This window comes from Anolis sagrei, chromosome 4, assembly GCF_037176765.1.
Source record: "Anolis sagrei isolate rAnoSag1 chromosome 4, rAnoSag1.mat, whole genome shotgun sequence".
NCBI lineage: Eukaryota > Metazoa > Chordata > Lepidosauria > Squamata > Dactyloidae > Anolis > Anolis sagrei.
Window position 1 is genome coordinate 146216930 of NC_090024.1, and position 133348 is coordinate 146350277.

The 133348-nt window shown below is 38.9% G+C and overlaps 2 protein-coding genes and 1 long non-coding RNA gene across 5 annotated transcripts in view; 2 read left to right on the plus strand and 1 right to left on the minus strand.

Annotated features, from left to right (window-relative positions):
• Positions 1 to 12861: 12861 nt before the first annotated feature.
• On the minus strand, positions 12862 to 38154 carry LOC137096823 (uncharacterized). The gene is made up of 4 exons (XR_010909750.1): positions 38005 to 38154; positions 30081 to 30140; positions 24513 to 24632; positions 12862 to 13416 (listed from the first exon to the last, which is right to left on the minus strand). It is a non-coding gene; the product is annotated as an uncharacterized lncRNA (long non-coding RNA).
• A 117-nt stretch (positions 38155 to 38271) lies between these two features.
• ARHGAP29 (Rho GTPase activating protein 29) lies at positions 38272 to 117699 on the plus strand. 2 transcript variants are annotated; one of them, XM_060773973.2, is made up of 25 exons: positions 38272 to 38460; positions 43126 to 43467; positions 78809 to 78952; positions 91760 to 91856; positions 92379 to 92451; positions 95476 to 95542; positions 95983 to 96120; positions 96381 to 96445; positions 96847 to 96957; positions 97046 to 97126; positions 97473 to 97658; positions 97830 to 97967; positions 100685 to 100875; positions 102445 to 102471; positions 104721 to 104884; positions 105353 to 105481; positions 105616 to 105714; positions 106509 to 106672; positions 107951 to 108139; positions 108232 to 108369; positions 111395 to 111627; positions 111884 to 112196; positions 112306 to 112414; positions 112496 to 112606; positions 115860 to 117699. In XM_060773973.2, exons 2-25 carry the CDS (start codon positions 43206 to 43208, stop codon positions 116726 to 116728), a joined length of 4098 nt encoding a protein of 1365 aa, XP_060629956.2. In that variant the 5' UTR covers positions 38272 to 38460; positions 43126 to 43205; the 3' UTR covers positions 116729 to 117699. The 2 variants fall into 2 exon arrangements, with proteins under 2 accessions (XP_060629956.2, XP_060629957.2); XM_060773974.2 differs by lacking the exon at positions 102445 to 102471.
• A 4611-nt stretch (positions 117700 to 122310) lies between these two features.
• Positions 122311 to 133348, plus strand: part of ABCA4 (ATP binding cassette subfamily A member 4) — a 129617-nt gene continuing 118579 nt past the window's right edge. For both annotated transcript variants that reach the window (XM_060773968.2, XM_060773969.2), the window contains exons 1-2: positions 122311 to 122568; positions 132970 to 133106. In XM_060773968.2, the coding sequence (XP_060629951.2) occupies positions 133041 to 133106 (66 nt within the window). In that variant the 5' untranslated portion in view covers positions 122311 to 122568; positions 132970 to 133040. The remainder of the gene's footprint in view (positions 122569 to 132969; positions 133107 to 133348) is intronic.

Here is a 133348-nt window from a genome sequence, read left to right on the forward strand (position 1 = left end):
GACCTTTTTACTCTAATTGTGTCTCATAAGATTTATTTCGGGATGTGCCTAGAATCCTGTGCTTACTATGTCAAGGTTTAGCAAAGTGATTTCCTGGTTCCACCCTACTGTATTTCCTTCCTAAGGGAATGGTATGTGTATTTTGTCTTTTCTCCTTTTTTCCCAAGATCCCAACTCCACCCCCAACTCAAAGAAGCTATCAAAGGTTTCCATTAGGGCACTGCTAATCTCTGTAACCATCTCTTTTAGGATTAGAGGGTGTAACCCATTTAGTCTAGAGTTTGAGGCGATCAAGCTGTGTTCAAATGGAATTGCAAATATCCTTAATTTCCCATTGTCATTATCCACACCCTAGAAATGTCATGTAGCATTGGCCTCCTTGTATACCCTTTGCATGAGACTGACAAGGCATACTTTGTGCAATTTTCCTGCCCCTGTTCAAGTCAGCCACTTTTCCGAATGATAATTTGAATAGCATTTATATTCATAATAATTTCAAAGAGTTGTAATGCCCATGCAATCCTATGCCTCTCTACTCAGATGTAAAACCTGCCAATTTATTCAGTGATATTTTATTCAGGCTTCAGTGAGATTTTCTCCAACAGTTTTTTTGTGTGTGTGTGTTGGTCAGGAGTGACTTGAGAAACTGCAAGTCGCTTCTGGTGTGAGAGAATTGGCCATCTGCAAGGACGTTGCCCCAGGGGACGCCCGGATGTTTTGATGTTTTACCATCCTTGTGGGAGGCATCTCCCATGTCCCCGCATGGGGAGCTGGAGCTGAATTAGATTAACCAAAGTCACCAGTTGCTCCAAATTCTTCCCAAGAATCTGGAGCAAACCATATCTTTTGGAGCCTCTAAGTGGGCCAGTTCTGAGATGAAATCAGCTTCAACCATTTACACAGACATTCTACATTTTCTGTCTCGGGCAGCCTGAGGACAAGGCATTCACCATGTCGCTCCCATTCTTGTTTGGTACCCAGCAGGCATAACATAGCTCATCTCAGTTGCACATTGCTTGGAGTGATGCTCGCCAGAGCAATAAAGATTATTGGAAAAGGGAGTAAGAAAAGGAAGAGACCATTCCTTTGGTATATTATAAAACCTAGGTTTTAGAACCAGTAAGATCCCACGCATACAAATACCTGGGTGACAAGGACCAATTTGAGCTGCATGACTTGGAGAAGTATCTGCTTATGTTTCTGTAGCCAGATGTGAAACTATTACATGAGCAGGTGATGTAACCTTATGTTTGGGGCAAGATGGGGAGGCTGCAACAGTTTTATTGTAGTCTTGAGGGTAATAAGACCCTACAATCAGACTTGAAATACAAATATGTTGTCATAAGATGCCTACATTTCCATATACCATGCACAGGGTACCAACCATTCTATATTGTCCACTTATTCATTTTTGGCCCAATTCATTTATTTATTTTATTTATTATTTACAGTATTTGTATACCGCTTTTCTCACCCCTAGGGGGACTCAAAGTGTTTTACACGCAAGTCATGGCAAACATTCAATGCCAGTACAAAGAATTACAATTATACACTACAATTAAACATAAATTAAATGAAAACAATACATCCTTAAGCTATAAAACAATAATTAAAACAACATTAAAACAATAAAACAGTCTCATCCGTTGAATCGCTGTTCCAGTCATAGTCTTTCCAAAATGCTGCATGCATTTACTTCTACTGCCCGAAGGCCTGATCCCAAAACCATAATTTTAATTTTTTCCTAAAAGCCAGAGGGGAGGGAGTGGATCTTACCTCATTTGGGAGTGTGTTTCATAGGGACATATTGCAGCACATTTTGCTATAGTTTTTCAAAAAATATCTCATAGTCTCAACCAATTCAACACAGTTTGTGGCAGCCACAAAAATTAAGCTGTAGTATGACGCCTGCTTTCAAAGTAAGAACCACACATTTAATCAGGAAATAATACTTTCAAACCAGGAACATATTTTTTTCTAATTTTGTTACATAGCTTTTCAAATTTTATTACTTATCATAAATATGCATGCTGGCAAAACTGTCACTTTAAATGCTTAATTACTCCCTACAATAAGGTCACAAATAGTTATATAAGTTTAAAGAATAGGAATATTTTAAGAAAGTGACCTAAGAGGGCTTGATGATCCTGAAAAACAATTGTGGCTGGCAATCAGATACTGTGATCAGTCTGAGAGATTTCCATTTGATAGTATCAGAGAAAGAAAAGGGAGAAGAATGGTAGTACAAATCACTAGGTTAAATCCACAAAGCAAAACCATTGTGTAGCTTTCATTCAGAAATACCTCCTTCTCCAGGATGCCCTCCATAGAGAGGACTGCTTAGATTGAGTTTTTCTGGGGTTTTGTTTTGGTGAGGAGTAAAAACATAGTTGTTTATGCAAGGTCTCTTACACATTTCCAAATAAGTGAAGCTTAAAGGTGACACAGATTTACAGATATATTGCTTATGCTAATTAATATCATAGGATCTTAGAACTGGAAGGAACTACAAGAGTCATCTAGTTCAAGTCCTTAACATTCAGGAATACTCAACTTAGGGTGCTTCCAGACAGCACTAAATCACAGGGGCAAAAAATCCCAGGACTTCAGAAGAGGTCCACATACAGACCTGTTAGTCCTGGGATTTCTGCCTCTGTTGTCCAGATTTGATACTTTGTTGCGAGATTCAGAGGCCCCCAAGATGGCCACTGCAGGACTTCAAAACCTCAAGATGTGGATATGCGGATATGTGGAGAATCACTGCAATGAATCACTGCAAAAGTTCCATTCTTTGTCCTATCCAGAGAAGCTGTGTCCTCCAGACATTTCATGAAGAATCTGGCACACAAATAAAGTTGTTGCCTTCTACTCAAGTGTGGCCTTCATTTTAGGAATCGACCAGTCAGGAACAAACATCTAAAACCTGGGATACAAACTCAGATAAAAAAATCCCTTGATTTCCGAGTGCAGGGACATACAGATATGTGAAGATCTGCGTATTCAGCTCAAATCTGCAATATTCCCGCACCTGGAAATCTCATGTTTTTTGCCTTTTGTAGCAATTGCTTCCGTGTTTACAGGGAATGGCATCTGGCCATCCTCCTGTTTGCTGTGAAAGCTCTTGGTATAAAAGTACTTTCTGGATGGGTCCAGAATGACTCCTAAATTGGGGCTACTCCCCCATAGCTGACCATCTAGCTAGGTGTCTATGTACAATCACAAAGCAAGCAACAAAGCCAGCAGGGAGCCAGGAAGTTGAGAAAGCAGTAAGAGAGGACCTGAGGAGACATAAAACCTTTTATTTCTCTATAGGAAGAGGCTAGGCTTGGTTAGGAAGTAGGTGGCAAGTAGCCCTTGCTGCCACACAAACTGTAAGATAGTGTCCATGGTGACACCCCTAGAAAGGATCCTTCTGGAGAGAAAATGGCAATGCCTGCCAGCATCAATTTGTCCCCATTAGTATTTTTGATGTGTAAACAACTGGATTGTCCTGAACCCAACACTTCAATAACATGTGGCACAGTGGAGTTTCCAGGAAATTTTAGAGCAATCTTCAAGTTAAAGGCTAAAAGAATCAGAAATGGACATGTTGTCTGATCTAATCACACCAGGATTGAGATAAGTGCACGTTTTTTCCATACATTGTTTGGCTTGATCACATCATATTTGAAGTGAGTAAAGATGTTTTTCTTGTGTAGTACACAAACCTGCAGTGTACTCCACTGTCAAACAGCTTTTATAGTCAACAATCATGCTTTTGTTAGTAATGTTCAGATCTGTGAAGCCAAACTCGAGGCAATGTAGAGGCAAATAAGTCTACTATCAGCACTTCCCCTTTTGAGAAGGCATGACAGATATTAATTTGAAATCTTTGGAGATTGTGTTGGTGGAGCTGATGGTGCCCTTACATGGGAAGGGGCCACCCCAGAGCCAAGGCAATGCTAGCTGAGGAATGAATTTAGGAGGTTTTTTTGTAGTAGTACAGGTATAGAAAAAGGAAGCAATGAAATCTTTATCAAAAACATTTATTACATTGCCAAGCTTTTCTGTGATATAAAAATACATTTGAAATATGATTATACTGTTGGTTGTTGGCTTTGATGCTTGTTTTATATATTGTTATAATGTTGTTTTTATGTTGTTTTTAATTGGTGTTATGCATTTTAATGTGTTACATTTGAACCCTGTTGATTGGGCTTGGCCCCATGTAAGCCGTCCCAAGTCCCTTTGGAGAGATGGAGGCAGGGTATAATAATAATAATAATAATAATAATAATAATAATAATAATAATAATTATTATTATTATTGTTATTGTTATTATTATTACAGGAGCGTCTCAGTTATCCAACATAAATGGGCCGGCAGAACGTTGGATAAGCTAAAATGTTGGATAATAAGGAGGGATTAAGGAAAAGCCTATTAAACATAAAATTACATTATGATTTTACAAATTATGCACCAAAACATCATGTTTTACAACAAATCAACAGAAAAAAAGAGTTCAATACACGGTAATATTGTGTAGTAATTACTGTATTTACGAATTTAGCACCAAAAACATCGCAATGTATTGAAACAGCTGTGGATCTGGACAGGAGGCAGACTGTGTTGGATAATACAGAACATTGGATGAGTGAAGGTTGGATAAGCAAGACTCTACTGTATAATAATAATAATAATAATAATAATTATTATTATTATTATTATTATTATGGAGGGAAGAAATTGCACAGATTCAAGCTAAAAAATTTCAAAAAGAAAGAGATAGTCCCAGAGATCTTTCCCCTTCGATGTCCAAAACAGAAATGGTGGCTGCTTCCATCATGAGCAGTCTGGGGCCAGGAGACTCTGCCCCTGGATATGTTTTTGAATGTTAAGTCATATTATTGCTGAAATTATTTCAAAACCACAATTAGAATTCTGTGTACAAATAATCTGTTTCTGCAATGCTTCACAGAAAGAGTCTGATGGAATACTGATGGAATGGGGCAAATGTCATGTGATGGGACCCATTCAAAATCATTGTCAAAGTATCAGAAATGTGAGGTCCTTAGTGTCGTCCCAATTTCCTATTCATGAGCCCTTGCTTTCTCTTCTCCATGTTTGGGCGAGGAAGTGGTATGGTAGTGTCCCTTCTTAATAACATTGCTGAGAGCCCACCCAACCCTACTCCACACAAATCCTGGCAGCACAACTATTAGACTTTGAAGGACATGATATTTGCCGTGGTGATATAGCTGTTCTATTTATATATCTGTTTTTTTGTTATTACCTTGTAACTGGAGGGGGGTATTATATTTTGGAATAGACTGTCATTTCTCAAGGTGGTGAAGACGGCTGTGGTCACTGAAACATTGGACCAGCCTCTAAGAATGTCTGCATCTCTTGCTGTTTTCTGCAGTGTGTTATCATAATCATTATGCAACCCAAAATAATTACCTGTAGGAAAGTTGTCCCCATTATTCCAAAATGATTTGTGGTTAGGAAGACATCCCTGAAAATGGCCTTGCACTTCAAGCAAATTTGCCCAACCCATGTCCCAAGGTTACAGTCCTCTAAATGGCTAAGTGGTTCCATTTAAAGAGTTCGATTTTAAAGCATTTGCATCTAATGTGTTGTGGACAGAAGCTTGCAATCATTCTGTTAAACTGAACTTAATTTTTTTTTCTGAACAAGCCTGCATAGAATCAGTATATCACTGATTCTATCTACGTATACAGATTCCACTTTTGTGAATGTGATTATTCACATATTTGATTAATGCATCGTTTCTCAACCTGGGAATTGGGATCCTGGGGGAGGGGTTGCGAGAGGGGTTTCAGAGAGGTTGTCAAAGACCATCAAAAAACACATATTTCTGATGGTCTTAGGAACCCCTTTGGCAGAGAAGGGTGAAGACCTCTCAGCTTGTCCTTCTCTTCCTTTTTGGAAACAAACAGCGAATCCTCCCACCAAAAGACTTCTTCCTTCTGTGATTGGCCAGCCTCTCAGCCAAGAGGAGGGCTATTTCTGAGACTCCAAGCGGGGGATGGGAGAGCAGGCGTGCTCTTCTCTAAATCACTGTCAATTCCTCTCAAATCTCTCCAGTATTTTCTGTTGGTCATGGGAGTTCTGTATGGGAAGTTTGGCCCAATTCCATTGTTGGTGGAGTTCAGAATGTTCTTTGATTGTAGGTGAACTATAAATCCCAGCAACTACAACTCCCAAATGACAAAACCAATCCACCCCAGCCCACCAGTATTCAAATTTGGGCATTTCAGGTATTTGTGCCAAATTTGGTCCAATGAATGAAAATACATCATGTATATCAGATTTTTACATTATGATTCATAAGAGTAGCAAAATTACAGTTATGAAGTAGCAACAAAAATAATGTTATGGTTGGGGGTCACCACAACATGAGAACTGTATTAAGAGGTCACAGCATTAGGAAGGCTGAGAAACACTGGATTAATGTGTTCTCTTTATGCCATGTAATGTGGTTTGAACTGCATTATAGTGATCAGTGTACACTCATATAATGCACATTGAACAGCACTGAACTGAATTATATAAGTCTACACTGCCATATAATCCAATTCAATGCAGTTAATCTGCATTCTAAATATGGATTATAAGGCAGTGTAGACAGAGTCTAAGGACCTCATCACATTAAGAAATTTCCCTGTTGCATTACACTTCATCCTCTTTTCAAACATGGAGAGACTTAGAGCTCATCACATGACATTAACTTAACTTCCAGCTGTCATGCATAGCCCTCAGTGGGTGAAAAGAAGCAGAAGTGTTCTGAAAAGAGGGAACTCCAGCATTTGTGTTCAGGGATCTCATCACATTGAGAAATTTCCCTGTCATAGGACACTTCAGCCTCTTTTCAAGCATGGAGAGGCATGGATCTTATCACATGATATTAAACTACTTCCAGGGTTGAAAAGGGAGCCCCTGGTGGTGCAGTGGGTTAAACCGCTGAGCTGCTGAATTTGCTAACCGAAAGGTTGCAGGTTCGAATCCATGGAGCAGCGTGAGCTTCCGCTGGCAGCCCCAGCTTCTGTCAACCTAGCAATTTGAAAACATGCAAATGTGAGTAGATCAATAGGCACTGCTCCGGCTGGAAGGTAACGGTGCTCCTTGCAGTCATGCTGGCCACATGACCTTGGAGGTGTCTATGGACAACTCTGGCTCTTCGGCTTAGAAATGGAGATGAGCACCAACCCCCAGGGCCCTTCCACATAGTTCTCTATCTCAGAATGTCAAGGCAGAAAATCCCACATTATCTCAGTATGGACTCAGATAATCCAGTTCAAAGCAGATATTGTGATTTCAGCCTTGATATTCTGGGGTAGAGGGCTGTGTGGAAGGGCCTCTAGAGAGAACACTTTTCTAGACATTTGTAGGGCCTCCTGCACAATTCTGTGCTCAGTTTCCCACAGAAGCTGACCATAGTCAATTATTGCCCATTATCAATTATTATCAATTGCATTTGGCCTAGTTTGTTTTGTTTAATTCTATTACTATTTTATAATTTGCTTTTATTGAGGTTTTGTTATTTTCATTTTATTACTATATTATTACTGAGCATATAATTCGATGTTTTTGTTTGTTTTATATGTATTCTCAATTTATTGTAATTTGTTTGGGCTTGGCCTCATGTTAGGCACCCCAAGTCCCTCCGGGGAGATGGTGGTGGGGTATAAATAAAGATTATTATTATTATTATTATTATTATTATTATTATTGCGTCATAGTGGTGGACCTTATGGTTTTTTATTCTCAGTTTTCCTTCTTTCACAGGGCTTCTATGACCTAACACCAGTAAATGTCTACGAGGGTTGAATGAAAAGTAATGCCTCTACCTTCGTAACGCCTCAACAGATGGCAATACTGGTATGCGGCAGGTACTGGCTTATTCAGTAGACTCTCCTCTACAGTTCCATTTTGGCAGGAAGCCTTAGCATTGAATGGTTGTGTTGTTAAAGTGCGAAGTATGGAACCCTGTGTAGACGGTTGGTCAATGCAACTTAATTCAATGTGCAGTCATTGAATTCTTGACAGCAGAAGGTGTCACCCCAAAGGAGATTCATCAGAGAATGCAAGCTGTTTATGGTGATTGTGTTGATGTGCGTCGTCGGGCAAGTAAGTTTAAAGATGTTAAGGTGGAAACATCTGACTTGCGTGACAAACAAAGAGTTGGACGTCCTGTGACAGCAAGCACCGAGTTTCACAAGCAAAAGGTTGACAGATTGATTCAGGATTATTGTCATGTCTCTCAGAGAGAAATTTCAAGCAAGTTAAAGAGCACATTCTAAGGATTATTTCTGCATTTGATTTATTAAAATATTCCCATCCAAACCCAAGTAACGAAGGTGGAGGCATTACTTTTGATTCAACCCTCATAGATCTAACTGTGGCTACAAAGCCTACAAGCTGAAATAAAAGTGCAACTGTCTAGACGAGAGTTCTGTTTATGACAACTTGCAACTTCTGCTCTTTCCTACTTCTAATCGTTCTTCTAATCGCTCAGGATGGGCTGCGCTGCAGGACTCTCCAAGGGGAGTTTTTGCACACAGACATGTTGTACATCTTTAGCAGATAAGACAGCTCCTGAAACTGTGCATGAATGTAGGCGTGTAGAACTCCCATTGGGGCTTGGCAAGGGCAGATTTGGAAAAACAAGGTGAGCGTGCTCCACTCCATGGGAGCCGTAAGTAATAGCTCACAGGAATGTTGGCAAGATCGCCCAGGTGAAGACAATTAAGGTATCCTAGCAGATCTGGAATGTGCTTGGAGCAACCGCTGGCTGGCTATGAAGGAAGGCAGGAATGCGCCCTGGTTTTTTCTTACTAGAGCTTGCAAGGAGTCGGCCAACATGATTCTTCCAGTCCAAGGGAAAGTAGTTTGAGTGATTTTCCACCTTGGGACATCATAAACCTTTTACCTTGTTCTGCCACAACAAACAACAGCTTCGGCACCCCCAACCCCCTCTCAAACTCAGTTTAGCGGCATTGTCTTCTGTGGCCGAGGAACAAGAAAATTATCTCCTGCCTACAAATTCTGTAATTGTTTTATATTCAAGCTAGACGAGGCCTCCGGGCCTTCATCTTTCCTCATGGGAAACACAGGCACTTACCTGGTTTTTGCATGCTTCAATGCCGAATCACAATCCACTGGTTTGATTGCAAGGCAATCGGTAGCAAAACGTTTCCTGTTCCTGACTGCCCTGCAAGACATCTCCACCAAGGGACTGGGCTTTGAGCTGCTTTCCCTGAAATTCTGTGCCAAATGAGGTAGGTAAAGGTTTTCCCCTGACATTAAGTCCAGTTGTGTCTGATTCTGGGGTGTGGTGCTCATCTCCATTTCTAAGCCAAAGAGCCGGCGTTGTCCGTAGACACCTCCAAGGTCATGTGGCCAGCATGACTTCATGGAGTGCTGTTACATTCCATTTGGAGCGGGAAGGTAACAGCACCCCATGTAGTCATGTCGGCCAAATGACCTTGAAGGTGTCTATGGACAACGCTGGCTCTTCAGCTTAGAAATAGAGATAAGCACCATCCCCAGAGTCGGACACGACTGGATTTAATGTTAGGGGAAAACCTTTACCTTTATCTACACATTACAGAACAATTACTAACTATCACTCAGGCTCTTTCTACACTGCCATGTAATCCATATTATCAAAGCAGATAATCCACAATATCTGCTTTGAACTGGATTATATGAGTCTATGCTGCTATATAATCCAGTTCAAAGCAGATAATCTGAATTTTATATGGCAGCATAGAAGGGGCTTCAGAAGTGTCTTCTACACTGCCATATAATCCATATTATCAAAGCAGATAATCCACATTATCGGCTTCAAACTTTATTATATACATCTACACTGCCACACAATTCAATTGAAAACTGATAATCTGGATTTTATATGGCAGTGTAGAAGGGGCCAGAGAAGTAGTTTCCTGAAAGCTACCAATTAACAATGTCAGAACACAGCCTTAAAGCAGGGGCTTCAGATATTATTTATGCCCCAACAAAGGAAAAACATTTGTCTGTTTGTTTTTAAATGAGAAAGCACTGGATGGAGGAAGGTTAAAACACCTCTTTGCTTCTTAGGCTGGATCTACACTGCCATATTATCCAGTTTATCAAATCAGATAATCCAGATTATCTGCTTTGAACCAAATTATATTAGTATACACTGCCATTATAATCCAGTTCAAATCCGATAATCTGGATTTTATATTGCAGTGTAGATGAGACCTTATTTGCATTACTACAGAAACAGAACCTTTACAACTCTTACTCACCTTGTAATATATAGTTCTACCCTCAACTTTCCTAATAAAAATTCTAGAACTAATTTGTGTCCTTTGTTATAATCTAGGGTTGCTGGGAGAAATCAGGCTTCTGTCCTTTTAATTATTGTTTTGAAGAATGAATCGCTGCAGTTTTTGCTTGTGCAGCACCTAAGAAAATTCTCTTTTCAGCAAAACCATTAAAGAAGGGAGTTTGTCACTTAGTTCACCTGGCAATCCTATTTATAATCTTCTGGTTTGTTATGTATTTTCTAGTTAGCTATTGGGAAGCACCGAATTGTCCTGCCATGGGATACGGAAGTCCTTGTACTCACTTTGAGCGGATTTTGACATTGGCTGGACTTCCTGGATGATGCAGGGCTCAATATAATGACATGTGGCTGTGTGACACACTTAAATTTTCGGGGCATGGAGCCAGCTATTTGAAGGCTGATTGTTTAGGAAAACAAAAAGTGGCCTACAGCAATGTTTTATTAATGTATTTAGCTACTCAGGCCTTTTTCCAGAATACTGAATTATATCCCTATTCTCTCTGAAATTGCTTTCCACCTTCCTGAATACTATATTAGTATCCTAAGGCCATTGATGGGGGTTTCTCCAGGTCTGATGATGTTTATGTGCCAGGAGATTTTGATGGAGGGGCCTGAGCATGCAGCTAAGCCATTCTGGTAATTTGGGGGGACGGACACAAATGGGGGGCTGAGAGTAGCTGGATGGCCCCTTGGGTCAACCTCTGGTTGACCTGGGAGGACATGTAGCCACCCCACTCAGCAGGTGCTTGGGGTGGGTGTAGGAACTAAATCCCGGTAGGAGTTTGGATATAATATCCCAATTCCTCCCAGGATTTAGCCATGCCTGGAAGGGCCCTAAAAATCCAGCAATTTGAGTACAGCTACCAGGAATTACTAATTTGGCCTCCATATGGACTCTGTGGAGAGAACATCAGGATTGTAAAGAAGAGTAGCTACAAAATTAGTATTCATCATTATTCATTATTTACTTTATTTGTATGCCACCTTTCTCCCAATATAGGGATTCAAGGCAGTTAATAATAAACACAACACAATGCAAATTAGAATAATGTAAAGACACTAAAATATAAACACTAAAAAGCAATTAAACCACTTGTGCCATTAAAACAATTAAATATTAAAATGCATTAAAACTCCATGCCCAAAAACCTAATGACACAGCAGCTCAGGAATTGAGGCGCCGTAAAGCAAAGAGGCAAAGTGGATGAAGCTAAAGGTCAAAGCAATGGAATTATAAAGCTGAGGTTCATGTCTCCCTTCTGGAGAAATGCATGTTTTCAAATTATTTTTTCCATTTATTTTATTTATATCCCGCTTTCTTCTTTCAAGAGATGCCTGTGTATATATTGCTGCTAAATATGTAGGAAAAGCATATGCCCTGCTTCGTTGGAAAAATAACAAGTGCTTCAATTCAGAATTGCACATTTAACCTTGGTTGCTGAGATTAGGATTTTTTTATTGGTTGTTGTTACTTGCAAAGATCTCAATAGACTATATTGTTGGTGGTGTTGAAAGATCAGGGGACTTTACACAGCCAAATGCCCAGAGTCTTGCAAAGCAATTTCACGGCAGTCCTGCTGATACCGAAATCGGAACGATTAGTACTATGTACTCAAGCCTTTATGAGGTGGATTTCTGCTACAGGAAAGGTGAGGATCACCAAATGGCTTGTTTTGAGGACTGAGCTTTAAGGTAAACTGTGGATTAGGGGTTTACATTCTTGAAATCCCACAACTTCCACTGCCGTCAGAGAAAGTTTTATTTATCAAAAGGAATCTAATTTTTGGGATTTGCTTACATCTTGAAAATGTCATGACGTCAACAGAAAACGTAATGTGATCTAGAATCAGTATAGTAATCACAGCTGAAATTGTGGGTTGTGTGATTTGTTACCACACTAACAAGCAGTTGTGTACAGACTGACATTAAAAACTGCATATATTAATGCATATTTATGTGTAATGATTATAAATATTAATTATTATAATTTAAACCTTATTATTGTTAATTGCCATCAGTTCAGCTTTGACTTATGGCCAGCCAGTGAATGTGAGAGTTCCAACCAGACCTGCTAGGTTGTTGTAAGTTTTTCGGGCTGCATGGCCATGTTCTAGAAGCTTCAAGAACATGGTCATACAGCCCGAAAAACTTACAACAACCCAGTGATTCTGGCTATGAAAGCCTTTGACAAAGCCCTGCTAGGATCTTGCAGATCTGAGGCCGTGACCCATGCATATCTCTCACCATAATAAAGAAGACTGTGGCCAGGAGACCTATGTGCCTTCTCAGTTGCTGGACAAGTACTACGTGTTCATGAGCGATTTCAAAACCCCAGCTTTCTTTGTCTTCTCCTTCTTTTCCTTTCCACTGAAATTGGACTTCATAACCTTTTTGAAGATAAATGATTCTCAAAATGTAGGCCCTCCAAAAATCTTTGACCATTCACCATATTTGAAAGAGGATTCTGAAAGTTGAGGTCCAACAATTACTGAAGATTACTGAAGTTTGAAGAATACTGAAATAGAGGATGTTCATGTGTAAAATAGGACACATGTATATCATAAAAAAGTTTATAGTTTAACAAAATACCATGCCACTGTACAACCAGTGCTCCCCTTATCAAGTGACAGGGATATTTCTACCCTAGGTGTCCTCCAAGGTGAAAAATATAGCCACCAATCACGTCTATGCCCATTTCTTCCACAGCCACTTTGATGGGCCTTCAAAGCATACCAGAGGTCAATGGGAATGGACTCCTCAAAAAAAGTAGTGCAGTTGCCTTACCAATCAATGTACCTCCAGCACAATTATTTAAAAAACAATATTGGGTAATGAAACAATAGCATCTCCACATTACTGACTCTCAAAGTCTCTGCATATCATCACGCCTATTCATGTTCATATACATATAACTTGTAAGCCACTCTGAGTCCCCTTTGGGGTGAGAGAGGGAGGGGTATAAATGTAGTAAATAAATAAATAAATATTTTTAATGGAGGCTGGCAGTAGCTTCACTGAGAATGGTCCTGAGAGTTTTCCTCCTGATGCTGTGTGTCCATCCAAGTTGAGATTACATCTATATAAATAAAAATGTAATGTTAGTTTGTGGGATTAACATAATTAAAAAACCACTGGGAGAATTGACACCAAATTTGGACACAATACACCTATCAGGCCAACGAGTGACCATCACTCATAAAAACAGTGGAAAACACAGCGGAAGAGACTTAAAAAGCAAAAAAACAAAAATTACAACACATGCGCAAAACCACACACACACATGCAAACACACACACACACACAAAAAAACACATATACACAGACTGGACCACAGCAACGCGTGGCAGGGGATGGCTAGTGTATAATAGATCCCTATATCTGCAGATCCCATATTCAAGGTTTCACTTATCCACTGTTTTTACAACAGCCTCAGGCTGGATCTACAATACCCTGTGTCCCAAGATCTGGTCCCAGGTTATGTCCTTATCCCAGATTATCTGGCAGTGTAGACTCATATAATCCAGTGTAAAGCAGATAATGTGGGATCAGATCCTGGGATATTCGGCAGAGTAGAAGGGGCCTGAGTTTGCTACAAAATCAGGCCACGATGATCCCTTCCACACAGGCCTATATCTCAGATTATCAAGGCAGAAAATCCCACATTGAGTATGGACTCAGATAAGCCAGTTCAAACCAGATATTGTGGGATTTTCTGACTTGATATTGTGGGATATAGGACTGTGTAGAAGGGCCCTATGTTGCCTACTCCTGCAGTAAGAGACTGAGCAGGACAGGACAGGACAGGACAATTGTTTTGAACAATAACTCCGGGTATTTTATGGGTATTCTCAATACAATGCCACATTCAGGACACTACAAGAAGAGGAACAGAAAATCAGAAGTGCAACAGTTTTTTAGTATCATGCATATGAACGGAAGTAAAATTGAATTCTCTTTAGTCCTGGTTCCCATTTCTGTGAAAGTTGAACCATCTTGAAAACCACACAGGAATAACAAGAACTATGCATGGATCATCAAAGGTAAAGGTCGTGATTTTGTTTTGCAGTGACAAAAACACGATGGGCTGGATTATATGGACACTGCCATATAATCCAACGACATTATCTGCTTTGAACTGGATTATAAGAGTCTATACTGATTTATAATCCAGTTCAAATAAGATAATCTGGATTTTATATGGCAGTATAGAAAGGGTCTGAGAAAGTGAGATTGATAGAGAATGAGACGTCTCTACAACAGAAGCATCAGCTAAAAAAAGGTCCTGGGTTCAGATCAACATGTTATAACTGTGTTTATTGTGTTGCACCACCACCATTATCTGGTTAGACCCATACAGTGTGGGATATGTTAGGCTATTGTGGTATTGTATTTGGGTAAAATTCTAGAAAGCATTACAACTAGCCTGAATCTACTAACCAAAACAGATAATAATATACATTGTGGGTGAGATAATATATTTAGCATCACTAAAGCCTTTACATGGACTTGGCATTCCGATGTCTCAGCCGTGGCTAAAAGTCACAGTTAACTTGCTTCATCTTCCTCTCTCATACCATAGGAATTCCTTCTTTCCTTCCCTGGTCATTGTTAACTGTAGCCTCGTGTTTCTGTCAATACTAATTATCTCAATTGCCATTCTTTGCTTATCCAGGTTACTGTGATGGCTGCTGACAATACTTAGGTAATACTATTGCAATTACATCATAGTATATTTTCCCTTATTCAGTATATTTTCATTCTAATTTTTAAGTAAAATAAAATTCTTGTAGAATTGACATCTATAAGTAAGAGGAATGAGACATCATGCCATAGGATGGACTGTCAGATGTGGTTGACTCCAACTCCTATCACTACCAGGTACGAGGATTGAATGAAAAGTAATGCCTCCACCTTCGTAACGCCTCAACAGATGGCAGTACTGGTATGCGGCAGGTACTGGCTTGTTCAGTAGACTCTCCTCTACAGTTCCATTTTGGTGGGAAGCCTTAGCATTGAACGGTTGTGTTGTTAAAGTGCAAAGTATGGAACCCTGCGCAGACGGTCGGTCAATGCGACGTAAGCAACATGCAGTCATTAAATTCTTGACAGCAGAAGGTGTCACCCCAAAGGAAATTCATCAGGGAATGCAAGCTGTTTATGATGATTATGTTGATATGAGTACTGTGCATCATTGGGCGAGTAAGTTTAAAGATGTTGAGGTGACACCTTCTTCTGTCAAGAATTCTATGACTGCACGTTGCTTAAGTCGCATTGACCAACCGTCTGTGCTGGGTTCCATACTTGGCACTTTAACAACACAACCATTCAATGCTAAGGCTTCCTGTCAAAATGGAACTGTAGAGGAGAGTCTACTGAACAAGCCAGTACCTGTCACATACCAGTACTGCTATCTGTTGAGGAGTTATGAAGATGGAGGCATTACTTTTTATTGAACCCTTGTAGCATGGCTGGGTGGTCAAGGATTGGAGCTAAAATGTAACAGGATTTAGAGAGACAGAAAAGCATGTCAATCCACAAACAACTTTGCATTCTTCACAAAGTCGGCAAGAAGGACATTGTCATGTTGTTAATAAGCCATTCAGGTAAGGAGGTCATTATTAGTAGCCCAACAAGATTCACCATCACATGTGGCAGATATGAGACAAAGTCTTGAACATTTGTAGAAAAAAATTACATTTCGGGGGGAAAAAATGTTACCAAGAATCTCAATCCTACGAGTTCAATTATGTGTTGAAAGATCAGTGTCAAGTAGGAGTGGGAATAATCCAGGCCTCCAAATGTTATTGGATTGCAACCCCCAGCAGTCCAAGCCAGCATAACTAGTAGGGAAGAAAGCTGGATATTGCAATTCAACAGCATTTGGAGGAGGCAATGCCAAACTTGGGCCCTCCAGATGTTTTGGTTTTTGACTCCCACAATTCCTAACAGCCTACTGTCTGTTAGGAATTGTGGGAATTGAAGTCCAAAATACCTGGAGGGCCCAAGTTTGCCCATGCTTTATCTGGGGGCTGCATGAATCTCACCCTGACGTAGAGAACAGTGAGGCCCCTTCTACACTGCCATATAATCCAGATTATCAAAGCAGATAGTCCACTTTATCTGCTTTGAACTGGATTATATGAGTCTACATTCATATAATCCAGTTCAAAGCAGATAATCTGGATTTTATATGGCAGTATAGAAGGGGTTTGAGATGGGGAATATCAGCATTCTGCAAAAGCACAGTGGTATTTACTAAGAGTGTTCAGATTTTAAAAGTAATTTGTTTTTGTCCCTCTTTTTTTACACCACCAGCCTCCCTAATCATTGCTGCTTTCCTGATACCCTTTTGACTCCACTTGGCTGAACATTTTCTCCAAGGGAGGGGGCGGGGGAGAACGCAGCCGATTGGTGCCCTGATGTGCTGGTGTAATAGAAATTAATGATAGCATTGTAATGCCTCCTGGCAAAAGTAATCTAGATTCCTGTTTGCTAATGGAAACTTGCAGGAAACAAAATTGAGTCATTGATGTCTCAACAAAAATGTTGGCCCATTGTTTGACAGCAAAAGCAAAGGCACGCGAGGACTGTTTTTGTGTTTTCAATTTTGTAATGTGTTCATTGGGGAATATACATACTAGAATCTAGTACAGATATAGTTTAGATCAGTGGTTCTCAACCTTCCCAATGCCGCAACCCCTTAGTACAGTTCCTTATGTCGAGGTGACTCCCAACAATAAAATTATTTTTGTTGCCACTTCCTAACTGTAATTTTACTACTGTTATGAATTGTAATGTGAATATCTGAAATGCAGGATGTATTTTCATTCACTAGACCAAATTTGGCACAAATATGTGATCTGCCCAAATTTGAATACTGGTGGTGTTGAAGGGGATTGATTTTGTCATTTGGGAGTTGTAGTTGCTGGGATTTATAGTTAACCTACAATCAAAGAGCATTCAAACTCCACCAATGATGGAATTGAGCCAAACTTGGCACACAGAACTCCCATGACCAACGGAAAATACTGGAAGGGTCTGGTGCGCATTGATCTTGAGTTTGGGAGTTGTAGTTCACCTACGTCCAGAAAGCACTGTAGACTCAAACAATGAATTATCTGGACCAAACTTAGCAAGATTACACAATATGCCCAAATGTGAACACTGGTGGAGTTTGGGGAAAATAGACTTTGAATTTGGGAGTTGTAGTTGCTGGGATTTGTAGTTCACCTACAAGCAGAGCATTCTGAACACACCAACGATACAATTGAACCAAACTTCCCACACAGGACCCTCATCACCAACAGAAAATCCTGTATTTTCAGATGGCCTTTGGGGACTCCTCTGACATCCCCTTGTGACCCCACCAGGGGCCCCAACTCCAAGGTTGAGAAACACTGGTTTAGATAACACTAAAACCAAACATCAAAGCAGATGTAGTTAGGGAAATGTTAGGGGAAAATGTTTGCCCCCTCTCCCTGTCCCAAATGATATTCTTACAAGGGCGAGTAATACCCTTTCTAACATCTAATATCAACCAATTTCTCTCCAATTGTCCATATCCAATAAATTAACACCCATGAGATAAGATAAGGAACGATACATAAGTGACTGGAGATTTATAACTTTGGTCACCACAATTGAGCTGGCTGCTGTTCAAGATTAATTTAGAGCAAAGATAAAAAGGACAGAGGACGTGTGAGTCTTGTGTGACACAGCATCAGTGGTCCATTTTAAACTCAAAAATAAAAGATATGTAGAGAAAATTTTCTGTCTCTCTTTCTGGCTTCCTGGGGCATCCCATCTAAAGGAAGCACAGTTGAATTGGTGGGCAACTGGGACTTTACTGCTTTGGGTTCTCTGACAAATACTCAGCCATGTCAGCCTTCTAGATCTGGTCCTGTAGATTCTTGTGATCCTCAAGTGCTGGTTGTCTGACTACCCAAACAAGATCCAATGAAAAAGTGAGGGAAATGTCATTTGTTTACTTAGGGCCCCATCATATGCTTTCGGGACACTTCCTCCTTGCTGCCCACCAGTCACCATAACAGCGACTTCTGGTAAGGCCCCATGGAGGAAGGGTCCTGAATGTGGTTCAGGTGGCTTCCCTCAGAACATGGAAGCCTCCCATATTCCATAGAAAATGGGAGGCTTCCTGTGTTCCATAGAAAAGTATGCGGCCAAGCTGCAGTGGCGATGCTTCCCCACGTGAGATGGGAAAGCATCAGCTACGGGTGAGGCAGGACATCGGGTGCCATGTGTGGTGGTGAATCGTCCTGCGAAACCTCATCCATGTGATGAGGTTCTTATTCAACTTATATCCCACCTTTCTCTAAAGAATAGCAATTTATAATTAGATTATACAAACAATTTAAGAGATATGATAAAAATAACCATTAAAATATGTAATATGCATTTTTTTAAAAAATACAGGTTTTTTTCTAAAGAAGCACACATCCAGTTAAGAGTCTGTTTTGTAGTAACTGAGGACTTTCACATGAAGGTGGCAAACTGCAACTGAAGTAGGACCATAACCTTTGAATCCCTTTGCTGTTCTGCCTCTTCCCCTTGGTTATCCTATCCCCTGATGTTGATAGGAAACACCATCAATAGCCCCTGATTGCACTACATTCCTATCAGTTACTTTGTGTAACTGATGCCCTCGGTGGCGCAATTGGTTAAACCCTTATGCTGGCAGAACTGCTGACCATTAGGTCAGCAGTTTGAATCCAAGGAGAATGTGTTGAGCTCGCTCTGTCAGCTCCAGCTCCCCATGTGGGGACATGGGAGATGCCTCCCACAAGGATGGTAAAACATCAAACATCTGGACGTTCCCTGGGCAACATCCTTGCAGAAGGCCAATTATTTCACACCAGAAGCGACTTGCAGTTTCTCAAGTCACTCCTGACATAAAAACAAACAAAACCAACCTTGTGTGATGAGCCCGTTTTGTTTCTGTGCCAACATGCCAGAACTGAAGTGATGTCAGGGAATGGGATTCTCTTCCTCTCCTCACTCTCCCTTGTTATTATCCATTCAGTAATTCATTTATCTGGTGGTTTTTTATTTTATTAATTTTTGTTGGAATTACAAAATAGTTATTTAATTTTTTTAAAGTTACACAGCAGCAAACCTGTAGGAAGATGGAGTCACAAGGGTAATCAGAAGTGTGGCCATGGGACCATGGATTGGCAGATCAACACAGTTTTATGAATGCCAGGAGGTGTGATAAAAAGGATGACCATCCTGGTATGACTGCCATGGGATAGCAGCTTCATGCCATAAAGACCTGAGTCAATTGCCAAAGGCTCATCTGAATTAAATTGGCTTATAAGGTCAATACATGCATGAGTAATGAGCAAGCAGCCTATTTGCTCCTACTTTGTTGCTCTCCGTCATCCAAGGAAGTAAATAAATCCAAAAGGTATAGTTTAGTGTTACATTTAAACTTTGGACAATTGTTTACTGAGTTTAAACCCGCCCCCCCCCCCCCAACAATAATGGGTTTGTGATTTTATTGCACAGTGACCCATCACTTTGAACTTAATGTTAAGCTACACTATCCACATCTATTTATATTCCTGCTCTTATGCTTGAGAGGCTGAAACCAGAAGTGAATGGACTGTATGCACCATCACATAGCCAGTATACAGTGCGATTTACAAAGCAAACATGCCCAGCTTGGTATTATACACAAAACACAGCCAGTACTTTGAGATTGGGATGTATCTATCATTTGCTACTGCCTTCTTAGAAACTGCCCTTGGAATTTTTATTGAAGGGCAGTATAAACACACTTAGAAAAAGCAAATAATGCATCGGTTTGTGAGCAACCCAGTCCACAGTGTCAAGAGTGCAAAGAGAGCTGATGCAAGCTGTGGAGACATCACGACTTCTTGTGCTAACATTCCCGCACAATCTTGAGACCTGCACAAATATTGCTCAGTTACGCTGTTCTCTCCTCTGGATTCCTGCCCTCTAACTGCCTTCAGGGCCTCACTATAATGCTGGCAAGTAGTGCAACCGAGGAGGAGGAGGGAAGAAGGGCAGGGCGAGATGGGGACACACGGTATCAGGTTCATAAACACCCTACGTTTATGGGGAGGATTTACCATTGTTGCCGAACAGGAGTTTCTGTACCTCTAGTGCAACAAGGAGTTTCAAATCCTGTTCAGCAGCTAACAAATTTCTCTCTGTGTTTTAAGCTACATTCCTATATACACGCTCCCCTAAAAATAAGTCCTGTGTGTCTGAATGGGGTTTCCGTCTTTCTAGGGGTGGCAAACTTTCTGATTCCAAGGATACATAGATAGATTTAGGGGGCCATCTACACCGACCATTTAATGTAGGTACAAGCCAGTATTAAGGGAAGTGGTTTCACTGTGCAGATGATTACACAAGAAATCCTAGAACAAGTTTGAGGCCCAGATGGTGATTAAAAAAACCATGGAGCAGTGGTGCAGATTAAAGGCCTTCCTTTGCATGCTTTTGTGGGAGTTTGTTGTCTAGCCACCACAGTTTGAAGCTAACTTTGAACTGCATTAAATATTTAATGTAGATGGGGCCTCACTCTGATTCAAATTAGTGAAAGGAGAAAAACATTTTTCCTCCTCTTTCCAACATTCTTGTGAAAGCACCCCTCTGAGCTGGTCATTGAGGATTAGTAGGCAATGATGTACTTGGGTGGGAGGGAGATTTGCATCTGTGGGGCATTCAATAATGGACCATGCTGTACAAGTCCTTTTAAGGTAAAGGTAAAGGTGTTCTCCAGACATTAAGTCCAGTCATATCCGACTCTGGGGGTTGGTGCTCATCTCCATTTCTAAGCCGAAGAGCCAGCATTGTCCAGACACCTCCAAGGTCATGTGGCTGGCGTGACTGCATGGAGCACCGTTATCTTTCCGCAGAAGTCGTATCTATTGATCTACTCACATTTGCATACTTTCGAACTGCTAGGTTGGCAGAAGCTGGGGCTAACAGCAGGAGCTCACCCTGCTCCCCGGATTCGAACCTGCGACCTTTCAGTTAGCAAATGCAGCAGCTCAGCAGTTTAACCCACTGTGCCACTGGGGGCTCCTACAAGTCCTTATAGGTGACCTATAAGGCAATCAGGTGACCTCTGTTCACACAGGTTTTGCATATTTTGATTTTCTTTTTGCTAATCCCATTACACACAATGAACAATGATTCTCCTTTTAAACTGTAAAGTGCACACACTTGTCCCCATGACCAACCTAAGAAGGCACAACACAGTTTGGACTCTTGCAAGAAAGATCCCTAACATGGAGTTGCTGATTGTGTGGATGACTTTTAGAATACAAACTCTCACGGCTTCAGGAAGGCAATAGCAGCAAGCGTCTTCTGTACAAATCCTGCTAAGAAAATCTTGTGATAGAGTTGCCATAGGTAGAAAAATATTTCAAGGCACACAACAACAAAGTTGATAAATAGCACATGAGAATACAAAAAGGTAAAAAAAACCAAAACCCCAGAAGGGCCTTATTTGCTTCAGAAATGTGGGCAGATTGACATGAAAGCTAATTGCTTGTTTTATTTACATTCCTCAGTAGTGCATGGATAGGGAGGGGATCACGGAACGAGATAGTCTGTCATGAGAAATACTTCAGCTAGCATACCATCCATTTTATAAAATTCAGCAGGCCAAGGAAAATCTCTGAATTATTTTTTTATTATGCCGATTTTGGTGGCGTTTTGTGGCTGCATTTACAAATAACCAAATGTTAGGGCTGATATGAACCAGATAATAATAATGGTGGATCCCTAGAACGAGACGTAAATTAGCACAAGACTATAGACTCCACAAATAATTAAAAAAATGTTCAGACTTTTATACATGCAATGGGACAATTGCTTGAAACCACTGGGAACTTTAATCATTAGCACAAAAATACACTTTACTTAGCACATGCATAGCATTTTGCTCAGGGCACTAGGAATTGCTGCAATTTATGTTTTGCTGCATACGCACTTATCAAGTTTACTGTGCCTATAAAAAGATGTTAAACAAATAGACATGCAATTGGTAAAACCTTTATTCATCAGTACACCCTGATGCAGGATTTAGCAGCATTTACTGAATTGTATTGTCAAATGCTTTCATGGCTGGAATCACTGGGTTGCTGTGAGTTTTCTGGGCTGCATGGCCATGTTCCAGAAGTATTTTTTTTCTGACATTTCACTCACATCTATGGCAGGCATCCTCAGAGGTTGAGAGGTCTGTTGGAAATTAGGCAAGTGGGGTTTATATATTGGTGGAATATCTAGGTTGGGATAATGAACCCTTGTCTGTTTGAGCAAGTGTGAATGTTGAAATTGGCCACCTTAATTAGCATTTAATGGCCTTACAGCGTCAAAGTCCAGCTGCTTCCTTCTTGGGGGAATCCTTTGTTAGGAGTTCTTTCTCCCACCCTGGACATTCCCCAGATATATAAACTGTACTTGCCTAGTTTCCAGCAGACCTCACAACCTCCGAGGATGCCTGCCATAGATGTGGGTGAAATGTCAGGAGAGAATGCTTCTGGAACATGGCCATATGGCCCAAAAAACTCACATTTGCTGAATTTACCCTTGACATGCAACTTTTAGAAGACCAGTGCTGTGGCAGAAAAATAAATGTCAGTCCATTCTGCTGTAGTTTCTGGTTTTATAGCCAATATTAGACATTTTCAATAAAACAGTGATGACCGTAAAATAGCAACCACTTTATTATATATACCATAGGTGATTGTACTTCCCTTTCTAATCCACAACAGCAATTGTCTCTTGAGTTCCCAAACTGATCTGGCCTGAAGATAAGTTTCTATAAAATACTTAGTTGTTATTTTGTTCGTAGCCATAATCCTGTTTACAGTCAAGATGCCTAATACAGAACTTGAAAAAGCTCCTCTTCCTGACTACAACTCCCAGAATCTTCAACCTATAGAATGACTACCAGTTCTGACGGTTATAGGATTCTGGCAATTGTGGGGCGTTAAAGCAACGTTTCTCTGTAAAAGGCTGTAAGAGGGATCTCTAGTGACCTATTCCTTTGACTATAAAGACTGAGTAGCTGGAGATTTAGGCAGGTGCAAATCACTATAAGATACCCACAAAAGCCTGGATCTGGATGTGCTATAAACATTTCCTATAATCTGACCACATTTTGTTGTGTTTGTTTTTGCCTCCCACCTGAAATATTAACATGCTAGTCTGCTCCTTAGTTACTGTTCTGTTTGTACATGTTCCAATGCAATATTGAGCTCTGGCAAAGAATCTGAGGTTAGATGCCAAGCAAAATAGTTGAGACTGGCATTAAAATCAGAACTTCTTATTGTAAGTTTTGTTCTGACCTCTCCCTCCTCCCCCTCCCAAGAACTAGTTTCTTTCATGCTCTTTTGTATGAAAGGAATGGAAAGAGAAGGGGGAGAAACTGCTTTCCGCTTGTCCCATATTTCTGGATTGATGTTCATTCCAGCTTAGTTGCAGGTGCAGAGAAAGCACTGAATTTCCAAAAATAAAAACAAGCGATGAAAAATGGAGAGGTAGTGTTGTGTTAATATGTTCCCTTGGTGATTTGCTACACTTTGCTTTTTGTTTTCCCTTTGAATTGGTCAGCAAGAATAGTGTATAAAGGACGGACAAATCCAGCAACAAAAAGATTCTTCTCTATAAGACCTTGGTTATTGAAACCAATAAAGCTAGTAGACTTTAAAAGCTAAACATAAAAAATGCAAACAGAAATCTATAATCCATTGATTGGATCAATATTCTCAGATTCAGGCTTTACTCAAATTCATACAAATGTAGCAAAAGGTAAATGGAAAACAGTACGGAAATGTCTTTCAATAAAATCTGTATCTTCCCAAAGGAGAGAACCTGCAATAAAAATAATATATCATTGGTAACCAACCTAATTAAAATTAAATATATAGATACTTGTCTAAGAAATACTGACGGAACTGTGGGACGTTGGATACATATTGCCATATGGGATAGGTGTGTCCTAGTATTTCTGAATGTTGGGGAAAGATATTACTAATAATCAATCAAATGAGAAGCCAAGAAATTTTGTTGTTTTGCTGCAAGATTGATAATACTATGTAACAAAATTTGAGGGGAAAAACATGTTCTTGATTTGAATGTCTTATTTCTGTTTAATTGTGTGGTACTTACTTTGAAAATAGTTATACTCCAGAAACTTCGTTTTTGCGGCTGCCACAAACTATGTTGGATTGGTTGAGACTCAATGAGATATTCTGAAAAGCTATAGCAAAATGTGCTGCAGGATGTCCTCTAAAAACAAAACAAAATAGTAGTTTAATGAACTTTTTCTATGTTTTAATGATAGAACCAATTAGAAAACTCAGGAACAAAACCCACATTACATAGTGTAATAGGCTAGAACTGGAGGGGGGGAATACTGGACTGCCTCACCATTGAAGCCTCATGTTAAAGAAGGAATAGATCTTATGGAAAAGCTTAAGTCTATCATACAAGATAATACAAATGATGAGTCAGAACTAATCTTCTTTTTAACATGGTTTTCTTTTATTAATTTAACCAATGACAACAGGGGGCTTCCACCTCCCCCATGCTCACATTTGGACTAATGGGAAGATCATCATAAGCGGTCAGTTGCGGTTGAGTTTGATTGCCTTCCAAGCGTACAGTCTTGATGGTGGGTCCATAGGTGACAGTAGAGACCTATTCTTGACCTGCATGTTCTTTCGCAATGTGGACATCAGTTTCCAGGTGGAAAGCGGTCCCGGTCAGGGTTGGCTTGACACATCTTCCTCTTGATATGTTTCTCTCTTTCACCCTCCACTCATGCCTCTTTGAATTCCACAGTACTGCTGGTCACAGTTGACCTCCAGTTAGAATGCTCATGGGCCAGGGCTTCCCAGTTCTTGGTGTCTATGCCAGTTTTTAAGGCTGGCTTTATGCCCATCTTTAAATCTCTTTTCCTGTCCACCAACATTCTGTTTTCTGTTCTTGAGTTGAGAGTAGAGTAACTTCTTTGGGAGACGGTGACCGGGCATTTGGACAATGTGGCCAGTCCAGCGAAGTTGTCCATCTCTCTTCCCAAGAAATTTGCAGGATTTTTCAGAGGCAACACTGATGAAATCGTTCCAGAAGTTGAGTGTGACGTCTGTAGGTGGCCCACGTTTCTTAGGTGTATAACAAGGTTGGGAGGACAACAAGCAGTTTGATATCCCTACAGATGTCCCAATTCTCAAACCGTCTCTGCTTAATTCGAAAAAATGTTGCACTTGCTCAGTCGGTGTTGTATTTCGGTGTCGATGTTGACCCTTGTGGAGAAGTGGCCGCTAACGTGGCAGAAATGGTTAACATTTTCTAATGTTACACCATTAAGCTGTATTTTTGGCATTGCAGAGGGATTGGTTGATGTCTGCTGATAGAGCAGATGCTTTAGTTGAATGGTAAATTTGTTGTTATTTTATCATGCTGTCAACCTATGAACCAAAGATTTCAAATTTTAAAATTCTTACTTTTGGAGGAAATAATATGGAATGGCTGGTGAGTTTTTGGTTTATTTAAAAATAATTAAATTACACCACCAAATAATTGAGTTCAAACTACTTTTTCACTTTGAACTTAGTTTGCAGCAACTGAAGGTAGATGATGAGGAAGGAGGAAAGTGGAAAGAGAGACTAGGATAGTTGAAAAGTTGCTGGAAAGGTGGATGACACGGATTATTTGAAACTCTCCTTCTTACATCAGAACTATCAGAGGCTATGTTTTTGATGTTATGGTCCTGTCTCTTTTGATTAGGAAGCTGCCTGCATTTATACTACAGAATGGAAAACAACTGCTGTTCGATTCCCTAAGTTAAAACACATATTTAACATTTTATAAGTTAAGAAACATATTTAACTGAACCAGGTTCCTAGATGGACTTGGAATTCCTTATCTGTTTTGTGGAATGTAAAAACCTACAAAAATCTATGTATACTCTGGAGACCACAGGAGCTGTCAGCATACCTTATTTGGGAAGTTCACTGAGCTCTCATCTTTTAAAAACAGTTTTTGAAACCAAACTGTTGGCATGTCTGGGAAGATGTGTGAATAGTTCTTCCAGATTGGATCTAAGTTCCATACTGTCAATGCACTTTCCTACAGTAGTAAAGCAAATGCCTCTAGAAAGCCTGCATGTAAGACATGAGGGCAACAGCTTTCTCTTGTTGTCACTCCCCAGCACCTGTTATTTGGCATATTTTGTGTGTGGGATGTGTGCGTGTCTAGAAGCTGTAGTTCAGAAGAGTAGCTTTCCAAGTCATGTTCAAAATCTAGATACTCCATATGGCCATCCTATCCAGCAGTCAGATGTATGTGCGCGCGCCTGTGTCTGCCTTCTAGTTGCCTTTATTAGTACATCCTGATGCATGCTTTAGCATTATTTAGCAGAATTGTGTTGTCAAAGGCTTTCATGGCCAGAATCACTGGGTTGCTGTGAGTTTTATGGTGACAACACATATTTCATAGGTTTTTCTTAGGTAAGGAATAATTAAAGATTTTGCCAGTTTCTTCCTCTAAAATAAAGCCTACAGCTCCTGGTATTCACTGATATTCTCTCATTCAAGTACTAACTAGAGCGGATCTTGCCTAGATTTTGAAATCAGGCAGGGAGCTGATGCCTTTGTGGTATTATGATCACCTTCAGGCCTAAGTAATAGACCCAGAGGCAGGTTTTATTGGTCAAAAGACAATGTAAATTACAGGGCTAGAATTGCAGGACCATCCCGGGTAGTACTTTCATTTACCATTTCATTGCATCTTGTCTTTTATGACCAAGTATAGAAGAATGTTTGGGAGATCATATCTTGATTTAATGAATCTTATACTATGCTTGCCAATCTTTTTGTCATGCATTCTCAGCTATCTAACCATAGCTTCTGGTGTCATCTGAACTGTCTACATGGATGTGCCCTCAAGTGGCCTGTCAACTTTATAGGGTTTTCTTAGGCAAGAAATATTCAGAAGTTATTTTGCCACTTCCTTCCTTTAAAATATAGCCTATAGCACCTATGTACTGTCCATCTCCCATTCACGTACTAGGCAAAGCTGGTTTTGCTTAATTTCCAAAATCAGATAGTCTCGTACCCTTAGGATATTCTTAACTACATTTACTGACTACTCTTGGAACTAGTCTAGGTCACCTGTTTCAAAACCTGGTTAACTTCACAGACTCCATATCGTAGTTGAATCAAGAAGGGAAGTGGGAAGCAGCAGTGCAAATATGGGGCGGGCAGGTAAAAAAAATCAAAATACAGGCAATCCCCAAGTTACAGACAAGGTAAGTTATGTAGGTTTGTTCTTAAGTTAAATTTGTATGTAAGTCAGAACAGGTACATTTTTAAGTGTAACTCCAGCCAAAACATGTATATTTCAGCTTTAGCTAGCATAGAGAAGGGTTAACACCCCCGTGGTATTTGTTTTGCTGCCTGTGCCCCTGTTCAGAAGATTTTTCCACACTTTCTGTCACTGTGATAATTGGATTTGGGAAAAAAATGGCTTGTTGTGGAAGCAAGGATTAGTGGGAAAACTTCAGTGGATACACCATTTCCCCATGATAACTCTTTCAGGGGTGAATTTTTCTCACTTCTTGTTGTCTCACACCATTCTTAACTATGAGTAGTTTTAAATTTGGATGTTTGTAACTTGGGGACTGCCTGTACAATCATCTGAATCAGGCCAATTTCTGTTATGACTATACCAAGTTTACATATTGTGGCAGGGGAGGATTCTGTGACTTGTTATCCCAAAATAAAATTCCCAAGCTCTCATTATAGCTGTCCCTTTCTATCATGATTTGAAAATGTTATATTACTTTTACTGCCTTGTAATTTCATGTGTCTTGTCCTGCTGGTAGGCTAATGTCTTCTTCTTCGTGTGCAAAACAGTAGAATTAGAGTGTGTGATGAAATTGTTGTTGGATCAGTTGAGGATTTTTCCCCCTGTTGCGCATGTTGTAGTCCATCAACAGCAGAATAGCATGATTTAATGGCATGGTCTGACACATGTTTGGACAAGATATTGCTCCAATTCTGTGCTATTCCCTTGCCTTTTAAAAACCAAGCTGTGAAACTCTCTTCACTGATGATGAAAAGGAGGAAACATTGTGGAACCTGGAAAAACCTGGAAATCAGATAATGCTACAATTGCTCAAGCCTGCACTATTGCATATCTTGCGATCTTAGGTTGCAAACTCAGCGAAAGAAGGATAGGGAATTAGGGGAACTCCAGAGTAGACGCAGTTATTTATTGTGAAAACACACAAGTGTGTGCCAAGCATTAACAATCATACAGTACTGGCAACTAGATAGGTACAAATGCTGAAGTAGCATGGCACTACTATTCATGATAACTGATAAGAAAACCTGCACCATATTTCTATGGAATTATTATTATTATTATTATTATGAGAAAAAATAGGCCAAAAAATCCCAGGTGAGCAAATTATATTATTTTATAATGGTATATTTTCAGCAGACACACACCCACGTTACATTTTCTTAGTCCCAAAAATATTTCCAGAGTGGACAACAAAAAATTCTATAGAAATTAACCGTATTGTCCTATTTAGGTTTACTCCTATGTAGGCCCCAGTGACACTGGAAAAACTAGTCTTGGGTATGTGCATTTAGCAGGGAGAGGAATTGCATAGAACCAGGCATGTAGCCAGGGGGGGAGGCTTGGGCTTCAGCCCCCCCCCCCCCGAAATTCTCATGGTGGTCCGCGAGAAGGCCTTACTGGTGCATTATTTAAACTGTTATGTTTATTCATATCATGATCTGATCACCATGCTCAATATATCCCATATGCATGGGGGTATTGGGGTAACGATACAAAAGGTTTGCTAGGGTAGACCCTCTTTCACTCAGACTCAGCCCCCCCCCCCCCCCCCGAAACAAAATCCTGGCTACGGGCCTGCATAGAACCTACGTTTGTTGCTGAACTGCGGTTTCCAAAGGACCTAGATTTCTTTCAGGATACAGAGTACAGCACTTGGATGCCATTTTAAATGCCATGTCTGAGAACCATGGAATCCTGGTATTTTTACAATTCACTGAGGTTTTGTTCCATGGTCCCCCTGTGGATACTCAAGTTCACTGGCCTAGTAAAATGCTGCCCCTTATATAAAATCATGGCATTTAAAAACATTTTCAATCTGTGGGCAATTGAATGCCTAGATTCAGAATCCTTGGCTATGGAGGGCTCACTGTCATTTTGTGAGTTTGTTTAGAATTCTCATCCATAGAACTCTAGTGCCTCACAAAACTACACATTCCAAAGTGTCACAGGACACAGCAATGGCAGTTAAAGTGCAATCAAACTACTACAATTACCTTCTGTAAAGATCTAAAAATGTGGATGTTCCACTGTGCTTGTTATTAGGCAGTTCCCCAGATAATTTTGGCCCAGCTATGACCCAAAATCTAGTTCTTGCACTTTACTACTGTTCCTTACCCAGAGACACAATGCTCTATTTCATATTATGCTCTCCCCTCCTAATTTTGTCATCTGGCTTTTGCACTTTATCCATCAGCCCTGTCCTCACAATTACTTTGCACCAGCCCACCAGCCTGAGCCCAGAAACTGTTTATTACTCAGGCCATTGGTTGTTTGCTCAATTGTTGTTTTTATACTGTGTTATCTTGTTGTTTGTTTTATATTGTTTTATGATGATGCTTTATGTACTTTTAGTGTGTTATATTTTACCTACGTTGATCGGGCATGTCCCCATGTAAGCCGCTCCGAGTCCCTTCGAGGAGATGGAGGCTGGGTACAAAAATAAAGTTGTATTATTATTTTACCAACACAAAAACACAGTATGTCACAGCAAATGAGATATATATGCTGGATTTCGTATCACAAAATCACAAGTCGAACACTTCCCAAGCGTCTAGGACTGTGTGATTTATTATTATTATTATTATTATTATTATTATTATTATTTTCTGGGATAAACTTAACACAGCGAGTGATGAGATATGCCAGAAACTGCAGTTAATTGTTGGGGAAGACAAATCCCATCCTAAATAAGCTCAAAAGGTTTATACTGGGAAGATCTAGCTAAACCACCAAAGGGCCAAAGAAAAGGAATTAATAATTTCAGGTATAATTTTCCTCACATTAAAATAAATATCCAGATTCTTTGCCTTTTGTCCTATGACTTATTTCTTGCTCTCACATTACACTGTTTCACATTTGCTTACTCTGACTCAGTTTTAGCATCCGCAGGACCAATCAAACAAAGGCTCCAAATTCTTGTGAAGCCTTCTGCATTGTGAATTTTTGTTTGTTCTTACCCTATCAGCATACTTCTAAATCAGTCTCCATGCTGTAACTTTGGGGTACCCAAACTAAGGCCCGGGAGCCAAATACGGCCCTCCAAGGTCATTTACCCGGCCCTCACTCAGGGTCAACCTAAGTCTGAAATGACTTTTATTTATTTATTTATCATGTCAAGAGCAGCCAGACAGTTGTATTACATTTTTAACAAAACAAACAAACAAACAGACAGACAAAACACAAAGTTTGCAAGTTTGGTAGTTGATTAAAATGTCCTTTGGCTAGTATCTGGCCACTTGAAATGACTTGAAAGCACACAACAACAGCAATCCTATCTCATCAGCCAAAAGCAGGCCCATACTTCCCATTGAAATACTAATAAGTTTATATTAAGTGGTTTTGTTTTTTTTTTGTTTTTTTGCAATACAATAAGATATGTGCCGTATGCATAGTAATTCATTCATGTTTTTTTTCAAATTATAATCTGGCCCTCCAACAGTTTGAGGGACTGTGACCTGTTTAAAAAGTTTGAGGACCCCTGCTGCAACTCGTATCAGCCTTCTTTATGAATAACTAATATACTAACAGAAAACAAGAAAAAATGACCCCTCAGCTTGCAAAGGTGAAAAAAAGGAACTTTTTGTCCTGAAGATTTTGAAATTTGTACTTTGCTTCTTAATTCTGAAGACTGGAAAAAAAACACAGCAGTTTTGTAGAAATTACGTACATGCAGCCTCTTCTGCGCTAATACACCTCTGATGTTTGTTAGGAGCAAACTCTGGAGACATCCTTGACCTTGCAAGCAATATGTTATTACCTTGTTTTTTCAGTGTTGCATTTCACTAGGAACAGTGCCTATGGATTGAAATTATATATTAAATAATTACACAACGGAAGCATTGTAATGGCTAAAATAGTCACCAACCGTCTGGCACACCTGTCTTAAGCCCACTGATCAGTAAGTCCCACTGCTTCCATAGCAGATTAGGACTACCACTTCACACAGATCTATTGCTGGGCTATCCACTGCATGCTTTTAGACCAGGGCTGAGCAGCATGTGGTCCTCTGCTTATAGGGGACAGGCATGAGGTTTACAGAATTTGCACTATTTCACCAGACCTTTGACATTCTCAACCAAAGCTTTTCAATCTGATATAAAGGAAGCTGTTTCTGAGCTCATGCCTGGCAACTGTAATGGACTGGATGAAGGCAAATAAACTAAACCTCGGGGGTGCTGTGAGTTTTCTGGCCTGTAGGGCCATGTTCCAAAAGCATTCTCTTTGGACGTTTTACACATATCTATGGCAGGCATACTCGGAGGTTGTGGGATCTGTTGGAAACTAAGTAAGTGGGGTTTATATATCTGTCTAATGTCCAGGGTGTGAGAAAGAACTTTTGTCTGCTTGAGGCAAATGTGAATGTTGCAGTTGGCCACCTTGATTAACATTTAATGGCCTTGAAGATTCAAAGACTGGCTGACTCCTGCCTGGGGGAATCTTTTGTTGGGAGGTGTTAGCTGGCCCTGATTGTTTCCTGTCTAGAATTCCCCTGTTGCTCTTTATTTATTGTCCTGATTTTAGAGTTGTTGTTTTTTAAATACTGGTAGCCAGATTTTGTTCATTTTCATGGTTTCTACCTTTCTGTTGAAATTGTTCACATGCTTGTGGATTTCAATGGCTTCTCTGTGTAGTCTGATATGGTGGTGGTTAGAGTGGTCCAGTATGTTTGGGTTCCTAACTAATATTCTGTGTTCGGGTTGGTTCATCGGGTGCTCTGCTATGGCTGACCGCTGGTTGAGTTAGTCTGCAGTGCCTTTCATGTTCCTTGATGCGTGTTTGGGCAATGCTGCGTTTGGTGGTCCCTATGTAGACTTGTCCAAAGCTGTATGTTATACGGTAGACTTCTGCAGAGATGAGAGGATCCTTCTTGTCCTTTGCTGAATGTAGCATTTGTTGGATTTTTATTGGGTCTGTAGATAGTTCGTAGGCTGTGCTTCTTCATCAGCTTTCCTATGCAGTTAGTGGTTCCCTTGATGTATAGTAAGAACACTTTTCTTCTAGGTGGAAACTTGTTTTTACTCTCATGGCTTGTTCTTGGTCTAGCAGCTCTTCTGATGTCTGTGGTGGAGTATCCATTGGCCTGTAGAGCCAAGTTTAGGAGGTTCAGTTCACCTTGGGAATTCCAGACAAGAATCAATCAGGGCCAGCTAACACCTCCCAACAAAGGATCCCCCCAAACAGCAACCAGCCAAGATTTGAAGCTGCAAGGCGATAAAATGCTAATCAAGGTGGCCAATTGTAACATTCATACTTGCTTCCAGCAGACAAGATTTCTTTCTCGCACCCTGGACATTCCACAGATATATAAATATCACTTGCCTAGTTTCCAACATACCTCACAACTTCCGAGAATGCCTGCCATAGATGTGGGTGAAACATCAGGAGAGAATGCCTCTATAACATAGCCACACAGCCCATAAAACTCAATGATTCATGCCCTGAAAGCCTTCGACAACACATTAAACAACACATTCATCTCTAGAATATCTAGTTATTCTGTAGAATTCCTTGTCATTTTCAACTGGGATATCTTGATAAGTATTTCTCCAGTACCTCTTCTAAAGTTTATAACTCTGTGTGTCACTAGTCACGCTGAGATTATGGCTACAGGTTTCCAAGTAGCCTTGTTTCAAGAAAGACACTTTACAGAGCAGTTCTTACCCACCCAGCCTTCCCTGATGCATGGCCAGCATAGCCAACAAGGCTGATGTAATAGCTCCCAAAGTACAAACACTTCTTTTACTGTTGTTAAATAGGCTCATGATTCACTGCTTAGGTGGTCAGCCTCTGACCTTTTACCACAGGACCCTTCCATTCAGCTCAGACCATTGCTCTGCGTGCTTTTGCCCTCCGTCCCTGACTTGTGCATTCCACTTTGGTGTCACATGCTAGGGTTTTATTGGCATCTTCAGGGGGCAGGGAAGCACCCCTTTAAGTGAACTAAGATACATCTGCAAAAACCGTCTAGCTGGCATGAAGACCAAATTGTTAGTGAACTCTTGATGAAGAAAAACAAAAACAAAACACAGCTGATGTATTTTAATTAAAACTTGCTGAATGTCTTATATTGTTGCTGAACGATTTCCTATCATTTTCCTATGATAGAAAATCTATGACAAGATTATTTTGAGCAAACACAGGCATATCTATTCAAAGAAATGGCAAACTTCACCCCTTATCTGGCTCTAAAGCTGGAAAATCTTCTGGTGACTCAACTTAAAATTTGTTGTATTGTACAGCAAAACTGAAGAACAGGGAGATATCATTTATGTTTGTAGCCCAGTCCAGCATGTGGAGAGGCTTATTGAGATTTTTGATATCAAGCCAGGATCTTAAAGATCAAGGTTAGCTATCAAAGCTTCAAGTTAGTACCCTAACTAGTAACTGTTTTTTTTAAAGTGTGGGGATGACAAAAATAGCAACTTCCACAATGGGAAAGGTATCTTATGTGCTTTTATAGATGTTTTAATCTATCATCAGTACATCAACAAAAAAGTAGACAACAAGCCATCTAGAAAGTGGCTTACTCCTTTGCAACTCACTCTTTTGATTCCTGCAAAGGGTAGAGTATTGTTTTGACCAAGCAGTGGTCAATATCCCCTACAAAACCCATTTTGTAATCAGTCCATCTCCTTCCCACACACCCAGTAGTGCAATTCCCATGTTGTTGGAAAGCAAGGAAATCCATGGGGAGGCCTCCAGCTATTTCCCTGTGTCTGGGTACTTTGCAGCACATATCTGCAGTCATTTATGACGTTCCTCAGGACATCCTTGCTGATTACATCAGCCCCTACTACACTGCCATATAAAATCCCGATTATCTGTGTTGAACTGGATTATATGGCAGCGTAAACACATATAATCCAGTTCAAAGCAGATAAAGTGGATTATCTGCTTTGATAATCTGGATTATAGGGCAGTGTAGAAGGGGAAATTATTGAAGAATTGCTAACAAGGTGGATTTGGAGAGGAAAGCAGCAGCATGATGCTTTGAACTGGATTATATGGCAGCGTGGGAAATTGCAATCAAAGCACTCCTGGCAGATGGCCATCCAGCCTCTGCTTTAAAGCCTCCAAAGAAGAAGCCTCCACCACACTCCGGAGCAGAGAGTTCCACTGCTGAATGGCTCTCACAGTCAGGGAGTTCTTCCTAATGTTCAGATGGAATCTCCTTTCTTGTAGTTTGAAACCATTGTTCCGGATCCTGGTCTCCAGGGCAGTGTAGACACATATAATCCAGTTTAAAGCAGATAATGCGGATTATCTGCTTTGATAATCTGGAGTATAGGACAGTGTAGAAGGGTCCATCCTTGAAGCAATGCTAACAATGTAGATTTGGAGGGGGAAGCCACGGCATGATGCATGTATATCTCCCAGTGCAGGATCTTGACCATTATTTCACTAGATGTAATCACAACCATGAATCTGGGCATGGCCATGAATGTGGGCAGAACGTTAGACATGTGAATGGAAGGCAAACCTATCAGTGTGCTCACTATTAATTATGACAGCAATGTACTACCTCCCATACCAGATGCAGCAGGAGAACACTGAGAGAAATGCAATATTTCCTTCACATCCTCCTTGTGGCTTTCCTTGGGGCATCCGTTTGGTCACTGTGAATGGTCAAACAGATGCCCCAAGGCTCATGTAATGCAACATGATGTGGCATTACATGTGCCTTTGGCCTGAATCCATTAACATTTTGTTTGTCTTATTTGCTAGGGTTCAAATCCCACTGGAGACCTGGGCAAGTCACACTCTCAGCTTCATAGGAAGGCAATGGCAAACTTCTTTTGAACAAATCTTGCCAAGAAAACCCTGTGATAGGGTCACCTTAGGGTCTCCATAAGTCAGACACCACATGAAGGCACACAGGAACAATGATGTATCCACAATGAATGTTCGTGGGGGGAGGAGATGGCAAGGCAAAGTCAGATAGAAGTCATTGCTACAGTGTCTGTTATGTATTAGCCTTAACCGGAGCAGGCTTAAGCTGCCCCTCACTGCAGGCTTTCCGGCCAGCCATCTGTTTTGGATGCAAAGGGCAGGAGGGCTGAGCTAGCTGGCTTAAAGACCCTTTCCAGCTCTGAAATCCAATGCCAAATACATTTCCATCTACCTGAGTGTGCACAATACATGACTCTCCACAGGACCTTAAGTCCAGAGGATGGGAGTGGAAATCCAGTCTAAATATACTTTCCTCTTCTTCTTAGCCATCCAGTCCCAAATGTGACCCAGAATCCAAATAACAGACACCAGGGAAGTGATTCAATATACAACGAGCTCTTGGTATCTGAAGGTGTTTAGTTTCAGGACATCAGTGGATATTAAAATCTGTGGATGCTCAAGTCCAGTTATAGACACTGACATAATAAAACGTCTCTTATAAAAAATGGCAAAATCGAGGTTTGCTTTTTGGAATAGATAGGGATGGATATGTATGTATATATGTGTGTGGCGTCCCCTGCCACGCATTTCTGTGGCCCAGTCTGTGTATATGTGTTTTTGTGTGTATATATATTTGTGTATATGTATATATATGCATGTTTGCGTATATATATGTGGTTTTGTGCAAGTGTTGTATTTTTTTTTGGCTTTTAAAGTCTCTTCCACTGTGTTTTTCAGTGTTTTTATGAGTGATGGTCACTCATTGGCCTGATTGGTGTATTGTGTCCAAATTTGGTGTCAATTCATCCAGTGGTTTTTGAGTTATGTTAATGCCATAAATGAACATTACATTTTTATTTATATAGCTATATAAAAGCTATGGATGCAGAATCTGGTATATAAATAAATAAATAAATATGGGATCTATGGTGTGTGTGTGTGCATGCTGCGGATGCTGCAAGTCAGGGTTGGTTGCACTCCAAGTGGCCAGCTACTGGTCAAAGGACATTTAATATAATGCCAAATTTCTAAACTTTGTTTTTTTAAAATACTTAGTTCACTCCAAGTATTAAAAGTAATATACATATAGATTCCACACAGACATATTATGTATGTATGTGTGTGCGTAATATAGCTATGGATGCAGAATCTGTGCATATGGAGGGCCGACTGTACCAGAAAGACAGGGAGGCAAATGGAACTGCTGCTGTAGTCAACCAGGACCACAAGCGTATATTATGTACTCCACCTACTCCACTTAATTCTCAACACTGTAGATTTAATGCAGTTTGACATTATTTTGACTGGCATGGTTCAATGCTATGGAATCATGGGAGGTTTTTTTTAGATTCTTTACCCTTCTCTGTCCAAAAGTGCTGGTATTTATTTATTTATTTCGAACGCTTTTACCCCGCCCTTCTTAACCCCTGGGGGGACTCGTGGCGGCTTCCAATTGGCAACAATTCGATGCTGCATAATAAAATACAAAACACCAATAATTATAATAGCTAAAAGCATAAAAACATTAAACATAAACATTAAAACAATATACTTACAGTCCACTGAGCTATTACCAGTCTGGTGGCCATTTATCTAGCCGTACACTATGACTGAGTACTCTGTTTAACTTATCCATAATCAATTTCGAAGCCATTGTCAACATTGTCAATGGTAATTTCCACCTAATTGCCGGAAGGCCTGGTCCCACATCCAAGTTTTTACCTTCTTTATAAAGGTGAGGAGGGATGCCGATGACCTAATTTCCCCCGGGGAGTGAATTCCACAGGCGGGGGACCACCACCGAGAAGGCCCTGTCTGTCATCCCTGGCAAACGTGTTTGAGTTAGAGGCAGGGCTGAGAGCAGGGCCTTCCCAGAAGATCTTAAACTCCAAGGTGGGACATAGAGGGATTTACGTTTGGACAGGTATGCTGGACCGGAGCCGTATAGGGTTGGGGGTGGTATGCTCCCTGAATGATGCTCCAGTGAGTAATCTAGTTGCCTCCCGTTGGACTAATTGCAGTTTCCGAACCGTCTTCAAAGGCAACCCCACGTAGTGTGCGTTGCAGTAATCTATTCGGGATGTGGCTAAACTACAACTCTCAGGATTTCCTAGGTTCTCAACCTGGGGTCCCCAGATGTTTTTGGCCTTCAACTCCCAGAAATCCTAACAGCTGGTACACTGCCTGGGATTTCTGGGAGTTGTAGGCCAAAAACATCTGGGGACCCCAGGTTGAGAACTACTGATGGCCAAACTCCAGGTGTTTTGGACTTCAACTCCCATAATTCCTAACAGCCTTAGGAATTGTGGGAGTTGAAGTCCAAAACACCTGGAGGGCTCAAGCTTGCCCATTCCTGGTGTAGATGCACCCACTGGCACAAAAAAGCCCAGCAACAGGTTACCAGCCAGGCTGATGCCTTCACAAGGCCCGAGACTTCTCGAATGGCTCTCCTTGGATTTGATTGACACTTTTGCCTCTTCTCCATGTAGGATTGGCGACCCCCTGAATAAACCAGCAGCATCTTTCGCCTTCCTGCCTGGGCAGTACCTGCTGCCTCTGTATTAGCATAATAAGCCACGCCCCAGGAGCCGGAGCCGTCCAATGAGCAGTCGCGATTGGAGAGGAGGGGCGGGGAAGGCGGTGGCGGCGGCGGCGGGGCTGGGGAGTGGTTGGGCGCGCGGGCGGGTCGAGCACTCGGCAGTAGTGACTCTGAGAGCAAGAGAGAGGGAACTAGAGCGAGCGCGCGAGCGGTGGCGGGATGCGGCTCCTCGCGCCCCCTGAGGACTCGGAGCTGCCGAGGGCCCCCTCGCGCGCGCAGTAAGAGCGGCTCCTCCGAACCCCTTCGGGCGTCACTCGGGTAAGCCCTGAAGCGAACTCGGCTGAGGCGCGCGCTCGCTCGCTCGCGTGAGGGATTGAGGGAGGGGCGGGGCAGGAGGGGGGAATGGGTTGAGGAGCGCCGCCGTCGCCTCTCTCTCTCTCTATTTCTCTCTCTATTTCTCTGTGTCAGCCCCCCCAAACCCGTCCCACTTCTCCTCCTTTCCTCGGGCAAAACCTCAAGCGAAGGCCTCTAAAGGGAGCGCGCACGCTCGCCCTCCTCCTCCTCCCTCAGGAGAGGCTCCCAAAACGTGACACACACACGCACGCCCTTCTTCTGAGTTGCAGGCCTCGCTTTCTACTCCCAGGCTCTTTGCTTAACTACCCCATACTTCAGTATTTTCCCAAACTTTTTACAACTTCAGCTTAACCATTGGCCAAGGCAGCTGTGGCTTCTTGAGGTGAAAACATCTGGAGGGCGAGGGACTGGGAATCAGTGCTTTGGGTGAACTTTCTTCCTCCTGAGGGGAAAGAGCGCGAGGGAGTGTGTTGCTACACTTTCCTTTTTCTCCCTTCCAGGCATGTAGCCCGGGGGGGGGGGGGGGGCTTGGGGAGCTTCAGCCTCCCCCCCCCCCCCAAATTCTCATGGTGGTTCGCGAGTAGGCCTTACTGGTGCATTATTTAAACTGTTATGTTTATTCATATGATCTGATCACCATACTCAATATATCCCATATGCATGGGGGTATTGGGGTAACGATACAAAAGGTTTGCTAGGCTAGACCCTCTTTCACTCAGACTCAGCCCCCCACACCCCCCACACCCCCAATCGAAATCCTGGCTACGGGCCTGCTCCCTTCCCTCAATGTTTTGGGTTGAGTGGCACCCTTTTCCTTCTGCTCTGGTTTCCTCTGGCGTCTCCTTTTGGTTGGATTTAAATCCTGGGCATGAACAGCCGCGAGGAGAAAGAGGAGGACGACGTGCGATTTGGCAGCTGGAAGGAAGGAAGGAAGGGAAGGGGCCCCTGGCAGGCCTCGCCTTGGTGGGCTCAGAGGGTGAACCAGGAATGCCAGATATTCCTTTGAGCTCCAGGGCACCTCCCTCCCTCAAATCACGATTGTCTCTCTCTGTAAGTATATACATACATACATACATACATACATATAGACACACACATACACTAGCCGTCCCCAGCCACATCTTGCTGTGGCCCACATGGGGGTTCTGTGTTGGAGGTTTGGCCCAATTCTATCATTGGTGGGGTTCAGAATCCACTGTGGTTGTGAGTGAACTATAAATCCCAGCAACTACAACTACCAAATATCAAGATTCTATGTTCCCCAAACTCCACCAGTGTTCACATTTGGGCATATTGAGTATTCGTGTAGAGTTTGGTCCAGATCCATCATTGTTTGAGTCCACAGTGATCTCTGGATGTAGGTGAACTGCATCTCCCAAACTCAACATCAATGCCCACCAAACCCTTCTAGTGTTTTCTGTTGGTCATGGGAGTTCTGTGTGTCAAGTTTGATTCAATTCCATCATTGGTTGAGTTCAGAATGCTCTTTGATTGGAGGTGAACTATAAATCCCAGCAACTACAACTCCCAAATGACAAAATCAATGTTTTTTGAGTGAAGGACATAGATTGGGTTGTTAGGTGTCTTGCGTCCAAATTTGGTGTCAATTCGTCCAGTGGTTTTCGAGTTCTGTTAATCCCACAAACGAACATTACATTTAAATATATACACACACACACTGTACACATTAAAAAACCTGGAAACAGTTTGAGGACCAGATGGTGACCACACAAATTGCTGATACATTCTTTTGCAAGCTTTTGCTGAAGTTTGTCTGATCACTAGCTTCAAACAGCATTCAGTGGCCAGTGTAGATGGGGATTTTTTTTTTCAAAATAACTCCGGGTATGGTTACACACTCTCAGCCTCAGGGAATCCCAATTTTTATTTATTTATTTGGTGTCAGGAGTGACTTGAGAAACTGCAAGTCACTTCTGGTGTGAGAGAGTTGGCTATCTGTAAGGACGTTGCCCAGGGGACACCCAAATGAGCTGTTCTGAATGCCTCCACAAAGGTAGAGAAGAACGGGATATAAAAGTTCCAAATAAATAAATAAAGGCTTTAATGTTTTACCATCCTTGTGGGAGGCTTCTCTCATGTCCCCACATGGGGAGCTGGAGCTGACAGAGGGAGCTCATCTGCACTCTCCCCGGATTCAAACCGGCAAGCCAACCTTCAAGTCAGCAGTCCTGCCGGCACAAGGGTTTAACCCTTTGCACTGCCAGGGGCTCCAGAAAATCCCTTGATAGGTAGACAGATGTTAGACATGACCTGAAGGCACACCACAGCAGTGGTTATGGGAGTTAAGCAGCTTCTGAATGGATATGCAAAGAAATCAATTCAGTATTAATTAGAGTGTGGGGTTGAGGGGAACAGGGAGGGTTTTTCTGTAAAGGGAAGTTTGTTTGTTTGTTGATGTTGTTAGGAAATACACAGAAAACCTGCCTACAGATTGTATTCTTGTCTGAACAAGCATATGAAAGGGATCCAAGAGTGTTTCTAGAATATTTTATACTGGTAAAAACTTTTCTTTCTTTCTCTCAAACATGGAAATAATAATCAATAGTTGCAAATAGTGCTCTAGACTGATTCTGCAGGATGTTTGTGGAAAGTCTTTTAGAAGTTTCTTCCAGGGCCATATCTATCTACCACAAGTCTGTTTATATCAAAACTAAATGTTGTCACTTTAATTCTGTGGGTGAAACTAAATTTCGTTAGCATGCATGAGAAGCCAAGATAAGCAGATTCCGACTGCAACCTGTCAAGGCATTGAGATTAAAAATGCACCTCTGTGTTTAGCAAGTCTTGCTTGTCTCACTAGTAGTCCTTATACTTTAGAAAAAAAGAAATATCAAAGTAGAAGGGTAATGATTACAGATTTCTACAGACATGGAAATCTGAGAAGAGTGCACAAACATTTTGCATAACACGGTTGAAAGAAAACATTTCTGAGATGATCTTCCCATAGGGTTCAGTGAACTAGGATCCTTGTTTATACTGCTTGTTTTCATACTTTGTGAACACTTTGCAGTACGCAGTTTTATTCATACTGCTTTTAGACAAAGATTAAAGTCTTTACATTAAAATGCTGAGTGGAAACATTCCATTATCTGGAACATTTTTTATTTTGAGTTGAAGCACGTGCACACATATTAGCTGTAAAAGATTCAGAAATTAGACTTAATGCAAATGATTGGTTGAGCCCTCTTTCTCCAGAACACTTAGAAAGATACACAGCACTCCCCTCTCTCCCCCCAGACACAAGAGTATTACTCAGTTGATACAACTTTAGAGAACGGATGTATTGCAGCATAATTTGATCTAACTTACTATTATTTACCAGTTGGTAAGACAAGCTGATCACTCCCTTCAAAGACAAATCTGGTTGATTTATCTATATATATTTCTGGAATCAAAATAATAATAATAAAATAATAAATACTTTTGTTATCTTAAGTGCTCTAGCAAAAAATTCAATTGACTTGATAATGACATAAGACACCAATTATTTGAAACATGTATAAAAATACTTCAAGAGATAGGTTCAAAGGTCTAGATGTTTATCTTGTTTATTGTATTTTACAAATTTAGCTTTTTGTGGGTACTAGTGTTTTGTGTGTTAAACTGCGATTCTAGATCAGGCATGGGCAAACTTCAACCCTCCGGGTGTTTTGAACTTCAGCACCGAGAAATCCCAGCCATCTTACCTGCTGTTAGAAATTGTGGGAGTTGAAGTCCAACACAACTGGACTTCAACTCCCAGGCCTTATCTAGATAATTTCCCATTCAGCCATGGGTAACTTTGGGTGGGTCATACTCCCTCAGCCCCAGAAAAAACTAGGACCAGGTTTCTGTAAATCAGAAATGCCTTTAAGACACACCACAATGCCTGCTAAACATACCATGTTTGGGGCATGTATATTTCTCCTTTTCATATCTTATGGAAGCATGAGCCCAAACTCTGCAGTGTTTTCCTTTAGTACATTCCTAATCAACAAGAAGTGTGTGCTTCAGGTGTAATCAGTTTTAGCAGGTGCACAATATGTATTTCTAATGCATACCTCTTACAGGTGTAGCAAATGAAATGATGCTTAGAAGGCAATTTCCTCTCACTGACATTGACTTGTGATTGAATGTTTTGAGATGTGTGCAGTACTTTGTTAGTAAGTATGTACTGTATGCAAATTTTTAATTCTAATACAAGCTTTCCTCCTTGAAAAGGTCCGAAATTAACCACCTTTGTGCATTGGTTGCAGATATTCAAAATGACATGACAAGGCTATAACTTCTCAGAATAACATGAAGAAATCGAATTTTGTAAGATATTCTAGTGCAAGCATGGGCAAACTTTGGCTCTCTGTGGGTTTTAGGTCTCAAATCCCATAATTCCTACCAATCAGTAGACTGTTACAAATTGTGGGAGTTGAAGTCCAAAACATTTGGAGGGCCGATGTTTGGCCATGCCTGCACTAGTAGTAGCTGAAATGGCTCCTCTCCCCCCCCCCCAGATGAACTATTCTGATCATCCCAATAAATAAATAAGATCAAAATTCATCATTTACAAAATGTTTAAGATCTATGCTTTCTTGTTTTCTCCCCCCACCTGACTGTTTGTTTTTCTCTCCTCAGGTATCTTTTGCTTGGCAGATGGATCCTAAGGAACACTGAACGTTAACTGTGGAAAATTTATAAGCTCTGCAGTGGCTGGGATGTTGCGACAGAACGGTGGCGGAAACAAGCGTGGTTTAGGATTAACCAAACTGTCTACCTCCAATTTCTTCACCATCTCTAATTCAGGAAGCTGGGGGATGGGGCGCAGCACCAAAAGCAGTTCGCTGAGCAGCATTAGCTCCAACTCTGACTGCTATGATAGCACTGTTGTGGATCCAGAATACATCATGCAGTTGGTGACTGATGTCAGAAAATTTGCAGATGTTCTACTTTATTTGAAAGAAGCCATTCTTTCTGAAGGTGTGTCTGTTGTTTCTTGTTAACCCCTCTGCTTTGAAATGTACACTTGTAGTAAATTTCTTTGTAAAGTAAGGACTGAGAAATGCTTAGTAGGAACTGTGGCAATTTTTTTGTTGGTGTATAAAGGAAGCTGTGGTTTTGTTCTTCATTAACTTCCTCTATTCAATGCATTTAGAACTAAAACTTGATAGTTAGAACTTCTTGAGTAAATAAGTCAAAGAATATATTTGAAATGCATTATGGTAGATTTTTACTGATTTACAGTAACTCATGCTTCTGTAGCTCAATAATTTTTCCTATATAAATAGGTTTTCCCTTTTATCTCAGTTCTGACTGATTAGTTGGATTAGTGTTAATTGAATCAAGCTTTTATATGTATTTCTTTTCTTTCTTTCTTTCTGGCCACTTAGTACCAGCATCTGGAAGTAACATTTGTTTGTTGTTAATAGCAGTGATTTTTTTTGCTACATGGAGCTTTGTTTTTCTCCTTTGTTAAGCAGCAAATACAGGTTTCTCACATCTGAACTAAATATTTTTTGATTTAGCATTATATCCAGCACCGAACTAATTAGAAATAATACTCAACAGAGTATAGCATTACAATAATTGATCGCAGAGAGGCCTGGAACCATATACTTGTGAACACTACTCATTTAGTAGGATTTTGGAAGATTTTGCAAATGCTTTAAATAAGTTGTTTATTGTCTGCATCTGATGAACTCTGATTAATCTTAATTACGCCTGGTGGGAATAGCTGGGAATTGTGATTTGTTAATCTGTGTTATTTTTACATAGTTTAAGCTAAAGCATAAACAACAAGCAAACACTTAGGGTTGTGGTGTCATGTTAAACTCTAGCTAAAGCATACACAACAACTTCAGTTCTAGCTGCATTCTATGCTGAAAAGAGAGGGGAAATGTGAATTGAAGAGCTGTTGCAGCTTTTTAGTTATATTCAGACAAGTTAATAAACAAGATTTATCTGTGCTTTTGAAAGAGAGAAAGAATTTATCACCAGTTACTTTTATCTATTCTATGAGCAAGTTGGATCATGTTTTTTTTGCATGAGATGAAAAATACTATGATTAATTCTTAAAGTGCAATTTTAGCAGAGCTTCCTTAAACATCCATTTCTAATGGAAATTTAGCATTGTTTTCCCCTAGTAAAAGCCTGAGAGATTCTATACTTTTTCATATCAAAAAACTGATCAGTAAAACAAGTGAAAATGGTTTAAGATTTGAGGGAAATGTATGTCACATTTGATATATTTCAGTTGTTGAAGTTTTTGGGTAAGAATATTGGTTTATTTTATTCCTTTCAAAATAATCTTAATTCTTTGGAGAAAGTCTTAGTTACTTAAAAAATATATTCAGTGTTGTTTATGACTGATGGCAGTCCTATAACATGGGGGGGGGGGGGGGTTGCAAGATTTGTTTGATGGGGTTGCCTTTTTCAAGGTCACCTGGTGGGTTTTCATGGTTTGTTTGATTTTTTGCAATTTTTCCAGAAAATTGGGACTGTAGAAATTTGGGGCTGTTAAGATATTGCCTTAACATATCTTATTTGGCCTTAGGATCATATCTTCTTCTTTCCTCTTGGGGCCCTTCCAGACAGGCCCTATATCCCAGGATCTGATCCCTGGTTTTCTGCTTTAAACTGATTTATATGTGTCCTCACTGCATATAATCTGGGAGAAACAGAAAGCCTGGGATCAGATCCTGGGATATAGGGCCTATCTGGAAGGGACCTTGTATGGCCACAAGGAAGAATTCGGAAGTAGTACCGGTACTTCTGTTCTTGTTTCACCATGGTATGTTACATTACCCAAATTGATAAACTTTTATACATATGGTCTGTCCGAAACTATGATTTTGAATTGTAATGTTTTAAATGAGATAATTGCAGTTTCTTTGTTTGGCGGATAATGTAAGCTATGATTAAGCAAAACTGGAAGTGAATGTTTCAGTATTTACTGTAGCACAGGTGCTACATCTTTTCATTGTGCAAAACTGTTTTTATATAGACTCACACAGTTTACTGGTTCTTTTCAGGTTTTTGGAATACAGGAACTCCCCAGGTAACAAACAAGATAGGATCTATAGGTTTTTTAAAAGTTTAATTTGTATTTAAGTCAGAACAGGTACAATTTTTCATGCACACACACTAGTTTAGGTACCCATTGATGCCAGGGTTAGGTAATTTGTGATGCTTTTCATTAGAAAAAGTCAGCTGTTTGTAATGCACCCATTAGAAAATGCATACGGATGTTGGTGAATTACAATTCCCAACATTTTAATTCCCCACAGACTCGACCAGTATTCAAAGTTGGCCATGTTTGGTATGCATGCCAAGTTTGGTCTATTGTCGGTTGAGTTCATAGGGCCCTCTGGATGTGGGTGAACTACAGTTCTCAAAATCATGGGTTAATCCTCCTCAAACCCTGCCAGCTTTCAAATCTGGCCATGTTGGATCTGTATGCCAGGTTGGGTCCAGACCCATCATCAGTTGGGGGTCACAGTGCTCTCTGAGTGTAGGTGAACTACAACTCCCAGAATTCAAGGTCATCCCCCCCACGCACACAAAACCACACTAGTATTCAAAGTTGGTCATGTTGAGTCTGTGTGCCACGTTTGGCCTGGTCTATCGTTGGCTGGGTTCAGAGTGGTCTCTGTATGTTGGTGAACTCTTAACACTCAGAATCTAGACTCCATCCTCTCCAAACACCTTTGTTCTGTTGGTCATAGGGGGTCTGTGTGCCAGCTTTGGTCCAGATCCATTGTTGGCAGGGGTTGCAGTGCCATTTGGACCATCTTGAAAAATACATTCATACACACAAACATACATACACTGACTTTTATTATATCAATATAGATATAGATATCTTTGACTAGCATAAGGAAGGGTTACCACCCCTGTGGTGTTTGTAGATTTCACCTCACATTGGTGATGGATCTCATTACATTTGCTGCTGGAATTGCCATGCATCATGGCAAATCCAGCAGTCCCTGGTGGGGGAACCCGTCACCCCACACCCCAAATCACCCAGCTTCCCCCTTACCTTATCCCATGAGGGGAAACATGTTGTATGCAACACGTGAAGCCTCCTGTGTTGTCGCTATGGTGGCATATGCCAGTTCCCTTTCCTTTTATCATGGAGTCCCTCGGGAAGTAGCTGTGCATTATGGGATAGAAGCTGGCAGGCCAAAGGGAAAGGCAACTGATGCATGCCGCTGAATTCAGTTCCATCTGATAAGGTCACTTCTGCCCTGTGATAGTTGGATTTTGAAAAATTTGTCATGGAAACAAGGATTGTTGTGAAAACTTCAGTGGAGGCACCTTCTCCTCATGATAACCCTTTCTGGAGTGAATGTCCCTTCAAGGGGATAGATTTCTCTCACTTCCTGTTGTCTCACCCCGTTCTTAATTATGAATCGTTTATAAGTTGGATGTTTGTAACTCAGGAACCTCCTGTACTACTATTAGATTAAAGTAGGATGGTCCCAATTGAAGGAGGAGCAATGGGAATGGATAGCTGGTTTCTTGTCAGTTGGTTTCTGACTTGTCAGTTTTACATATGCAGTAATTTGTTTTACCATTTTAATGCTGCAAAAAAGCATTTGAACTTTATAAACTTTCTTTAAAATGTGCATGCTTGCATATGTGTTATAAAAATAGATGAATTTTCAAATTGATACATTAATTGTGTTATTAGTTGAGGGAAATTAAGTAGCTTTAGCTTTAATAGTGATGCTATCTTGTGACATCAAATCATATAACCTTAAAATACATTCTGTGTAAATATGATTTTTTTTGGCAGCATTGCTTTGACCATGCCTGCTTATATTGTAAAAAAACTTATAAGAACATAAATACTAAGGTCAAAATAATACTGAATATGGCAACGGAAATTCATCACAAAATGGAAAAGTATAAGATAAACAAAAATTTGATTAGAAGAATGTATTTTTTATGGGTTTATAAATACCAGTATTACTTGAAACTAGCTAAATGACTTTAGCAATTATTTATCTGCTGTGTTTTTGTTAGAGGAAGCTTTGAGCCATGTTTGTTAACGATGTTATGATGCAAATTTAGGCTAAGTGAATGAGGGAAAAAGAGAAACTACTTAAGGCCGCCTAATTAAATTAATATCCTAATAGCATTTTAACACTAATTCCGCACAACCAAGTTTATGCTTTGATCAGTGTGTGTCACTGGTGCTTAATATAATGCACATTTAATAAATGAGCCAAACAATTATTTGTGGTGGAAGACTATTCATTTCCGAGCATAATTCAAGGTGCTGGTTATAACCTATAAAACCCTATATAGTCCAGACTATGTGAAGGTGTATATCACTTTGAGCTTTAAGATGTCAGAGGAAGTTTGCTCTGGTGAACCTATCGTCACAAAATTACCTAGCAAAGACACAGGAGAGAGCCTTCTTGGTGGTTACTCCCAGCTAGGAGCTAGGCTACAACTCTCTGCTCTCTCTGCCAACAGGTAGAACTTCCTATTTAAAGAGCACTTGGGAATTACGATTTGCAGAATAGTGTTTTTAATTGTTTGTATATGACAGGGGTCCTCAAACTTTTTAAACAGAGGGCCAGGTCACAGTCCCTCAAACTGTTGGAGGGCTGGATTATAATTTGAAAAATAAAACACGAATGAATTCCTATGTACACTGCACATATCTCATTTGTAGTGCAAAACCCACTTTAAAACAATACAATAATTTAAATGAAGAACAATTTTAACAAATATCAAATTATTAGTATTTCAATGGGAAGTGTGGGACTACTTTTGGGTGATGAGATAGGATTTTTGTTATTGTGTGCTTTCAAGTCGTTTCAGACTTAAGTTGACCCTGAGCAAGGGCCGGGTAAATGACCCTGGAGGGCCGCATCCAGCCCCCGTGCCTTAGTTTGAGGACCCCTGGTGTATGATGTATTTTTTCTACTTTCATATAAATGCCTTAATATTGCCTTAGATGTTCAATATTTTTTAAAATTGTTATAATGGAATAGCTTACATGCTATATTTACTTGAATGTAATACACACCTCTTTTGGCCAAATTATGTTGTAAAAATTAGATCTCATTGTGCATTAGATTTGATTGCAGACTTGAAAGCACCACTGATTACACTTTATTGCGTCCTCGCTAATACTGTCCCATCTAAAGTTCCCTCGTCATAATAGTGTCTTTCAGTCAATTTACAAATGCTACTTGACGGAAAATGGGAAGCTACATAGTGCTGCTCATAAATTTTGCCCAGAATATGAGGATTTGTTCTCTATAAGACACTTACTAGGTCTGTGTTCAGTATTTTTGCTGCATGGCTCACAGGTATTAAGTTATTTAATGTTTAACTTTGAACATTGTCCTATTAATTGCTCTGGATTGAGAGACCTTGCCATAAGGTGAAGTTGCGTAGTGAGTCTCTGCCTGTCATTCTGTAGATGGGGTAGTTGAGTCCTGCTGAGTCTACTACTACTTCTCCTGGTCATATCAAAATAGTAAACCTTGTGAGGCTGACTTATACAGGCGAGCACATAAACAAGTGAAGAGGGGCATTGTTGTAACTACTATAAAATAATTGATAAAAGCCAAGAAACAGTTATTATGACCAGAGGTTTTGCTGTGATCTTCTTGCTCCCACTGTCATCATTTTCACAAAAAACTTATCAGAGAGATTTGTGTGTACCCTTTCTGTATCTGATTCATGTGCATATGCATCCTGTCTCATCCGGGTAGATATCTGAGTACTGAATACTAATCAGTAAAAAGCCATGTGAGGGACGTCTGAATGTACTTCTTTCAAAATGGCAGCAAACTGTATCTTGGGGTGGTATTCAGCAATAATATGATTTGTGTGTATAATACATGCATGTGTGTCACACACATATATATCGGCACATAAATATGCATGTAAACACATTCAAACGCATTTTCAAACTTTATAGATATCATCACAGACCATGGATGCAGAAGGGCCAGTCTTTGTCATTATGGAACATCCCACAGGAACTATAAATTACTAATTGACTAACCTTTAAGTTCATGTTCATTTAGATAGAATTTAGCTTAGTAATTTGTCTATGTTTAGACCAAACATCAGAATACAATCTAATGTATCACAATAATGTTAGCTATATAGCATATTATTGAATATGACATTTATTTCAGTGGGTCAGTGAATAATTTGAAAACAGAATTCTATCAAAATTGCTTGCAAAGTACATGGAATGCAGCTGATAGCCTGCACTTCCAATTAACTTTTTCGTTAAGTCTATAAAGTTGTGACCACATTCCTCCCCCATCACATACTTGGCATTCCTTCAGAACAAATGTTCACTTGTTGCTATAGTGTCAAAGATCAACAGTTGGTGGGGATATGTCTCTTGAGCAAGTGTATGAGAATGTTCAAAATTAACTCTCATAGAGCAATGTTAACATTTGTTGACATAAATATTTTCAAAACAGTTTTATTGTTGAAAGAAGTATTTGCATTATTAGCAGCTTCATTTCTCCTTCCTGCTTTCATTTTAACAATGCAGCAAATGCTGATCCCCCTTTTTAGATAATTGAAATAACACAAAGCACTGCATACTTAAAAGTTGCTATATTTTGTATCTTTGAGCTTTTTACCTCTTTGTTTGTATTCTTTGATACAATTTTATAAAGTAATAATAATAATAATTTTATATATATCCTGCCCCACCCCCCAGGAAGGACTCAGAGCAGTTTACAACATACATAAATACAGTGGACAATATGTGCAAAATAAATAAGCCAAATAATAAGACAAGTCAATATAAAAGAGCAAACAAATAAAACAAACTAGACAAATTAACAATAAGCAGTATAAAACATTAGTTTAAACACAATGGTTCCCTATAAATTAAATAAAAGCAAAAAAAAATATCCAAGTCAGAATATGTCCATAAAACAAAGACATTGTCCACATTAAGGGGATGTTTACTAGTCATTGCCAAAGACCTGTTTGAATAGCCAGGTCTTTAAGTCCTTCTTCAAAGTCGTGAGGGTGGCTGCTTGCTTGATCTTCCTGGGGAGGGCATTCCAGAGCCGGGGAGCCACTATTGAGATCAGAAACTTTGAATGTCTTCCATATGTTAAACACAAACTTGTTGCATTATGCTTTTTATGCACATTTTAGTCTAGATAAGTAAGGATGATGATATAACTAATAATTCAGAAGCAAATTGAGGGCTGCTTTAACATTTAGGCTGCAATTCCTAAATGCATTTACTTGAGAGAAGGCTAATAGAAAGGAGGGGTTTCTTCTTTGATTTTGCTATTTAGAATAATTCTGAGGCGAGAAGGATGGGATAGAAACTATCTTAATAAATAAATAAATAATAGGTGCTTCATTCTACCTGGATTATGCTTATGGGATCTGCACCCTGGTAGACTGGTGAAGTCATCTTTGACTCTCACTAATTTGACTACTATGCAATATTATGCATATTTTATGAAATATTTTGGAGTACTCCAAACTGTGTTTGGAGAATTTGGAATTGGATATTGCTACTTATTCTAGATAGTGGGCCCCCTCCACATTTGTGAAGAACCCAGAACCCATGCAAAATTGAGAAACAATGACTATTGTAAGCTTTCCCATCTTCTCACCATGAAGTCTCAGACAGATTTTAATCCCCCCTCCCAAAAATTCACCACCTCACCTCACTCCTCCTGCTGACAGAATTCAAACCCCTTCAGGTGGGAAAGGAGTCTAAAATCTGGCAGCAGAAGGAGAGAGGCAAAGAGGTGGGAAAGGGGTTTAAAATCAAGCTAAGTCTTCTTGGCAGGATTATGGTAAATGGAGTGAGGGCCTTGCACTTTTGGCAGGACATGGAAACACAGGCAGCAGAGGAGTGGGGCAAAAAGGTTGAGCTAATTAATCAGCAGCTAAAAATCCACAAATAATCAATTCTACGAAAGAGAAATGGACAAAGGGGTGTGGGGGTGACAAGTGTCCTTTCTCTGATCCACCAAAACAGAAAATTTTAACAAGTTTAAAATTTAAGAAAGTTAGAATGTCCTATAGTACACTATCTGAGTCCAAACTAAGCTGTTTATAAAGGTTTGCATTGGCATACCCAACAAAAAAATGCTGTCCAAGAGGTCGGCTATATGTAGAGAGGCACACTCTAGTTTTACGTTAACTTTTCTACAGAGGTTTTGTCTGAACCAATTAAAATGATATTGTGTTCGGGAAGAGTAATGTAATAACAAAGTTGTACTAAGCTGGTCCTGCAAATGAGCTTTACTATACAATATATCATAGCTGTTTTCCTCTGCCCTTATGGTTTTGTGTATGATGTTGTATGTTTGTTTTAATTCTATACTTATACTTAAGGGTAACCTATCAAAAGACTGAATGAATATGATTGTCAGTAGAAATATGATGTTGTATTGCTTTACAAGTGTGAAGATCCACACTATCTCCATTCAGGCACCTTCCTCTGTGCAGTAAATTAAGCTGAAAGAATGACTGGTAGAAGGTTGCTTAATGAATCTCATGCTGGCTTTTCAGAAAGGCTTCAGTATTCAGGGGTTAATGAAAGGGATTTCGTTCTACAGATTTGGTGGTTAACCTGTTGTGATTAGATTTATATCATTAACAAAAGCAAAAGTGGGCAATTACTAGGGAATTGACTATATTTCCTACTCCATTCACTTCCAGTTTGGAATTTTGGAAATATAATTACACAAACATCGATGACTTGTGTTGATTCTTCCTGCTTTTTGCATTTCTGTGTCAGTCACCAAAATATCTTGGTCCACCTCTGAGTTGAAAAGGTTCAAATGTCAAAGTCCACTTCTTTATTAGTACTCTTTAATCCCATAATCTTTGCTTTGTGTGGTCTGTGTTTGGGTGGGTTGTAAAAAAAAACTAAAAAAAACTTTTTCACTTATTTAGTTGTTCAGACCAAAAATGGGAAAGCACATAGGAAAGCCTACAGGTCTGAATGCTAAAAGTGTGAAGTGAAAGCAAACTTCAAGCAATTTGGGAATATACTTTTATTTTGCAACTATCACTTAAACAAAATTCAATACTTTTGAAAGGTATATTCTGCAAATGACTATGAACCAATTATGGAAGTAAAATCTTACAGATGCTCTACTTCAGCTAGTTTGCTGCAGATACTTTCAATATTACTACTGCTGAGTCCAGTCTATATATTCCATGATTTCTTGTAATCTGAATATGATGTGAAACAGTTTAAGGAGTTAATGGACTATCATTCTGAGAGTATCTTTGCTTACTAAGATTAAATTTCTTCTATATTTGAGATAATTGTTTCCAAATCAAGTGGAATTAGTTGAGCTATTAAGTAAGTATTGTTCATTGGGAAAATTCAGTCATGTGGCATGTCTGTTGCTTTCACATAGTTCTAAATGTAACATAGTTACAGCTCAGGAGAAATTCTACCAGTCAGTGTTGCCAGTACTAATTCTGATGAACCAGTGGTTGAACTTTCTGCAAAATACTGGAAGGTAAACCAAAATTATGAAACGTTTTGTACTAGATACATAAATATTTGCATTTTAAATTGAAACATCTTTGATCATGATCCAAAGGTCAGTATTCCCCTTTCCTCCTGCCATCCTAAAAAAGTGCTTTTGAGAATTTAAAAAATCAACAACTTGAAAGTGGTTCTGTATGGCATTAGAAATTGGAGAAAAATCAGTGGTATCTTTCCCACAGAAATGCTTTATGTTTTGTAATGAATCCAGTTTAAGATGAGAATATCTGATACTAATTCCTGTAGGCTTGTTTAGCTGTACCATTGAAATGCATAGAAACAAAATTTTCAGAAAACAGATTAATGCTTAAACCCTTCAAACTATAAGGCAGAATTGAGATTTTCTACATTTAAAAAACAATATTAGGTAGTACTTTGAGGTCCATTCAGAAATATCACACACAGTACATCTCTTCTGTTGTCATTTGGGTATTATATGGCTCTTTTTCTGGAGAAGAAACGGGAACAGTTCTGTGCTTCTCAAGCAGAATCCCATTAAGACTTCCATTCTGATATATTCCAGGATGAGCCTGATCTGTCAGTAATTCTCCTGGCTGCCAAGAAGCCTACACAGACATTCGAATTCCTTGGAAGACCGAGAGCTCATATACTATCATGGAGTAGGCAGCTATATCACTGTTTCCCTTTACAGTACACAAATAGGGATCCTGGTAAATCATTGATCTGTGCTTATAACAGCAGAGATGTTGGCATATTTCAGGTTTGCAGGATATACTTTGTTTTGAATTAGAACCAGAGAGTTGACAACTGAATTCTGGTAAACAAGATATGCTTAACACTGAAGAATTCTGAGTTATTTGTTTTGAGTATGTAATAAGTCTCATAGTCCTCCCACACAAAAATCTATTCCAGATTACACCAATCTTTTTTCATTTCAGTAGTATATTTTGGGATTGGGGTGTGGTAATTTTGATGCAACTGCTGTTAAACATCTGAGAGGTCAATGTCGTCTGCATAACACCCAGAAATGGAACAGTAGATCAAAGAGTATCTTTTATCTACCCCATGGTCTGTGGATAGCAGTAGAGAGTCACCTGAAGATCTTTTTACATCCCCATGCAGTCCTTTCTCATTTCTTGGTACAAGTTCACATAGGGTCTTGGTAATCAGCAGTTTGTATCAATTGGGGCTTGGGGGAGTGCAAGGCAGGCACAGATTTCTTATTCATTTTAAGGAATTCTTGTGGTATGTTGGTTTTTTAAAAAAACATTGGAAATCTTCTTGCATAATTGACTTGATTGTATCCTATCCTGTCAACAGCAGTGCTCCCAGAAATGTGGATAAGTTAAATAATATAATGATGGTTGTTTAGCAGCTGTCAGTCTCCATAATACAGATACTTTTATAATAGTGTGCCTAGTATATTATTTCTTCAGTTTGAGTCAGTTGTGGATACTGTTAGTGAGAAAATGTAAAATATCCAACCTCTTGTGATTTGTAAGTAAATGATTCTTTAGCATTTTGAACCTTAAAGTGTGTACAGTGGAACCTTAACTTAAGAGCATTTTGAGTGAAGAGCCATCACTTGGCCCCAGTTTGCTTTGACATACAAGCAGCATTTTGAGTTAAGAGCTAGCACCAGAGGAACGCTAGCGTGATAGTAGGGCTTCAAGGGAGCAGCATCCGTGCCTCGAGCTCTTGTCCGCTTTGGGAGATTGCTATCTACTTTGTTCTTGTCCGCTTTGGGAGATTGCTATCCACTTTGCTCTTGTCAACTTTGGGGAACTTTGGGTTAGTTGGTTGAGTGTGGTTTTTATTCTTGGTATGTTTGGCTTAATGAAGAGAGAGGGAGAGAGAAAAAATGGGGAGGGAGGCTGGAATGAGTATGGTATGAAGAAAATGATGCTCTGCCTCTTCACTTTGTGCTTCCTTGCCACATCTTTGTGCTTCTACCATTGTGCCATAACTTTGTACTTCTACCATTTTGGAGTTGATCATCATTTTGATTGTTCCATGTGAATGTGCAGGTTTTCCCTTGCTGTTATACTGACAAACACACATTTTGTTGCCTCAAATGTGCTTCCTTGCTGCAGCTTTGTGCTTCTAACATTTTAAAGTTGATCTTTTCTTATTGTTCCATGTGACTGTGCATTTATACATAATTTGTTATTTATAAACTCCATTTTCCTATTTAAAAACACGTAACACAAAATGGGGGTGGGTGGGTTGTGGGGCCTGGAACAATGACATTTCAATGGAAAAGTTGCTTTGAGATAAGAGTGATTTGAATTAAGAGCTCAATCATGGAACAAATTGAACATAGCATTCAGCTGTTGAAACTCACTTGGCCTTGGACAAGTCACACACCCTCAGCTTCAGAGGAAGGCAAAGACAACTCCCTCTGTACAAATCTTTCCAAGAAAACCCTGTGATAGGTTCACCTTAGGGTTGCCATAAGTTAGAAAAAAATGTGAAGGCACACAACACCAGTACGAATAGTACTAGACTGAAGTCTTCATACCAGGTAAACAAATTTGTGGTGACTCCTTTGTAATGACACAATTTCAACAAAATCTTAAAAATCAGCAGCAAAGACTAAATAGTTGCTTAAATTGTATAGCTTGTACAAATGCATCTAGGTTAGATGAGACTGGAATCTCAAAGCTTATGAATATAAAACATTTCAGGAAGGAGCATATTGAAGTAGAAGAGAAGCTGCTTTGAGGGCAGTACTGTCTTTCCGCCCCCTCCTTCAGCTCTTTTCTTCCCAGTTGATAGTTACTCCATACATTTTAATGTGAATTTGGAAAGATTGGCTTGCTGATATTTGATACATTCGCTAGCTGAAATCCCCACATGTGAGAGGAAAACTAAGAATAACTTCAATAGCAAGTATCTAACAGCTTTCTACATATGTTATATGCTCAGTACACAGTTATAGAGATTGTAAATCACTCCATCTTTAAAACGTGTTTATACCTTATGTGTGTTAACAGGAGTGGTATCATGGAAACCCACAGGTATAAGTTTGGGGAAAGGGAAATATTTGTTAATGTAGTACTCATAGATTTCTGTAGAATAAATGTTTGATACTAAGTGAGTTCATGAAATTGCACTTAAAAACCTTTTCTGTTTTTAAGCTATTTGGAAGTAAACCTTCCCAAAGCAGTTGACCTGTATCAGTGATTCCATATGACTATTTTGATAAAAGTTTTTGTATCAATGGGAGATATGTGTGGCACTCCTGAGAAGCTTCAGCAAGTGTGCAAAACACAGTTTGATTTGCAGTACAAAAAGTTAAATTCCTTAGACAAAGTAATAAAGACACTTGTATTAAATTGAGTATTGATTACTATTAGTGCTGGCTGTTAACAATCATTGCTGATTCAACAAGAACACAGTAATTCAACTATCCAAAGGCACACAGGACTATCCAAAGTGCTATGGAAGTTCCTCCCACTGTGTTAGTAGTAGTGCTAAAAGTCTGTGGAAAACACAAAGTTTCCGTTAACTTAATCCAGAATATGGTAAATCCAATTAAATGTAACAATGACATAGAAAAACAGAAGTGCTACTGAATAAAAATGTGTAGGTAGACATAAATATGTTATCAAATGCATTCTGCTTTTACTTGACAACTAAACAACATTTAAGATAGTGTGTTATAAGTTCTAACTAGAAGCAGTGATTACTTTCATGTATGTGACAGCTTAGTGCAGGTCTACACAACGTGCGGCCCATGAAGTGTAGGCACAAGCCATTGCTGTGGCCTGCAGAGCACTACCATAGCTGCTCTCCATGTCTGCTCTTCCCCACCACTGCCTTTGCCTGCCTGCTCCTGCCCACTGCCTCAGCTTCATCCTCCTGGCACACAGGACTTCTTTCTCCCATCTCGCCACCCTCGCTAAAAAATAAACAAACAAACAAAAAACAGGGGTGATGGCAACACACACCGGGCTAGAAGCAGGAGGTGGCAACTTTAAAGGAAGGTGGAGGATTGGGGATGCAGAGGCATTATCCAGGGTGGGAAGCTTTATGGGGGCTGTCCAGGACATCTGGGTGACTTTAGGCATGTCACAGTCTCACTTATGAGGAAGACAAAGGCAAGTCCATTTGGAATACATCTTGACAATAAAACTCTGTGATAGAGTCGCCTTAGGGTGTCCTAAGTCTGAAATGACTTGAAGGCATACAAAAACAATAATCCTAATTGATCATTAATTATACCTGACTTGGAAAGTGAACAAAAAATACATTTGAAAAGTTTTATTTAGAATTTATAGAATTTAAATGGGTTGTAATAGTTGATATGGTTGGGCATTAAATGTTTTTTGAAACCTCTCTATTTCTTCAGTGCTAAGATGCACGTTTTACCTATATAAACATCTCTTTAAATGATCTTAGAATCACAGATGTATCTTACAAATTTTTGGCAGTGGTGATAGTACTGAAATGAGAGTGCATTTTAAAATTGACGATGTCTTGCAGTTGAAGAAATTTGATGTACTGTATAATGTACACACTTACTGCTGTCATCATATACTGGAAATTGAAGCAAGTAGTTGATGTATTGTCGAAGGCTTTCATGGCCGGAATCACTCAGTTCTTGTGGGTTTTTTCGGGCTATATGGCCATGTTCTAGAGGCATTTCTCCTGACGTTTCGCCTGCAACTATGGCAAGCTTCCTCAGAGGTGAGGAAGTTCTCCTCAGAGGTCTGCTGGAGCTTTTCCCAGCTCCAGCAGACCTCACCTCTGAGGAAGCTTGCCATAGTTGCAGGCGAAACGTCAGGAGAAATGCCTCTAGAACATGGCCATATAGCCCGAAAAAACCCACAAGAACCAAGTAGTTGATAATTGCATAGCATTCCTATGTACTCTGAAGAATTACAGTATTTCCAAACTTCTCCAGTTTTTGAGTGAAATATGTTCAATAATTGACAGCTCAAGTAAATAAAAGGATTAGAGAAACAAAGATTCATAAAAATTATGCCAGATCAGTTTAACTTCCTTAAGATGTCTTTCTGACAATAGAGCACTTATTGTCAAAATTTTCAGCTTTTTCAGTGTTCTGGTAACTTCTTTACAACAAGACTTCTTTCTTTGTTTCATATGATTCTTTGTGTGTTATGATTACAGTAAAAGAAAGAATGTATGCAATGACTCTTAAACTTGTATAAGGTTAATTGTTCTGGAGAGAAGCATTCTTTGTTTTGGGGTAATCCCATGTTTTGTAGCAGCTTATATTGTTAATGAGGTTTTTTTTGTTGAATCTACTTATTTCACATGTGTTTCTAGCTTGGTCGATATATATTTTGTCAGTAGGTTTTCAGAGCTTAGGCCCTTCCTACTGTTGAAGGGCTGATTAAAAGTCTTAACTAAATTGGGTGGTGTAGCTTTTTCTGAATTGTTACATTTTTTGTGAGAGTCCCCTTATGCTATTTTCTTTATACACACCAAGAGCGAGAATATTTTAAGGCAAACTTGACCAACTCAATCTGCTACACATAGCATTAAAAATACAATCTGAGACAGTTCCAACTTTTTGTTTCCCAAATGTTGGAAGAGGGCCACATGGAGTGAGTTGATTTAAGAAAATCATTGTCTCCTGGTTCTACTGAATATTTAAACAGACACTGGAAATGCCCATGGTAGAATTGGAGCTCTTATACATGAGTAAATGAACTCAATTACCAAACTGTGGCTATACCGCTGCATTCAGAAAGTCAACACAGTGGAGGGGTTTCTAAATACTGTAGTGCCAATGCAACTTCTGGTTGAAATCATGTAGTTTTTTCAGGAATCTTGGTTCGTTCTTGCAGCATGAATAGAGGCTTGCCTGCAAAATCTCAAAGAAATGTTGCCATACTTTCAAGTTGCAGAATCCTATAGCCAGTATTAGTATTCAGGTGTGTTTTCTCTTGAGTCAGCTCCTTAATGGATGTTGTGATTATTTTATGACATATGCTTTATTTTTATTTACAATGCTTTGGATAAGTATTCTCACACGCCTTTTAATAAAAACAATCAGGAGCTTGTTGACTGCATAACTATTTAACTTAACTATTGTGTACTTCAAGTGGCACCAGTGCTAATTAAATCCATTTAATATCAGGCTGTAATACAGCACAATTTAAGGAAGTCTAAGAGGTGTGTTCAGTATATTTCCAAGTCACTGTTTTATACTATTATATTCACCTCAAATTCAGAATCTCAGGATGAGATATGAAACAGAAATATGAAGTATTTGGTGCAATGACTGGACACATTAAATGTATATATTAAAGTTATACCCTGCCTTTCTCTCAGCATAGGATTTTAGGCAGCCTTATTAGGGGAGTTTTTCACATTTCAAGGAGTTCATAGGAGATTGATCAGATATGCTACAGTATTTTTTTGTTCCGGAGATTGTAAGGATGTTCCAGAGATTGCAAGGATGCACAACACTAGTGCAGTCTATGGGTAAGCAAACAGAATTAGTGGTTTTTAGAGTTTTCCCATATAGAACATTTAACATGTATATTTTGCTCAGACTGCTGATCTATACCCTAGTCACCTAGGGCATGTTATGGAATGCATAAGTGTATACATGTTTCTGTATTTCTGTTATAGCATTCAAGCTTCCTAACTTGTATGAATAAAGAATTTGGGAGCTTTTGTGCATTGTTTAAAAGAAGTAGGCGCTGCTGTATCATGTTCATTTGAACTTCCATAGAACTGTAACCTCTAGAAAATTCATGAGAACTACTTAATGATAAATATTAGTACTTGATTTAGTCATTGAAAATGTTGTTTGGGATTTTTGAAAGATGGGATGAAAATACTAATGAAAATCAAATGTATTTTCTGACAAGTGTTCATTGAGATAGCTATTTCAGTCTCAGAACAAAACAATGAAAAGAGGACATGATGATATCCAATAAATCAAGGGTTATGCAGCAACTGGGTTGGAATTCAGCTGTAGGCATTGACATGTCACTTACTGGCCTCAAAGTGGCTGCTGGCTAAAGGCTGAGTTGAAGTTATTAGTTACAGTTATACTCCATTCTCTAATTGTTGTGCTTGATCCATTGCTTCATTCCCTTTCCCCATGTATTTTTTACTTCCATCTCATCTACCACTCAGTTTTCTAGTGGCTTCAAACTCACCAAAAATATCCACCTCACTTTTTTCTGGAATATGCTCCTTAGAATCATAGAATCATAGAATCATAGAATCATAGAATCAAAGAGTTGGAAGAGACCTCATGGGCCATCCAGTCCAACCCCCTGCCAAGAAGCAGGAATATTGCATTCAAATCACCCCTGACAGATGGCCATCCAGCCTCTGTTTAAAAGCTTCCAAAGAAGGAGCCTCCACCACATTCCGGGGCAGAGAGTTCCACTGCTGAACGGCTCTCACAGTCAGGAAGTTCTTCCTCATGTTCAGATGGAATCTCCTCTCTTGTAGTTTGAAGCCATTGTTCCGCGTCCTAGTCTCCAAGGAAGCAGAAAACAAGCTTGCTCCCTCCTCCCTGTGGCTTCCTCTCACATATTTATACATGGCTATCATATCTCCTCTCAGCCTTCTCTTCTTCAGGCTAAACATGCCCAGTTCCCTAAGCCGCTCCTCATAGGGCTTGTTCTCCAGACCCTTGATCATTTTAGTCGCCCTCCTCTGGACACATTCCAGCTTGTCAATATCTCTCTTGAATTGTGGCGCCCAGAATTGGACACAATATTCCAGGTGTGGTCTAACCAGAGCAGAATAGAGGGGTAGCATTACTTCCTTAGATCTAGACACTATGCTCCTCTTGATGCAGGCCAAAATCCCATTGGCTTTTTTTGCCGCCACGTCACATTGTTGGCTCATGTTTAACTTGTTGTCCACGAGGACTCCAAGATCTTTTTCACACGTACTGCTCTCGAGCCAGGCGTCACCCATTCTGTATCTTTGCATTTCGTTTTTTCTGCCGAAGTGGAGTATCTTGCATTTGTCACTGTTGAACTTCATTTTGTTAGTTTTGGCCCATCTCTCTAATCTGTCAAGATCGTTTTGAATTCTGCTCCTGTCCTCTGGACTATTGGCTATCCCTCCCAATTTGGTGTCGTCTGCAAACTTGATGATCATGCCTTCTAGCCCTTCATCTAAGTCATTAATAAAGATGTTGAACAGGACCGGGCCCAGGACGGAACCCTGCGGCACTCCACTTGTCACTTCTTTCCAAGATGAAGAGGAAGCATTAGTGAGCACTCTCTGTGTTCGTCCACTTAACCAATTACAGATCCACCTCACCGTAGTTTTGCCTAGCCCACATTGGACTAGTTTCCTTGCCAGAAGGTCATGGGGGACCTTGTCGAAGGCCTTACTGAAATCCAGGTACGCTACATCCACGGCATTCCCCGCATCTACCCAGCTTGTAACTCTATCGAAGAAAGAGATCAGATTAGTCTGGCATGACTTGTTTTTGATAAATCCATGTTGACTATTAGCGATGACTGCATTTGTTTCTAAGTGTTTGCAGACCACTTCCTTAACAATCTTTTCCAGAATCTTGCCCGGTATCGACGTGAGGCTGACCGGACGGTAGTTGTTTGGGTCATCCTTTTTTCCCTTCTTGAAGATTGGGACCACATTGGCCCTCCTCCAATCTGCTGGAACTTCTCCCGTTCTCCAAGAACTCTCAAAGATGGTTGCCAATGGTTCCGAAATGACTTCCGCTAGTTCCTTCAATACTCTGGGGTGTAGTTGATCTGGCCCTGGGGACTTGAACTCATTAAGAGCGGCCAGGTATTCCTGAACGACTTCTTTCCCAATTTGGGGTTGGATGTCCTCCAAACCCTCATCCACTCCATCTTGCTGAGGTTGAAGACTCTCTTTTTGTGAGAAAACCGAGGCAAAGAAGGCATTAAGTAGCTCTGCCTTTTCCCTATCCCCTGTCATCATTGCCCCATCTTCTCCTCGAAGAGGTCCTATCGCCTCCTTGTTTTTCCTTTTTCTACTGACATAAGAATAGAAGCCCTTTTTATTGTTTTTAATGTCCCTGGCAAGTCTGAGCTCGTTTTTTGCTTTAGCCTTGCGGACCTTTTCCCTACAGGTGTTGGCTATTTGTTTGAATTCTTCTTTGGTGATTTCTCCCTTTTTCCACTTCTTGTGCATGTCTCTTTTGTGTCTTAGCACAGTTAGAAGTTCTTTGGACATCCATTCTGGCTTCTTTGCACTTGTCCTATTTTTTCTCTTTGTTGGCACAGTTTGCAATTGCGCCTTGAGTATTTCACTCTTGAGAAATTCCCATCCATCCGTAACTCCCTTGTCTTTTAGTATCTGTGTCCACGGAATGCTGCTCAGCGTTTCCTTCATTTTTTGGAAATCAGCTCTCCTAAAGTCCAAAATGCGGGTTTGACTTGTCTTAGTTTCGGCCTTCCTTTGTACCTCAAATTGCAGGAGCACATGGTCACTTGCCCCTAAGGATCCTACCACTTCGACCGCATCGATCAGGTCCTCCGCATTTGTTAAGATGAGATCAAGAGTAGTCAATCCCCTTGTTGCTTCTTCTACCTTCTGGACCATGAAATTGTCTGCAAGGCAAGCGAGAAATTTGTTGGACCTTGTACTCTTGGCCGAGTTTGTTTTCCAGCAAATATCGGGATAGTTGAAATCGCCCATGACTACTACATCTCTTCTCTGTGCCTGTTTGGTCAACTGTTGGCAGAAGACTTCATCAAGTTCTTCCTCCTGGCTTGGGGGTCTGTAGTAGACGCCTACAACGACATCTTTTTGAGTCCCAGTTCCCTTGATTCTTATCCAGATGATTTCAAGCTGGTTTCCCAGATTGCTGTCTTGAATTTCTTCTGCAGCATAAGAGTTTTTGACATATAAGGCTACTCCGCCTCCTCTCCCCTTTGTTCGGTTTCTGTGAAAGAGGTTATACCCCTCGATATCTACATTCCAGCGATAGGAGTCATCCCACCAGGTTTCAGTGATCCCTATGATATCATATTTGTGGTGTTGTGCTAAAAGTTGGAGTTCGTCTTGTTTATTTCCCATGCTCTGTGCATTAGTGTAAAGGATGAAAAGGGATATACATAAAGGATGTGGGGAGTCTACGTATGTGTGCGCGCGCGCACACACACACACACACATATACATTCTCTGAGGGGAAAAGTTTTCACCCGTTCACAAACATATACATTTGTTCTTTTTACGTAGGCAGAATAGTACACTTGATGTATATTCTGTGTTTTACACAATTCTTGTATGTGGGTACAAATCAGGAATTATTGTAGGTACATAGATTCTCACATTTGAGCATACTCATATGTACGTGCAGAGTGAACACATGTACTATGTGAACATCTGTCTTACATTGGGTACCTTGGAATAGGCATCAGATCTTGCCCTCCAGATGTTTCTGAACCACCTTTTATCAGCGCTTTTCAACATAGCCAATGATGAAGGATGGGAGAAGAATTGACAGCCCTGTAATATCTGTGGACCAGATATAACCATTGATTTTCTCAAATAGTTTTTTTTGTAATAAAGCACACAAACAAATCATCTATACGTGATAAACTGTTAGAGGGATTTTCTGTGATTTGTAAACCAAAACCTAGATTAAAAAACAAACCCACATAATTAATCCAATGGGTAAAGCAAGCTATTTTTCACTATCGTAGTATGACATCATTAAATAAGTGTTTTAGGCCATGGTAAAGTCAAGTAATGACTTATAAGGGAGGACTTGAGACAGCTTTTGACATTATAACCCTTTTACGGTAGGTCTTCGAAAGAGCCGCATCAGTTGATGCTCTGCCAAAGTAACAGGTATTGCCAAAATAATAAATGTCCCATTTTCCTGTCTGTTACCACCCTTCTAATTTAAATGAGAAATGCATGATGTCCCCCACTCCCTTTTTGTTATTTTTAGTTGGGATTCGTTTTCTGTTTAGAGCTATCAGTGTTAACCAATAGCTGATAGTTTTAATAACTAAATGTATCTTAATTTTCAATAAATGAGCTAGTTTATAGCCCTTTCTTTTAAAAATTCAGGAATTGTACAGGTGGCTTTAGACTACCCATGTAAATTATAAATAGAGTCTAATTTCAAGTGGATATTTTGTTCAGCATACTTGTCTTCGTTGTGAAAATTGTAGGATAAATTAAACTTGAATTTTTTTTCCAGTAGTTGCAGATTTATGTGTCAGACATCAGCAACACAGTCCATTGTTTGATCGTTTTTGCTTAGTCTGCTATGTTCATTGAGGAGCTTCATCATCCAAATGCAAAACCATGCTAAATACCTTTATGCAGTTTGTACTTCATGTATAATAATCTAATCTTGGCTCTTGCTATATTGAAATCTGAGTTACCTATTTTTACAAGGACCTAGGCTCAGTCTAATTTCTTTTAAATACTAATTTCTAACTTAGTAAATTGAGATTTTTCTAGATTTGTAGAGGGATATGATAGTTAGTCTCCAGCAAAGGATCACCGCCTTGTCGGGGCGCTGGAGCTTGAGCACCTCAATGATGTCATGAGCGAAACCGTGAAGGGCCACCCAAGACGGGACGGTTGTGGCAGAGAGGTCAGACCAAGCGTGATCCCTGGGGAAGGCAATGGCAAACCACTCCAGTATCCTTGCCAAGAAAACTAAATGGACCAGTACAACCAGAGATATGTCGGTATGCCATTGGAAGATGGGACTCCCAGGTCGGAAGATGGCCAAAATGCTACTGGGGAGGAGCAGAGGATAAGTTCAACTAGCCCCAGATGTGATGACGCAGCTAGCTCAAAGCCGAAAGGAAGGCTAGCGGCCGACGGTACTGGAGGTGAACGACGAATCCGATGCTCTAAAGATCAACACACCATAGGAACCTGGAATGTAAGATCTATGAGCCAGGGCAAATTGGATGTTGTTATTGGTGAGATGTCAAGACTAAAGATAGACATTCTGGGGGTCAGCGAACTGAAATGGACTGGAATGGGCCACTTCACATCAGAGGACCACCAGATCTACTACTGTGGACAAGAGGAACATAGAAGAAATGGAGTAGCCTTCATAATTAATAAGAAATTCGCTAAAGCGGTGTTTGGATACAACCCAAAAAATGACAGAATGATCTCAATTCGAGTGCAAGGAAAGCCTTTCAACATCACAGTGATCCAAATATACGCCCCAACCACAGCTGCTGAAGAAGCAGAAGTAGATCAGTTCTATGAGGATCTGCAGGACCTACTGGATAATACACCAAAAAGAGACATTATTTTCATTACAGGAGACTGGAATGCCAAGGTGGGAAGTCAAATGACAACTGGGATCACAGGCAAGCATGGTCTGGGAGAACAAAATGAAGCGGGACGCAGGCTGATAGAATTCTGCCAGGAAAACTCGCTGTGTATAACGAATACTCTCTTCCAACAACCTAAAAGACGGCTTTATACATGGACCTCACCAGATGGTCAACACCGAAATCAGATTGACTACATCCTTTGCAGCCAAAGGTGGCGGACATCCATCCAGTCGGTGAAAACAAGACCTGGGGCTGACTGTAGCTCAGATCACGAACTTCTTATTGCCCAATTTAGAATAAAACTAAAGAGATCAGGGAAAATACACAGACCAGTTAGATATGATCTCACTAACATTCCTAGCGAATATACAGTGGAAGTGAAGAACAGATTTGAAGGACTAGATTTAGTAAACAGAGTCCCAGAAGAACTATGGACAGAAGTCCGCGACATTGTTCAGGAGGCGGCAACAATGTACGTTCCAAAGAAAAAGAAAACCAAGAAGGCAAAATGGTTGTCTGCTGAGACACTGGAAGTAGCCCAAGAAGGGAGGAAAGCAAAAGGAAACAGTGAAAAGGGGAGATATGCCCAGTTAAATGCGCAATTCCAGAAGTTAGCCAGAAGAGATAAGGAACTATTTTTAAATAAGCAATGCATGGAAGTGGAAGAAGACAACAGAATAGGAAGGACAAGAGACCTCTTCCAGAAAATTAGAAACATTGGAGGTAAATTTCAGGCAAAAATTGGTATGATAAGAAACAAAGATGGCAGGGACCTAACAGAAACTGAAGAGATCAAGAGAAGGTGGCGAGACTATACAGAAGATCTGTATAGGAAGGATAACAATATCGAGGATAGCTTTGACGGTGTGGTGAATGAATTAGAACCAGACATCCTGAGGAGTGAGGTTGAATGGGCCTTAAGAAGCATTGCTAACAACAAGGCAGCAGGAGATGATGGGATCCCAGCTGAACTGTTTAAAATCTTAAAAGATGATGCTGTCAAGGTGATGCATGCCATTTGCCAGCAAATATGGAAAACACAAGAATGGCCATCAGACTGGAAAAAATCAACTTATATCCCCATACCAAAAAAGGGAAATGCGAAAGACTGCTCAAACTTCCGTACAGTGGCCCTTATTTCTCATGCCAGTAAGGTAATGCTCAAGATCCTGCAAGGAAGACTCCAGCAATACATGGAGCGAGAGTTGCCAGATGTTCAAGCCGGGTTTAGAAAAGGCAGAGGAACGAGAGACCAGATTGCCAATATCCGCTGGATAATGGAGAAAGGCAGGGAGTTTCAGAAAAACATCTACTTCTGCTTCATTGACTATTCTAAAGCCTTTGACTGTGTGGATCATAATAAATTGTGGCAAGTTCTTGGTGGGATGGGCATACCAAGCCACCTTGTCTCTCTCCTGAGGAATCTGTACAAGGACCAAGTCGCAACAGTCAGAACTGACCACGGAACAACAGACTGGTTCAAGATTGGGAAAGGTGTACGGCAAGGCTGCATACTCTCACCCAACCTTTTTAACTTGTATGCAGAACACACCATGCGATGTGCGGGGCTGGATGAATGCAAAGCTGGGGTGAAAATTGCTGGAAGAAACATTAACAACCTCAGATATGCAGATGACACCACTCTGATGGCCGAAAGCGAGGAGGAGCTGAGGAGCCTTCTAATCAAGGTGAAAGAAGAAAGCGCAAAAGCCGGGTTGCAGCTAAACGTAAAAAAAACCAAGATTATGGCAACAAGAATGATTGACAACTGGAAAATAGAGGGAGAAACCGTGGAGGCCGTGACAGACTTTGTATTTCTAGGTGCAAAGATTACTGCAGATGCAGACTGTAGCCAGGAAATCAGAAGACGCTTACTTCTTGGGAGGAGAGCAATGTCCAGTCTCGATAAAATAGTGAAGAGTAGAGACATCAGACTGGCAACAAAGATCCGCCTAATCAAAGCCATGGTATTCCCTGTAGTCACCTACGGATGTGAGAGCTGGACCTTAGGGAAGGCTGAGCGAAGGAAGATCGATGCTTTTGAGCTGTGGTGTTGGAGGAAAGTGCTGAGAGTGCCTTGGACTGCGAGAAGATCCAACCAGTCCATCCTCCAGGAAATAAAGCCCGACTGCTCACTGGAGGGAAAGATACTAGAGACAAAGTTGAAGTACTTTGGCCACATCATGAGGAGACAGGAAAGCCTAGAGAAGACAATTATGCTGGGGAAAGTGGAAGGCAAAAGGAAGAGGGGCCGACCAAGGGCAAGATGGATGGATGGCATCCTTGAAGTGACTGGACTGACCTTGAGGGAGCTGGGGGTGGTAATGGCCGACAGGGAGCTCTGGCGTAGGCTGGTCCATGAGGTCACGAAGAGTCGGAGACGACTGAACGAATGAACAACAACAAATGATAGTTAGTGTATCGAGACCTGGAATATACTAACCTTTTCGGAGTGGGGGGAATGTAGCCTAAATAGAGTTTATGCAGAGTAAAATAGTCCTTATGGTGCCATAGGACTATCTTGCCTTTGCTGCAGACAAACAATGCTGGTTCCAGAAAGGTTTTTTTACTATATTGAACAAGATAATTTTGTAATTGGTTCGAGCTTTGAATTAAAAGTGTTCATTTAAATTATTACTAACAAGAATCCAAAGACATAAAACATAACTCACATTCTGTTAGTGACATATGCAAGTGTAAATTCAGTTTTCCATTCTGTTCTTTTAGTCACTGCAGTGGTTGGGATTCTCTTCTTCCTTGATGAGAATGATGTCATCATTCACTAAGACATCAGGAGGACCCAGTGCATTTCAGCAGGTGGTGTCATCAGGCTGTCTGTAGGGACATAACCAGATGCTTATTGGATTCCCCCATTCAGTGGCTGACCGGATCTAAAAATATTGGTTGCCAGGCACCCCCCCCCCCAACTATAAAGCTATCATTTAGTAAAGGTCGAGCCTATATCACAGGACTCTTGAACCTTCAGCCCTCCAGATGTTTGGGCCTCCAACTGCAAGAAGCCGTAGCCAGCTTGTTCAGTGGTCAAGAATTCTGGGAGCTGAGGTTCCAAAACACCCGTAAGGCTGCAGGTTGAAGAAGCCTGCTGTATAACATATGTGTCAGCCTCATGTAACCCAAATCAGAAGTATCTTTTCAGTTATTTATTATATTTATTTATTTTATTCATTTACTATATTTATATCCCGCCTTTCTCAACCCTGAAGGGAACTCACGGCGGCTTACAACAATAGGCAACATTTCAGTGCCTTTAAAAAGCAATATAAAATTAAAATGGCATGTCTTCAGATCTATCGTGACCCTAAACCGATAAAAATTATTTAACATAAAAAGAATAACAAACATTGCAGAGAAGCTGAATAGTCTGTAATGGCAATTCTGTGTGGAGCTACTTAAGGAACTGTGGGTATTATGCTAGATAAAAATATGAGAGAAACAAGTTATGGGTAAAATTCCTATGACATAAAATAGTGAAGTAGCCGTAAGTATTGGAAGATTACTTGTGGCTGTCTTTTTGTCAGATAAGTATCTTTTCCATCTGATTAAGTGTGTACCCAATTATTTTTAAAATACTGGAACATATTTTCTCATGAAATATTTCGGTCTCATAAATAGTGTTTAACAAAGGAAGACCCAGCTGACACAACAGTGCCTTTCTCAGCTATACATAATGTAATTGAAACTGACTTGGCAGGAAGTTGTATTGAAGTTGCCAAGCTTGATTATGGAACATTATTTTGTATTTGGATGGGCAGAATCACAAAATGAGATTACTACCATGAGTTAGTGTTTCCCTGATAAGAAGCTTCCCTTGTTGATAGTATGTGTTTTAAAATATGTGAGAGGAAGATAGATTGTATTTTTGTTAGGAAAGGATGCATAAACAAACTGCTAGCAAATCTGGGGCTATTATGTCTGAAGCAGAGAAATACTCAGTAAACAGGTTTCTAAGATGATTTAGTTTCATTATTGTTCTACAAGGTTTTGTGATACCGACGCCAATCTGACTAGTTGGTAGGATCTTCAGTGTCCTTTTTGGAAATAGTCTCCTGGAATCAGTCTTGTTCTCCAAGACACTCTACAGTCATTAGTAAAGTCTTACGCAATTTCATCTGCCCCTGGAGAGTTGAATTCATCTAGAGTAGCTGTTTTCTTTATTCACTCTGAGTCGCAGTCTCCTTATAGCAGATTCCTAGATTAGTTTAGTGTTTACAGCTTATTTTATTTTTTGGATATTTAATGTTTCTTTTACTTAAGTTATATTTCTCTTTACTGTTCTAATGTAGCACAAACTCGATTTAAAATCATGCTACGTATTTTTGACATTAATATTGAATACAGAGAAAGGGCAGCATTATATGTCAAAAATGTGTAAACATCTGAGGAACTCTATGACTTAAAGCATGAGGAATAGTTTGAGAGACCGTATGAGTAAAAATTAAAAGGGAAGGAAACAGAATCAAACCAGATTGAAAATGTGGTTGATGTCTTCTTAGAACAGATGACCACACTTTCAAAAAGAAAGTATTGTAGCAATGTAAGATTTCAACCACACTTACATCTGTTGGAAGTCAATTTTTTTCCAAGAATAGAAGGTTCAATTAATTCTCACTTGCTTTGCTGATTAATTTCATTTTTCAGAAAGTGGAGGTAGCACAAAAGGAATCATCTATCCAACAAAAAGGAGGTGCTCAGTGGAGTGGAACTAGTGGGAACGCCTGGGTGGAAGTGAGCACATCTGCTTGGAATTTGTTATAAAAAGGAAGGAAATGGGGTCAAGTATAATCAGACATATACTCTGGACTTTGAAAAAACTGATTTCATTAACACGAAGAAATGTTAAAAATTCCAAAAGGGAAGAGAATTCATGAAAGATAGGAGTTTCTAAAAAGGCAGAATTTCAAAAAGTTCTAGTGTGGAAGAAAATCAGGAGGAATCTAAAACAGAGGTTCTCAAACTTCTTCAGCTGTATTTATTTATTTATTTATTTCACTTACTTATACCCCGCCCTTCTCACCCCGGAGGGGACTCAGGGCGGCTTACAGAGGAGGCACAATTAGATGCCCAAATCCATTGACAAACAGTATAAAATACAAAACAATTCAACAGTTAAATTAAACCATCAATACATCATACAATAATAAAACAATCTCATGATCAGGGTTAGAGTCCATATATCCATTCCATTTCATTTGCTCTTGTTTATCGTCAGATCCTTAAATTAATTGTCAGAATGACCAAAGGCTTGGTCCCACACCCAGGTCTTCAGTTTTTTCCTAAACGCCAGAAGGGACGTCGCCGATCTAATCTCCCCGGGGAGTGAGTTCCACAGGCGGGGGGCCACCACTGAGAAAGCCCTGCTCCTCGTCCCCGCCAACCTCACTTGTGAGAGTGGCGGGGTCGAGAGCAGGGCCTCCCCAGAAGATCTTAAACTTCGAGGTGGGACGTAGAGGGAGATCCGTTCGGACAAATACACTGGGTCGGAACCATATAGGGTTTTATAGGTCAAAACCAGCACTTTGAATTGTGCTCGGAATTGGATCGGCAGCCAGTGGAGCTGACGCAGCAGGGGGGTGGTATGCTCCCTGTACGTCGCTCCGGTGAGCAATCTGGCTGCTTCTCGCTGGACTAGTTGAAGTTTCCGAGCAGTCTTCAGAGGCAGCCCCACGTAGAGTGCGTTGCAGTAGTCCAACCGGGATGTGACAAGAGCGTGGACCACCGTGGCCAGATCTGACTTCCCAAGGTACGGGCGCAGCTGGCGCACAAGTTTTAGTTGTGCGAAAGCTCTCCCAGCCACCGCCGAGACCTGGGGTTCCAGGCTCAGCGGTGAATCTAGGATCACTCCCAAACTGCGAACCTGCGTCTTCAGGGGGAGTGTAACCCCGTCTAACACAGGCTGTAACCCTATACCCTGTTCGGCCTTGCGACTGACCAGTAGGACCTCTGTCTTGTCTGGATTCAATTTCAATTTGTTAGCTCTCATCCAGTCCGACACAGCAGCCAGACACCGGTTCAAGATCTGGACAGCCTCCTTGGTGACAGGTGGGAAGGAGTGACAGATTTGGACATCATCTGCATAGAGATAACATCTTAGTCCGAAACTCCGAATGATCTCTCCCAGCGGCTTCATGTAGATGTTAAATAACATCGGGGACAGAATTGAACCCTGTAGAGCCTTTTTTGAAGCAAAAGTTTCTTGTGGAGCTCCAATAAATGTTTCTGCATCTATATCAAGCTTGGGCAAACTTTTTGACCAATGTAAACAGTATTTCAGAAGACCCCAGGGGCCATTCATTCCAACCCCTTTCTGTCATGCAGCAAGAGAGGAAGGCTGGGGGTGGGGGAAGCATTTGGGGGGAGAGGGAGGGAGAAAGGGTTTTTGGGGCTGAGGGAGGGGAGGACAAAAGCTTTTGGGGCGAGAGAGGGGAGGAAAAAGGCTTTAGGGGCAAGGGAAGGGAGGGAAAATGACTTTTGGCAATGTGGGAGGGGAGGAAATAATCTTTTGGGGCAAGGGGAGTAAAGCTTTTGGGGGTCAGGGAGGGGAGGGGGAAAACACTTTTGTTGAGGGAGGGGAGGAAAAAAGGCTTTTGTGGCAAGAGGGAAGAGCAAGAAAGAGGAGGGAAAACTTTGAGGGGAATGAAGAAAGCATGGAGCCTTTCAGTATGCTTCACAAAGCCCCAAGGGCTCTGCGGAGCACACTTTGAGATCAACTGATCTAGAGAAACCATGATTTTTTTGGTAAATTGAAATAGAAAACATCTAACACATAGAAGGGGGAAGGACTCCTTAGACAAATATACAGATTAATAACTAATACTAATAATGAAAAAGTTTTAAAATCAAGATCAGAATGAACTCAGCCGAGCTGTAAGTGTTAAAAAATTCCTGTATTTCCTTGATTCTAATGTTCAATCAATGTTAATGTGCACCTTAATTTTCAAAGCTCTGAAACCAAAAAAAGCATTTGATGGCAAATACAATGTGCTCTTTGTAATTTGATCAAAAAAGGTGAGCATTATTGTTTCTGTCTGTTTAGAATTCCTTTGTTATAAACAATTGTGTTAGAACACCAAAGCTTCCCGTGATGGAAAAGACAACCTTGGGGTGTATCTATGCTGTAGAATGAATCCACTTTAATTGCTGATTCAGTGCTATGGAAATCAAGGGGCTGTAGCTTGACAAGGTTTTGAGCCTTCTCTACCAAAGAATGCTGGTGCCTCATCAAACTACAAATCCCAGGATTGGATAGCATTGAGCCCAGGCTATGTAATCAGAGATGACGTCCCTCAAAGATGAGCTCAAGGTGCACCTCCTGAAGAATGTATGTAAATTAGAAGAGGTACATTGTAACTCCAGCCAAAAATATATAATGTTTAACTTTGGATAACATACGGAAGGGTTAACAAACCTGTGGTGTCTATTTACTGTCTGTCTCCCTGTTCAGAAGATTTAACTTCACTTTCTGTCCCTGTGACAATGGGATTTTAAAAAATGTGGCTTGTTGTGGAAACAAGGATGGGAGATAAAGCCTCAGTGAGACCCCTTTTCTCCATGATAATAACTCTTTCAGGAGTTGATTTCCCTTCTGAGAGGCAGATTTCTCTCACTTCCTGTTGTCTCACCCCTGCTCTTAGATATGAGTCATTTGTAAGTCTGATGTTTGTAACTCAGGGACTGCCTTTATATGCTCTCTCAGATAAATATACCATCATGTTTAATGAGAATATAAATATACCATCATGTTTAATGAGAAAGGTATTCATTCTCATTATTTATAAAGGTATTATTCAGAACATTGGTAATAAAGGAATTGTTTGTGATCTAATTTTATTGATTTCTGCAAATTCCAAATTCCAGAAGTGTAGTTCTCATGATCATGACTACCAAGTATGTTGAGAAAGCCCCAATTTACCACGTTGTTCACAAAAATCCCATTTTGAACCTTTAGAAAGTATTTTACATTTCCAAGGGTTTAAATACCATTGATTTCTTGATTTTACACAGTGCCTTTTGACACTTGAGGACAAAAAAAATTGCATTGGCCCTCTCAACCACAATTCGTTTCAGTAATGACTTTCATCTTGGGCAATTTTTAAAAAAACAATTAGAAATATCCACGGAGGCTAGGGTTATCAGTGGCTACTAGATTGTTGTATATCACACTATGTATCAGATGGTATGCCTCTGTTTATCAGTTGCTGGTGACTGCAAGACCTAGGATGCAGTTATACTCATGTCCTATGGCAACTGGTTGGCCACTATATGAATACAATGATGGATTAGAGAGGGCCATGGCCAGATGCAGCAGTGATGTTTTGTAGTTTTAAATCAGCCCAAATGATAAATGCTCTAAAGGAACTCGGTAGGTTCTTAAGAGATTAAAAATAACTCACAAACAAAATTGTAAAATAATTTTGGGTACTGATATTTGACTTATCTTATTGCAACAGGTCTTTCATTTTTACCTTTTCCCAAGACCTTAGAGCAGTGGTGGTTGACTATGTTAGGAAGCAGGCTTTTGTCATTATATCCACCCTGGTGGACTGCGCCATTGCATTTTGAACCAAAAATGTCACAGAGGTTTTACTTTCTTGCATTTTCGGTGGGCGACTTTGAAGGAAGTTTCTTGAGAAAGCCACAAAAAGATATTTATGTTTCCCATGGAGCACAGTTTTCTCCCCTCCTTACATAAGTAAAAAATAACTGTTTTGTCATCATCTCCCCCCCCCCTTCCAAAATCCCAGTTCTTCTACTTTAGCAAGAAGCCCATTATTCTCAGTGAAGCAACTCTAGAAAAGAATAGATGTTTCTTAGGTCAATTGAGGACAGAACGACTATTGCGTTATGTGATATTGGATTTAGACTATCAAAACATGATTGTGTATGAGGGAACCTCTCCCATTCTGTTATCGTTCAACCCATCTGGACTACAGACACTTAAACCTAAATGGTTTTTTTTTCTGCATCTACTTAAAAAAAAACCTTCCACGTGTTCAGTGAAACTTCCTCCCAATTGGAAGTGTGACTCATTTGTTCCCATGTAAAGATAAAAAAGTTCTGCATTTTTGTCCCCGCATGCAGCATTTATGCAGACTTCTGTTTAAATTTATATCCTTTTTATTATTCTACACCTGACCAGATTATAACAACATGAAAAATAGCCTGACTTTGTGAACTCCGAAATTCCTTCAGTACATAGCCAAAGCTATTAAGGATCTGAAATTTCTTAAGTGTATTGACTGTTCTAGTCATGAACAAATATCCCATTAATAATGAGATTCCTTTTCTAAATACTGGCCTGTAAAGGTTTTTTTTTTTTTTTTTTTTTTGCTCTCCCTATTAAATATAATCATATTTTTTGTGAAGGTATGTTTTGAGGAAAACAATAGCTGAGCATGTATTCTAGCTTCTGCAGCACTAACAGAAATAACAAAACTTCTAGTACAGCATACCGTGTTCCTTCCTGTCCTTTGTGACACACAAATGGGAAAGCGAATTAGGTCATCAGGAATCTTTTGAATCTAACAGATCTGCATTATGCCAGGATAGGGACTTTGCAGAAGTCCAGTTTACTTTATTTGATGTTTAGAATACTTTCTAATTGTATTGTAAAATGTCAAGAAAGCATAATTGATTGTCAGTATATTGTATATCATTTTTCATAACATTTTATTTATGTTGCTATACTACCAGTGATAAAAAAAACCGCATTCTTCATAATAGTTCAACCTATATGAACTTCAGTCTTTTATTGTTAGTTCTGATTTATGTTGGTTGTGCTGTTGGTATTTCCAATCTTCACCTACCTGATTTCGTCACTGGAAATCCGATGTATTATCAGAGCCTCTGTTTGCAAAGCACGTGTTGTACCACTTCCTGTGTCCTGTTTCTTAAATATTTGCTTATCTTCTCATCTAGCAGAATTAGGGAAAGTGATCTACGAAGCAGAAAAACAAAGAGGAATGGAATATTTAACACTGAAGAGGTCTGTGCTCATGGAAAAGGAGCATGCTACTCCACAGGTTCCTACTGTTTACCAGTGTAGGAGAGAACTGCAGTTTATACAGGGAACCCGTTCCCTGTATAAGTCTTCATATTTTATCTTAGGATGGCTGTTGCCCCATTAAAATTAGAAGGTTACTTTTGAAAGGTAATTAGTTAATATAAATGAGATGTTCTCCAAAGTAATTGCCATTTTAGCTATATTTTAAAAGAATAACGGTTACCCATTCTCAAAATTAACTAAATTATTTGCTTAAAAAAAAAAAAGAATGCTAAAAGTTGCTGGTACAAAACAGATTCTCTTCACTTCAGCATTGAAAGCCTGAGAGAGCAGTAAGGGGGCACAGCATCAGCAAGCAGTTGTACTTTATGATATTTTGCTCCTGCCATTTAGTACATTTGTTCATTTAGATTGAACAAAGGGACTTAAAATGTTTTTAAGGGTTACCTGTCCATGAGGTTGTCATCTAAAAAGATCCAAAACACAACTGATGATGCCAGTGAGGGAGAGAATGAAGTCTAGCAACTGTTGGCTGCTCTTACCTCCCTCCCAAACCACAACATAGCAGGTGATATGAAGGTAGGACTATTTTTCAGCCATTGGAATCAAGACACAATGGGACTGGACTTTGTTGGTTTTCTCTTCCTCAAAGGCCAGAGCAGAATAATTGGGATCAAGAAAGAGCCTTTCATTAGTCATTGGAATTGGGATGCAGTGGTGCTGGGCTTGGCAGCTCCCTCAGAGGCCAGAGCACTGGCAGTTGTTAACTTTACATTTTGCCGTGATAGTCTAAAAGGAATGATGTTATCCTATATTCAGTTGCAAATGTAACCTGCAAATATAATAAGCGATGGTTCATTGTTTCATAAAAGAACAAATGAAAGTAACTAATTATTTGCAGCTGCTTCTCCCAACTCTTATCAGTTATTTAGTGCTTCTGTCAGAGTTCTTACTTCATCCTCATCGTGAAATATGCATGGGAAAGTGACTTACCTGCAGTTTCTCAGACTGTATAGCTGAGTCAGATTTGATGTTATCCATTGAGCCATCCTAGCCCAAAATTAATATGTTTATTATTTTGCTGCTTTTCACTGTTGGTAAAGCATTGATTTCAAGGATATTGAATATAATTTTGCATTTTATATATATCATATCATACATATGTCGTCAGAACAGGTTTTTTAAAAGAAATAAAAACAAACACAGAACTAAAGCAAAATTTCAATTTATTAGTAAATTTGCTTTCAACATTGTCTTGATTAACACTATATTTTATAATTATTATTTCCTAAGTGCAGTTTAAAGACAATGCAGTATATCAACGTCCTAATAAAATAGATTAGTGTGGAGAAATACCCTTCTGAATTCTCATAGATTTTAATAGGATTGAATTCCTTTATGTTTTTTGCTTATAACTACTTAAAGAACAGTTGTATTTACCAGAGTTGGAAAGATCTATTGCAGCACTTGTTATCTCCAAAGTCTATTTATTTATTTCCAGTATTTATATTCAACCCACAGGAGACTCAGGGTGGATTACAATGCATATATATACACATGTCAAACAATGCCATAGACGCACAACATATATAGACAGACATAAAGAGGCTATTTAACATTCCAGCTTCATGAGGGTATGCTCGAATTCTGGTCACCGGGGGAGCTGTCACTTCACTGTCCTCTTGTGACACCGATGGAATACTTCTCATTCTTTTGCATGCTGCTGGAGATTTTTATGCCGTCATAGTTGACTCATAGTGACTTAAAGAAGCAAGTTGGAATGACAGTATTTTGGATGTTTTTGTTCTGACATTTAAAAACCTCTCTTCCAATTAAAACAAATTATCTGCTATTATGATTATGGTTATTATATTGCCAATCAATGATTTATTATGGTCTATGACCAGCACACTATAGAATGGGGCCCAGGTGCCCAAGGAAGGGAATTGCAGTTCCCAAGTAGGTCAGATAAAAAAGCAGATTAAAAACATGTTATAAAAGAGACAGATTAAAAAACAACCTAAACTTACAGTTTAAAATGTAGGTATGAGTCTATAAGAGGGGGGCAGCTAATAGGAAATATCAAACCACTGGGAGGCTCTAAAGAGAGATGAGGGGTTTATTATATTATGTCTTGCTGTTTCCCAGTTTGAGAGTTGACTTACATCAGTTAAACATAATAAAAAAGATCACAGCATACAAACATTGGAAAGCGGTTAAGCCATCATAAAATGAAAACCAACTAAAATATAAAATAATCAGTAACAATAGCAGCAAATGAATGTGTTTTATCTTAAAATATGAATCTTTGCATTTGTTTTCTTTATGCATTTCAGTACATGTTGGTCATTTTAGACATTTACACAAATTTATGTAAATGTCTAAACATGCGGTATTTACAGTGTACTCAACAAAAAATGCTTCAGTTGTACTTCATAAAAAGAAAAATCGGACTTTTTAGCAGGCCTTGGAAATGCTGGTTTGTTAACAGTAAATTTTTGATTTTTATACTTATTTTATATACTTACATACCTATGATGATGTACAATTTTCCTAGACAGAAAGAAGTTGTGCGTGAAAAAGATTTAAGAAGCCTTGGTCTAGCCTATCTGGGAAGGGGGTTTCAGAACACAGAGACAGCTATTGAAAAGATACTCTCCTGTGTTCCCACCAAATGTACATGTGAGAATGGTGGGACAGTGAGAAGGATCTCCCAGGTAATAATCTCAAAAACACAAGCAGGCTCATGTGAGTGAATACAGTCATTCAGATAACCTGAACATGAGCTGTATAGGACTTTATAGACATCATGAATTCATTGAGTTATGCCCAAAAATAGACAAGCACTGAATCTGAACTGCTGTAGCAAAGAATTTGTGTGATCTGTGTAACCGGTTCTAGGGCTACTAGTTACAGGGGCTGTTTGAAACCATGTTGGGAAGAAAGGGCTAGCAAAGCAAATTGATTCCTCATTCCTACAGCCTGGAATGTCCTATATGGTCATTACTGTCTGGAGAATCCTACAGGTAGTTTAGACATGGCAGAGGAAATTTCAATATTAGTTAAACAACTTTGCCCATGTACTCGCCACTTAGTCCTTTCACATGGAAATGAGACATTAGTAGACAACTTTGTCCATGGACTCCCCACTTAGTCCTTTCCCATGGAAATGAGACATCTGTGATATCCTAGCAGCCAACAACAGTCCTTATAGGGAGCTGAGAAGTGCCTTCTTGATGAACTAATATAGCATTCCCCAACCAAATGTGTCTTTTATGTAATGTACTTCAACTACCATCAACGTTTTTTATTCAGCTGTGGGTAATGAAATTTGTGGTCAGTTGGTGCCACATGGAAGAATTCCAAATATATGTTAGGTTACATCAGTTATTCAATAGAATTCCTCTTCCTCTTTTTCATGCAAGCATTTTATGTACCCTTGAAAGCATTTTGAGCACTGTTGAAAAAGCCTTGATTTAAAAAATAGAAATCATGATGGTAGTGTTTATTGTTTTGAATTTTTTTCAACTTTCTTTTCAGAAAACCAAGGTTGTCTTCATCATGTTGTTCATGAACGTTTGGGTGAGCTACTCCGCGTGTTAAAGGCAATAATAAACAAACATCAGAGTCTCAATTCAGTTGACATTCTAAGTGCTGCTGGAACAGTTATTGCAAAAGTGAAAGGTAAGGAAAACAAATCTACAGTATTGGATCATTGCAAGAAAATATAAACTGAAATATGTGAAATCTTGTGATGTAGGGTAATAAGAAGATTGTGCTTCTGAAATGTCCAATTTTCACCAGTCAAAAAAGTAATTAAGTGTTATAGGACTTTTCTTCACATATGTCCTTATCAGTATGGGCCCTTAAGTTTTTGGCATATGCATGCTTTCTCCATTGAATACGTAGACATCTATTTAAAGCCCATATAGATACTGTCTTCCTATTTGATAATTCACCTATTTTCTTTGTATTAGTCATTTATGCAAGCTTTGGTGGCTTCAGCTGTTTTAGCTGTCTGAACTGGTCATCAGCCGTAATAAAGTTTAGTTACTTACTTACAAATAGATGTCATTATATGATCCTGAAGACTAGATTGGGGTAGCCTCCACTCTCCCAAGTTTTCCAGAAACACCTGAAAACAGGGATTTTAAAATAAGTCTTATGGCCTTAATCACTATATTCAAGCACTTCTTAGAGGGTGTTCACTTCTGCACTTTACGGGTATTGATATTGTACACAGCCACTATTTTTGCAGTTTGCTGGGTTTTATAGTATCCTTTAAATTAATAGGAGTTTTATTGCTGTTTTAAGTATCGTTGGGTCAATTTTATTGTTATTAATTTTACCTTTCTGTATTTTGTTGTGTTTGCTTTATTATTATTATTATTATTATTATTGCACTATTGAGTGCTTTATATGAGCTGGGTCTCTTCAGGGAGATGGTATAAAGTTTAATTATTTTATTTATTATAATTTTAGCTGTATTACAGACTGAGAATTTAGAGAAAGAGAAGGTATAAAATCTACTTACGGTATTTATTATAGCTGTGCTAAGTATTACATTAGAGGTTTTACAGTCTATAGTTCATCTTTTTTACTTTGTTTTAACAGTAACTGTAGGATTTAGCATGTTCACAAAATTCCTGTGGATCTTTGCATGTAACGTGTTTTCTATTTCTAAGCTAGTGGTCATGTTTAGAACTGGTACATAAGTCATATGTGCAGAAAACTACTGCTATTTTTTAAAGTTTGTTTTGTTGTAATTAATGTTATAAATTGTCAATCAAGACTATGGTATATATAGCAATGCTTGATATATAATTGAGCATACCTGATCCAGTCAGTATGTTGATAACAGTTGGTCTGAAATCAGATGTACACAGTTTTATCATCTTGTTTTGAGGAACAGTTGTTTCTTAACTCTGGATTCAAAGTGAGAAAGAGAAACCACAAATGCAAAAACATCTGGTTGTTGTGTAAGCGAGTTGTGAAACTACCAGCATCATCAAAATACCTAAGAAACTTCCTGATTACACTGTGTAACACGAGTTTTGTTCCTGGGTTCCAAATGTCATTTTCTAATTTGTTCTATCATAAAAACTTGGAATCCTGCAGCACATTTTGCTATAGTTTTTCAATGAATGTCTCATAGAATCGCAACCAATTTAACATTGTTTGTGGCAGTCACAAAAACTAAATTTCTGGAGTAAAACAACTACTTTCAAAATAAGTACCACACAATTAAGCAAGAAATAACACTTTCAAAGCAGAAACAGAAAACATTTCAAATTTTGTTACATAGTGTTGCTGTTGTTGTTGTTGTTGTTGTTGTTGTTGTTGTTATATTTATACCCCACCGTATCTCCCCAAAGGGAGATAAAGTGGGGTATAAATATAATAATAATCTCAGAAAGGAAAGATTGGACACTGGTCGATAGTTGTCCATTATAGAAGGGTTCAGAGATGGCTTTTTAAATATGGGTCTCACAAGTGCCTCCTCTAGGCAAGCTGGAACTTTCTATTGTTCTAAGGAGGTATCGACCACTGCCTTCACCTACTCTGCCAGTCCCCCTTTGGCCTGTTTGATCAGCCAGGAAGTGCAAGGATCTAGAATGCTTGTGGTAGCTCTCACCTCTCCAAGCATCCTGTTGATATCCTCAGGCTGCACAAATTGAAAGGTATCTGTCAACACTGGACAAGCAGGAGCCAAAGTTATAACCATTGGAACTATATCAATAGCAACATTCAAATTGGAATGCATCTGAGCGATTTTATTTGCAAAGTGCCTCGCAAATTCTTCACAGTGTGCTGCTGAATGACCAGGGGTTTCTCTTTGAGGACCAGTACGTAGTAGCCGCCTGACCACTCGAAACAGCTCAGCTGGACGGTTCCTTGCAGATGCAGTGGTGGCAGCAAGGAATGATTTCTCTGCTGCCTCCGTTGCTACAGAGTAGGCTTTCAAATACACTCTAGCCTGTTCTCAGCCAGGTTCTCTATGAATTTTCCGCCAATGTCACTCTTGCCTCTGTCTCACTTGCTTCATCGCCGCCAACTCCTTGGAAAACCAGGGGGCTGGTTTGGCTCTGCTTCGACAGAATTGCCTGCCAAGGTGACAGGAAAATCCCCAAAAGCTATCAGGAATCCATCCCCCACCCCTGTGGAGGCTTGTGGAATGCTAGTAAATCTAAACCTGACTAGGTAGTGATTGGTCCATGATAACAGAACTGCGACAGGTTCCTCCACACCACAATCACCATCATCCCATCCTGCACAGAAAACAAGGTAAAAAGTGTGTCCAGCAGTATGGGTAGTTGGGACACCACTTGGAACAGACTCATGATTGTCATGGAGACCATGAAGTCCTGAGCCACTCCCGACAGGACAGTCTCAGCATGGATGGTGAAGACTCCCAACACCATTGCTGCTGAGACTTCATCCCCAAGACCATGTCAGCTAGCTCAGGAAGGGAGACTGTTGAGCAGCGGGGTGAGCGATACACCAACAGAATCCCTATTCTGTCCTGGTCACCCACCTTTAGGTAAATACACTCCAACACTGTTGACTGCGGGATGAGGAACCTGGTCAGGGGGATGGAATCACGATAGACCAGTGCAACTCTACCTCCCTGCCCCCCAGTCCTTGCCTGCTGCTGCACATACAATCCCGGTGAGCAGAACTGAGAGAAATTAACCCCCCAGTCTCATAAAGCCAGGTCTCTGTGATACAAACCAGGTCAGCATGTTCATGCAGAATCAAGTCCTGGATGGTAGTTGTTTTCCCATTGACTGACCTGGCATTCTGCAGCAGCATTTTCAACCTAGAAGGACTGTTGTCAACCAGTTCTCAAGCTTGCCATTCATTAAGCATGTGCAGGGATGCCCATTTTGACTACATTTCATATATACAAGAGTTACTAGTCTGGAGCACAATCCCTGAATCCAAAGAAGCTAATATGTGTTGTTTCAAAATAAGTTATTTTTGAAATAGATATGGATATTCTTGTTCATCATGCATGTATAGTTCCACACCTGTACAGAACAACTTTAGAATTTTTTTAGAAGTAATCAAGAGCCTTTCATCTGAATTCTGCCATGACATTTTCCCCTGCTTCCACTCCTTGTTGGCTGCTGTCAGGAGGAAATGTTACCTTCCTTTTCCTCTGAGCAAGCTATCCCTTTGTCTTCATTTACTTGTCTCACTTCCTTTCTGTCTACAGTCTTATTCTCTACATATTTGCCTTTCAACTTTATTGGGGTTAACTTTGGTTTTATGGGTTTCTCCATTGCTTCTGTGTTGATTGAAGTGGTGCTCATGTTATAAAAGACAGTTTTAGGATGTCTTCCATATGTGACAGAAAGTTACTCCTCTCAAAACATTAGCATATAGTCAGTGAATATGTTTTCTCTTTTCAAGTAGGCATGTCAGTCTTACTCTTCTCTGTTGTAAGTCATGCTAAGAAAGTAGGACATTTTGCCAAAAGATGCTGAGCCTGATGTTTCCAGAGCTCCATAAATGAGGAGTCTTTGTTCTACTTCAATTTGAGCCATATTTTTGGTGGCGAAGATGTTACTTGTTCGTTGGTGGCCTGAGACAAACACTTCTCTAAGGAAGCTGGATCATGCTGAACAACTTCAGCATCTATGGTTGCTACACAATTCATTGTGTAAATTTGACTTGACTGATCAGCCATAAAACAGATTTTTTCCCCTTTTCTGGTAATCAGAACCAGAAGATGAAGACTGGGAGAAGCATCTTGTCTCAGGCCACCACTTCAGACCCTTCAAATCCAACATATCCCAGATGTACATAGAAGTTAATTGATTATTTGCCCCTGGCCATCATTACTCAAAACTCAAGAAGTCTGACTTGACCACGTGGTCCACACCTTAGTTATTTCTAGGTTGGATTACTGTAATGCAATCTATGTGGGGCTGCCCTTGAAGAGGGCCCGGAAACTGCAGTTAGTGCAAAGGTCTGCGGCCAGATTGTTAACAATAGCAAATTACAGGGAGCAGTCAATCCCCCTGTTGAAACAGTTCCACTGGCTACCGATAAGTTTCCGGTCCCAATACAAGCAAATTCTTACCTATAAAGCCCTAAATGGTTCGGGACCTGCCTATCTTTGTGACCGCATCTTCCTCTGCGAACCAACACAATCTCTAAGATCACCTGGGGAGGCTTTTCTCTCGCTCCCACCCCCATCTCAGGCATGGTTGGTGGGGATGAGAGAGAGGGCCTTCTTGGTGATGCCCCCCCCCCCGGCTCTGGAACTCCCTCCCCAGGGAGATTACACTAATATCTACCCTGTCCATCTTCCGCAAATATTTAAAGACATGGTTGTTCTGCTGTGCCTTTGACTAGACAATCCCCCAGATAGCTTGACCCTACTAGGACCCAAAATCTTGCTCATGCACTTTGCTATTGTTCTGCACTTAAATTTATAATGCTCTATTCTCATACTGCCCTTTATCTCCACTGTTGCCCTATGATCGATGCACTCTATTCATCAGCCCTATCCCCGCAATTGTCTTTGCGCCAGTCTGCCCACCTTTACTCAGAAACTGATTGTCTTCGCAGGGCTCATTGGTTGTTGGTTGATGTTTGCTTTTATATTCTATTTTGTTTTAAGTTGCCATTATATATTTAATGTGCTATATTTTAATTATGCTGTTCAAGCTTGTCTCCATAGGGAGATGGAGGTAGGGTACAAAAATAAAGTTGTTATTATTACGTAACTCTGAACACTTGGAGCTATGTAAAATTTTGTTCTCATGAAATAATAAGCCTAGTAGGGAGTATTCTTATGCATTTGTGTCTCCACATGTGATGGTTACTTGGTTGTACTAGTATATATGTTGAGAGAGAGAGAGAGAGAGAAAGCAGGAAAACTATGAAATTGATCATGAACTAGATTGTGCTTTATAATATTTATTTTGCAACATTTGATAAGATAAAGTCTCATCAGTCTGAGATGGAGTTCAGTGCTTTAGAAAAATCACAAAACTAAACTTCTATAGGGCATCTGCAACAGAATGTAGCACACAGGACTTAGCAATATAAAACTTGTGGATTTTCCCTCAAATTAGCAGTTCCACTGCCCCGCTACTCCCATCTGTGTTCTCCTTTCATTATGCTTATGTTCACATTTTCCTCTAAGATATCCTATTACATATTTTGAAAGATTATATATAATTTGGAGGAGGAAGTACAAATAGTCGAAAGACCTTTGACTAAAAATTCTGGTGCTACTAAGAAACTTCCAGAATTTCAGCCAAGGAGTTTGTTTTTCTAACAAGTGAGAATTAAATCATAATTGCTGTACCAATAAGCCCAGATTTCAAACTTCCTTCTTTTTCCATCCAGATGTAATCAGTAAATGCTCTGCAGTACATAATTTAAAAAATATTGTATATAAAGTGTACAACTTGGTTTCATAGGATGGCACATATCCCTTCTTTAGTTGATTTATTTGGCTGCTAGAAGTCCATATATAATGGTTTGCTTTTAATTTGATAGTGGTGGTTACTGGTTAGAGCTTTATGTTTACATTAATCTTTTCCATGCCTATTAAATTATGTGCTCACTTGAAAATGCCCCCCCCCCCCCAAACACACACACACAGTCTCATTTTCCAGCATGGAAACAGTACTACCAGTCATTGTTGTCAGCGCTATTGTGTTTAGCCAGGATGTCCTGGGGAAAGACTGTTCAAAGCTTATGTTAAGAAATACCACTTTGCCAATAATGGGCGAGAGGAAACCTTAGGAATCTTTGGATAGAAATGTTTCGGTAAGAAGGTAGGAATCCTGTACTATATTGTGTGTAAATTCTGATATTTCAAATTATAAGCATAAAACTTCAGTTCTGATACTTTTATTGGTATTATCTTCTTTTTGTTGAAATCACTGGTTTTTCATGGTTAATATGTATATATGGAGAGTAACAAAGAAAGATCTGAATAGCAAAGTGTTTGAGGTAGTTTCATGCAAGACACATTTCATTAAGGTGATTTGCACAATTAATTTTCAATTGTAATGCTTAAATATGAGGAATAACAAAGAAATGTATCTAGAATAGCAGGGTGTTCGGTTTTGTTTTAATGTCAGAAGAATTTCATTAGGCAATACAGTCTACCTTGTACAACCTGGATAGTGTAAAGCAACCATTTAACCAGTAGTTACATTCATATGTTTCAATATAAATTCAAATATTTTTACATAATTGGCTTGGAAAATTAGGAATATTCAGTTACAGAAATATTTTCAAGGAGAGGGACTAATTCTTATAAGACAGGACATCATTTTATCAGAAACTAATGGTTAATGTTGTTTGACTTGAAGTTTGCCTAGCTGGGAAAAATTTCTTGTACAGGAAATTGGAATGGTAATGCAATGTACGTGCAATGTCTATTTTTGTATAAAAGATTTTAGTAAAGAGTAAAGCAAAAAATAAATGATGTATTTCAGTAAAAACCATTTCTCTCATTCTGAAATATTTATTTTCAAGACTCGACGTCCCCTGCCATGTGTTGCTGTGGCCCGTCTGGTGATCTGGAAAATAAAGTGTTGGTTTCTAATATATGTAATTTCTTTATGCTTGTGGGTAAACAGTATTTCTTGCTGTTTCTTCTTTAGGGGTCCTTTCAAATCTATGGTACTATATCTCTCTGTGTGTGAATCATATATATTTATCTATGTCTATGGTTGGATGGATCTTTGTCAGGAGGGCTTTGATTACGTTTTCTTGCCCTGGTGAAGGGAGTTGTACTGGATGGTCTTAAATATTTCATGTTGTTCATGGGGGTTCTGTGTGGGAAGTTTGCCCCAATTCTGTCATTGGTGGGGTTCAGAATGCTCTTTGATTGTAGGTGAACTATAAATCCCAATAACTACAATTCCCAAATGCCAAGGTCTATTTCCCCCAAATTCCATCTGTGTTCATATTTGGGCATCTGGGAGTATTCGTGCCAAGTTTGGTCCACATCCAGCATTGTTTGAGTCCACAGTGCTCTCTGGATGTTGGTAACTACAACTCCCAAACTTAAGGTTAATGCCCACCAAACTCTTCTAATGTTTTCTAGTGTCATGGGAGTCCTGTGTGCCATGTTTGGTTCAATTCCATCATTGGTGGAGCTCAGAATGCTTTTTGATTGTAGATGAACTATAAATCCCAGCAACTACAACTTCCAAATGACAAAATCTTTTTTTTTTTTTGAGTGATGGTCACTCCTTGGATTAGTAGGTGTCTTGTGGCCGAATATGGCGGTAATTCATCCAGTGGTTTTTTAGTTATGTTAATCCCACAAACATTACATTTTTTATTTATACAGAACAGGGGTCCTCAAACTAAGGCCCAGGGGCTGGATGTGGCCCTCCAAGGTCATTTACCCAGACCTCTCCCAGGGTCAACCTAAGTCTGAAATGACTTGAAAGCACACAACAACAACAACAACAACAACAATCCTATCTCATCAGCCAAAAGCAGGCTCACATTTCCCATTGAAATACTAATAAGTTTATATTTGTTAAAATTGTTCTTCATTTTAATTATTGCATTGTTTTAAAGTGTATTTTGCACTACAAATAAGATATATGCAGAGTGCATAGGAATTCATTTATGCTTTTTTCAAATTATAATCTGGCCCTTGAACAGTTTGAGGGACTGTGACCTGGCCTTCTGTTTAAAAAGTTTGTGGACTCTTGACATAGAAGATGGAATGTGTGTGATGGAACACATGTTTACAATGCCCATGAAGTCTATATAAACAGAACAATTTATTAGCCTATGATAGTATTATATAGTGCTAGATAGTAATATTTTATTTCACAGAGGAATTCATTATTTATCATATAGATTATTTTGGTTATCTATGCTTATTGAGACACTTGGCAGGACAGTCTTGAATATACCACAGTTGATGAGATCTTCATAATAAATGAGCTAGTGTCTAATTATATGTATTTATATTTCTGGTGCATGTTTCTGTCTCTTTGATTTGTCAGATTTGCTTATCTTAGCATTGAATTTCTTTTAAGTTCATGTCTTCCCCTAATTTTGGTTAAGAACGGAAATGATCCTAGTTTGTTATTTGTTTTGTTTCACCCAATAGGTTAGTGTATGTCTCATAACTCATACTATGTTTAACATAAAATGTTATTTGAATAATGAAAAATAGCTTAGACTAATTTGTTAGTCCAAACTAGAGTGAACTGGTTGAAGCAATGGAAACACCTGTGTCAGATCCATTGGATCAGTCATTCTAGTCTGGTTGGATCTAAAAATGTTTCCTTGTTTATAGTAAAACATATAGTTTACAGAACTTAATTATACTGAATTGAATAACTGTGTCCATATCTAAAAATATCTTCCCTGAAAACATGCTTAAAATTAAGAGTTGTTTCCTGTAGAGATGTAATCTCACATGAACCTACTTTTTTGGGCAATAATTTACAGAAATAAAATGCAGAATAGAGAATTGAAGACCAACCTAGATGAGATGGCAGAGATCTGTGATATATTGCTTTACTTTTTTTAAACATAGTAGCTCTTTAAGGGAGATCACCAAGTCACTGGAGGACAGGATTAGCTTTTTCGAGGTGCCATCTTTAAACTACCATGACTTTATTGTCTTGCTAAGAGTATCACTGACTGACTATGGTTCTCTTTAACAACCCCAATGACAGCTTTGTCTCATCATCATCATCAACAACAATAACAATACTTTATTTATATCCCACCCTATCTCCCCATGGACGGTTTCCAACAAGCAGTGGCAAACATTCAATGCCATAATAATCAAGACATTACCATGAAAATTAAACAAGAAATAATGTTCTCTTCCTGTTTGTCCCTAATCTCTCTCATCTATTTGAGATATGTTGTTTTACTTTCTCTGGTAAAACATGGGATAATGTTACCATGGATAAGAAGTTCTGTGTAAGGAAATTTGTTTTGTTTGTTTCTACACTGTAGAACTACAGCTCCACTACAGTTAAAGTGCTATGAAATTGAATTAAGGCTACAATGTAGATGCACCCATAGAGAACCACCTCCTCCTCCTCTTCCTCTGGTTCTTGAGTAGTTTAAGAGTTTTATGGGTGCCAAAACCATTTACTCACTTTCAAAATGATACTGCTTTGATGACCTCAGTAATTTTACACATCTGCCATTCTGAATAGTGATACGTTATGCAAACGTAATTTTAAATTTTAGGTAATAAGTGGTGTCCTGTGTGCAAGTCACCTGCCAATTTAGGGTGACTCCGTGAATTTTGTAGGGGACATTGAACACTTGGAAGTGGTTTGGCCAATTCCTTCCTTTGGAATATATCTACTGCAATACTTTGTTAATCTTTCTGCAGTCATGACATCTTTTCACCCAAGAAATGTTTATGTGACCTTATGTACATAGGTATATATAATAAGTATACAAGTCAAACATTTACTGATAATAAATCATAAAGAAAATGATTTTAAAACAATTCACTGGTGTACACATAATTTTATTTTTTTACATAATGTATTAAACCTTAGCTGAATGTGTGAAACTACAGAACTTAAAGCACTTTCAACATTTTTATGCCATACTGACATGTTTTGTTTTCATCCTCAAGCAGCATAATATAATGTGTTCGTTCTCTTTTTTATCCTGGATTCATATAAATATCCAAAACAGTCACTACTAGCTAACTACACACTTTTCCCATAATCCCAACATTCAGCTTTGCTCTACAGTATATTTCTAGGCATTGTTTTTTTTTTTTTCCATCCAAGTACTATCCAGGGCTGACTTCCAAGATAGATGGGATTTTGTGTGTTTAGGGCATTTATGGACAAGAGGAACACTAAAGGCAAAGCCTTATTAACTTTCTCTTTGCTGTACCACATTAAAAAAATGATAGTTAAGCAGGTATCTAAAACAGTATGAATTCAGATTATTTTTCATCCAGACCAGTTCTTGGCATTTCACATTATTGTCTTTAATCTGCCTCTGCACTTGTCTTGCAAGTCACATGCAAATGTAAAATTGGAGTAAAGAGGCATGGCAGCAGTGTACATGTGAGTCTCTCATTAGCATGAAATCCAATATTGTCTTGGCTCCATGTCTTGGCTCCAAGAGCTGCAGTCTCCGGGATTTTTTAAAAACTCTATGTGCACGTTTCCAGGAAACATTTTTTTATATTCATAGTTATTTATGCACCTATTACAATATTTCATCTAATAATTTGTTTTTGGTGTTTATTTGCATTTTAAACACATGCTTATCACTGTATTAGTTGATTATACCTGTCTGTATTGTCTCTGCTTTGTACCGTATAATACTATAGGCTTTTATTGCTTTTTTATTTTTATTTTTACCTTTACAAATAATATACTCCCCACTCAGAAATTGTTAAATGTATTACAATTAACTATAACAATCGTGCATATTTGCATGTTTACCTCGACTCTAGTCACAACTCTTGAGCCTTAAAAATGCAGTTGCTGAAAGTCTCCTCATTTGCATCATACATAAAACTCAGGAATCTCCAGGAGCATTAACATAATTTCAGACCCAACTGGATTACTATTAGAAATATATAAAATAGCAATAGAACAATTCTTTGGCAAACAAATAGGGTGACATCTAGAATGGGAATCTGATTTAGCAGTAGTAATTTCAAAAGAACATAGGAACAGAATTTGCTCCTATCCCCCATTTATAACTATTGCAGCAGCAGCAATGGAACATGTACCAAAGGTAGTTCATGTGTGGTATATTTGTCCTCTTAAGCTATATAAATTAATAGAGATGTTTCAAAAACGAGCAAGAGAGGCTACAAAGGTACAGGATACTAAGCCATAAGGTGATTTTTTGGAAGGAAATAATATAATGGTAAGCAAAGCAGCTAAGTGAGAAATACACTTTTTACTGTTTTCTATCTTTGATAGAAACAAGGAAAAGGTTTTGTATAAACTTCTTACCTCTTTTGTACTGAGAAAAAAAATGCAAAATTGTGCAGGTTATTTCACCAATGGATGGATTGTATAGAGACTGGCTTACTGCCCTATCTGAACAATTAACCATTTACGATTGGGCAGAGGAACGATAAATGAAGATGTTTTCATAGAAATCTGAACATCCGTTCACCACTACAATACAGATTTTACTCAAAAATAAGCCTCATTTCCTTCTGTTCTTCTCAAACTAGAAAGAACAAAATGGTATCCCACAAATAAGCAAAAATATTAATATAGTATAGAATGAAAGCTGAAAACAAACTGAGACACACTTCACAGTAAAAAGACAAGAAAAAGATTAAAGGGAAAGAATCAGTTTAGTTTGTAATCTTTGTCCTAAATTTAGTTTGTGAGAGCAAGAAAAAATGAGTTGGTGAAAGCCATGTACCTAGAGCAGCGTTTCTCAATCTGGGGGTCAGGATCCCTGGGGGGGCAGGGCGGGGAGGGTTGCAAGGGGGTATCAGAGGGGTCTCCAAAGACCATCAGAAAACACAGTATTTTCTGTTGGTCATGGGGGTTCTGTATGGGAAGTTTGGCCCAATTCTGTTGTTGGTGGGGTTCAGAATGCTCTTTGATTGTAGGTGAACTATAAATCCTGGGAACTACAACTCCCAAATATCAAGGTCTGTTTTCCCCAAACTCCACCAGTGTTCACATTTGGGCATATTGAGTATCTAATAGCACAGATATCTATATAGAGATATATATATAAAAGGTTTACTGCTGTAACCCCTGATGGTTCTTAAGTATGCAAATAAGTATGCGACTTAACCTTCAAAACGACATAAATCACATAATAGTAGCTAACAAAATTAAAGACCGAGTATAGATGCTGTTATGAATTCTTCCTCCCGTGGGTATCCATACCAAGTTTGGTCCAGATCCATCATTGTTTGAGTCCACAGAGCTCTCTGATGTAGGTGAACTACAACTCCAAAACTCAAGGTCAATGCCCACGAAACCCTTCCTTCTTGTTGGTCATGGGGTTCTGTGTTCTAAGTTTGGTCCAATTCCATCGTTGGTGGAGTTCCGAATGCTCTTTGATTGTAAATTAACTATACATCTCAGCAACTACAACTCCCAAATGACAAAACCAGTATTCAAATGTGGGTGTATCAGATATTTGTGCCAAATTTAATGGCCAGTGAATGGAAATACGTCCTGTATATTGGATATTTACATTATGATTCATAACAGTAGCAAAATTACAGTTATGAAGTAGCAACAAAAATACTGTTATGGTTAGGGTTCATCATAACATGAGGAACTGTATTAAGGGGTTGCGACATTAGGAATGCTGAGAACCACTGATCTAGAGTCTCGATTAAAGAACTAGAGTTTTGCTCTAGGTCCAGGATTCAGTTTGCCAAGTTTGCTTCATGTTTATTTTTGTAATGGCTCAAATAATTTCCCCAATGTTCTAATTCAGAGTGGTTTCATGACCTGTAAAAGCACAGCCTGATAAATACCTCTTTGTTTTCTTCTTCAGCTGTGAACTTCAAGGAAGTTAATGAAGAAAATAAAAGAGAAGTCTTAAGTGAGATATTCTCTTCGATTGATACGTTGGCATTTACCTTTGGCAACATGTAAGTAAAATAGAGATTTAACTGTATGGTATAATTTCCCTGTTCTCGTCTTCTCTTATGGTTGCCCCATGACTCTTCCTTTGCGGATCTGCCTTTTCCCTTTCCTACACCAATCCCGCTTAAGGCCACTTAATGTAGGCGTTGTTTTTATATATATTGAAAGAATGCTCATGAGAAAAGGAATGAGATCACCAAGGAAATGGAAATCCTCAGATTTCTTTGTGTTTACCTTTTTTTCTAACTACTTTTGAGTGTACTTTCTGACTAGCTACTTTTTGGATCAGAATAATTTCTGATTATCCTCTCCAAACTTCGGGGGTATCTTTTTCTTTTTCAACAGGTTACTCAGGAGACCATGTTTAACAGATGGCTTGAGAACTATTTAGTTTTAAGAATACTTATAAGTAGCAAAATACAAACTAAATAGAGAACCAAACCCTTTTGTTTGTTAAGACTTCCTTAAAATTGTTTTTAGGTTTAAATGTTCGGTAATAGCTAATTTTTTCCTTGCTCTTCTGACAGAGTTTCAGACTTCCTTATGGGAGATGTGGACAATGGCTCAACATTGGGTCTCCCTGTATCTCGTCAAAGCCAGGTAGGGTGGATATACCCTTGAAAATTTAAGATGTTTTGTTATCAGTTATAACTAGTGACATCACTTTTCACTGTCACCATTAAAAATATCTTATATGGGTCACTTTAAAAATAAAAAAAAGTTTTATAGAAAAAGAAATATTTCCCTGGATAGCACTTTTCTGGTGTATTGAACTACAAATATTGTAATGTCTAGCCAGGTACAGAAATTGGTTTAATGAGAGTTCTGATCTCACCAACCTGACTGGCACCAGAATATGATTTAGTACAGCATCCCCCAAAATGGCAGTCTCCAGATACTTTGGACTACAGCTGCCATCAACTTCAGCTACTACATACAGTGATAAAGAATTTGGGGAGCTGTAGCCCAAAACATTGGAGGAGCCAAGGTTCAGGAATCTAAGCTATGCATATTGCATCCAGTACTTTATTGAAACCAACAAGCAGCTCCTAGAGGTATATGGTTAGGAAGGCAAAATTACTATAATGCCTTTTTTTAGTTGCTTTGGATGACTGCAGGACTTTCTCTACATAGTTCAGCCTTTTCGGACCCCGGACCCAACCTGTTCGCATGTCTGCCAGTGGAATTTGTAAGAAAAGAACAGTAGTCAAAGGGCGAATATTCTGTTAAATAAAGTAGGACCATATGAGCTGGCTGATCAGTGATAGTACAATATTTTACACACATTGTCAATGGATCCAAAGAAATTGTTAAGTTGTGGAGCAGAGAACAGTCAAGCCAAAACGTCATGGCTGATTAAGTAGTAAGAAGAGGTGTGTCTTGGGAACATGTAAAAGACAGCACAGCAAGAAACAAGTGAAAATTAGGAATTTAAGGGGAGGCTTAAAAGACGATCTCCTTGGCAGTTGATCAAACATATGAAGAGAAGTAATTCTATGGAAGTGTCTATGCAATTTGTTCAGTTTGTCACCCAAACCCAAATATAGAAAACAAGAGAAATTACATTGTTTGCTTTCGTATTCATAATATTTTCTAAAATGTGACCTCAGCTTTGTGATATTCAAATAAGTGTGGAGAATATTAAATAACCATTAGGAATTTTACATGGGATTTCAATAATGTTTTGAAACTATATACTGCTCTTCATAACATGTTTTGATTATCTTTTAAGGTAGGGAATAGTACACAGCTACTTTCATTCACTTACTTTCATTCACTTTCAGATGGGAAATTTAGGTGGTTGTCCTGTGGCAGCTTTCCTGTTTCAAAGACTTTCACAGAATATTCTTTCAAACTGCATAGATCAGTACCATCTATGTAGTTTGAAAGTAGCTTAAGGATACTACTTGTTGCTAAGGTTGTTTGGATATGTAAATACTCAAGCGTCACAGAGGGAATTCTAGTATCTGTGATTGCATTACATAACTGTCACAGTATCATTTTATGGATGGATTTACTGAAGCAAGCAAGGCATTGATTAGGCCCCCCTATCCAGATAGAGACTCTATTTGTTTAGTGTCCTCTGTATATTATGCATTATTTGCCACAGCACTGTACAGGATAGTTTTTGCCTAATACCGATTTTGTAAAGTTTTGTAAGTGTTCTTGTTTCTAGCCTTGTTATGTGTGGAGGTGATTTAGACACAGTTTAGTTCATACTAATAGATAGACTAGAGATAGGCAATTTTTAGTTGCTTAGGCATTGCTTCCGTATGACACCATTTGTCCCACCGTTGTCTCCAATCAGTTAGGTTTTGCCATTGCTTTTATTTTACTTAAGTACTTCAGAAGCAGGAAGCAAGGCAATAATGAATTAAAAGTAAACACTGTGAGGGATAGTGCCTTTGTCGTGTAACCTTCTACTCTGAAAATAACACTAAAGCTTTCTAGTGTACTAGTCGGAGAGAAGCTAATCTTTTTACTTACTGTCACATTAAGAACTTCCCTGATGGACTGAAAGGTGTATGCAACTGATAAGTATACATAATGTGCTTAACCCACAGGTGATTAGAGCATTGTGTATTAACTGGAATCTGTGTTTCTACTGAAACAAGAAAGGTGCTTTCTTGTTTTACTGTGTTCTCTTCTCATATCTTTCCTTCAAAGTTGACTTTACTATTACTATATTGGAAATATTTCATTTTGTGAGCCAGAAAACATTACTATATTGTTACTCGTGAATTACAATCCTCTTCTAGAACATGTATGCATTACTGTTGGGATTGCTTTGTATAGTCTGTTTGCTCAAGTATCACAATTGCTTTGAAAGCACATAATTAACATCACCCTGACCTGTATTATTTTCCAAGTTGTTTAAAGATTAGGGTTATGCTTTACATGTTTATACCTCCTCACTGTCCAACTCCAGGTAGTGTGTGTATGTGTCTCTGAGTCACTTGTTGACTTATGGTGACCCCATGAATTTCATATTGCTTTTTTAGACAAGGAGTATCAGAGATGGTTTTGCCAGTTCCTTCCTTCAGGAAGTACTGACTGTGTAAAATAGTGACTGCCAAGATAGTTGCCTTTCTTTGGTTTACACTTTTGATAGATTCCTTTGGATTCAGTTTTGCATTTCCTTCATTAATTTTATTCTGCACTGTAATGGGCATTTGGATGTTTTTCCCCCTATGACAGCAATGCCATCACAAAAGCTTAAGCAATGTTATCGACATTGAAAAGCCACTTTCAGGGGAATTGAAAGTGTCCTTAGGGTCATGCTTTGGCTATACAATTAAGTCCATTCACAAAATAACCATTTTTTTCTGCTGGGGGAAAACTACCCTTTTGTGAAGTAATCAGTCAGCTCCACCAGAGCTTTAAAAGTCTGTTTGAAACTGTTGGACACGTGTAAAGGTTTCTCTGATATCTAAATTGCCTTGGCCTCTTGAACCATTGTAGATTTAAAAGGGGATTGAAGTTATTAGGCATGAGTGCCTTCCACATTATTCTCTTTCCGTGTTAGTATGACAAATTTAGCATTGAACAAAAAGCCATATAGTATATATTTAATCATATATTTACTTAGCAGATTCTAACTGGCTATATTTTATTGCACGCCAGTCTTTTGAAAATCTTTCTGTGGATTCTGGGGGATCACTGCATGAAAGGGACGACGTTCAAGGGACAGGTAAGCATTACTATGTGTACATCATTTTCCTATTGTTATTATTTCACACATGTAAAGATGCTAAGGCTACTAAACGATTGAAAAAAATCTACCATTTTATGCTAATTACAACATATTAAAGTAGATGTTGTAAGTTTAGGACTGAAGCAAGTCCTTGAGAAATTTTCGAAACCTGTGCAGTTGCTGTAAAATGTTTTTTAAGTATACATAGGTCACTATGAAATAAAGTTTATGAAGACTATATGATTTGTTAAGTTATAATTCTGTGATCCTTTAATTTGTTAAAAAAGGCTGTCAGTTTTGTTTAGTGTCAACAAGCATTACAGAGAATCTCAAGATCAGAGCTGCTTTAGTCTTCACAGTTGGCTGATACAAGCATTGCTGTTGCTGTGTGGTCATGTCTAAAATTCACTTTTTTGCATTTGATACTCTGTTTACAGGGCACCTTAGAGCTGAAGAAATTGATAATGTTCTTCTAAGAAATGATAATGGAATTGAATCGGCTCTGTCCTATGCTAAAGCATGGTCAAAATATGCGAAGGACATAGTTGCATGGGTAGAGAAAAAGCTTAACTTGGGTGAGTGGCTCTTTCTGGCACCTAATGAGCTTTGTCATGATGGAATTAAATCTGTTGTCAGGATTGTGCTACAGACTGTCAGTAATGTGATTTCTAAATTAGTAGCTGTTCACTGAAATGAATGGAATCGCTGCCTGTTTCCTGTAACTGCAAGATTGTAGCAAATTATCTTTTGTGTTTTGCTAAAGGAAAACTAGAGAGAAAATGGCATTTGGCCTTGCTGCTCATATTAATTGTATGAACCTGGTCTTGTTTTATAGAAATGGAGTGTGCTAAAAGTCTGGCAAAAATCGCAGAAACAACTAAAACTATTGTTGGACCCCAGGTAAGTGCTTAATTAATGAATGTTCACCCCCCCCCCTTTTTTTTTTGCGTAGTTAGTATTTTCTTTGATGACGGAAATCCCATTGAAGCATGTTTACTTACTATTTATCAAGGATTAGATAAAATTCTTGTGAATCTTGTTTGATGTGACTTTTTATCATCTTTGTAGAAGTTGCACACATTTTGGAGATTGTATAACGTTCTGTGTATTACAAGAGGCATTCTATGCCATCTTTTTAGTTAGATGAATTAACAGAAGGAACTTTGTATAGGTGTATTGTGCTACATTACATGACATGGATCTGTTTAAAGTTCTCTTTCATTTAAATCATTTAAATCAGGCTCTAAATGGATATTCTACTAATTTGGAGGTGTGTATTTTTTACATGTTTTGGATTACAGGATTACATGCCTTTCCAATCCATATTCATAAATGCATTCCAAAATGACATAGAGAACAGTCAGCTTTGGCAGCAAACATCAGCAGCTCTGCAAACTAATAAATTTGTACAGGTAAAAAGTATTTATAGAAACATTTCTTGATGCAGATATGTTTTAGCTATTGACATTTCCTCATAGTTTCTGCATTTTCCTTATTTAGCCACTCCTTGGAAGAAAAAGTGAATTGGATAAACAAAGGAAGGAAATCAAAGAGCTTTGGCAACGAGAACAAAAGAAAATGGTTAGTATATTTGCATTTTGTGCATCTTCTATAATGACTAGGAACTGCCTCTTAAGTTTTTCCCAACAGGGCATATGTTATGGACAGCCTGTTCCTGTTACTATTGTTAATTTAGCATTGATATATCAGAAAATACTGCATTTCAGTAAGAGATTTTCTATTAACATTATCTTTATTTCTAATGGTGTAAAGCCACACTGCCCTGTTTCTGCCTGTTCCCTTCCTGTCATGTCATTTTGTGTTACATCAATAATATAAAAAACCTCTTGGAGTTAGAAAACACAGTGGTGTAATATATCAATATTCTGTGTTACAATATGAAAATGCTTTCTTTTGAAACGGGCAGCAAGAATTGGAATCGACGGTACGAAAAGCAAAACTATTATATATTCAGCGGCAAGATGAATATGAAAAGGCAAAATCATCAGCTGTTCGTGCTGAGGAGGAGCATTTGAGTAGCAATGGAGGCATTGTAAAAGATACCAGCAAACTAGAGAAAAAAAGAAAACTGGAAGAGGAAGCTCTCCAAAAGGTAAGGAAAGTCTTCAGTAGGAGGAAGTCATGCTAGAATAAATATATGAGATATAGAAAAGGCTGGCTTTAACTTAAATCCTATCTTTTCATTATGGGCTACAGAAATTTGTGTTGTTTTAATAGGAAATTTTCCACCATCATTTATTGTCTGTATTTCATTTTATTACAGGCTGAAGAAGCCAATGAACATTTCAAAGCCAGCGTGGCTGAAGTTGAAGAAAAGCGAAACGATCTAGAAAATTTCAAAAGTGATATGTTAACACAGCTGCGAGAACTGGTTTATCAATGTGACCTCACACTTAAAGCTGTAAGAAAGTGTGCATGAATGCATCTTAGAATATACAGTTCTTCAGTAACTGTTAAAAGAGTGGGATATTCTAAGTATGATGACTGATTACTTTATATATTCCTTTATGACTGCTTCTTCCCAAAAATGCTAGTATATTGAATTAATCATGTTGGTCCTATTCAAATTATCCTGCAAACAGTGATGTACTGAGTCATGAATAAGCCATTGGTATGGAGATCTAGGTCCAGTTATAGGTACCTACTTGAGGTGTCATGGCAAAATGATGATTAATGCAAAACAAGAAAGGGAACCTGCAGAAATGATGGAACAAATGGGTCCTTCATTAAAGTCTGTACTACACCATGACTTTAGAATTGCTTCAGTGTGGTTTATTATTTTAGTAGGGTATATTAGTTATTTCAGGAAAGATCTGGGAGAACTGTCTACTACACTGAAGCATCTGCTTTATCCATAGGTAATTAAAAATCATGATTTCCCATTGCATTAATTAAATGCAGAAATAGTCATTGTGCACCCATCCTCTCCTTTCTTGCACCTGTTAGGGGATAAGAAGGATTTTGTGTGTGAGAGAGAGAGACTAGAGGTTACTCTGACATCTGAAGTCATTGAAAAAAACTTGATGTGGATGATCTAGCTATAGTTCGTACACTGAATGGGAGTTGGACTCAATTGCTTATGGAACCCTTTCCAACTTTCTGACTATACTGGGACCGTATTTTAGTTTTTTAACTATGGCTACTCAGAACAAGCTAGTTCAAATCATGGTTTCAGATCTTTGCTTATTCTCAAGCAATAATTTTTATAAGGTACAGGTCCTTGAGATTGGAAATTACATTGCATAGTAGTTGCATTAAAATAGAAGTTGATCCTTCTAATTCCCCTTGCTTTGTTAAAAATGGAGGAGATAAGAGAGCGGAGTCTATAAGCTGAAGCTTCCTGCATATTATTCACTTACCGGGAAGCCATTTCTTTTCCTTTGTTTGAATAAAGCGATTGAAAGCTTAAAATAAGCACTCATTTTCAGTTTGAAAATAGTTCTTGTAGTTGACTTATAAGAATCAGAAGGCTTATATTTATTCACTTATAAGAATTCAAATTTTTCATCATATGTAATAATACTAAACAGAAAAGTGCTTCAGATTACATTATATCTAAAAAATAAATGCATTAGTCAGTGCATTAAGATTTGAAAGTTAACAAGTAGAGGAAATGCAGCTGAGGCTTTCAGTCCTACTTGAATATTGGTGAATAAGGTGAATTGTGAATTGATGACACAACATAGCATGTTGCATATATGCAAATTCAAGATTTTTGTCCCTAGTATTCTAATCTTTTCTTTTTAAAAAGTTTTTTTTTTTCATGTCAGGGGCAACTTGAGAAATTGCGAGTTGCTTCTGGTGTGAGAGAATTGGCCATCTGTAGAGATGTTGCCCAGGGAATGCCCAGATGTTTTGATGTTTTACCATCCTTGTGGGAGGCTTCTCTCATGTCCTCGCATGGAGAGCTGGAGCTGACAGAGGGAACTCACCTGCACTCTCCCCTGATTCAAACCTCTGACCTGTCAGTCTTCAGTCCTGCCGACACAAAGGTTTAATCCATTGCTCCACTGGGTGTTCCTTAAAAAAACTATGATTCTCTGAGGGTTTTTTTTTTTTTTGCTTCTCTAATGATAACTACTAGACATATCTAAATAGAACTATGAAAAATGTTGTAAAGTTAATGGCAATTCCTAAGTGGTAAAATATGGCTTTGGATTCGGCCCCCTGCGTGAATTCCTTTATTTATAAATAAATGGGATATAAGTCTGTTGTTATAAAAGTTTTCTAGATCCTCTTAAAGATGTGCTATCTATTGGAAACTTAATAGCATCTCTCTCTGGCTAATAATGAAGGAGAAAATTCGCTGTGGTTATATGTTGTTAGTGGCATGCATCTGTTTATACGTGTTAATCATGCTTTTATTAAGAACTTTTATTATTATGTGTTTTCTCCCTGGAAATGTTCTTTTACTCTGAGTATTCAGGATTTAACTTGCTTGAAACAGACTGCAATCTTTGGAAATACAGGCAGTCCCCAAGTTACAAACATCCCACTTACAAACGACTCATAGTTAAGAACGGGGTGAGACAACAGGAAGTGAGAGAAATCTACCCCTCAGAAGGGAAATCCACTCCTGGAAGCATTACCATCGGGAAAACGTGTCTCAATAAACCTTTTCACCACTCTTTGTTTCTACGACAAACCACATTTTTCAAAATCCAATTATCACAGGGACAGAAAGTGAGGTGAAATCTTCTGGACAGGGGCATAGACAGCAAAACAAACACCACAGGAGTGTTAACCTTTTCCTATGCTATCCAAAGCTATAAATATGTCTATATGGCTGGAGTTTCACTTTAAAAATGTACCTGTTCCTACTTACATGCAAATTCAACTTAAAAACAAATCTATGTTCGTAACTTGGGGACTGTCTGTAGTTTTGTAGCAGTTGGTAAAAAGATACTCTTTATTTTCTGAAGAGTGTGATGTGTTAGACCTGTAAATGATCTTTAAGGATTTGTTTAGAGCGCTATCTCAGATTTGGGCTGCAGAAATTTCTGCGCCAAGAAACCCAAAAATATTTAGTGCTAGAATAAAATGTTAATCCCACAGAGTATTTTAAACGTGTGTCATATGTTCTTTTAAAATGTCTTAATTTGATTCTCTTCCACACAGGCAACAGTTAATTTGTTCCAAATGCAGCATGCCCAAGTTGTGTCTCTACCGGTTAACTGTCAATCCCTCTGTGAGAGTGCCAAGCTGTATGATCCAGGACAAAAATTCTCTGAGTTTGTGAAGAATTTGCCAAAAGATGATGCTCCCATTGAATCGGGTTCCTTTGAAACTCAGAGTTCTCAGGCTGGAGGGTGAGAGCTCAGATACCATCTTTGCTTATTTGGCAGCAAATGTGAACAAAATGCGAGAAGAATGCAGATAGTAGGAAAGAAATTTGTGATTTCAATAAGTCAAGCACTGTTGAACTTCTGATAGAATGCCCACTTGAGCCTGAGAAAGTGAATGGAAATGGGGCCTAAAGACAAATGAACATTCATAGTGAAGAGCAGAGTTATAAGGGGTTTCTATTAGCAAAAAAAGGTGGACAAGTTACCTCTGCCTCCACAAGGTCACATCTGGGACATATTGGTTGTTCAAGAAATGGCTGTAGTGATGGTTGCTTATCCCATTACCCTTGTTTTCTCTTGAGCATATATATCTGTGGCTTGTGTCTGGAAATCACTTCAGGACAGATTTTTTTCTTTTTATATTACTCTATATAATCAATTGTATCGGGGTGCTATTTGAATAATACAGACAAACCTGAAGCCGAAGTTTATATTTCATATAAATATGTGATCTTAATTTTTTCTCACGTGTGCTGCTCTTGGTCATATACTTCTATGCTCCTTGCTCTTTCTCAGTTTTCCTTGTTTTCTATCAAATGGCTGATGACTATTTGTCTTGGAGCTGTCTAGCTTGCTTTCCTAGACTCCTCTTTGTGTTAGTGCTCTATTCATAAGACCTGTCCCTGAACAGACTCCGTCACTGCTAGATGCTCTTCTGTGAGAGGCAGGCAAAACGGGAACTGCCAAGTCACCTTTTGGTAGGTGTGGAGCCAGTCACTGCCAAAACATTTGATACATAGAATCATAGAGTTGGAAGAGACCTCATGGGCCATCCAGTCCAACCCCCTGCCAAGAAGCAGGAAAATTGCATTTAAAGCACCCCAGACAGATGGCCATCCAGCCATACTACCATACCAGCCGTACTACCACCACTACAAAATGGATCCAAAACAAGAGTTATTGCATGAGATCACCATACTAGGGGGAATCATGGGGACTGCAGAGGTAGAAGAAATATTTAAAAATAATCATAAAGAGCCCAACAAGACATAATCCCCCACTATTACTGATAGCCTAAAAGAGGACGTGTCTGAGAATCCTTTTCAGGAATTGGAATATGTTGCGAAGTTTTTATGGAGAAGTGACCCTTGCCCAGGGCCCATTCAGTAATGATTTCTTCATATTGAATTTTTGAAACTGTTCTCATCATCTCCAGTACTAGAGCAGAAGGACACACTGATAATTGAATGTTTCAGAATTGGCTAAAGCTGTAATGCTTATGAGTAGTTTTGTCAATAATGAGAAATTGATGTTAGCTAGGCAACCTTTTGATACACCAGAATGAATAGTTCAACTGTCACGTGGCTTTATTTCCTAGTTATTTTACTCACACAAATAGATCTGAATAGAGAAAGGGGAGTGGGAGAATACTGCTGGTGTCTTAATAACCTGATTATGAAGAAACCTTCTGTTGTGCATTTTCTATGGGGAGGAAGCTTGTAGTGGTTTACCTATATGTGAAAGGTTACAAATCACCAGTTGCGGGTTTATTAATCACTGTTTTCTCTAAACTCCCAAACATTACACCTCCAGACTGGCAGAATGGCTCAGCAGAAGGAGGTAGGATAAGCAATGCATTTGGAGCTTTTCCCAAATCATTTTTCTTTCCACAGAACTATGGGACAAGTAGGACATGAAGCAAAATATTGTAATGTAGAGAACTCAGGACTCAGGTCTTTCCTCCCCTAATCAGTATTCTATGCCCAGGGAGTGCGCTCATTTTTCTGTGATTCTTTGGTACATAAAGTATTGAGATCACTTTTAGAGTAATAATGATGGTGCCTGTCGTAGTCCCCCCCCCCCTTTTTTTTAAGAGAACAGTGTAAGTTTTCATATTTTGTAAGACTTTTCTAAAATGAAAACAAATTTTGAAATAGATTAACAATAACATTCAGGTTGTTCAACACTTATTATTTGTAGCCCTTTTCTTCTCAGCACAGCTAGTCCTTTGAATCAATACTGTGAAAGCAAGTTAGTTGGGCAGAAATATGTTTCATAATGACCCAAAAGTATATAAAGCAACCTGACAAACACACGAGCTATGTAAGTAACCCTTGATGATAACATGACGGATTTATACTAATGTGAATCAATAGTCACAGATAAACTTCACAAATATCAACGACCCAAACTGCAAATTTTATTTAGATATTACCTAAATATTATATTGCCTTTTTACTAGAAAGTTTTGAAGATGGTTAACAATAATAAAATGTTTTAAGTAGTGGAAGGACAATAGAGATGTAGCTGGCATGACTTCTGTTGCTAGAGAGTTACAGGGCCTGGAAGAAGCCATTGAGAAGGTGGAGACAAAAGAGATAGAGAAACCTTTCTTAAAAGTCTTAAAGCCTGGACAGGCCACGTCAGACATGTAGTGATCTTTCAAGTATCTTGGACCCAAGCTATGCTTTTACTTTCCCTTTACGGTTGCTCTCATTTAATGTTAGTCTGTTTAATACTTGATACACTATATCTAATCTTCTCAAATGTAGTCATAAGAGTACTGAAAAGTTTGTTTGCATGAACTTTAATTTATAGCAAGGGAGGAATCCTGTGGTTCAAGGGCCACATGCAATCTTTTACGCTGTTGGGCACCCCACTTGGCATCACTACAGAACCCCAAAGTCCCCACCACCACCCAGTAAGATGTCACATTTGGTCATCTATCGTGGCAGCCCTGAAGGGAGGTTGTAATCTTCCAGAGCTTTGTAGGACTCCTCAGTGGTGCTATGTGACTCTCTGAGCTCTGGAGCTTGCTCACTGCTGCTTTGCCACATTGTCATTATTGCTTCTTTGGACACTAGCCAAAACAGTAATCTTGTTCTTTATTTTGAAAACTTCAAAGAAAGCTTCACTTAAAACATTGGCCAATAGTGGTCCACACATTCTAAGTTAATGTTTTGGAGTTCTTGTCTATAAACATCCTTGTGCTCATAAATTGGTTTTAGATTAATCCTTCTGCTTTTATAAAGATCTTGGCCGTCAATTATTCAACTTGACTAAGCCATTTGAAATGAAATGATGATTCAAATTCTTCACTTCAGTCTCATCTCTTAGCTAATTCTTGAGTTGGTTTCATGATACGTTCTTGTTTTTGTTTTTGTTTTTGTTACCCAAATTTTTGAGAATACCACTTAGGCAAATACAGCTTCTTTTGTTCATTGAGAGTGAGGGTAGAGGAAAAATGATTAAGCATAGATCCTGTTATCAGAACTGAACACTAAATACGTCTTCTGGATGTGTTATTTTTCAGATGTGGAACATTAGAGATCACACTTGACAATTGAAGTACAAACGTTTCATGCTACAAACATGTATTTAATCTGTAACAAATAGTTGTTCCCATGGCTAAACCCTGTAATCACTAATAGCATTAGGGAACAAAATACTAAAAGAAAAAATAGATCCAGTTATTGAAAAGATCTGGGTAATTGAACAAATCAATATGATTTCTTCCTTTATCAAGCAATCACAAACAGTACATTTCAATGGCACTGTGATTCCCTTAATATGCCAAAACAAAATTTTAAACTGCATCAGCTTTATAACAGAAATATTTATGCCGATGAACACCATAGGATCTCTGATGTGTTTGACTTGGAAGTCTTGGGTTATAATAAATGACCTTGTCCTAAGATGCTTCTTAGAAGTAAGTCACTAAATTAAGAGTGTCTTACTTGTAACTTTTTTATCACCAACTTAAACTTTTAAGTGTTTAAAACCTGAAGAGAACTGCATAATTCAATGTAATTTTTAATGGAAAGCATTCCTTGTTCATTTTCAAATAACTGTTTTGTTCTTTTATCCAGGGTTTTCACTAAACGATCAAACAATATTCATGCATCACAAGGAAACTTATCTCAATGCTCAGGAGATTTTCCTACTCAGTCCTTAGAAGATATTGCAAGCCCAACCTGTCAGCACTCTCAAAAGATTGGAGAAAAAAGATCGTCAAGCAGCACAGATGTCTCTGGTAATACTTCAGTAGGTTGTTTGATCTGCATAGTGAAGTAATGATTTTTAATAATCACTTCAATAACCCAGTTCTCACATGTATCTTGTAACAAAGAAGAAGTCTTTGGGATTATTATGTAATGTATAAATCTAATGTAATCTTGGATAGTTAACATTTTGGTTTGTAATGCTTTTCAGCTTTAACATTAATTGAGGTTATGTCTATCGCTGGCTATATTTCGAGCTTCCTAGTTCATAGGCAGTGATTACCAATTGATGGGAAACATACCAGTAACAGTAGTTCACACATTCACAAAAAGGAATATGTGTTGGTCTTGTACATACTCCAATAATGAAAAGTGTTTCAAATTTTAATAAAGAAAGATGTATTCCAAAGCCATGATATATCTGGGGGAAACAGTCTTATATCTGAAGAGGATCCTGACTTCAATAATCTTATGTTGCTTTTTTTTAAAAAAAAAATTAGCTGTTCGGGGCCCACCACCATTCAGATCCTGGTCAGTTGGTAACCAAAGTGGAGGAATGTGCAGTGATTCTGAAAGTGCTGGAGGAAGCAGTGAATCAAGATCTGTAGATTCTCCTTCTGCAAGTCCAGGTATTGAATTTTTAAGCTTCATTCACTAATAAATAGTTCCAAGTTGTAAGGGATGTTAAATGATACTAGCATTAGAAGTCATTGAATAGGTGGGATTTTTACAAAAAATCTGACACATCTTGTTTCTCTGGTAGGTGATTTTAAAAGAAGACTTCCTCGAACACCATCTACTGGCACTATGTCATCTGCAGATGATCTTGATGAGAGAGAACCACCATCACCTTCAGATTGTGGTACTTGACATTTTTTGAGTGAATTTGTCATTTGTTATAAGTTGACGTATTCTGTGCTAATCAGAGAGCCTTCTTTAAAGTTTTTGGAGGAAACAGTGCAGATGACAAAACTGGAATGTGTTTAAGGATCAAAGAAATCGACTATATTTAGCAGGCAGTATTAATTCAATTTAAAGATTAATAATCTTTTCTGCTATTTAGAAAAATAGAAAAAGTAAGAGTTTAACTTTTCGGCCTTTATGCTAATACATCTGCTAAACACCTGCTTGATACCAGAGCAGAAAGAAGTAAGCAGCTTCTCTTTTGGGTTAATGCTGTATTGGCAAAAGACTTCAAAGACCACAATAATGCTTGAACATGTAGAAATGCATGACTTGGCCAAAATAACTTCCAAAAGGAGAACTGTGAACTCTTCCAAACAATTATTGAATGATACAATTATTCCCCAACCCAAAACTGCATTTTCCACATGCTTGCTCAGGATTATCTCATGCCCAGGCCTTGATTCAGAGTGTGTGAATGTAAACTTGCAAAATATATTTGAAGGTAGAGCAGCATGGTATCACAGTTTAACCCAACTGTATTTGCATGTTCTTAAACATGTGAAAAGAGTAGCTGACTTAATTTGATTAACTAGTATTGGGTATTTTATTATTGCAATAAAGATATTTGGATACTATTTTACAGCAGAGATAACCCAAACATTTAATTGCATGGTGAAGAATTAGTTTTCACGTTAGTAATTTTTTTTCATATGACAGTGAATGACTAATAGAAGAACTTTATCTTCCAAGGTTTAAATGATTTAGTATCTGAAATTACCAGTTCACCTGGACCTTTTCGAAACACTCTTCTGTCTAAGGCAGCACAAACACACAAACTGAGGAAGCTCAGGGCTCCATCCAAATGCAGAGAATGTGATAGCCTGGTGGTCTTCCACGGAGCGGAATGTGAAGAGGTAAGGAATGTGAACATTCTTTGACTCCTTATGAAAGTCTTGTGAGTGGTTTCTGTTGCTTCCTTCAGGTTATATGAAATATAGACTGTCCCCTTATCTGGAAATCTCCCCAAATCTTATTTTTTTTTTGCCACCAGCCTTCTGCTTCTGTCTTTGAAATGGTGACTGTGGTGCTTATGCACATTCATCTCTCAAATCCACCATCTCTCTCCAGACTGGCATCTTCTACACAACACAGATAAATAAGATGCAAAGTTAGAGAGAGACTGAGGATCTGACAAACGAATGATCACGAAAACCAGAGCTACCACTTTGAAAATGAAAATGAGTGGCTGGCAGCAAAAGGAGAGAGACCGAGGAGCTGAGAAATGAACAAGCAAAAGGTAGAAGTGGGCAGCTGACAGCAAAATGTCTCAATTTCCTGCCATTTCAAAGACCCCAGTCTCTTTCCATCTCATATTTCATATGCAAGTAATAGACAAATGAGATAGACTGGAGGGAAACACAAGGCTGGAGGTGTAAGCATGTCCACAAAGGGTAATGAAATTGAAGATGAATGTACAGGTATTTCAAAAACAAAAACCCCAAAATGCATGACACGTCTAGCCCCAAGTATTTTGGATGAGGGATGCCCAACCTATACCATGATTTGATCCCAGTATGTTGTGGATTAAAGACCTCAGCCACTCTGAGGTGAAGTAAGGTATGGTGATAATCACCTTGTAGGAAACACAAGACAACTATTGATGTTAAAGTTATTTAGAAGTAAGTGATCCCTGCTTTCCTTGACTGGTTGCAAGAAAGCTAGTATAGAATCATAGAATAATAGAATAATAAAGTTGGAAGAGACCACCTGGGCCATCTAGTCCAAGCCCCTGCCATGCAGGAAAAGTGCAAAGTATCCCTGGCAGATGTATTTCTTATTTATTTATGGGATTTGACTATTGCTCTTCAACCCGCCAGGACACCCAAGGATATGTGCATTTAGTAAAAACTTTAAAACATTACAATCATGGATGAAAAATGTAAAAACAAACTAAAACTCATCTTAGTTTTAGAAACCAATTGAGTCTTCCTTTGTTGACATGATTAATAAGTCTTTAAGAGAGAATTTGATTGCCCCTGCTTTGAACAAGATTTTGTTCTATGGCATGGGTTTAACAGATTTCGGTAACTGTCTTTCTAATTTAGGACAAGGTGATCTGAGAAGTAATTTATTGACCCTGCTCTCTACTTGAAAATATTTTGAATGCTCTTTCATTTTTGTTTTTCTTCTAGTGTTCACTTGCTTGTCACAAGAAATGCTTGGAGACATTAGCAATTCAGTGTGGGCACAAAAAACTTCATGGAAGACTTCATCTCTTTGGAGTAGAATTTACTCAAGCTGCTAAAAATACCCCTGATGGCATCCCATTCATCATAAAAAAGTGTACCTCGGAAATTGAAAATAGGGCCCTAAATGTAAAGGTAAAAATTGAGTTAGTTTTTAACAGACCTTTTTCTAAAATGGTTTACATTTGCTTTTGCAATTAACTGTGATATTTTTCCTTGTATTTCAGGGTATATACCGTGTGAATGGAGCCAAATCAAGAGTTGAAAAGCTCTGTCAGGCATTTGAAAATGGAAAGGACTTGGTGGAATTATCTGAACTCTATGCCCATGATATAAGTAATGTCCTTAAATTATATCTTCGCCAGGTAAAGATTGTTCATGCTGTTATTAATGTTTAGACAGTCTCAAATGGCTGAAATACTGAAGTTAACATTGGTCTTTCCCAGTGTTGCATGACAGTGTTGAGCCATTGGGTCAGAGATTTCAGTGGCATTGTAACATAAAAGATGAACGAGTGGCAAGTAACATTCCTAACCTCATTTAGGTCATTGGATTGATGTCCTTTAAACTTCCTTTTACTTTATATAAATGTCAGAATAACATAAATTCATACAATATGCTTTCTGTTTCAAATAATATAACACGTCATATACATACATCATGTACACTATAATCACAAAGTGTGATATCTAGTAATTAGTTAAATGACTCCACAGTATTCCAGCTTTTTAAAAAACCAAAACACACCCAAATTCTGGATTTCTATTGGACATGTTTCATTTGTTATTATACAGAGATTTCATCAAGAAACAAGCAAGATTTAAAAAAATAAATAAAAAGAAGTGAAACCATATTCTGAATTGTAGATTGTTGTTCTCATTTTTATTTTACCAGACATCATATTATCTTTATTTTCTCATTACAAATGATTTCTTTATCATTCATAGCAATGATAAACATTGTAGCAGTGAGTAAAGCTCATTGAAAGATAATGTTTTGTACACAACAATGAAATAATTTTGTAACATTATCTTAGTGATTAAAATTACTAATTATTCAATTTATTTAGTTACTAGTCCCAATTGAGTTATTAGTCCCAAGTAAAGTAAAACTACTGAAGTCTACTTTGTGCATTCAGTGGTTCAACTTTAGTTGGGACTAACAATTGCACAGAGGATTTTCCAGAGGAATTTAATATTTAGACATTTTACCAAATCTTGTGTACTCTTGACAATCATATATCTTTGTTTCTTTAATTTTTCCAACACTGATGAAACATTCTGAACAATCCATTCCCACTTCTTTTTTATCTGTATTTATGATAAGAAAGGAGATGGGTTCAAAAGATTTTAAAAAAAAGATTTAAAAAGAAAACTGACATACCAGAGCTTACCATAAGTATAGGGACTTTTTCTCTTTCTAGCTAGCAATTTTGTGGAGATTTGTTTAGGCCTCTTTTTTGGGGGGAAATGGAAATGTATAATTAAGGTATTTCTGATCACCATGAGAAAAATATTGTCTTAAATTGCACTTGCTGGGTCACTAAAGCTAACCTTTAAAATAAGGCTACATTTCTGACTAGCTGTGGATTTTGGAGAGATTATTTAGCATGCTTGAGATGTTGAGGCAAAGTGACTTCCACCACCCAAGAAGCATACTAATCCTTAAGAAAATGTACCTTGGGAGGCAACTTGTCCTTTGTTTAAAAGGTATTTGCCTTTGTGTAGGGGTACTCTTTCATCGTGATCTTGTATGGGTCACATGTGAAATATTGTCTGATGTAGGCATTTGACACTCCTCAAATTTTCCGTGGGCTCAGTCCTAATGTGCTGGCTTAAATTTAAGAGAAAGCATCTTGAAAATTGGTGTTTCCAAACTGCGCTTTTTCTCTGTTCTCAAGATCCTGCCTGTGCATGAGTGTTAGATGTGCAGCAGACTCCCAATCTCTCATTCATTTTATTTTATGGTTCTGTAAAGATAACCAGATTGAGCATATAGTTAAAAGATTTTATTTTGACCGTAAAGAAAACATTTGGATTGGATAAATCCAAATGTTACATTATGTTAATTGAAATAATTCAAAATACAATTTTTAATTTCTATCATGAAGGCACATTCATGTTTGCTACTGCTGGAACTAGTCCTGAATAGTTGCTCAAATCCTTTTTTTTTTTTTTTTGGTTTAGTTTTCTGATATCCAATTATTGGTATAGATAGAGAAGTATTTACAATATGATTGGACCCTTCCTTTAAATCCTGATTTCTTGGAGAAGGGCATAATCAAACCAACAACAATATTTGGGACAGCAAGGATGGCTTCCTCTTTTTCCCTTTCTTTGCAATTAAGATCATTCTTTAGCAGTGCTTCAATGCTTCTAAAAGGGTAGAGCCAAACTTAGCAAACCTAAAAGTTCTCTCTGAAAACAAGTAATATTGCTTTAAAACTCACCATGTACATTCTGGTTGTTCTTCTTTGAAAAAGAAAACTGGTAATGAAGATAAATTGTTTTACATATCAATAAATGTTGCTGTAGTTATAATAATAACTTTATTCTTTATTCTCCCTGAAGGGACTCGGGGCAGCCTGAATATGGGACAATGCCCAAAAGACATAAAGCAAAACATTCCATTAAAGCAAGAACACAATTAAAATAAAAGCATAATAAAATATAACAAACCAGATAAAAACACAATTAAATAAAACAACAAGAATATAAAACAGCAACTTTAAAACTCAGTCAAAACAGTGCTCAACAAAACCAGTAGCCAGTGATGAAATTGTTTATATTTTAGCTTACATTCATAGTCCACACTTTAATAAAACAATTTATTTCCATTTTATTTATCATTATCATTTCATTCTGCTGAAAAATTGGAGGCAGCCTACTTGGTACAGGTTAAATTGAGAGAAGGTCTAAGGCAGTGGTTCTCAATGTGTGGGCCACCAGAAGTTTTTGCCTTCAACTCCCAGAAATCCTAACAGCTGGTAAACTGTCTGGGATTTCTGGGAGCTGAAGGCCACAACACATCTGGGGACCCACAGGATGAGAACCACTGGTAAGGGGAGTCCCCTCTGGCTCAACATGATCAAGGCCAAGTTTGAAGACTGACTTCTCTTGTACTGTGATTTAAAGGATTGATCATTACTGTCTTCCTGTTTGAAAATAAAATATGAAAAAGTCAAATGTATAAACAGATTTAATATCACTCCCTATAAAGGTGCTCTTTTTACTTTATTAATCCAAAATATTTGTGTGTGGTTAAAAAAAATCTGCAACTTGAGCACTTGAGTGAGAGGAGCCTCATAGAAAATAAAAAAGTAGAAAAGGTAGGAAATAAAGTGAATATATTAAAATTGTGGATTGAAGTTTTTTATGATCTTTTCCTCAGCTCCCTGAACCTTTGATTTTGTTTCGGCTTTATAATGAATTCATTGGACTTGCAAAAGAGAGTCAGAGCATTAATGAGGAGCTGGATGTGAAACAGACGAGCCCCAGGGCAAAAAAGAGGCAATCAGTCTGTATTGAACTGAACAGAATCATTCTTAAAATCAAAGATCTCCTCAAACTGCTGCCTACACCAAACTATAACACCCTCCAGTTTCTTTTAGGCCATCTGCACAGGTGAGTAGATTTCACAATTGCTTACATGTACATTCAAAAATATGTCTTTTAAGTTTTGATTTCTGTGCAGAAAAAATAGTGTGTGTCTTATAACAAGCAATATTTATATGGTGTGAAGAACCTAGAAAATTAGCAATAATTTTAACATTATGAAAAGATTAGTGTTACATTACACTGAATAATACTGCATTCTGTTTATAGTAGTGCTTTCTGAGATACTGAACAAGGTTTTGATGGGTTTTGTTTTTCTATATAGAGTTACTGAGCATTCTGATGAGAATAAAATGTCTGCTAGCAATCTCGGCATTATATTTGGTCCAACTCTGATCAGACCACGACAGACAGATGCTACCCTTTCCCTTTCTTCACTTGTGGACTATCCATACCAAGCCCGGGTGGTGGAGCTCCTCATTACCTACTATGAGAAGATCTTTGATATTTCAGTCCAGCCGCTGTTGGCTGCATCTCAGTTGGAAGAAAATGCAGCTTGTGCTAAAAATACTGTATCACCAGAAAACAGAGAACAGTATCAACAAAGAAAAACACCACCCTGTGTTTCTGTGAAGGAAGTGAGTGCCGGTTGTGGAACAATAACTTCCTCTGACTGCTTTGAATTTGCTCTGTTTTGTTCAGATTTTCTTTACCTCATTTCATTTCTGATCTTGTTGTTATTAACAGAGTGGCCAATTCGTCCAAAATGAGAGGAAAGAGTCAGAAAAAGTTGTGTTACTTGATGAACCAGATGGTGGTAAAGGCACCCCAAAAACTTCTAATGCTTTGGTATCAGGTTAGTGCTTGGATATTATATTAGGCATTCTTGCTGAGATTTAACTGCTTTTATATTTAACTGCTTTCTCCTCTTTCCTAGAATTGAATTGTGAACTTGGAACTAAGCAGAGTATTGGCAGGAGAAATCCTGCCTCTGAATCCCCTCCTGTCTCAGTTCTGGAAAATCACATTCAATCTACAAAAGAATCAGGTCAGTTACCTTACCCACAAGAGTGCATAGCTCTGAAACTTCTGCTGTGTTAGTTCATATGGATTTAATTACAAAATGGAAAGCAAAATGTTTTGATTCTGTTAATTGATGTTTTCAATGAAAATTCCTAAGGCAGAAAAAAAATGAAATGCAAAGATACAGAATGGGAGATGCCTGGCTCGACAGCAATATGTGTAAAAAAGATCTTGAAGTCCTTGTGGACAACATTTTAAACAATGTGATGTGGTGGCTAAAAAAGCCAATGGGATTTTTGGCCTGCATCTATAGGAATACAGTGTCTAGATCCAGGGAAGTCATACTACCCCTTTATTCTGCCTTGGTCAGATCACACCTAGAATAATGTGTGCAGAAAAGGGCAACAAAGATGATCAAGGGTCTGGAGAACAAGTCCTATGAGGAGTGGCTTAAAGAGCTGGGCATATTTAGTCTTCAGAAGAGAAGGCTGAGAGAAGACGTAATGAGGGTCATGTATCAAAATGTGGGGGAAATCATGGGGAGGGAGCAGGCTTTTTTTCTACTGCCCTGGAGACTAGGACATGGAGCAATGGCTTCAAACTGTAGGAAAGGAGAATCCACCTGAATATGAGGAAGGACTTCCTAACTGTGAGAGCTGTTCAGCAGTGGAACTCTGCTCCAGAGTGTGGTGGAGGCTCCTTCTTTGGAGGCTTTAAAACATAGACTGGATTGCTTTGAATGTGCTTTTCCTGCTTCTTGGCAGGGGGTTGGACTGGATGGCCCACGAGGTCTTTTCCAACTCTAGGATTCTATGATTCTTTGTTATACTCATAAATCCAATATTAGACAGAGGCTGTAGTATCAGCATAGTGGAATTCCCCCCCCCCCCCGCGCCCCCAAATACAACTTGGTGTAACCACTTAACTGATGTCCTAGGGGTTTGAGCAGATGTTTGCATTTGTGAGGACTGCCCTGGGTAGGAGAGATGTTTTCTTTTCTGAATCTGCAAATAGAAACAGATCTTTCACTACATGTTTGCCATTGGACATAGACCACAGTGCAGCCATAAATTATTTATTGTGGAACTATCTGGACACACACACACACACACACAAAATAATTGAACTTTTGAAAGAGGTATTCCAAAAACCAATAACTTCTGTATCTCAGGAAAACAGCTTTTGTTTTTACTCAGAAGAGCAACTGTAGTGTTTGTGACCCTAGCTGTAATCTAGCTATAATATGTGTTGTCGAAGGCCTTCATGGCCGGAATCACTGGGTTGCTGTAAGTTTTTCGGGCTGCATGGCCATGTTCCAGAAGCATTCTCTCCTGACGTTTTGCCTGCATCTATGGCAGACATCCACAGAGGTTGTGAGAGCTATCATGAGAATTGCGATATCTGCAGAGCCATAGAAGTATATTGTACAGCAATTTCTTTATTTTTATTACACTAAGTATTTCCATAATGGGGTGTTATGTGGTTTCAGGGCCGTATGTCTGTGTTCTCGCAGCATTTTCTCCTGACGTTTCGCCTGTATCTTCAGAGACATAGATGCCAGCCACAGATGCAGGCGAAACATCAAGAGAAAATGCTGTTAGAACATGGTCATACGGCCCTGAAACCACACAACACCCCAGTGATTCTGGCTGTGAAAGCTCTTGACAATTTTCATAATATAAATACTTTTATCAAAATATTATTTTAAAAACTGGTGACAGAGAAAGACAAAGAGAATATTGCAGCAGTTCCTTAAAGCATTGCATATTTTTACAGCTGCTGTCCAGAGATATTTGTGTTCTTTTCTTAGCCTTCTCTTTGTCTGTAAAAGGCTTCCTCCTGTCTTCCTTTTCCAGAAGAGGCATTTGATTCTTCCCAGGCTGACTTATTGTAATTATTAGGTAGTTATTCATCATGAAATGGATAGGCATTCTCAAAGTCTTTAACAGTTTCCATTTGATTGATATCTAAGATGCTTTAGATCACGACTTCCTTATGCCTGGTACTGCCTTCTGTTTTAAAACTGGAAATAAGGATACATGACCAATCCAGCACAGAGATAAGACCTGTGTTGATTCTATAGGTTCTTGGCCTTCTTTTGAAATAATGACAATTAGCATTAGATTAATCAGTGTGCCATAATTAATGGAATGTAGTAAAAGAAAAAGAAAAGAATAGGAAATAGATGAGGAAGGAATGTTTAATGCTTTAACTTACATGACTACTATCAACAAAATGATTCCTAAGAAGGGGCACCCAAAAATGGTTTGCAAAATAATACTAGTTTAAGAACACTATGTCTATCCTAAAGTATTGGATTGAGTTCAGATGTATATAGGATTTTCTAGCTTTCTTTGTTATACCTGTCCCCATAGCTATAATTGTCTGTGGAGTTGGTTTTTTGTTTTGTTTTGTTTTGTTTTGTTTTGCGCACAATCTGGAACTGAAGCTTAGCCCTTCAGAAGATTACAGCATTTTAAGGTTATTATGCCAACACTAGACATTTTCTGATGCAAAAACATCTTTCTAATGAGAGTGGTGCCCATTGTGGAATAGTTGTGGCATGGATTTAATCCAGACATGGGCAAACTTTCTAACTTGGGGGCCGCATGCTAGCACTCCCTGCTAGGAGGACTGACTGCCTGGTGATGGAAGGAAGAAAGGAAGGAAAGAGAGAAGGAAAGAAGGATGAAAGGGAAGGATGGAAGGAGGGAGGGAGGAGAGAGAAGGAAGGAAAGACAAAAGGGAAGGAAGTGTGGAAGTATGGGATAAAAGAAAGAGAGAAGAAAAGAAAGACAAAAAGGAAGGAAGGACGAAAGGGTGGAAGTAGAAAGAGGGAGGGAGGAAATAGAGAAGGAAGGAAAGACAAAAGGGAGGGAAGGAGAAAGGAAAGACAGGAAGGAGGAAGAACGAAAAGTTGGAAGGGAAGAAGAAAGAGGAAGGGAAGAAGGAAGGAGAGAAGAAAAGGATAGGATGGTAAGAGAGAAGAGGGCCTGAGAAAAGAGCCCAAGGGGCCGTATCCGGTCCATGAGCCTGGGTTTGCCCATACATGATTTAATCTCTCAGGGATCCTGGTGAAAGTTTAAGTTCAATTTACATTTAATGTTTGTCCTGTTCCTACTATGTGAAATGGGTGTAATCTTGGACTTGCCCTTATTTAAAGAGAAGCATGCCTACTTGTTCCATGCTATGTAATGATCGAATAGCTTTCTGCCTAATGTTATCAAAATGGTAATAAAACTGACAATAGAAACCAACCTCTGTTTTTTCCCCCCTAGGCAATACTGTGGGACCAGTTTTACATCAAGACAGTGAGCCATCTTCCCCTCAAATTGAAGATGGTGTTAAAGCTAATCAATTAGTGAGACCTATTCGCCAAATAACCAAAGTTCAGTTACGTTCTCAAAGGATGAAGCCAGTTGTTCGTCCTGTGAGTTTACCTCTAGGTCAAATGCTCCCTCCTTCTGTTCTGAATGAGAGAAACTGCCGAAATGCAGGTCTGAATACAGAAAAACTCGGGAGGAGTCCTGTCATTGAAGAAGTTTCTGAGGCACAGCCACTTCCAACAGTTAATGTCGGCTCTAGGCTTTCTTGTTATGACACACAGACTCTGAAAAAAACATGGGATAAGCAATATAAACAATATGATATGACTGCAAGGACTGCAATGATTATGACTAATATCCCCCAGGAAAACCGTGCACAGGAGTCTGTAAGCACATGTGCCTTACCTACACCTATCAGTTCAGTAAATGCCATACTTCCTAATAAGCCATACACGGTACCTGTCAGGGCTGCAAGGACAGCGGCAGAAGGGCCTTCCTCAGATGCGAATCCTCTCACTGCTTTCAGAGCACCAAGAACTTTGCAACCACCACCAGGAACATTTTACAAACCACCCTCCAACCCTAAGTCCAGACCAAATGACGAGAGTTCCTCACTCAAACTTTGTGCAGCAGATATCAAAGATGATATTCCAAAGCTAGTGGTGAACCCTGGGCTTGGCCACGGCTCCCCTAGCCAGCCTGCAAAGCAACAAAAGCCCAGTTCTGAAACTCTCTCCCCTACAGACCTGAAGCCCACATACCAGAGATTGAGGCCAAAGCGAATGCAAGAACTGGAACACAGGGAAGCTCACTTTGTATAAAGAAGCAAAACTCTTCTGGAACTGCCACAGACATGTTCGTGGAGGATTTTCTTTCTTTTCTTTTTTGGTAGAGGATTTCACTTTTGTGCCATATTGGAATTATTTTTATATGTGTATATATATATATATACACACACCTGTATAGACTTTTTAAAATATGAAATGTAAAAAAGCTGTGAAGAATAATGAAGTTAACTTTTTTAATTCAATAGAATTTTTCCCTCAAGAGTATTTATATATTCTAAATATAGAAGCAGCTAATGGCAGGTGCACTCAAAAACGTATAATCTAATTCCATGTGTGGGATTGAACCCTTTCTTGTGAAAATCAATTTACCATGTTTGGGTAGAGCAATGGAAAGAGCCACTTTTTCTAAATGTTTTTTTTTAAGACTGCAGGGTATAAAATACAGCTACTTAATTTAAGAATAAACCAAAGCTTGAAGCATTGCTCTAAGTGTCTGTATTCAGTTTCCCTCCCTACTCTGTGCAATGAAATGTTTTTGAATTGATTGAGTTCTGGGCAGCAAGGCTTTTGTATATTTTATGTGTGTTTGTGTGAGCGTGCGTGTCTATATGTTTATATACAATATATATTTTATATACTGGTCTATTCATTTTTGACAACTTCTGTTGAAAGCTACTTGTATAGAAAGATGAATTATTGTACTATACTATGAACATATTTAAAAAGCTTTCTTACTCAGTTTTCAAATGGTTTCAATACATAAAAACTAGCTGACCCAGTTACCTTTCAATGAAATTAGTGGTAATGGCACATCCATTCCTATTTACCAATAAGCTAGATTTTTCTGTTTGCTGAAGATAGATCTCAGTCGTGGAGAGGAATGTTTAAAAATACCATCAAAGCCTGCATTTAGTAAGTGCATCAAATGGTTTTTCATTGTGTATAAACCTGCTTTTATATGTACACTATTTGCTTTAAAAATATACAGTGACCTGTTAACATTTCATTGACTCCATGTATTCCATAATGCACTTCATCTTACTCAAAATAGAATGCTTAAGTGTTAATATAGTACACCATGTATTAATACACACATGCCTGCTTCTTGAGAAAATTATTCTGTACAGAAGGTGTTTGCTTTTTGTTGCACATTAAAACGGTATTTACAGTTCAGAAAATGTCGAGAAAACCTCAGATAATGATGGCAAAAACCTGATTTGTTGAATTACATGTTCCTTTACATAAATCAAAATTAGGAGAAGGATTGACATTAATATAGAATGTGGCTATAAAGTCTTGTTTTTCCTGGAGGAATAGTGGACATTTTCACTGCTCAAGCTTTCCATACTGTGCTGGTGTTTGTCGGTATCATGTGGATATTTAAACACTGGCAGAAGCCAGTTTATCTTCCAAGATGGTCCAAGGGACTGCAAAGTCATCCCAAATGGAAACACTGGTTTTGTCATTTCTGACACTACTTACGGACATAGCCGCAGTTGTACAGGGTAGTAAAGTTCGAGACATACTACAACTCACTGAGAAATTGAATTTAAACTTTACAAATTATGTTATGCTGATGTTGAAATAACTGGTCCATTCAAGATATATGACTTTAGGAGAACGGGTATGTTGTTCTCTAATCTACCATTCATTTGTTCATACTAATTGCTCAAAAGGATCTTGTTCCCAGGCACCATTTATATTTATTTCTTGGGAATGTTTATATCCATTCTTTAGGAAACAAGCTCTAAGGCACTTGCAATTAAAAAAACATTAAAGTGCTACATGTTCAACCGTATATACATACACACACACACACACCTGTACAACAATAATAAAGCAATTGACAGAGCAATAAAACCAGTAGTTAAAGGAAAACAGCAGCTAAAAGGCAAAGGTATATGACTTCCATTTCACAGCTTCACTTGATATCCTCTTATCCACTCATCCCCCATTTGAAGATGGTAGGACCTTAAAAAAGGCCTTTAAAAGTATCTTTATTGATAAACAAATGCAATCCTTTAGATCAGTGGTTCCCAACCTTTTTTGACCAGAGACCACTTTGACCAGGGACTACTTAGTACCAAAATGGTTACGAACTAGTTTTTGGTGAACTTTAGATTCGGTTTGCTTATTTGTGGTGCTGATTCAGAAAATTGCATTTGATAGACAACAACAGCTCTAATTTCTGATACAGACATTTCTGATACAGAACATATGCCATCCAGTAGTCACCACTTGCTCGCCCATAGAAAACCATATTTAATAAGCCTCTACACTATTAGAGGGTTTCGCAAGACCAAACACACTCATTGCAACAGTGTAGTAATGGTGAGGCCGCAGACCATATTCTAGTTCTAGATCACATGTTGGGAACCACTGCTTTAGATACTCGGACTGTCAAAGTTAGCACTTTGAACTTCACCTAGATGTAATTGTACAGCCATTGACATTTGTGGAAAGCTGGTTTGCAGAAATCAAATTCTTTAATCATGTGAGTACCACATTTTGCATTGAATGAAACTTTTAGTCATTTTATAAAGCCAGATCTATTTTACATCTCAGGCTAGACTATATTGTGGATAACCGTGGCCACATCATGTTCTCTAAGAAATGGGCATAGCACAGTACACAAATCCATACTACTCCATACAATATGTCATTGACAATAACTGCACATCTTGTAACTGAGGAGTCTACAACACCTCCAAGAAAAAAATATTTACTTACTTATTTTGAGCATTCATATCCTGTCCTTCTCACCTCTGAAGAGGGACTCAGGACAGCTTCCAACAGGCAGCCATTAGATACCAACACAATACATTAAAAAAAATCATAATTACAATTAACACAGTTAAAACAGTTCTAAACATTCAATTAAAAACAGTTCACCAGTTCAGTTGCTCAACACATCAAAAGACTCCTTAATGTCTTTCATTATGCTTCAGTTTATAGGTATATTCCAGTAACAATCGCTTCATATCACACAGAGAAGGCCTTTGACAAGATAGAATGGCTTTTATAACTATCTACAGCTATTCACATGGAAAAAAAAATCCTTAAAGTTCTTCAACACCTATAAAGATTATCAAGTCATCATTAATATCAATGATACATAATCAAACCCAATCCAAATCAGCAGGGGAATTTGTCAGGAATTTGCCTCCACTTCTGTTTTCTCTAGCAATGGAGCCCCTGGTGAATGCAGTTGGGCAGAACATGGATATTGCTGGCATCAAATTAAGGACTTCTAAATCTCTTCTTAACCTTTTTTTGCTGAATACCTGGCAAGTTCTAAAACCAAGTCTTCAACTGGACTAATTAAAGTACATTCTGTATTACAAGAATTTGGAGACATACCAGGCATCGTCAACAAAAACAATCAAAACTTCTTTGTTTAAACATTTCAAAGAGCCAAAAACATTACTTGTCCAAAATACCTCTCTGTACTAAGTTCATGAGATACTTATTAGTTAACATACTAAACCCGCTAAAAACACATTTTCTTTCCATTTTAAGACTTTATTCATGGAACTAAAACAAAAACTGCCAAATGGAAAAAATAGGACTTCCCTTGCAAGGAAAAATAACAAATACTAGAATGTCTGTTTTCCCTGGATTTAATTATTTTTCAAGTAAATATATAACAAGTTAGCAAAAGGACAAAAATATTGAAAAGTACATACGTGAAATATACAGAAGCAGCAAGCTTTAGTGGCTTGTAATCTCAAATCTGAGCCAAATATATCCAAATATATGTCCCGTTTTACCTTCAGAGCAGACACGCAAACATATTTGTTATATGTACTTATACTCTGCTTTTCTCTGCCAAAGGAAACTCGGTGGCAAATAACATGGGAATTAAAACCTAACCCATTAAAATCGGATTAAATATTGGCAATATTAAAAATAAACAATGTCCTCTAAGTAGATGTGAAATATCAATACAAAATTCCCATGCAAGCATTATAGGTTTAGCGCCAAAATAAAATCTATACGCTATTGATTCCACTATACCCAATTCTAAAAAATGCAGGAACTGAAGGGCATTGTGTATGTGTTTCTGCCTGTAGTGGGACTGTTCCAGTATTTTGGAATATTTGGAAAAGATACTGCAGATAATAAGTCAAATGACAAACCCACCAGCTCCTGTTGATTCCCAAATAACTCTTCTCAAAATATCACTCGTGTTTTCTGATAAATGTGTAAGTATATACAATGTAAGTACCATGCAATTCTGACATGGCTTATTATGTCAGCAGTTGTGTAAACTATAAAGATCTGTTTTGTTTATTTTGCTGCAGAAGTGAAAGAAAATTGGCCACTCTCCATTGCAACATCATATCAAAAAACAGAAATAAAAGGCAGACATGTATAAGATGATAGAAATGTGAGAACTAAGCTGCTCTTCAACATGATTTTCTTTTATTAATTTCATCAATTTCACTTCCTCCATGATCATCTTTGGATTTATGGAATGATGTTTTAGTTGAATATAAATTTATTGTTCCTGTCTCATGCTACAAACCTATGAACCAAAGATTTCATACGAATCATGAAAATCTTTTTATTTGGTTTTTAAAAAACACGTCATGTCACTGTATCATAGAGGTAGAAGCTCCCAGTGGTGCAGTAGGTTAAACCTTTGTGCCGACAGGACTGAAGACCAACAGGTCAGAGGTTTGAATCCAGGTAGAGCACAGATGAGCTCCCTTTGTCAGCTCCAGCTCCCTATGCGGGGACATGAGAGAAGCTTCTCACAAGGATGGTAAAACAAAACATCCGGGCATCCTCTGGGCAATGTCCTTGCAGACAGCCAATTCTCACACCAGATGTGACTTGCAGTTTCTCAAGTCGCTCTTGCCATGAAAAAAAATCATAGTGGTCATACTTCACTTTTATATAAAAAATTAAGAATCAATAACCATTGTAGCTTCGGTCTAGAAAGTTATTCTTTTCACTTTTCTTACACTCCAGACAATAAACTACAACCTCTCTGTGTTTGTAAGTGGGAAGAATGTCCACAAATTCAATTCTTGGCCCAGTTCTTTGGATTTTTTTCCCCTTGCATTTTCCCTTCTTGGACATAATATATACAGGTTGTCTTGAACATATACATGCAGAGGTTGTTTTTTTTTGTTTTTTTTTTTTTGCCATGCTTCTCGGGTCCTTGAGCTATCCTTTGCATTCCCTCTACCAACAAGGTTGACCTTACAACTTCACAATTCCTATAGTTACAGGGCTCCAGATTGATTGAGCCACTTTGTTTAAATCTAGACAGCACTTTAGAAAGCGGAGATGTTTTCATAACTGATAAACCATTTGAATATTATCCAAAGATAATCAGCAAAGCAGGAGTATTGGTTCCAGTGTATGTTCCTATCTATGTGCAGTATTGCTGGCATTATAAGTCATGCCTGTCAGATTTGCATGGTAATTACATTTTGTGTACTTGCAGCGAACTGCCTCTGTGGCTTTGGCAGAGTGCTGGCTTCCATAACTTCCTGACCTAATTAATTGTGACAACTGTTTGTTTGTGTTTTGCAGGGGTTTGTAGCATTCCGGAAACCATGGCCCCAAATGATTTTTATTTCAAACACATTAGTTGAGGTCCACGTCACAAAATATGATGGATCCGCTTTTCCCTATGTAGTATTTGCTCTTAAAGCAGTGGTGCTTAAACTCTGGGAAACAGTTGTCCCACCTCAAGCTGGGGATTAAAGCAATCTCCTTACAACTGAGCGGTATTATTTTGTAACTGCTCATTGCTCCTGAGATGCATTCCTCTGCAGTCATGCTGGGCTTCCTTTCATGGCTGCTTTCATTTCTCACAACACTGCTATGCCTTTGATGGAGATCTCACCACAAATGAGGTAAGCCAAACATATTTCCAGCCTTATTCTTAACAGATCTGATCTTTGCACTTCCCAAAATTGTCCCATAGGCCAAGAATTTTGTAATTTCTGTAACCTGACAAATGCCAGAATGGATATTCCCGGAAGCTAGATTTTTAATCTGTTGGTGAACCAGAAGATAGTATTATATAAACAGGTACACTCATATTATTTTTGGGCATTCCACCAACTTTCAAACTATAAGTTTGGCTTTGATGTGGTGGAAAGCAAAAGCAGGTTATTTCAAGCAGACAAAACAGGCTTGTGATGAAGTACAATTAATTATGGATTTTATCAATGTAACAGTAACTGTTTTAGAATAGATTTGGCAAAAGTAGATTCCTTGATCTATGGAACATAATTTGGACAAAGGAAGAAAATACTTATATTCTGTTTTGTTTGAAGAGAGCTTCCAGAAAGAGGCCTCCTAACACTGCTAAGCAATGCAGCCATTCTGCCTTTTTTCCTTAGCATTTTATAAAGGAAGAAGAAATGGTGGGGACATATGGAAGGATGACAAAACTGACATCCCCATCAAGATTCCCTCTTCCATTTCCTCTGCCTCTTCCACCTTCTCCTATGCTGCCACCACAATAACATTCTGTAAATCAGTGTTTCTCCTTCCTAATGCCGCGACCCCTTAATGCAGTTCCTCATGTTGTAGTGACACCCAAACATAACATTATTTTCATTGCTACTTCATAACTGTAAGGTTGCTACTGTTAAGAATCGTAACATAAATATCTGATATGCAGGAGGTATTTTCATTCACTGGACCAAATTTGGCACAAATATCCGATACACCCAAATTTGAATACTGGTGGGGTTGAGGGGGATTGATTTTGTCATTTGGGAGTTGTAGTTGCTGGGATTTGGAGTTCACCTACAATCAAAGAGCATTCTGAACTCCACCAATGATGGAATTGAACCAAACTTGGCACACAGAACTCTTGTGATCAACAGAAAATACTGGGAGGGTTTGGTGGGCATTGACCTTGAGTTTTGAACCTGTAGTTCACCTACCTCCAGAGAGCACTGTGGATTCAAACAATGATGGATCTGGACCAAACTTGGCACGAATACTCAATATGCCCAAATTTGGTGGGAGGATTCGCTATCTGCTTTCAAAAAGGAAGAGAAGGATAGGTGGAGAGATCTTCAGCCTTCTCTGCCAAAGGGGTTCTTAAGACCATCAGAAATACATATTTTCTTATGGTCCTTGGCAACCCCTCTGAAACCTCCTCGTGACCCCCCCCCCCCGGGGTCCCACCCCCCAGGTAGATGAAACACTGCTGTACATGATCCAGAACAACTACATGATTAAAACCTCATCTGGAAGTTCTCTGTATGTGCTATAAGAGAGGGCCAACATAACTGGATGGAGTGCTGGCAATCTATCAATATTCTCCTGCAATAGCATAGTAACTACACATACACTGAGCTACAGAATGAAGGGGAAAAAAAAACATTTCCCAAGGAATTATGTGAATATAGTAAACTTTTGCCTGCTTCCAACATTCAAGATAGAATTAGTGTTTGAATATGGGTTATTTAGGCCCAGAGGGTGAAGAGCCAAAGGCTGGAGACCAAGGGTTGTTGTCAGACTTTCTACCTATAATTACCATGCCTTTAGAAAAGGAGATGTTTATTTTTACAGATTATTAGGGATTAAGATTATTACAAGTTAAGATGTCATAACTCAACTAAATAGCTGCCAAAATTCCTTAATTTTTTCTGTTTTATATCAGACATGAGATGGTGCAAGGTTATCTAACTCCAGATATATGAAAGTTAGTGGAAAAATGTTGGTGTGAAAGCATAGTAACTAAGACATAGCATATTGCAAATTCTTTTCTACTGACTTTCCCATCTCTGAGTTTGGTACGGGAGATGTTCACCAAACAAATCAATCCTAAAAGTAGAGATGGCCTCAGAATTTGAAAATATTACTCTGTTGTACTACAGCTAGCATGGACACTGGGATTCTGGGATCTGGACTTTAAAAAAACTAAGCTCTGGATGGCCCAGGCCCTTTACATTCTTGAGTTACTTTCAGGTAAACATGCTGACTATGTCTATAGACAAATAAAAGAGAAATGACAGTTTATGTTAATAGCTGTAAAATGAGGGAGAAAGGAGCCACTGAAGTTTTCCTAATTATAGTAATTTGCGCAATTACTATAAAGAAATAGTAATGAAATTTCATTACTCTTGTTATAGTAGCAACTTTTTCAATAACTATACTTTGGAAACTAAATGCCAACTCCCTCCAGTTTTGAAATGACTTTTGAACCATTTTTTATGGATCGTACATCTCTACCAAATAGTTCTCTAGGTCATAATAACAACAGGAATAATTCCAACTGGATAGTTCCATGTTCTACACTGCATACCAGGCAATATATAATTTATTTCCAGAAAGTGCCATTAAGGTCTGCTATATAATTAATGAACCTTTGTGCCCCATGGTAATTACTGTATTAGAAGGGCTGCAGCTGAAAGTCATGGTTTGGATGTAAGGTTGGACAGGCAACTTTTACCTATTTATGGTAATTTGTCTTAATCCATGAACATACAGAGACTCCATCCCAGATCCAGAGTCAATTGGGCAATATATGTCACAGGTTTTTTTATTCTCTGCATGCACAGCATCCACATATTGAAAAGAATTGTTGAAAACTTGTCATCATCACATCAGAGAAAAGGCTAGGCCTTAATGGCCTTATCACATGAGGGACACTCCCCTGGTTTTGCCAGCAAGTGTGGCAGAATGGCAGGCGTGAGGGGTGACTCTGTCGCCCTGTGTCCTTCTCTGGCATGGCACCACTTCCCTCATCACATGGGAGAAGCATCACCCAAACCAGGCAGAAATATGCTGCCTCCAATGAAACCAGCACAACACTGGAAAATTTCTGTGTATGGTGGGAAGTGTCCAAGAATGCTTTCATCCAGTTGAAGGGGTGAGATGCCCCACCGGAAGTCACACGATGTTGTGTGATGGCAGGAGTGGAGCTCTGTCCCTGAAGCAGGCTGGAAGCGTCTTAGGATGCTTGATTTGGTCTGTCAGTGGTTCTCAACCTGTGGGTCCCCAGGTTTTGGCCTACAACTCCCAGAAATCCCAGCCAGTTTACCAGTTTTTAGGATTTCTGGGAGTTGAAGGCCAAAACATCTGGGGATCCACAGGTTGAGAACCACTGGTCTATGTGATGATGTCTTAGGGCTATAAGCATTATTCTTAAAATGCAAATTGCAATGTAAAAAGAGAATTTGACAAGAATAATCTACCACATGCTTAATGAGCTTGTATAGGATTTTAGGAGTTGTATCCCAAATCCTGTTACAGTAGAGTCTTGCTTATCCAACCTTCGCTCATCCAGTGTTCTGTATTATCCAATGCAGTTTGCCTCCTGCCCGGATCCACAACTGTTTCAACCCATTGCAATGTTTTGTTGCTAAATTCATAAATACAGAAATTACTACATAATGTTACCGTGTATTGAACTGCTTTTTCTGTCGATTTGTTGTAAAACATAATGTTTTGGTGCTTAATTTGTAAAATCATAATGTAATTCCGCTGGCCCATTTATGTTGGATAAGCGAGACTCTACTGTAATTAACTGGCTTCAGAAAATACATCAACTTGGAAATGTCAAGCTGTGGACCTAGAACTCTGCACAGGAAAAAGAGTTTGGAAAGGTTATGTAGAAGTGATGGCTCAGCTCTCAGAGATTTCTTTAAATTTGTCAATGGCCTCTACTGCTTTGGTTGCCATTGTTGTTTTATTATAATTAGAATGGCAAAGATGTCTCAATAGTAGTTGAAATAAATTTTGTACAAATTGTGTTAGTTTTGTCTGCAAAACTAGGATGTATGATGACCAAAGTTTAGAAAAGTTAGGGGTTTTTTAGACCACGGTCTTTATTTTCTCTCAGTGGGCATGCTGGCTAAAGATTTCTGTAACAATAATAATAATAATAATAATAATAATAATAATAATAATAATAATAGTTTTATTTCTCGCCCGCCTCTCCTCACAGCTCAAGGCAGGTTACAACGTTACTAAAACATAAACAAACACACAATCGTTTCAAACAGGCCATAAAAACACATATTAAAACATACCTCCATTCAAAACAATGTTATATTTTCAAAACCTGGATTACAATAATACTCTGAACCAGGGCTTACTCATGTAAAATCTCCTCTGCCATAAATAGTCATTTGAAAATTGCTAAATGAATGTTGAATTGCAACACTATTTCCCAAAGTGGTAAGAAGTTCCAGGAACACAGCACTTTGGCATCAGGCCACTGAAAGCATATTGGCATTTAGGAATATAGGATCATTTAGTGCGAAATAGAGGATGAGTAAAGCTAGAGGCAAGCATTGTATGTTCATCAACAAATCCTATATTATCCCTACAGATAGCTAGAAGCCTAAAATGCTCAGAAAGCCCCAATGCTGCTCTTGTCTCACCTCTTAACTTAAAATGCAGTCTGTCTTCATCTGAAATGTAAATTATCACATTAATCATGGAGGTTAGACATGGGGTGGGATATTCCTTTCATCTGTTTGGGTGGTGCTGGTGGTGGTGAAAATGGTATGAAAATTACTTACCATGGAAGAACTTCACTAGCTATGAAGTCCAGGATTTGCTATAGGGCAGTGACATTAAGTTTCCAAAAGGGCTATTTGCACAATATGACTTGAAACCTATTCAATTATTTTATTTAAAAAATTACCATGAATAAGTGGGGCATGCATTGCCTAAATGATGCAGAGATTATGGACCTCATCACATTGATGAGGGGCAGCAGGGCGATTCGCCACTTTCCATGGCGAGTCTGAGGGGCAATCCTGGTGCCTCACGCCCTGCTTTGCCCGCAGTGACACTTCCCCATCACATGTGTGGAAGCATCGCCACATGGCTCCCCCCCCCCCCACCCATACTGCTCCAGTTGTTACCTATGGAACACGGGAAGCCTCTCATGTTCTGGGTGAATGAAGCCTTGTAGGACACTTGCACTACAGTTGATCTATGGAGCCCCACCAGAGGTGAGTGTGCATTGTGTGATGGGTGGTGTGGGGCTTTGTAGATCAGCTGTGCTGCAAGTGTCAGTCACCCTTGTAATGAAGTCGTAAATGAGCTGCAACTTGTTCACAGTTGCGAAATCCTAGTATTATTCCACTCCATAGACGATAATTATTTTTTTTTAATGTCAGGAGCGACTTGAAAAATAGCAAGTCACTTCTGGTGTGAGATAATTGGCTATCTGCAAGGACGTTGCCCAGGGACACCTGGATGTTTTGATGTTTTTAACCATCCTTGTGGGAGGCTTCTCTCATGTCCCCACATGGGGAGCTGGAGCTGACAGGGGGAGCTCAACCTGCTCTCCCCGGATTTGAACCACTGACCTATTGGTCACTGATCCTGCCAGCACAAGGGTTTAACCCATTGTGCCACCAGGGGCTCCTATAGATGTTAATAAGAAATAACAGAAGACAGTTTAGCCCTATCCTTGATATACTTATGTAGCAGGTTTCTAAACAGTCCTTCATTTCCACAGATTCTGCATCCATGGATTCCCTTATCAACAGTTTGAAAATACATATTTTTAAAAGTTAATGAAAAGCACAATTTTGTCATCTTGTAAAAGAGACACCATTTTATTACACCATTGCATTATAGGACTTGAGCATCCACAGATTTTGGTATCCATGGGGATTCCTGGAACCAAACCCCAGTATTTACCAAGAGTTCACTGTACATTTATTTCAAAACTGGAGAGAGAAAGGAGTAGCAACACATGTTACTTTGGAAGCATATAATTGTGTCTTGTGGATGGAAATGTTGGGTGGAAAGAGACCGCACAAGATAATTTTGTGTTCTAAATTTAAGTTACAAGTCTGACAGGATATTACACATTTTAAAAAACTCATAAATTATAGATAGTAATACAACATATAATAAAAGGACCACGTGCCTACAATGCTACATATTAACAAAGAGAAATAATTATAATCGTAATTATAATCGTAAATTGCTATGGTTTTAGGGAGAAGAATATTATTTCCATTTACACAAGAAATAAAAAAGTTGAAATGGTGAAAGGTCAATTGCAGAATTTAACTTCATCAGGTATTGGTTTTATAGGGTTTTCTTTTCATTACATTTTCATTGTTGCTTTTTTTTTAAAAAAAAAAATTAATATCCTGCTTAGGACTTAAACCAGAGAAGAAGTAGGTCACAGACATAGCCTGCATAGGCGAGAATACCAACAAGCTGGTCAGCATTTTTCTAAATGAGATTTAAAATGTAATTAGGGAAGATTTTGTTCAGTCTAATCCATAAGTCAGTTGTGGCCACAGTCTGTTAGGAATGAAGGCAAAGTTATCTTTACATTTGGGTCATTAACAACCCAGTACTAGGCATATCTACTTAAAAGTAAGTCAGACAGAGTGCAATGGTATTACGCTGAGGTAGGTGCATGCCAGCTATATTTTAGAGGAAGGAACTGGTAAAACCACCTCAGAGAATTCCTTGCTTTTAAAAAACCCATGGCAAGAGGGTTAAACTCATTTTGACCAAGGGCCACATCAGCCTTATGGTTGCCTTCAAAGGGTTGGGTTGTTGTAGGTTTTTCGGGCTGTATGGCCATGTTCCAGAAGCATTCTTTCCTGACGTTTCGCCTGTATCTATGGCAAGCAACCTCAGAGGTTGTGAGGATGCCTGCCGTAGATGCAAGTGAAATGTCAGGAGAGAATGCTTCTAGAACATGGCAATTCAGCCTGAAAAACCTACAACAACTCAGTGATTCCGGCCGTGAAAGCCTTCGACAATAGACTTCAAAGGGCTATTTGTAATTGTAAGACTGTATAACTGTAACTATGTTGCCCTAGCACTGAATGGCTTGCAGACCACATAAAATGACATGATAGGCAGCCCATGGGTCTTGTGTTTGATTCCGTAAGTCAACAAGTGGCTTGAAGACAGGCAGTCCCTGACTTACAAACATCCTACTTACAAATGACTCATAGTTAAGAACGGGGATGAGGCAATAGAAAGTGAGAGAAATCTACTCCAGGAAGGGAATTCCACTCCTGGAAGAGTTATCATGGGGAAAGAGGGTCTCAGCTGAAGCTTTATCACCAACCCATGTTTCCACAACAAGACAATTTCTTCAAAATCCAATTATCACAGGGACAGAAAGTGAGGTGGAATCTTCTGGACAGAGGCATGGACAGCAAAACACACAAATACCATAGGGGTCTTCATCCTTCCCTATGATATCTAAAACTATTCCACAGGGGTGTCACGAAAATATCATTGCAGATTTGATCAATGTGAATTTAATATATGTATGGGGAATGAACGGAAGAATGAAAGGATGCATGGATGGAGTTAGTAATTTTGGAGACACCAGTACAATATTAAGGCCCGCGATGACTAACTACGTGCTTGTTGGACTGTAATTAAAAGTTGCAAATAAGAACTGAAGAGTAAACTGTGATAAGAACTGTGACAATGATTATTTCAAGTTAAGGAAATGTTTACAACAGGAGTGTTCACCCTTTCCTATTCTATCCGAAGTTAACATAAATTAATTTTGGCTGGAGTTACACTTAAAAATGTACCTATTCCAACTGACAAACAAATTCAACTGAAGGGACTGCTTGTACATGCAGGTCTGTCTTGGATTTTAGGCAAGTACTGCAACCTCTAAACCCTCTTCTCTGAGAGGCAGTCTCATTCTGGGATTTCTCTTGAGATGATTTAAGCAGTACTATGTTATCAAATGCATTGCAGTTGGTTTAGCCTGGTATGCTTCAAGCTCTTAGTTAATCAGCCCATTGCTTCTATTAAAGGATGTGGCAGGAGGAGACTTTCTGTGCTACTGTTTACGAGACATCTGTCTTCTGAAGTAGCTTGAAAAGAATTCCTCGACGATTCAATTCTAAAGGCCAACAAACCAGCCCTGATTGATTGAGAAGGCAATGCTATGCTTGGCGATAGCTAGTGACGCCCATGTTAGCAGTGTGATTGAGTTCTAACTTTGAGATGCTATTCAAGGTCCTGAATCTGTTTTGGTGATAAATGTTTAAACACTTCAACTAAAAACTACACTGGATTAATTACTAAACTGACACAGAATCCACCAACCTCCTAGGCTCATAGGGAAAAATGAAGAGTTACAATTCAAGAGGTCCAGAGTAGTCAAGCTTAAGACAGGGAAACTTCTATCTGAATGCAGACAGATAACTGACCTCCGTTTTAGGGTTCAAGAATGGCTAGCCCTCCTGGTGTTGTTGCATTCTAATAACTTCAGCCCCAGCCAGCATGCATAGTGGTTAGGAAGGAAGGGAAAAAGAGTTCAACAACATCCGCACTCCTCGTTCACATGAAGGTTTGTCTAATCCAAGTTTGAATTAAAGTTAAAAGTCATGGGAATTGAAAACAGGGATTTTGAACTCATTCAGAGTCAGTGAACAATAGCACTTGGACATTAAATTGAGCACACCCAAAGGCCACTTTGTCAGAGATGTTCCTACTATGATCTTATTTAAAATGTTGGGGTTTTTTGGCAAATTTATAAGATGTTATACATCTCAAAAATTCCCAGATGATTGTTGTTGTTGTTCATTTGTTCAGTCGCATGATGATGCATCAGTCCCAGATGATGCATTAATAAAAATGTCAAAATACAAGTAGAGTAAAATGCCTTTACTTCGTGTCAGGAGCGACTTGGAAAAACTGCAAGTTGCTTCTGATGTGAAATAATTTGCCGCCTGCAAGGACATTGACAAGGGAATGCCAGGATGGTTTTTTAAAATGTTTTTACCATCCTTGTGGGAGGCTTCTCTCATGTCCACACATGGAGCTGGTGCTGATAGAGGGAGCTCATCCACGCTCTCCCCAGGTTGGATTCAAACCGGCAAACTTCAGGTCAGCAACCCAACTTTCAAGTCATCAGTCCTGCCAACACAAGGGTTTAACCCAATGCATCACCAAGGGCTCCAATAAAATACTAAAAAACACAGAATTATACAAAGAAAACAAAGAAGAAAAATTAAACATATAAGGATAGAATGTATTGAATTGTCATGGAATAGCTGAATTCTCCATGGTGGATCTATTAAAACAGAGCTTTTAAAATTATTCAAGACATTGTTCTATGAATGGCAACAATCTGTGGGTGCTGAATTGAGCTACTTGGTAAAATAATGTTATAATTCTAGGAACAAAATAAGTATCATACCGTACAAGTGCATTATCTTCATATGCTGCTTCTGAGATTCAAAAACAAAGTTCAGACATGGAAAAAGAATTTGGGACTTTATCTGAACGAGCAATTCTTATGTTCTCTAAATCAGAAACAGTGTGGCATCGAATAATTTCTTGTTAACACTGCTCCTGATGCCAGATGCAAACACAGGGTCAGGCTTTAGCACAGCTGGTTAATCACCAGCTGCAGTAAATCTTGCCAATCTAAAGGTTGACGGTTCGAAGCCTGGGTCGAGGTAAGCTCTTGACCTTTAGCCCATCTAGCTTGCCTACCTAGCAATTTGAAAGCAAATGTGAGTAAATAGGTACCCCTTTAGAGCGGGGAGGTATATAAGGCACCCATAAGGAAATGCCAGAAAACGCCAGTGATTCGATCAAGAAGGAAGTTTACAAACAAAACTCTTCAGCAGGAAAGATGGAGCAACAGCAACCCCCCCCCCCCACGCCCCTGCCCCATGGCCGGAACCAAGCACAAGCCTCCAAGATGCCAAAGATGGCAAAGTCTATATATACACCTCTATCTATATACAGTGTCTGTCTTGTCAGTGTATAATGGCATTGAATGTTTGCTGTATATGTGTTCTGTGATCTATCCTGAGTCCCCTTTGGGGTGAGAAGGGTGGAATATAAATACTGCTAACAAATAAATAAATAAATAAATAAATAAAACAAGTAGTTCCAGACGACAGCATAGTACAATTCAAAGAAAGGTCAGGTTCATACTTTATAGTAAAGCATGGTTGATACTAGCTTTGGTTTGTTTATTTGCTACAAACTATCATGTGGACAATAAAGCATAGCTTCTAATTATGGTTTGTAGGTCACTAACAAGCCATGATTGATTACAAGGGATGGGTTTAGATACAGCAACAAGCCAGAATCCAACAAATCACAGTCTGGGTTAGTGTAACACAGCAAGCGAGACAAGGTACAATCAAATTACAATTTTCTATTGAATGCTACCTGAACAAGGCCATACAGCCCAAAAACTGACAGCAAGCCACAAATTTGTAGTTTGGCTGAAATTTTGTTCAGAGCTAAGGTCCACAGCTATAAAAGAACAGCTACCCATAAGTTCATTTATTTTCCCAATTCAGCTCTGTATGATCAGATCACAACAAGGGATTGCTGTTTCCCAAGCCTGGGATGCTGCCAATGCCTGAGAAGAATGAGTTTCCTCAGACAGGTCAGACTTCTGCTATGGAAAAACTGGACACTTAGAAAACGGCAAAAGGTAAGCTATATTGATAGGCATGTACTCATACAGTCACACTGAGAATGAAGTGCATTTCTCAAGCAATTGGTATATTGAATTAGCATTTAAATATATTATAAGATTCTATCTAATTTTCAAAAAAGTTGATTTTTAAGGACAGAGATTAGAGGCAAGTTTAGAATTATGCGAAATATCTGAAAAAGCAACCCCAATGCACTTGATTATTTCATTGCTAAAACATAAACATTAACACATGTTAC

Bases quoted from the DNA above. Each gene is read 5' to 3' on its own strand.
- ARHGAP29 (XM_060773973.2), top strand. From the start codon at position 43,206: ATGTTGCGACAGAACGGTGGCGGAAACAAGCGTGGTTTAGGATTAACC. The intron at 105,715-106,508 runs GTACTTGACATT...TTATCTTCCAAG, and splicing joins ACCATCACCTTCAGATTGTG to GTTTAAATGATTTAGTATCT. The intron at 108,140-108,231 runs GTAAAAATTGAG...CTTGTATTTCAG, and splicing joins ATAGGGCCCTAAATGTAAAG to GGTATATACCGTGTGAATGG.